At 38.4% G+C, this 144,179-nt stretch overlaps 3 protein-coding genes across 6 annotated transcripts in view; 1 reads left to right on the top strand and 2 right to left on the bottom strand.

Annotated features, from left to right (window-relative positions):
• Positions 1 to 46,932, bottom strand: part of ENPP3 (ectonucleotide pyrophosphatase/phosphodiesterase 3) — a gene marked incomplete at its 5' end in the record, with an annotated part of 64,332 nt that extends 17,400 nt beyond the window's left edge. Inside the window, 20 exons of one of the 2 annotated variants that reach the window (XM_079939945.1) lie at positions 602 to 756; positions 2,358 to 2,409; positions 4,144 to 4,322; positions 5,643 to 5,730; positions 7,694 to 7,760; positions 13,384 to 13,511; positions 16,252 to 16,283; positions 16,667 to 16,795; positions 18,160 to 18,268; positions 22,537 to 22,609; positions 23,115 to 23,180; positions 24,762 to 24,871; positions 25,437 to 25,556; positions 27,866 to 27,945; positions 32,776 to 32,873; positions 33,914 to 33,974; positions 37,157 to 37,282; positions 39,079 to 39,201; positions 43,181 to 43,256; positions 46,840 to 46,932. In XM_079939945.1, coding sequence (XP_079796071.1) covers positions 602 to 756; positions 2,358 to 2,409; positions 4,144 to 4,322; positions 5,643 to 5,730; positions 7,694 to 7,760; positions 13,384 to 13,511; positions 16,252 to 16,283; positions 16,667 to 16,795; positions 18,160 to 18,268; positions 22,537 to 22,609; positions 23,115 to 23,180; positions 24,762 to 24,871; positions 25,437 to 25,556; positions 27,866 to 27,945; positions 32,776 to 32,873; positions 33,914 to 33,974; positions 37,157 to 37,282; positions 39,079 to 39,201; positions 43,181 to 43,256; positions 46,840 to 46,917 — 1,950 coding nt within the window. Of the gene's footprint in view, positions 1 to 601; positions 757 to 2,357; positions 2,410 to 4,143; positions 4,323 to 5,642; positions 5,731 to 7,693; positions 7,761 to 13,377; positions 13,512 to 16,251; positions 16,284 to 16,666; positions 16,796 to 18,159; positions 18,269 to 22,536; positions 22,610 to 23,114; positions 23,181 to 24,761; positions 24,872 to 25,436; positions 25,557 to 27,865; positions 27,946 to 32,775; positions 32,874 to 33,913; positions 33,975 to 37,156; positions 37,283 to 39,078; positions 39,202 to 43,180; positions 43,257 to 46,839 lie in introns of both variants that reach the window. The other variant, XM_079939944.1, reaches the window with a different exon arrangement.
• A 17,275-nt stretch (positions 46,933 to 64,207) lies between these two features.
• MED23 (mediator complex subunit 23) lies at positions 64,208 to 106,766 on the top strand. Of its 2 annotated transcripts, XM_079939942.1 has the most exons (30): positions 64,208 to 64,476; positions 64,829 to 64,860; positions 65,020 to 65,107; positions 67,884 to 68,008; positions 70,119 to 70,230; positions 71,656 to 71,754; positions 72,325 to 72,426; positions 72,895 to 72,964; positions 74,239 to 74,351; positions 75,674 to 75,769; positions 76,316 to 76,333; positions 81,371 to 81,571; positions 84,362 to 84,505; positions 86,143 to 86,288; positions 87,240 to 87,485; positions 89,082 to 89,224; positions 90,368 to 90,542; positions 91,220 to 91,383; positions 93,885 to 94,009; positions 95,054 to 95,259; positions 95,348 to 95,528; positions 96,484 to 96,654; positions 97,094 to 97,310; positions 99,183 to 99,419; positions 100,399 to 100,564; positions 101,124 to 101,196; positions 102,015 to 102,229; positions 102,891 to 103,011; positions 103,758 to 103,889; positions 105,537 to 106,766. In XM_079939942.1, exons 1-30 carry the CDS (start codon positions 64,429 to 64,431, stop codon positions 105,702 to 105,704), a joined length of 4,134 nt encoding a protein of 1,377 aa, XP_079796068.1. In that variant the 5' UTR covers positions 64,208 to 64,428; the 3' UTR covers positions 105,705 to 106,766. The 2 variants fall into 2 exon arrangements, with proteins under 2 accessions (XP_079796068.1, XP_079796069.1); XM_079939943.1 differs by lacking the exon at positions 76,316 to 76,333 and having other exon boundaries at positions 64,211 to 64,476; positions 105,537 to 106,704.
• A 430-nt stretch (positions 106,767 to 107,196) lies between these two features.
• Positions 107,197 to 118,993, bottom strand: ARG1 (arginase 1; the record flags this gene model as incomplete). 2 transcript variants are annotated; one of them, XM_079939946.1, is made up of 8 exons in its annotated part: positions 107,247 to 107,422; positions 107,666 to 107,802; positions 108,026 to 108,130; positions 108,464 to 108,558; positions 109,785 to 109,944; positions 111,799 to 111,973; positions 114,335 to 114,407; positions 118,922 to 118,993. In XM_079939946.1, the coding sequence occupies 8 exons, from the start codon at positions 118,976 to 118,978 to the stop codon at positions 107,256 to 107,258; spliced, it is 969 nt and encodes a 322-aa protein (XP_079796072.1). In that variant the 3' UTR covers positions 107,247 to 107,255. The 2 variants fall into 2 exon arrangements, with proteins under 2 accessions (XP_079796073.1, XP_079796072.1); XM_079939947.1 differs by lacking the exons at positions 108,464 to 108,558; positions 109,785 to 109,944 and having other exon boundaries at positions 107,197 to 107,422; positions 118,922 to 118,978.
• Positions 118,994 to 144,179: the final 25,186 nt, after the last annotated feature.

Raw genomic sequence — 144,179 nt, 5'->3', positions numbered from 1 at the left:
TGCCAGATAGTGAAAGAGGTAAGAGGATTTAAACAATTGGATTCTTAACCTCAATCTGCAGAGACCTGTAACATAGGACACCTATACATGTAGGTCTAGCCTGGCTTCTTAGAGTACTAGATCCTTTAGGGAAGGATTACCTCTTATTCACATTGTGTTTACTGTACCTACCATGGTACACAGCAGATAGTATAATATTTTAAAGTAATCAAATAAATAACAAAACCCTTTATAACTTAGTTACCATCACCTTTTAGGTGCACCCACCATATACTTGGGAAATACCAAATGAAATGTGTGCCTCTGTACTTCCTGTTGCTTCTCTTTGAAATCTTCTTTTCTACCTGCCATACCAATTAACCAATTGGCCTGTAAACACTCTGCTTTCTCCAGGCAAAACACAATGTATTCCTCTTTTGCACCCATGTAGCACCTACAAGTACTTGTAAGTAAAACCTGGGACGTTGTCTTATCAATACAAGCCACAGGTCCATTGAGCTCCCTTTGGGATCTCTACTGCAAATCAAAATTCAACTTTTAGTATAGTAAAGAACTACAATTTCTTTCCAGCCTGTGTGAATCAATGGACACAGGAACTTACCGGTTTAGGGACTGTATATGAACTCCAAAGGGGCATCCTGCTAGTTTTGTCAAATCCACTGACATATTCCCTGTGATAAAGAAGACAGAGTTCCTTGTTCTTCTGTATAACCCTGGGCCTTCCAAATGGCAAATTTAGTTTCTCTGTTGTTTTTACTAAAATAAAAATAATATAAAATAAAAATGTTTGTGAAAATTAGCAAATGTTTCTATGTATAGTAACTACCCATCTCCGATGGATTATTATTTTCCAGGTACTCTGATAACTATTTTACATATGTAACCTCTTTTAAGTCTTACAACAACCCTATGAGGTAGGTGTTATTATTCCATTCTATAAATTATAAAACTAAGGCTTAGATAAATTACTTAGCTAAACAGCTAACAGTTCACAAGACATATCCGAAGAGATAAAACTTTAAAATCAAAAGCACATACTTTATAACAAAGATGACTGACTTTCGTAATTGTCCTAGGAAAGAAATTGGAATTTTATTAAAAGTATGCCTACTGTATTTATTCATTTTTAATTATCTGCCATTAGTCTAAATTCCACCAATTACTGATGGTTAAAAAATGTGCAGAGTATTCATGCCATGGAATAACACTCAGTAGATTATAAGAAGATTGTCAAAACAGCCAACGTATTTACTGAACTGTTACTGTGTGCCAGGCACCATTCTAAGTACACACGTATGTTAACTCATTTAGTCTTCATAACAACTCTAAAAGTAGGTATTTCCATTTTACAATGATGAAACAGGCCTAGAGAGCTCAATACAAGAATATTTGAAAGATAACAGGTTGATTGTAGTTAATAACACAGTATTGCACATTTGAAAGTCACTAAGAGAGTAAATCTTAAAAACCCTCATCACAAGAAAAAAAAAGTTTTTATAACTATGTATGGGGACAGATGTTAACTAGACTTACTGTGGTGGTCATTTTGCAATATATACAAATATTGAATCATTATATTGTACACTTGAAACTAATAAAATGTTATACGTCAATTATACTTCAGTTAAAAAATTTTTAAAGTAAAAAATAAAAGGGATAACAGGTAATAATCATATTGCTCCAGGGCAGACACCGTTCTACATTCTTTCCATGGGTTAGCTCTTTTTTTTTAATTTTTATTCTATGTCAGAGCATAGTTGATTAACAATGTTGTGTTAGTTTCAGGTGTGCAGCAAAGCGATTCAGTTATACATATATTCATGCATTTATTCTTTTTCAAATTCTTTTCCCATTTAGGTTATTACAGAATATTGAGTAGCATTCCCTGTGCTATACAGTAGGTTCTCGTTGGTTATCTATTTTAAATATAGCAGTGTGTACATGTCAAGGATTAACTCTTTCAATCTTTTCAACTACGTGAGGTGAGTACCATTATTATGGAAGAGACTGAGGCACAGAGAGGTTAAGTAATTTGGCCCAGCTTACACAGAGGGGAAGAAGTAGACATAGGACTTAAACTCAGGCAGTTTGTCTCTTCACATCTAAAAAAGTGAATAGGGAACTGTAGACAACGCACCACCATTTCAAGGAATTGCTGAGTGCTTGAGACCATCATAACTATGCCATGCTGCTACTGTTGTTATTAGACCTGGGGCATTTTTCCCTCTTATATATTGGCAAGAAAATCTTTATGTTCAAAAGAACCTGTAAGCTTATTTTGGAGAACCTCCAAAAGGCAATGTGGCATTCTGTTAGGTCTAAACATCGAAGACTTAACGTGCTTTCTATTGACCTACTTTCAGCTTGGGTGAGATTTAGCATTTGATTCACGCGGTCAAGGTCAGCACTCTGCAAGATAACGTGGGAGATGGGGAGAAAGTGAATCATAGTAACAACACATGTTTTAAAAGGTGATCAAGATTATTTCTGCAGTAGTCACATGAATGTTTTACTACAGAACAAAAAAGCCAGACTAACTTGAGTTTAAATTCCAGTTCTGCCACTACCTCAGAAATATAGAGACATTGCTACTCCCAGGAATACATTTGTTGTGTGGGAGTCTGCAAAGATGTAATTGATAATGGGGCAGATCATTCTGACCGTGCTGGAATCAATTACTAAGTTGGGATGACAACATCCCAGGGTTTCTCAAGCTTTTATATATATATATATATATATATATATATATACACACACACACACACACACACACACACACACACACACACACACACACGAAACTCCCTTGAGAGTCTTGCTAAAATGTACATTCTGATTCAGTGTGAGCCCAAGCTCAGGGGGGCCTGAGATTCTGCATCTCCAATGAGCTTGCAAGTGATGCAGATGCTGATCCTGGGACCACACTGAGCAGGAAGGGACCTTCCTTACAAAGAAGAACTTGGGGTTTGCAGTCACATAGACCGAGCTTCTGTGACACTGGACAATTTACCTAACTTTTTGGAGCCCTCTTTATCTCTAAAGTGGGGAAGAAAACACCCACTTTATAATATTTATTATTATTACTTTAAATAGTGGTTCCATTGAGGTTATCTGCAGCAGTAGGAAACCCACACATTTACTCTGATTTTCAGGATGGATTTGATTTTTACTGGGAAGTTTAGACTTTTGCCCTTTTAAATCTTTTTTGGTTGGTAATTTACTTATGCATTTATTTCTGTGATATGATGTTACTTTAAGGATCAGAGAATGGAAAGCCTTCCCTGACCCCTGGCTCTAAGAAACAATTCTTACCTGAGGCAGCTGGTGTTTATTTAGCTTTACAGCCACCCTCGGGACTTGGCATCAAATGCACCTCGACATTAGCTTTAGCTTGATGGAGTCCCGATAGTGGGCTCCAATTCCATTCCGATATCCCAGCCCCACCCATGTGCTTTAATTCTCACAGCGGGGCTTGGTCCTTGCATTCTGAGCTCCTGTTCTGATTGCTTGCCTTTGGGAGACCCCTCTTAGCACTGGAATCTCACGTGGCTGAGAGTCTCCTGGGGTCTGAAATCCTGCTGCTGAACTCAGCTGGGCATCTGATCCACTAAAAAGACCTTCCCAATGCTGACTGTCTGTCAGGCAGCCTCCAAGCGTCCTCTCATCAAAGGGTTCTTCACTACTACCCAGAAGAATACCTCCCACTTTAAATGCTAGGCTTCCTGCTGAGCAGACTCCGCAGCACCTACCCTAGTGGGTGTGTCAGATGCCAGATCTCAGTCCCTGCCCCCGCGGGCTATTTCTGCTCTGAAATAACCGAGTATGACCATCTGATTCTTAAGCTGTAAGAAAGATGGTTGATGAGGGAAATCAAAGAGAGCCCCAGGATTCCACTGTTTTGAACGATTACGGACAGTTAGCTCACCGTGGATTAACAATTGCCAAGTAGTGCTTTCCAGCTTACAAAACATATTCACATACTTAATCTTACAATGTACCTCTCATTTCCAGATAAGGTTCAGAGAAACCACATATTCTCTTAGTAAATATCTGAGCTAGAACACAAACCTGGTTGTTAGCTACTCTGGTTATAGGTGAGTTTGCCCCTTTACATTCTTATGGATACATGAAGTTATTACTTACACTTTGTAGCTCCGGGCATGAACATCCTAGAGTATCTGTGGGCACTGGAACAGTAAAGCCACAAACAGAAAACTTTGACACTTCTTCTGCATGAGATGGTTCATAAAAAGGCACCTTCAGAAGATAGTTTAAACTACCATGGGTACCATTGTTTGGTGCTGGTTGAATGTGTAGAAGATCTGTTTAAAAATTAAATTCAAAGTAGTTTTAAATTAGAAGGCAACAACATCTATGCAGAAGATGGGAGAAAACAAACACTTAGTGTTCACTTCCTTTAATAAATTCTGCTGCATACACCATTCAGTTTAGCAGCTTCCCCCTCCCCTCCCAATTTCCATACCTAGTCTTTCTAGAAAATAGGAACAGTTGCTGTAAATGAGCCATAGGAATGTTTATGAACTGTTTCTGTTCCTCCGGAGAAGAGCATCTCTGCTTAAATGATCACTTTGTGCCTTAAGTATATCATGGTTTTCTAGCATAAAAAAGCTACACTTTTAGTAAAAACAAGTTTAAAGAACTTAAATAATTTACAGTCTTACTTGTAGTATATTTATTTAATTATAGGAAAATACTCTAAGTACAGATACTTTTAAAATATTAAACTAGTGAATTTTGCTTAAAATTTAGAGAACTTTTTATAGTTTTTCCTATAAAAACAGAACATACAAATATTGCACAAACATAACCTTGTAAGTCCCTGCTGAGGACTACCAAAGAGATCTCTCCTAGAACTGCAATCTTAACTAGTTCTTTTTAAACCTTTCCTGGAAAGGGCCAGTAGCCCTGACCATAAACTCAGGCTTGGGAACAAAGAATTTAAGTTAATGCTACAACACATTATTTTTAAATGGATACTCTTTGGTCTCTAAGTTACATTCAATTACCACAGGCCAGTGGCAAGATGAAGAGTGACAACTGTGAGTGTACTTATGTTCCCAAATTCCTGTAGCTAAAGGTGAAATTGCAACTCAATTCATTGCCTTGCCTAGCTAAATGATGTGTGGTCTGAGGTAAGCACATAGGCAGGAAGGTAGGTTAGATTCCCCAAAACTCTAATTCTTTACTGTTTTTTAACATTGAGTGTAATGTGTCGATCCAAATAGGACTTTTTTACCATCCTTTTATTCCAGAAGCTTTCTCTCTGTAATTACAAGAAAATACTTCTGTTTTTTTGCTGTGTTTTCCCTGCTCTGAAAAGTTGGAAGTGTAATTTTATTTATCTAAGTTCTATTAAATTAAATTTTCATGTAGTAACTAACAGAAAAGTTGGTCTCCCAGGGTCTAATGTTTATCATTACTAAAACAAAACAAAATGAAAAGAACTCACATTGACCGCTAAATAATTCTGAATAGTAAATAATTCTACCTCATCTTTTCTACTTTCCATCTCCTTAGGACAGAGCATCTACTTCTGGGATTCAATTTATCACCAGCTTCAAAATTCATATTTTTAAAACTCAATTCATGTATGATTGTTGAAGTTATATAGGTATACTTACCACACATTAGGTTATAGATTTCAATATTGTCAAATGGCTCAACTTCAGTCTGCTGTTTAAAACTGGGTCCATGTGCCAGAAAGATAGCCTAGGCAGTAATAGTCCACCTGTTACTAGATGCCATGTAATCTCAAAAACAGATGTTGGAAGAGACACAATTTTCTTTTTCTAACAGCTCTTCTATTTGTATCTTAAGCCTCTTTAAGAATTCCTTTCCAGATTTTTTTTTAACAGTATGTTTTTTTTATTATTGAAGTACATTTGCTGTACAATATTATAGGTTACAGGTGTGCAATATAGTGATTCACAATTTTTAAATGCTCCATTTATAGTTATCGTAAAATATTGGCTGCTTTCCAGCTTTGAAAATGATTTTTGCAACGTTTCCACCTGAGATGTTGTACCAAGTCCAATCAAATATAATCCATACTGTATTTACTTCTAAATCCACCTGCTTCCATAGCACCTCCTATGTCAACAGACTAGGAGAATACAAGCAACACTGGACAACCGATGCCTGCACAATTCTACAACATCTGGACAACAGAAATTAGACATTCATCATACAACATCATATATTCTTTTTATACTCCTTTCTTATCATTGTTCACATATGTTACTACTACATGACAAAAAATGCTGACATTTCTAAGCATTAAATATTTTTGCACAACTTATACTTGCTCACTGATTTCTCAAAGACATCTCCCATTTACTTTTAGGATGAAGAGACCTAAATATTTTTATTTATGTTTAAATAATTAAAGGTAACCTTATATTATTTATAACAGATCTAATTTGTTTTAGATTCTAAATATCTAGAAGAACAGTATCAAACACGGATAGGCAATTCTCTTCAGGCTACAGGAATATAAACATACACATATATATTTTCCCAAGGTAATCAGCAAAGAATTGGAGGCATAGGTTTTTCTTGCAGTAATTAACTCAATTATCAAATAGTACCCTAATTAATAGAGAAGGCAGAAACTTCTCAAGTATTTACAAAGAGATATAATTCATCATGACAATGTTAAGAGGCAGTATATTCATATAGAGCCTAACACATTTTTCTTTCTTTGGAAAGGGGCGTGTGTGTGTGTGTGTGTGTGTGTGTGTGTGTGTGTGTGTGTGTGTGTGTGACAAATGGAACTAGATAAGACAATCAGGTTGCAAAATCATGAAGCTTTACTGAGGGGGGAATATTGGCTACACTTTACTCATGGGCTCTTTCAAATAGTTTCCTCCCTGGGCTCCAAGGACAACACACTTCCCTGGTTTTCTTCTTCCCTCACTGGCTCTACCCCCAGGTCTCTTTGCTAGTAACTCTTTGTCTCCCAATCTCTTCAAGGAAAAGTGCTTAAGGCTCAGTACTTGCTCTTCTTCTCCACCTACACTCAATCCCTGAGAATGTTATCTAGTCACATATCTTCGAAAAAAACTCAATTTTTCTATCCCTTTAGGTAGACTCTCTAATTGCCTATGTGTAACATCTCCACTTGCATGCCTAATAAATACCTTGAATTTAACATATCAAACTAACTCTCCCTCTTTCCTCTCCAATCAGCGGCAGCCATGGTCTAATATCCTAACAGCCTAACAAAAGTTCTCTCACCTCCAACATATCAGACACGTTCCCATCTTAGGCCCTTGACACTGGCTGTTTCTTCTGCCTTGGACACCTGTCCCCTGAATACTTAAAAGGTTAATTCTTGCACCTTCTTCAAGTCTCTGCTCAGCCGTCATCTCAATGAATCTTACCATCTCCATCTTAGTTAAAGTTGCACCCTGCCCCCATGTCACCCCAAAACACCCCCAATTTCCACCTACCCTGCTTTACTTTTTCTTTATTTCCCGTAGCACTTATCTCCTAACATACCAGCCATACATTGCTCTGTCAATTGGCTATATCCATCTGTTAGAATGAAAACTTCATGAGGGCAGGGGTCTTTATCTGTGTTGTTCACAAAGGTATTCAAGAGTCCTGAACATTGTCTGTCACAAAGTAGGTGCTCAATAAATATTTGTTTAAAAAAAAAGCAGTAAGTTACCTCCATGCTCTTAAACTCATTGTTATAACCATGGTTGCCTCCTCCACAGGATGAAAATGGTTTGGTCCTATAAAGAAATAATATTATTACACTCTGATGAATCTATTAATATGAGACCTTATTGCAAACTGAGCGTTCGTGGATTTTGATGTAGCCTCTCCTTTTATATAAGTAAAATTTTCTGTCAACAACAGCATAAATATATTTATTTTCGTGCTCAAATTCAGAGCCACAGAGGAACAAAGAGTGGTAGGAGAGAAGGAAGGAGAATTCCAGTATCTATAAATAGAATTCAAAGTATTTGGCTTTTAAATATTAAGAGAAGGATATACAAAGGCACTGATTTTTAAAAACTTTGTCTTCGGGCTTACCTGTACATTTACACATCCATGTCTGTGTGATTAAGAGTAGTTTGATTAATATATTATGTTAAGCGTTTCAGTGCTTTAAAAATAAATCTTTGGAACTGGGAAAAAATATCAATTCCTATTTTAGGTCAGAGATATCTAGGGAAATAATATGAAAATATGAATAGAGAATACTCAGGGCAAGTTAATTATAATACTTGGGAAGGAAAAGCCAGTATATTCTGTAAAGTCAGAGTTTAGTTTTAACTTTTGGGATTTTCTTCCATAGGTTGTTGTTCTATTACTTGAAAGACTTTTCAAATTTAATTCATTTGTATTTTGCCTACATTTTCACATTTTAGTCTTTGAATTGAGCAGTATTAGCAATTTTATATGTAGTTAGTTTTTATACTTGAAAACAAAATAGTGATAAAGGAACCTAGATTTTTTTAAAGCAATAATGTTATACAGGTTCAAATTAGGCCCCTAAAGGGAAAATGACTAATATTTCCAAATGTTGGCCTTAAAAAATATCTCTCATTTGTTTCCCCAATGCCCAGCTCCCAACCCCTGGGCAAATACACACACACACACACACACACACACACACACACACAGGCACAGTTTTTGTTTTTTACATTGTAACCCTAATTGAGAGCAGGACTTTAGTGTCTTAAAAAATCAACTTTTAAAAAATTCATAACTGATTCTCACTCAGGTTAAATAAAAAAATAAAAATAAATCACAAAATAAAAAATAAATCACAAAACTCACAAGGCCACACTCAACTCTACCCAATAGAGGGAAGAAAGGAGAAACTAAGTACCACCCAGAATGGGGAAAGCAAGAGTAGTCCTTTTAATAGGGGGTTTAAGTTCAGTTACTCTGAGGTGCCAGTTCATGTCATCTTAGTTAATGCCAATAAAATTGATGGTATGAGGTAAAACTTGTTCTAAAAAATATTTTATACTTATTCCATATATATTTGGTTCCCCAAGATTACTGGAGCTATTTGATTGAGTATAATTAAGTTTTAAATTCTGTGTGGGAAGCTAGAGTATTCATTAATGAGAGAAAGGAAAGGTCTTTTGAACTAAGCCATAGGTAAAATTCTCTAAAATTGATCCTTTATCTTTCTGTTTTCAGATAAATCTAGTTTTTGTTGGTTTGTTTTTATATTTCCAATCCCTAACCCATCTTCATTAGAAAACTTTAGTATTACAAAACCATATTTGGAAGCAAAAGATAAAAATATTGTTAGAAAAACCTCTCTTTTTTATTGCTTTCCAAGTGAAAACTTTAGAAGTCTGCTTTTCTAATTGCTCACATTCAAGCTTTCCAACCATTAATTTGCCTCTGGAAATTACATATGGAAAAATGGAAGCTGGCAATTGGAAAAGATGAGTTGATTTTATCTTTCATAATTTAGCTCAACTTCCAAGTACTATCTAAAATCTTTTGGAACAAATCTCTTTTATCTTCTCCATGTCTAATTAATAAAGTCAAAATTAAGGCCCCGTTCCTCTGCCACAGCTGGGACATGACACACACGGGCAATGAGCAAGTCTTCTCTCCTGATACCCAGTTAGGTGCCAAGTCCTATCTTTCTCTGTCGTACCTGTCACATTTCCCTCGCTTTCCTCTACTGCCACCATTCTAAGCTAGATCTGACCTGAATTGGTTATTCTGACTCTGAACTCCAAAATCTTCCCACATAACTCATACACATACACACACCCCTAATTGTATTTAACCCTATATGTCCCTGCTGGAAATGGAAACATATATTTTAATGAGTACAAATGGAAGACAGAATATAATGAACTGGTACTATTCTGGAAAATCTGGGTCATAAGTTCACCATACTTTCCCAAAAGTGTGCTGACTAGTTTTGCCATCCACTACAGCTCCACAGCCTCCCTTGGGGCTGTCATCACGCTGAAGACTGGGTCACAACACATCTTTCTAACTGGCCTCCCTGCCACTTGCTTGACCATCCTCCTCCATATGGCAGCTGGAGTGAGCTCTCAGAAATGCAAATCCCAATATATTCACCTCCAGCCACCTTGTATCTCCCAGTGGTCTCCTACTCTTTTCACAAAGTCACACTCTTTAGTCCTGACAGATAAGGTCCTTCATGCAGGAGGACCTGAATGAAGGCAGCTTCATTCACTAGGTGCTCTAGCAAAACGGAACCACTTGCAATTCATGGAATCTAGTCCCTCTGCCTGGAAACCTGACCCTCTGTTTCTACCTTTCCTTGCCCCAGAGCTGCTACTGACTTAAAAAAAAAAAAAAAGGGACTTCCCTGGTAGCGCAGTGGTTAAGAATCCGCCTGCCAATGCAGGAGTCACGGGTTCGAACTCTGGTCCGGGAAGATCCCACATGCCACGGAGCAACTAAACCTGTGTGCCACAACTACTGAGCCTGCACTCTAGAGTCCGCGAGCCACAGATACTGAGCCTGTGTGCCACAACTACTAAGCCTGTGCTCTAGAGCCCGCGAGCCACAACTGCTGAGCCTGTGTGCTGTAACAACTACTGAAGCCCGTGTGCCTACAGCCCGTGCTCTGCAACAAGAGAAGCCACTGCAATGAGAAGCCTGCGCACCGCAGTGAAGAGCAGCCCCCACTCGCCACAACTAGAGAAAGTCCACACGCAGCAACGAAGACCCAATGCAACCAAAAATAAATATAAAAAAATAATTTAAAAAAAAAAAGGTGCTCCACTGCTCTGAGCAGAGAATTCAGAGAAAGAAGCAAATCTGAGAAGACACAGCCTGGCAGTGCTCAAGGTGTGGCAAGCAGAGGGGTGCCTTCCAGTAAGGAAAAGGGGTCCTTCTCCTCTGCAGACACAGCCTGTCCAGGCTTGGTGAGCTGAACAAGGGTTAGATTCCCGCTTCCACTCGTCTCCTTGGTTGAGTGCCTCTGTACAATGCACAGACTAGACAACTGCACAGGGAGACCCACTTATGTGACAGCATTTAGCCTAACCCATCCTGAGCCTTCAAAACCCAGAGCAGGAATCACACCTATGAGGAAGCGTTCTCTGACATTCTCTGGCATCCGCACCTGGGGTGTGAAATCACTCTTTGTTTCCTTGTGCCTTGTACTTGATCCCAGTGCAACAGTTGTTACACCTGATTATAACTGTTGTCATCCTCCCTCCCTGGGTGAAGATCCTTCGGGTGGGGACTGTGCCTATCTCCATTTCTTAGAAATGTGCCTGGACAAATCGATGATTTGTCAGTTTCCAGTCATAACATAAAAAGCTATTATTCATATTATCTAAAAGGGAACTTTAACATTACTTCAACTAGTTTCAAATAATTGGGTTTCCCCAAATTAGTAAAATCTAACACATTTTATAGAGGGCAAAATAAGGAGGAAAAGGAGGAAAATAGATTACACTAAATTTGCTATAATTTGAAAAGGTAATCTAGTTATCAAATATTGAACATTATAACTAAAGATGACATATTTTAACTTAGAAAATAGGTAGCCTGAGACTCATGTGTTAAGGGTTGGAGGTAGGATACACCCAGGACTTAATCAGATGAGACTTCCTGTTGCTCTGATTGGGGCTGTAGTCAGCATTTCTTCTGATGTAAGTTAGTTTACATTGTATATGAATAGCAAGAGAATAGTAAAACCAGGTTCGTCTTGTGTTACAGATGAGACAAATGAAGACCTGAGATGTTTATCTGTGCAAGTTCTCACAACAAACTAGGTGCGGAGCCGGGACTTGAACTCTGGGGCTGCTGCTCTATGTACATCTGACTGCTAGCTAGTACATGTACAAAGCTCACAATTTGAGACTGAGTATTAATGTGTGAAACCCAGAGGTATCCTGGTGGCTGGACTCTCCTTCTATAACCCATAGTCCCTGTTGTTGAACTGATGGGCACCTTCTCATGTTGCACCATTGGTCTCCTAACTCCTTTGATCTCATACCCTCAACAGTAAATATCTGGAGAACTCACTCACATTTATATATTACATACACACACTACTAAAAATATTATATATTTAATGTTAGTAAAGCTTAATTTATCTCACGTAATTTAATCTTCTTTTAGAGAATGCTGTCCTGACCCACAGGACAGCCTTCTAAGCCAAAGGGCTATGAAACTCCAATTCCAAGAAGAAAGGCTAGTGTCATCTAGTGGCCACGTGTTAAACTGCACACTCCCTGGCCTAGCGGTGCCCTGCTTGGCTTTCCTGTTATCTCAGTGAATAGACCCTAGCAAATCTCCATTTCCTCATCCTGCACACATTTACTATGTTAGAGCCCAACTTCCTCTCTTCCTTTGTCTCCTCTTCCTTTACTAAACATATCTTTTATTTATATCCACTTATGCATATGGAAAAAATACTGGAATAAAATACAAAACTAGGGAATGTGAGTTAAACTACCAGATAGTGTGTATTTATTTGTTTACTGGCTTATTATCAGGTTTCTCCATTTGACAAGGAGGGCAGGAATAATTCCTGTATCCCAAATGCCTAGAACAGGGTTTGGTACACACATAGCAAGCATCAAGAACATTTTGTTGAGTCAATTAATTAATTGGTTATTTGGGGATAGAATGATTCAGAATGCTTTATATTTTCTCAAAATGGCCTTATATTTTGCAAATGCTCAATGATCAATATGAATCACAATTATAGCTAGAAAAAAAGAAATGTTACAACTAATTGGTTAGCTTGGCCTTACAGCCATAAGCATGCTCCTTCAGAAAAACCACAAAGATGACAACGAACTTAAAGAGCTATCTAATTCATTACTCATTACCAGCCTCTGAGACAACTGATGCCATCTTTATATCCTGTCTGCCACCTAAAGGAGACCACAGTGGTCTCAGTGGTTAAGAATGTGCTGGTTCTGATAATCTCTCGACAGTCAGCCTTCTTCCTCATTCTCATCTACATTGTAAAGATTAGTAGGCTAAGACGGGCAACCTCGTAACAGTCATTTCAAATACAGAAGTGCTAGATAGCATATAAAAGGTCAAGAAATTGTCATACTCAGGAAAATTCATGTGATCATAATAGCAGGGTAAGGTCAGGGAAATTTATAATGAAAGATGGCTGTTAAAAGTATTACGAGAGGGCTTCCCTGGTGGCACAGTGGTTGAGAGTCCGTCTGCCGATGCAGGGGATGCGGGTTCGTGCCCCGGTCCGGGAAGATCCCACATGCTGCGGAGCGGCTGGGCCCGTGAGCCATGGCTGCTGAGCCTGCGCGTCCGGAGCCTGTGCTCCGCAATGGGAGAGGCCACAGCAGTGAGTGGCACACGTACCGCAAAAAAAAAAATATTATGAGATAAGTTAATAGACACACAGACCTCACAGCCTGCCACTGTCGATCCATCAGAAGATGAGCTTTGTCAATTCTGACATTTTTGGCATAGTGTAGGCGTTTTGGCAAATCAGGAGTCAAATAGGGTGTGAAATGCTGATCAGGTTTTCGGCACTGCAAAAGAGGTAAATTATTTCTTCATGACACCTATAAGATATGCAAACTAATTCAACAATTTCACCTCCTAAGATGATTTGTTAAACACTTTTTAAAAGTAAGAGGATTTAAGCCTGGCTAATAAAATAGGAACATTAAACTGATTATGTGTAGTCACATTCTCTAGTTATATTGTTTTTAATTGTGGCAACAATATTTAAGTTCTAATTTAACATATGATGTAAATTATATTGTTTGCTGTCTGAAGTTTTATTCTTGTATATATACATTAAACCACCATAAATCTCCCCTCCTTTTTCGACAGAGAATAAATATAAGTTTGTATTTAGAGTGGCAATTACAAATTTGGAGTCTAAATTATACATGAAAAGTCTTATATAGACATTAATAAATATGAGTAAAAAATTTTTAAATTAGTTAAATTGCACCAAAAATCCCTTCACAATTGACTCAATTTACCCTTTAAATAACCTACATTTGCTTAATTTTCAAATCAAGTCAATAGTTTTTGAAATCTAGTCCAGTTCTCCCACTTGTGAAAAATTCATGGGTCTCTTCACAAACTGGAATGAAATTTTATTTCTTAATAATAACTGCTGTTAACTAGATGGCGTATTTAAAAACTTGGTAAAGGTGCAAATCATACTGGTATCTATACATGTAAAAAAAGTGAGCAAATGAGAAATAGAACTACAAAGAACCTTTTTCTCCCTCGACTTTTTTGAGAAACAACAGAAAAAAAAAAATACAGGTGAGGATAAGGGGAAATGAATTGTTTTCTACTTGCTCAGTTTCTTATTTATTTTAAGCCTCAACAATCTCATAAATATTTCAAGTCTGTGTCACTATTATCTCATGTTCAATTTGCATAAGAAAAAGAAGAGACACTACAAAATTGATTTTAAAAATTTAAAAGAAATACAGAGAGTAGGAGAGTGAAGAGAGTTATAGAATGAAAAAGGGCAGAGAAACTTATTTATTGCACAGATATTTCTGCCAGATATTTTTTTTTCTTGCCTACTTTTCCAGTCTTCTTATTTTTCTACGTTTTCATTTATCATTACTTCTTTCTTAAGCCGCTATTTTTGTAACTTCCAGGCAAGCACACTGTGGCAGCTGCTGAGGATGCACCTTCCTCAAAGGTCCAAGGGACTAGAATGTGCCCTTAAGGACCGCCGATCATTTGACGAGGCACACTTTGCTGACTGGATGTACAGCCCGAGTAAATCCAGAGAAAACTTGTGGTACACTGCCAACCTCTGAAGAAGTATGGGGTTATTCTTTGCATCTGAGAATTTGAGATGAAGACGCTAGAGTTGAGATATAATTTTGGTCCTTTTATCTAAGAACAAAGTTGATGCTGCTGTCTGTCATGCAGCCAGAATGTGTGGAACTTGCCACTTCGTGTTTGGTTATGTTTGTCCAATATAAGCTCAATATAGGCCCACAAATCAGCATTCCTGGAAATATTGTACTACCACTTGGAACTTTTCCCTGGGAATAATGGGCTACTTCATAAAATGATAGTCCATTTCCTCAGGGCTCTGCAGCCCCAGGCCTGGTCCTATCTGTGATGCCATGTAATGGATTTCCAAAGCCTGCGGTATCCAATCCCTTTGCGCCACTAGGATTATTAGACATTTGCCATCATTTCACCAATAGGACTACAGCTATATGGATCATGAGGTGATGGAAAAAAGGGAAAATGATATGTGGATTTAGAGAGTCCATTTGCTGGAAATTCTCCACTACCCTTCCAGTCAGCATGGGCACATTCCAGGTACACCCTTCACCACCTTCACCAGTAGCGAGTGAGATGATCCATCATGCTTACTCAAGATCAGAATATTAGGTGTAAGAGACAAAAGGAGTGACTAACACTAAAGAATTCTGCTCAAGCGTTCATTCTTACTTCAAACTTGCAGTGGGTCCCAGGTTATAGTAACCACTCTTTCCCCAGCGTTTCCTTATTCACATTTTCAGCGTTCAATGATTCACATTTTATTCTCACAGTTTTTACTATGTTTGCATATCGCCTATACGTAAATAAATCTAGCCCTATCCCAAGCCATGGTAAACTCATGAATCCATATAATAGATGTATATTTGCAAATATACTTTAAACATAGAACCATTAAAACCACCATAGAAGAATATTTTATTAATATTAAATATTTCATTTAATATAATGGTGGTTTTATATATAATATAAAACAAATAAATATTTCATTTAATATTAAAAATATTAAATATTTTAATATTTCGACCGCTTTAAGCTATCTGGAATTTGTCCTGCTTATTTACTTACAACCTGGGATACAAGAACCAATCAAAAGCAGTTGCAATTATACTTAAGGGAGTTGATTTTTCTGACCTGTACAAAAAGATCTATAATATCTGTGCTTCACTGTTTTCCAATATTAGATCATACAAAAAATATGAAAAATGATGCCGCCTGAAGCTCACTAGCCCAGCTCCTTTGAATGAAACATCAGCCCATTCAATTCAGGAGTGAGTGCCTCCGATACCCAAACAAATTTCCAATGGCGGTGTCAACTCCAAAATAAAAACAGCTAAGGTAAAACCAACTGACAGGAATTTAAAATAAAGTTGATGGAGGTTTAAGAAATAAATTACAAATGGCTTGGACTCGAAAATATAGAATACAGCTTTCTTGAAACTTAGATTAAAGACATCCATTAATTTAAACATATGCATTAGAAGACTGTATACTTACACTGAGGTTCCTAACAATTTCTTCAGAATTAACTGTTTCAAAAGAAAAAGAAGTAAATCACATTACAACTGATACCTGACAACTGCAAAAAAATATAAACAATTCAGGTGAATTTGACACAGACATTTATTAATGACTGTGATCTGGTAAAATTAAGTAAAAAAGTACTTTAAGCAAAGAATTATTTTAGCATTTAAGAATGGAGTATATTTTAACTTAACAATATTAGATATTACCATAGACTTTAATGACAGACTGTAATTAAACATGGGATTTTCTCATTTGCTTCTGTGTGGTCTTCCCAAGAGGTGAGAAGAGGGGGCCTGGGAATCCCTGCATCCTCAGAATCAGGAGGCTATGGTTATTCGCTTTCAGTATTACCTTTATTTTTTTATGTGGTCATCTTCATACTTACAAGTAAAAAAATCATGAGGTATATTCAGAGTCCTGATGCGGGGGGCAGGTCCTCCATACATGTAGAAGTTTGTTTGGGAAAAATAATTAGTCATATATTCTACTTTGTCACAATAAGTCTGATCCATTCCTGAATTAAAAAAAAAATTATTCACTGAATGTATAAGATGGTAACGATCGGTTGTCTTTGATCAGATCAAATAGGAGATATTTTATGTTACAGATCTCAAACCAAGTTTGACAGAGAACCTTTACAATTTACTCAATTATTTTATTCTAATTAGCAGGCCTTGAAAATCCTGGCAGTGGAAGACAAGGATCATGTTTATAAGAGAAGAACAGATAGGAATTATAAACAGATCATCTGTTCAATGTAGATCTGTTAAAGTAATTTCGAAGAAGAAAGTTCTCTGTAGGAAGCTAATTAAACCTTTATAACATCTGATTTTACATAAAGCAACATGATATATTTTTAAATCAAAAAATAACATGCATTTTTATAAAACAATACATTAAGCAAGAGAACAAAGTCTAGATAATTTTTACTTTTCATAAGTGTATTATTTAAATTTATATAAGAAGCATATGCTTTAAAAAAGAATTGGTAGTTAAACCTTTTTTATTTGAAGATTCTTCAGACTCCATCCATATTTTTATTATTTTTACCATTCATTTTATTATTTTTATATTTTATAATTTTTTAACAAAATATGCATTAAAATATTTTCTTCAATTTTAAAACAATGGGTCAAAGTATTAGGGAACCATTTTAGAAACTTAAAATAAATTACTGTCTCACGTTATCTTGTTGTAAGATATAAACAATATTCTGCAGACGTGTCCCTTTTCCTCTTCTCACCCCATCTAGATTACCCTGTCTAGAAAAGGTCCACTTCTGCTTTACATACTTCCTACCACACCACATCAAGGAAAATACTTGGCATTGAGTTAGCACTTAAAAAATATTTGTTGAATGAATGAGTACTTTAAAAGTGAGGTTGCAGAGGGCATGACGTCTGTCTCACTTCTTTTAATATTCAGGTTGACGGAAATGGAGAACTACCCTCAAGCAGAGAAATGTGGAGTGACAGGACTTTATAGAAGTCTATTCACATGACCAAAAAAATACACAGAACATGGTAAAACTAGCCAATTCAGCAAACTGCAGCCAATCTATATGAATGAATCATTCACTGAAAAGAAGACACTTTTTATGATGACAGCCCAGCCACATCCTTGTTAAGTACTACTAACTCCAAATATATAGAAAATTAAGTGTATGGATAGATTTTTCAGAGTGAATGTTAGAATAATTAAACTAAAAGTATAAATTTTAGTCCTCTATTCATCACAGCCTACTACAAAGCTCATTCTTTGCTCATTTAAGAGCTTCTAGGTCTAGAAATAGACTTTTGAAAATCTCTATTTTTTTGTATGCCCCCCAAAGTGATAAGATTTAAGCAATGATAAAATATGATTTTAAAGAAAGCATACCATGGTCAGCCAAGAGGATTATATTGACACAATTGACTAAGTTTCTCTGCTTTAGGCCTTCCATCAACAATCCAAAAGTGTAATCTACTAACTGTAAGGCTTGAATTACCTAAGGAAAAAAAAATTGGAGTTAAGATTATCTTCATGGATTAAGGCTTAATTAACCAAACCATTACCTAATCAAGTAAAAATTAAATAATTTCCTTCTCTGAAATTGCTGGGTTTTGAAATAGGATATCAGAGCCCAGCACCCATACTACATTTACCAAATACCACTTCCCTATATTTCTATAGACAAAAAAAAAATTAAACCATATTCCTTACAAAGGGAAATAGACTACTGGCCAATAAATACCTGAGAAAAAGTGTTCAACTTCAACATTATTCAAACATTATTTAACTGCAAAGGTTTTCATGATAATTTCCAGTGCTGGGGAGAAGAGTCCACAGACACTTCTATAGGAGCCTAAATGGTTACACGTGTTCCAGAGAACAGTGTGACAATGTGTAGCCAGAGAGTTTAAAGGGGGCATACCCTATAACCTAATAATTCTGTTTCTGGGCATTTGTCCAGAAACATACAAGGATATTCATCACATTATTTATTTACAATTTAAATAGAAGAAAAAAATTATACCATATCCTTTAGTAGGTATACTCAATAACAATTAAAAAATATTTAAGCAACCTAAATATCCATCAACAGAGGAATGTATAAAGAAGATGTGGTACATATCTACAATGGAATATTACTCAGCCATAAAAAGGAACGAAATTGGGTCATTTGTAGAGATGTGGATGGATCTAGAGACTGTCATACAGAGTGAAGTAAGTCAGAAAGAGAAAAACAAATATTGTATATTAACGCATATATGTGGAATCTAGAAAAATGGTACAGATGACCTTATTTGCAAAGCAGAAATAGAGACACAGACGTAGAGAACTAATGTATGGATACGAAGGGGGAAAGGGGTTGGGGATGGGAGGAATTGGGAGATTGGGATTGACATATATACGCTATTGATACTATGTATAAAATAGATAACTAATGAGAACATACTGTATAGCACAGGGAACTCTACTTAATGCACTGTGGTGACCTAAATGGGAAGGAAATCCAAAAAAGAGGGAATATATGTATATGTATAACTGATTCATTTTGCTGTACAGTAGAAACTAATACAACATTGTAAAGCAACTATACTCCAATAAAAAATAATTTTAAAAATATTTTTAAAGAACAATGGCATAGGAAGATGATCACCGTACAATGCTAAAGTTAAAAAATTAAAGCCAAACTGTATACACACCCATACATATTGCATAATCCAATTTTGTTTTTAAATATATTCAGCATTTCATAGTAAAGTCACATATATGGAAAACCAAAAGAAAATATATCAAGGTACAGTTAATAGTGATTGTCTCTGAATAATGAGTTGGAGTTCATTTTTATTTTATTGTTTATATTCTTCTGTATTTTTAGACTTTTCTACACTTTATTGATATAGTATATTTAACTGACTTAAGGTTTAAGCGAATAACTTTTAACTAACATAACCTCATCTTTTTTCAGTTAATAAGAAAATATAATAGCACTTTCCCCACAGGATTGGGAAAAATGTTTAATCTTCTTAGTGCTATTATAACAATGATTGCCTTTTGTTTTCTTTTTTGAGAAAGGATTTTACAAGCCAATTACTGTTAAGAGTGTTAGTGCATTATCTCATGAAACCTCTCAGCAAATATTCATGGAAGGTGCTATTGGAATTTCCAGCTATAGAGACCAGGAAACTTGAGGTTTAAAACAGTTAAGTGACATGCTGTTGATCCCACAGTTACTAAGGGACAGGGCAGGACTTTAACTCAAATCATCTCTATATACTGCTAAATCTGTCATCAACTCCATGACACTTTCCTGACCCTCATTCTCAGGGTCACCACGCACTCTGGTTTGCCAGTGAGAGTCATGGTTTCCACCTGTCATCACAGCATAATTATGTTCCCTTTCACACAGTCCACCTACTCACTCCTCCCGGCTGCACTCAGAGCACTTCCTCCTCTGTCCTCCCCTGGCACCCTGGCATCCCGCTACCTTTGGACTCTCCACAGTTTAGAAATCATCTGTGCCTGTGTCTGTCTCCCCAGGAGCATGGGAGCTCCTGCAGGGAAGGGACTGTGCAACCAAACTCATCACCTGCTTCCTAAGCACAGAGCTGTTCACAAAGTACACACTCCATAGATGGCACGTTGCACTGAACGTGAAGTGAGTAGATGCCAGCCTCCTAACAATAGCAATAGCAAAGCCATAAAGCCTTCCAGTTTCTGCATCTGTTTGGCCTCTTCTTAAGTTTTAAATGAGGCTTTGTCTTAATCCTTCTAGTTTCACTCTTCACTCTTTCTTTCCTTAGGACATCTCCGCTTCCATGCACCATCTGTATGCTGCCAAACGACCTGATCGCCAACTCCTTTGAGCTTTAAATCCATATTCAGTTGCCTTCTGGACATCTCCATTTGGATGTCACAGGCACCCCAGTCACAACATGATCTTCACCTCCAAGAAGATGCCCTTCAGTGGTCTTATTGGAGGAAACTGCCTGCTTATGCTAGAAACCTGAAAATCACCATTGATTCCCCCACCCCATCACCTATCTCACACCAAGTCATATCAAGTCCATCTCTAAAATGAATCTTAAATATACCTTCTTCCATCTATGATGGTTGCCACTACAACAGTCCAAGTCACTATCATCTCTTTCCTGAAATGTCATAAAAGCTAACTCATGTCTCCCCACTTTCCCTTGCTCTCTCTAGCCCATTCCTCTTACACGATAAAAGTGATATTTAAATTCACATAGATCTGATCATGTCCTTCCCTGATTAAAATGCCTCAGTGCTTCCCATTGCACGTCTTATGGCCTAGAAGAACTCGCATGGTTTGGCGCTTGCCTCCTTCTGTAAGCTTCCTCTTAGCCCTCTCCCCTGGTCCACAGTGCACCTGACACTAGTGAGAGATAATCCTCGTATAGCAATTCAGACAGTACCTGGCACAGAGCAGCACACAATAAGAGTTAGCTGCTATTCTTATTTTTACCATTATCATATTGTCTAGCTATCTGTCCATTTGTCTGTCCATTTGTTCCTCTAATGTGCTCAGCTCTTCCCTTAATCAGGCCATTTGTGAAATTTTTATCTTTTTTGTTATTCAGAGAACTTTCTAACCATCCCCAACCCAGACTAGGTTAGCCCCTAAAGACCTCTCAGGGCAACCTGATCGTTCCCTTTGCAGCACTTTTCCAAATTACACTTAAAATTTATTTGGGTACTAAACTAGAGCATTGGATAGAAGAAAAAGATATGGCACCTAAAGTCAGCTGTAGGGGTCAGACAAATGCAGAATAGAGTAACTCCTCTCAGATCATATAAAGCAGGGATAACAATTAAAATGGAAAAGAAGAAATGGTGAATATGCTTTAGATAGTTACTAAGCCATTCACCCTTAGAATAACCTGATTAAGTGTTAGATTCTGTGAGACACTCAAGGGTGGTGTAGGAATATGAAAGAGGACTAATGGGTTCAGAGTGGTCAGACTTGAGCAGGGCTTATATTAGAAATCATTTTGATTTAATGAAAAGGAAGAAGAAGGGCATTTCTGACAAACACCTAAGTCATGCTGCCAGAACGAATATGCTTGCATTGCAACTGGGGAAAACTGTTAAATGAGTTTCCATGGGGTAAGGAAACGCCATACTCGTGGGGACCTTTGCAACTTTATATCATGTCCAAGACAATGCAGCCTTGAGTGGGTTTTAGAAGAGAATCTGCTTTTTAAAAAAAATCATATTTAAGAACTATATTTCTGTAGTAAATACAAAATGGTTTAGATAATGAAGTAACAAGTATTGAAGAGTCTACCTCAATTATAATGGGGGCCTAGAAGGCGAATAACTCTGCCTGATGCAATAATATATTGTCCAATTATAAGGAACTTCTGATTGGAACTGTGCTTGAATAGACAGCCATATATTCCACGATGGACTTTCAGGTGACATGGCTCGAAATGGGCTACATTAACATGTTAAGTTGACACACGGGATCTAGCCTCGATGTTCTCGTGATGTGAGATAACAATGCTGCATCTAAGTATTCAATAAGTGTTATCAAATTAATCAAGATGCGCTTAATAAGCCAGATATTCTTTTTACACTTTTAACTATTTTGTGGTTATGAAAGCAGATAATCATTTAGACTTTTAACTCTTTTTATGTCTTCATGTATATCAAATACACTTGTATTCAGTGGAAATTAAAGAATAACGTTGCACGCTGTGGGTGAAGGCTAGATGATTTTAGCTTTGTTTAAAAAGAAAAACTTACTGCGGCACTGACTGGTCCCTGAGCATGTCCTGCAGAATCAGGTTGTTCCACGTATATGGTATAAAAATCAGGTCTAGGGGTAAAATTGAAACAGAGAAAGACGTTACCCATTTGGAATAAAGGTACAAGTTGGGTGTGGGAGATTTGTAGGTCTGGAACTTTGTGGCAGTTTCCTCCTCTTTTTCTCTGGTCTTTCCTTCTCTACAACCAGGCCCAGTGGTTCAGTGGTTCTGCTTGGTTTTGGCAGGGATAGTGGTCTAGCAGGAACTAAATGAGACCTTCCAGGATGTAAGCACTTGTCTGACTCAGTGCTGAAAATCTGTCTTGTTCTTGCTAAGACCTCTCTTGATGAGCCACAGCCCCCTGTATTTCCTACTTTATGACTTTCTGCTGACTCTTTTCTCTGCCACGCTAGTTGTTTCTTTAAATGTCTGGTTTTAAGAATAATTCTTGAAAAATGCCTGTAAAAAGGAAACGCCAAGTTTTTTTCCAAAATGGTAATTTAAACTAAGAAATACTTTCATTTTATGCCCACAAACATCCCGCTGTGCCAGCACTTCCCTGACACTAGGTATTACCGTTCAGCTTTGGGCAGGTCCAGCCACTTTAACAATGTAAAGACCCTTTCTTCATATGTGACACTTCTGAAATGAAAAGTAAAAATAATTTTTAAAAATTAATCATATCAAAATAACTTCATTATATGCCTGCTCAGGAAGGCAGGTTGATATTTTCAGATATTTTGTGTCCATATATTATAAAAGGGATTCAGTACTGCTCAAAGGGATTCCCGTTTTCAATACCTATATGGAGATACACTCGACTCACTATAAATTCAATGTATATTGTTTTCTTTCCTTCTCATCCATCCTTCCTTCACTGTTCCCCCGATTAAAATAGAAGGTCATTAATTACTGTTCAATTTGTTGATTTTTATTTACTTCATTCATTTATGCATTTATGTGCACTATCTTTTGTCAGACATGATTTGTTCATTTTAAACAGAATTTATCAGTGAGCAAACCAAAGACGACGTCCTTCCTAGAGGTTACATTCTAGTCAAGGAAGACAAACAATAAATAGGCCTAACACATAAATAAATTACAGAGTGTATTGAAAGGTGAAAAATGCTATGGGAAAACAAAAGCAAGACTAGAGCCAGAATAAGGGGCACTGAGAAACTGGAGTGGGAGAATTTGAATTTGAAAGCTTAGTGTGATGAGGCTAAGACAATACTGAGAAGGTAATTTTTGAGCTACAGCCAGAAGGAGGTGAGGGAGCGGGCTGTACAGATACATGGAGTGAGATTGTCTCAGGCAGAGGAACAGCCTGTGCAAAGGCCCTACAGCAGAAGCAAGCCTGGTATGCTGGGGTCACCGAAAAGGTCAGTATGGCTCGAGCAGAGTGACAGAACCCAGGAAAGTAGCTGGAGAGGAGTCTGAGAGGCAGGGGCACAGCAGGGCTCATACCACAAGGGCCTTGTAGGCTTTACTCTTTGCTAAACTGCAAGCCGTTGAAGTTTTTGGTGCACAAGAGTGTCATAATTGGACTTGTTCTTTTAAGTAATTATTCTGGCTAATAAACTGAGAATAGATTATAGGGAACAGAAATAGAAACAGGGAGACGTGTAAAAAGGCAGCTGCAGTAGTGCAGGCAAAAGAGGATGACGGCTCGACCAGAGTGTTAATGCTGGGGGTAATAAAAAGCTCTCAGACTGCATATAATATTTTGAATTAGAGGCACAAGGGTTTGCTGACAGACGGGATGAGGGATGTAAGAGAGAGGAATCAACGTTGACTTCAAGATTGTTTGGCCCAAACAACTGGAAAAATAAAATTACCATCAAGATTAAGACCAAAAAAAAAAAAAATTCTAGGGCTTCCCTGGTAGCACAGTGGTTAAGAATCCGCCTGCCAATGCAGGGGACACGGGTTTGAGCCCTGGTCCAGGACGATCCCGCATGCTGCAGAGCAACTAAGCCCATGCACCACAACAACTGAAGCCCGCGCATCACAACTACCAAAGCCCGCACACCTAGAGTCTGTGTGCCCCAACAAGAGAAGCACTGCAGTGAGAAGCCCATGCACCGCAACGAAGAGTAGCCTCCCCTCACCGCAACTAGAGAAAGCCCGCGCACAGCAACAAAGACCCAACGCAGCCAACAACAAAAAAAAATTCTAATCATCCCTGCCTAGACAAGATCACATCTGCAGGTGCTTTAGTACCTGTTGTAAGTCCTATATATGGAAGGAAAGGTGCCATTTATAGCCACATCTGATCCTGGCCAAAAGTAGGTACCAGCTTTTAAACCCTGATACATGGCTGTCAGCCAGATCTATAAGAAGAGAAAATTTCAAATGAGTGGAGGTCAAGAGAATAATCAGTTTGAGTAGAAATGGTGCCATTTATGAGAAACTGAACAGTATTAACAGTTGCAAAATTTATTCAACTATTAAAATGTATTTAAATTATTTAAAATTTGTCTTTGTTGCAGTTCAGAAAAGTAATTATCCAGGCATCTACTTCAAAAATCAAAAAACATAGGACAGTAAGAAAGATCATTTTTCAAATTGGTAAAATTGTACAGTTCTTCTTTCCCTTTTAAAGATTTAGAAAACAGAATGAGTAAAAACGTTAACAGATAATCTTTCTGAGTAATTTCCAGGTTGATACGTTTATAATACAACATCCAAGTTTCAACTGAAGACAATTTAGGTGAACAACTATACACGTTAAAAAGATTCAAATTATAATTATAAATAGTGGTGAAACACTGTCCCACCCCTAGCCCTTAGAAATTAAAAAGATAATGTAAAACTCAAAGTGGAGAGAGAAGAGAGATCCACTGTCACGTTGGGAAATGAAGGTTACTTTGGAGCCACAAGGAGAATGCTACATACTGGTTGTCCATGCCACCAAACTGGATTATTTTTCTCCTCTGAAGAGAGTGAAAAGTTCTTGTTGAGGTGTACATCATACATTTTATTGTCAATGATGCCATGTGATTCTGGATATAACCCCTAAAATGATAATTTTTAAAAAAGATTTAAGATAAAATAATAAATTAATAAAACATACATTTAAATTGAAATAGCATAAGACCCATAACTCATATTTGAAAAGATGCCATATACCCTTCAATAGAAAACCCCTGGATCTGAACCCTAATACCAAATATACATACTAGTATTATATATATACTAGTTCCACCGTGGTCTATAGCTGCAAATGAATGACATTAGGCAGATGATTTGGGCTGATGGTTTTAATATAACTCATGTTATTAATAACTGTTTGTTAATTATAGATTCTATATTATAATAATGACTAGCTATTGGTTTTATTGGCAGTAATAGCAAGAAATTTACTACATGGATGCTTTTAAGTATCAGATAGCCTGGCAAATGGGTTAAAATGTGTTACCAGCAATTTAAAAGGAAGCCTGCCAAGTCTCTGTACTTCCTCCCTTCCATCCATCCATCAATCCAGTCATTCCTTCAATTCACATATTTTTATTGAATGCCCATGATACCCTATGCAGTTGTAACTACATTTAGAGAGATTTTTAGGGTCATTATTTCAGAACATTACTATATATATGAATATGAATACATATGCATATGTAGGAAATTAATAGCACTTATGTATAATCCCTTATTTATATATACATGTATAAGTATTATATATTATGTATGTAGACTTATGTATGTGTACATATAGTCAATTCTTGCTATTTGCAATAGTTATGCTCTATAAAGTTGCTGCAAACACTGAATTAGTGAATAGCGAACCACTGCTCCTAGAGAAAATAAAGGGTTAGGTTCCTGTGAGCCTCTGGTTACAATATTTTTGTCTACTGATCCATATGTAATCTTGTTTTATGTGTGTTTCTGTTTGAAGATCCCTTATTTAATATATATTTTTAGTTCAGTATAACTCATGACTGAACAAAGCTTATCTAACACACATATCTTCTCCATAAGGTACATCACAGACTTCTTGCTCTTAGGAACACTAGAAATTACTTGAGCACCACACTTGAGGGCCATTGTAAACAGCAAAATCTCCAAGAAAAAAACACAAACATGTGAAAAACATGGCACTAAATAGACAGTGGACTTTGAAAACATTTGTTTATAGAATGAGAGCTAAAAACAAGAAGGCAGAGTATTGCCTTGTTAGACCTCAGCTGGAAACATGTGAGCTGGGTAACTCAAATGTTTAGGTGAATCTGCAAAATGGAATCTGCATTTATACATGCACACACACACACGCAAACACACATATATACATATATACATACATATAATTACTTAAGGACTAAAATTTAAATAAGTTGTAATTACTGTTCCATACTAATAAAAGACTAAATGCAATGTAGTAAAGACATAATATCCTTTGGCAATAAAGCCTGAGGCAGAGAACGCCTTAAGATGTATTCTAAATCTATAAATATTAAATAAGTTAATCTTCCTCTGGTTCATTTTGATCATTTCATGTACGTCTTCTCATACATTGAGGAGAATTCATTTGCTTTACTTGCTTTATCTAAAGAGGTATAGCCAGTTTGGGACTTCCCTGGTGGCGCAGTGGTTAAGAATCCACCTGCCAATGCTGGAGACACGGGTTCGAGCCCTGGTCCCGGAAGGTCCCATATGCAGCAGAGCAACTAAGCCCGTGCTCCACAACTACTGAGCCTGTGCGCCACAACTACTGAAGCCTGTGCGCCTAGAGCCTGTGCTCCGCAACAATGAGAAGCCCGCACACGGCAACAAAGCGTGGCCCCTGCTCACTGCAACTAGAGAAAGCCCGTGCGTAACAACAAAGACCCAATGCAGACAAAAATAAATAAATAAATGTTTAAAAATAAATAAATTTATAAAGAGATATAGCCGGTTTGAATTCAATTATGAAACAAGAGACTTTATCAAATTAAATATAATAAAAAAAGACTAGGAAAGAAAGAAATTTCCCACATCAGAGTGGCTGTCCTCATACATAGCCTACCATTCTCAGCAGACCTTCAGATAAATGGAGGTTAATCAACAGATCAGAATAGAGGGTATTTCTCACATCCAAGAGGCTATCCTGGCCTGTCACAGAGGTAAATGAACCTACTGCTGGGACACTCATTCGTAGTTAACATCTCACAGCCCTGGATTGACCCCATACTGAGACACTCCTTCCCAGTCTGAATTAGCTGTGACTGCCACCACACATGCTCGTGAAATGTGTGACCTGCGGCTTGGCCAGTTCCGCCTACGCATGTCTGGTGTGGTCAGTTGCCCTTCGGGGGCCTGTCAGTCTTGCCACTGGGCTAAGCACTTACCGTGACAATGGTGTAATGATTTGGGAAGGTTTTGGTCGGATAGACAGGTCTCAGGTATTTTGAATGAATTCCGCATGTTTCTGCAGCAAAGGATAGTGAGAAATTAAGACGTTGTTTCTTCCTCAGAAGTTGTTTGAATATAAAAATCTGAACGTGCAAGTTTCACAGAGAAATAGAAAACTAATTAAGGGGTGAATTAGATGGAAAGAGGTCGAAATTCTGATGCTTAAAATTCCTCCATTCCAAGGAATGACAGTTTTCAGGAGAGGAGTGAGTTAAATCAGGGTCAGGAAAATTTTTCTATAAAGAACCAGATAATAAATATGTTAGGCTTTGCAAACCCATATGGTCTCTGTTGCAACAGCTCAACTCTGCTATTAAGGCCTCTAAGCATCTATAGACAACATGTAAACAAATGAGCATAGCTGTGTTCTAATAAAACTTTATTTGAAGACATTGAAATTTGAATTTCACATATTTTTTTTGCATGGCACAAAATATTTTTTTTTTCCCAACCATTTAAGAATGAGAACAATTCTTAGCATTAACAGGCCTTACAAAAACAGGCAGAGTGGGCCGGATTTGGCCTGTGGGCCACAGCTTGCTGACCCCTGAGCTAAATGTACCCTGCTTTACACAGTGCCAGCTTTGTTTGCTTTTGCTGCTCCCCTCTTTCTGACCCAGGTCATTATAACAAGAATTTCTATATAACATCCGCTTCTCAGCCAGTTCTTATACATAAATTATCCAATATAACAAAAGTGAACACGACTATCTAGATAACTGAAAAGGAATTTAACTTGTGTAAATGCATAAGCCCATGCCACAAAGCAATGTTACAAGATGAACTAACTTTCCCACTTATTATTTTCACTCAGTACAGTTTCCATCTGATCAGTGGAGTTTCCTGCGATCTGTTTTCCCCAAAGCACGGCATCAAATTTGCTTTCAGTTATTCTATTGTTTTCATCTGTGCAATAACTCTGCTCAAGGAGGTCAGAACCACTAAGGCACACTGATATTTCCTCTGCAGCAGTGAAGTATGAGAAGTTTTCCATACCAAAATCCTACCAACTCTAATTCTAAAAGAGAGCTTCACCATTAGAGATTCTATTTAGGTTAAAACAAAAAGTGCAAAGGATTGTTGTCCAGAAAGCAACAAACATTGCAACTGGAAATAATGAAGGTTTTCTCAGATAGGCTTGGAACTGGTCTCCTTCCCAGCCTCGAGAACAGTGTTTCCAATATGATCCAGGAATTTCCTCCTTCAGAAGCTTCTTGGATCCAATACCAAATCTACTAAATAGGACTCTGGTGGGGATGGGGGAGGTTGAAAGGTGGAAGAAAAGGAGCTCAAAAAATCTGCATTTCTAGCAAGCACCCCAAGTGGTTCTGATGTACTCAAGTTTGAGGCCTGCTCTAGGACATAACATATAATCAACTTTTTTCTTTCTCAGTCAATACCCCCAATAAATAAATCATGTCCTCAATCAGTGAAAGACGCATTTAATATTGTTAAGAAGTCATGTGATAGAAAATAAAATGAGATCTCATCCACTGATAAAAGAATTTAAGTGGGGAAAACAACCATACAATAGAGAGAGATATAAGGTCAGTTTCTGTTTTTATTTCCCTGAAATATAGGTAAATGGTTCAAATTCTTAAATGCCTAAAGGCACAGAGTATAAAATAAAAAACAAAGCTAAGCTACCAGTGATGTAAAAACATGACACCTTCGTACTTTTAAACAGGACACATCAGTTGACTATCTACAGATTCAAGCTACCATTTTCGATCACCTGCCTTTGAACCAGAGCTATCATAGAATAACTCATCAAAAGCAAGATCTTCTACCATTGTTTCTTCCAGGTCTTAAGAATCTAAATTATGACTGAACAGAATAATTCTGGAAGAACACACAATAAACCAATAAGAATAGTTGCTTCTACAGAGAAAAATGAGGAAGATCAGGAAAGAGAGTCTGTTGGTTGGTTGGTTGGTTTTTTTGTTTGTTTTTTTACTGTATACCCTATAATGTCACTTGTAAAAGTTTATCATTTGCATGTTTTACTCCTTAAAAAACATATTTTTAAAAAGAAAGTACCAACCGAAAAATATTCTGAAAATATAAATGGAATAAATATATATCCATAGTAACTATAAACTATAAGAAGAAGTGGAAGACTGAATGGATGAGTAGGTGAAATAGCTGAAGAATGTACAGATGCAGCAAAAGCAGTACTAGGAAAGAAGTTCATAGCAATAAACACCTACATTAAAAAAGAAGAAATTTCAAATAAACAACCTAAATTTACACCTTAAGGAACTAGAAAAAGAACAAACAAAATCCAAAGTTAGTAAAAAAGAAGAAAACAGCAAAGATTATAGCAGAAATAAGTGAAATAGAGAATAGAAACACAGTTCCAAAAATCAACAAAATTAAAGTTGGTTTTTTGAAAAGATAAACAAAATTGACAAACCTTTAGCTAGATTAAGGGAAAAAAAGACTCAAATCAATAAAATCAGAAACCGAAACCAATACCACAGAAATAGAAAGGATTATAAGAGACTGCTATGAACAATTACACCCCACGAACTGCATAACTTAGAAGAAATGGATAAATTCCTAGAAACATACAACCTTCCAAATCTGAATTATGAAGAAACAGAAAATCTGAACAGACCAAAAACAAGTAATCAAAAACCTCCAAACAAAGAAAAAGCCCAAGACAAGATGGCTTCACAGGTTAATTTTCCCTAACATTTAAAGAAGAATTAATGTCAATTCTTCTCAAACTCTGCCAAAAATTTGAAGAGGCGAGAACACACCCAAACTCATTTCATGAGATCAGCATTACCCTGACACCAAAGCCAGAGAAGGATACTATAATAAAAGAAAATTCCAGGCCAATACCTTCATGAATTTAGATGTAAAAATTCTCAACAAAATACTAGCAAGACAAATTCCACAGCACATTAAAAGGATCATACACCACTTTCAAGTGAGATTTATCCATGGGATGCAAGGATAGTTACTACTAGTCTTGTACTATCTCCAGTTTCACATCTAACTTTCCAAGAAATCTGACTTCTAGTTCAAGCTAAATCATTTCTATCTCACCTGACAGTTTGTTGATCCCGGCCCTTCTTTGTCTGCTCGCACTCACGTTAGGACAAGACAACAACCTCATGTTCTCACTAGAGTCCATGACCCCTTGGTAGTCACTGATATAACTCACTGCACTGTGGTATTAGTCCATGCTCAGTTTCCAGGCAGCTTGATAAGACACTAGAGATGAGGTTCTAGACTTCCTTAAAGTGATGCCTGCTGTCACATACCTCACCTCAACCCTACCATTCTTGGGAGGTCCTAATCCTAAATCTTTTAACACATCTACTCTAAATTGGACCTCCTAGAAATGAAGAGCCCATTTTGCCTTGGTAGACCTAATTAGTTATGGCTTCACACATTAAAGGATCGAGATGTTGTACAAATGACTTAAAAAATATTTTAAACCTTAGAAAGGAAGGCTCTTAATGGCCCAGTATTTCACTGGTGTCCTTTCCAACTCTCAAGGGGATGAGCAAATAAAATAATTCCACTTCTAAAGGGGTCCAGTTCAGCCTGGCTAGATAAATTCCCTTTTGGACACAGGATTTGATATCCAGACTACCAAGGGAAATGCAGATAAGGAAATAGAAACTGAGAGTTGTTAATGGCTTTTCAGGCTAAAGTAACTCAGCAGTAAGTGACAAATCCTGAATTTGGAGCCAGTTCTGTCAGAGGCCCAACATCTAAATCTCTTTGCTAAAGATCTACCTCAGAGAGTGTAGGAGAACCTGAAGAGACAAAGTCCCTTATGCTGTAGGGGGGAAGTAATTGATCTTTCTACAGTCAAGGAATTTTAGTGCTGGGATTAGTAGTAGAAATCATTAGGTCTAATCCTCTCATTTTACAAATGAGGAAACTGAGGCCCAGAAAAGGTGATCACCTTACTCAAAGTCAAAAGCTAGTTTTTAACAATTTGGAGAAAAATAAAAAGAGGAAACCAGTAAAATTGTCAGAAATTTTCAGGACCATGGAGGTAAAAGAGGGCCTGGTAGAAGGGGGAAGTAAGAGAGGAACTGAAGGGCAGTGAAGACGATGCGCCCTAGAGCCAACCCTCTGATACTGCTTAACTTTGTGTCCTCGGGTTCTCCATTCTTCTTTATTATTGACTTTATAAAACTGTGTGAAGTCCAAGTACCCTAACTCAGAAGTACATCATGATAAAGATGCCAATAAAAATAATAATTACAGTAATAACTGAAAATCATCCAATGTACACTATGTCCATGGTCTCACAGTATTTCTATGAGGTGGTAAGTGACCATTTTACAGATGAAGAGACTAGGGCACCAACCGTGCAAGTAAACTTGCCGAAGGTCTCAGAGCTAGTAAGTGGTGGAGCCAGGTTCCAGGCACTTTGATTCCAGAACTGGACAGAGATACTGGACTTTTCACTTACTGGAGCCTTGGTATCTGCTGATTCTGTCCAGTCTGCTCAGGCTCCTTCAGGTTCCCATCCTTACTGGTCATATCTACCTTGCTGAGACCCAGAACCCAGGGCTGACAAATGCCAATTTTGAGAGAGTATCTATGAACAGATTTTCACAGAGCAGAAGTTATATTCAAATATAAAACGAATCAAAATAAACAAACAAAAAGATAAACACGCTGCAGAAGAAGGAAGGAGGAGCCAAGAAGGATGAAAATAGCTGTTGCGTAGTAAACGCATCAAACTCTTGAGAGGACCCAGAACTAAGACAAACCGCTAGCATTAAAGGTCAGAAAGAAAAGTGTTAGTTAATCTAGACATTAACTAACTAGGTGTCTATCATCTGCATGTCCCTGATTAGAGGAGACTTACTCAGTTTATTGATATTTGGTATTAGAGAACCCCATGTCTGTAAATATTCAGCTCTAAATCCATCCATGGAAAACAAAATAACTGGTGGCAGGTCAAATCTGAAAATGGAAAATAAGAATTTGTCCATTATTTTGATTTTTTAAAAAAGACACTTTTCTGTACTACTTATAATTCTCTAAATTAGAAAACACTAAGAAAATACAGCCAGAAATAGTTCTAAGTCAAGTTTTCCTTTCTCTTTTTAAAAATTATTTCCCTTTACAATCAGTATGTCCAGTATGTTATTAATCCATAGTAAAAATGTACAGTATTTTTTAAAAGGTGTTACATAACTTATCTGGGTCTTTCAACTTGGAGATCTACCACCCTTTGAGTTCTAGAGTTTAAATAATGTTAGCTAACTTTATTTCTGTTTGCTCCTTGGCACTGGCTATCGGTGACACCCAGGTATACCATATATGAAATTTCTCTAGCCCTGAGTGTTTACAATGACCAGGCAGTGCACTGTGGAGAAAAAGGGATTGGCCTCAGAAAGACAAGTTTGATTCTCTGCTTCATTCTTTATGAGCTGTTTAACTGAGCAGTTATTCAACCTCTCAAAACTCAGTCCCAACCCACACACCCAGCACTTTGGAATCATTACAACATGGCACATTAGTATCATTGCCTCACCTCAAATAAATGTAGTATTTTACAGGGGCAGGTATACATGGAGCTAATTATTTGTAGTTTTACGGTAGAAGTCAGCAGCATGCAAGCAGAGCACTAATAAAACATCACCAGAAATGAGATTTTATATTAGAGACATTTCAAAATCCCAGCTTTGGGATGTCCTGGCTGGAGTCATTTAGATCTAAATTCTAATCCTGATCGTAGGACCTTGGGATGTTAGTACAAATATTTCAACCATTTTTTAAGTCGTTGTAAAATATGAATATAATAACTTAAGGTAAAAATGCTTTTTAAACAATAAAGCAAACCAAAGTATGTTATGAGTTGGAAGCCACAAGGAATCTAATCTTTTGTTAACTGTTTTGTTCTAAGATGTAAAGAGTGGGAGAAATTCCACCCTGCCTCTCAGCTACATTCCTGCGTGCCATCTGTTAAAGGAGAATAAACATGTCCGTTTCCTTCTCACCCTTCTGGGCACTGGGGCTGCTGGGCTGTGCCACACTCTTCTTCAACCCATGAGGTATCTCCTGAAAAGCATAAGATCAAAATCTTTAGATAAGAAAAGAGAAACCAATGTTCAACGGACATGCTCTTTCCAAACGACTTAATTCATGTTACTGCAATGACAAAATTCTTCTAGAACATGTTAAATGCTACTTCACATGTTGGCAAGGTCAGTGCCTCTAGCGATTTGCACAGATTAGTAATCTACACTAACTGAATACCAGGAAACCCATCTTTACCAAGAAAATAAAGGGAATTCCTTTAACTGGAAAGGGACAATTTCTTTTTTCTTTTTTAAATAATGTTTTTTCCCTCAAGGACAGTGTTTTCCCAACTGCTAGGAAAAATGAGTTTAATAAATATAGGTATACAATCTAAAGAAAAATGAAAGCATAAAAAAAAAGAGAAATAGCCAATGAGAATAATTTTTTTTTTTTTTTTTTTTTTTTTTTTGCGGTATGCGGGCCTCTCACTGTTGTGGCTTCTCCCGTTGCAGAGCACAGGCTCCGGACACGCAGGCTCAGTGGCCATGGCTCACGGGCCCAGCTGCTCCGCGGCATGTGGGATCTTCCCGGACCGGGGCACGAACCCGTGTCCCCTGCATCGGCAGGCGGACTCTCAACCACTGCGCCACCAGGGAAGCCCCAATGAGAATAATTGATATTAACATCAAATGGGGAAAATCAAACAAACAAATTTTTAAGATTGTAAATAAAAAATTACACTCCATGTAACTAAAAAATTACACTCCATCACTCCATGGATGTTTCTGTTTATAAAACATTCCCACTAGTTAATGAAGTAGAAATGATAGAATATGAATGTCATCATTTGCAACCCCTAATGGATCTAGGCAATGATCATCAATGGCTAACATGACCAAAAAAGAGACAAGCAGACAAGATGTTCCTCTTGATGGAAGTAACACCACTACCTGTGAAGGGTACATGGTAAACAGGTGGATAGATAGATAGATAGATAGATAGATAGATAGATAGATAGATAGAAAGAAAGAAAGATAAACACCTGAATCTGAACAGTCCTCTAGTTCTAACTACCAATTTGCAGGAAAAATAGGGGATGACAAACTGTTTAAGTCACAGAGGATGCAATCTGCAAAACCCAGACTGGAAAATTCTACAGGACTAGTGACTCCATTTATCCAACATGTAAATTGCATGGGGTGGAAAAAGGAAGGGAGAACCCACTTTTAAAGGACTTGAAATATATCAGCCAGTTGCAATGTATGGAATCTGTTTGGATCCTACTTCAAACAAATATTTTTTTAATATTATAAAACAAAAAAATCTGAACACAGATTGGACATTTGTTAACAATAAATAATTATTGAAGACATTTTTAGATATATTGATGGTATTCTAATTTTGTTAAATCTTCAACTTTTTTAGATACAGACTGAAAATATTTATAGATGAATGACATTAACCTTGGGATTTGCTTTGTAGTAATCTAAAATGTTCAAAGAGAGGTTGGAGGTATTTTATTAAGAAAAAAACCCCAAAGCTTGAAAATAAGCAAAAGGAGGACTGATCATTAAACTTCATTTTAATGTCATGCTGGGAATTATTCAAAAAGCCCACCTATGGATTATCTAGTTACCTAGGAGTATATATCTTTATCTAGCTTATTCTTTACCACTTATTCATTTTACAACTTAGTAAGGGTAGGAGTTAATTGGTAGAAAACTAATAGCAGTGTAACTGATTCTTATCTGATAGCAGATAAATTGTCCTGTAGCAAAGCAAATCATTTGTGTCCCACCACAAGTTACATCTTTAGTGATTTTATTCCAACATTCTCTCAGTTCTAATCTCTTCGATCCTCTGAGCCAGCTTAACATTCATACTGTATTGGTATGAGACAAGACTGGTCATGAGTTGATCACTACTGAAGCAAGGTGATTGACATATGGTTAAACACACTATTCTTTCCATATGTTAGAAATTCATCATATTTCTTTTGAAAATTCTGAACTTAAAATATAAAAGTTAGGGCTTCCCTGGTGGCGCAGTGGTTGAGAGTCCGCCTGCCGATGCAGGGGACATGGGTTCGTGCCCCGGTCTGGGAAGACCCCACATGCCGCAGAGCGGCTGGGCCCGTGAGCCATGGCCGCTGAGCCTGCGCGTCCGGAGCCTGTGCTCCGCAACGGGAGAGGCCACGACAGTGAGAGGCCCGCATACCGCAAAAAAAAAAAAAAAAAAGAGTTATAAAATTAGGGCAGAAGGCAGGAGACCACAAAGCTCAGAGGCACTGTGCTCAATGAACTTATTAGAGAAATAAGCAAACTGCAAACTACACTTGCCTTTGTGAATTTAGGGGGATTTTTAATGACACGATATTCACTATTAAATATCAATTATTATTTAAAAACAGACTTACCATTTCAGGCTTTTACTTTCCTTTCTGGTTGCCCCTTTTAGTGGATTTTCAGTTATATTTTGCATAAAAACTGATTCATCTATTAGTGTAAAGCCTATTTTTTACTGAGGGACTATACTTAATAATGTTTCTACTATAACATTTTCCTCTTATTTAAAAAAAATCAAAATTCACCTTAATCTCTTTTTTTGTCTAAAAATATTACACATGTAAGTTAGTTAGCTCTACTGGGTGTGGTGTTAGGAAAAAGGGGTTGATAGCTTGAAGCAATCTTGTTGCTATGTGTATATGACGTTTTTCCTAAGTCTCATCAGATGTGCAGAGGGATTGGTGATTTTTTTAAAAATCTACATCACTTATAAAGTGGCAAAGCAGGTGAAATCAGGCATTGAATAACCTGGATTCTAACCTTGGCTCTCTGCATTACCTCCCTGCCAGTCCGAAATCAGTCATTTAACTAACTGCTATTCAGGCCAGAGAATCTCTTCTGTGATGTTTTAACTTTAGGATCTGCCGTCCAGTGTCTCAAACCACAAGAATGTCTAGCATAGTCATTGGACTGAAAAAGACCTTGCTTTACAGAACATGTGGAATGTTAACTTTTCTCTTCTCTTCTATAATATCTTTGCTCTGAGCTCCCTTCCTCTATCGTGCACAAAACCCATTTCTTCCCACAGTAAACACATTGGGTCTTTTCTTCCACGTAGCGTGGCTAAAAATTCTTGGACTTGATTTAATGTCTGCAGCCTAGGCCAGCTCTAGGGTCACTGAACTCACGCAGGCAAATGGGTCAACACCTGCTTACCTTGGCAAACACTCTTATAGTCAGCACAGCAGTCTTTCTTCTGTAAACAGTCATCTGAACAAGAGCAAAGGCTGGATTCCAGTCTGGTCTCCCCACAACGAAATTTATTGCACGTCCATATTCGAGCTGGAAAATTACACAATTCGGTTTTGAGCATACAACTTAATTTAAGCATCCAATAACAAAAATACAAATTCCATGCATTTCTTCTTGTATTATCCTATGGTCAAATTCTTGGTTTATCCTCATTCATAAATGAAAATTCATAATACGAATAAGGGGCAATCCACCACTTTTCTTCGTTTGGCATGGGTGGCAGAGAGAAATGTAGCTTTATAAGCTGCAGCTCTGGTCTACCTATCAGGTAGACCTCTGAGTCTGGAGAAACTCTGAACACCTGTCCTATTCCCACCCAAGGGTAGGAACTTCCAATGGTAAAGAACTACTAACCTTGAGTGACTGTTGCCACCTAAGAGCAGCCTGCCCAGCCTTATCTAAGGACAGACAACAAGGAAGTGGCAGTGACAACAGAAGTAACAGGAACATGGTCAGGTCTGTAAGAATGTAGGCAGGCAGGGTACCTCCAAGCTGAGAGTGAAAGAAAGGTAGATCAGCTCCCCACCATGCCTCTGATATTTGCCCAGGCTAGGCACTTAATGTGAGATCAGTTTCAATAAATCCCAGTGCTAACAACAGCAAGAGGCTGGACTGAGGCTGCTTCCTAGGGCCACCTGCAGGAAACAGTGACTAGAATCAACATCAGCCCCTGTGCTCAGACAAATGCATTGGCTAGGTGACAGCTGTGTGTTTCAGTCATGCACAGAATTCTTCATTCTCAATTATATACTATGTACTTAGAAAGAAAAGAGTTCTGGAGATGAATTAAAAGGAGTACAGATCTTATCCATACTAGGCTATACCCTCCTTCTTGCCCTTTTCAGAGAGCATAATTTAAGGAGCTGTACTGTCCTAATCTTCTCTCCTCGAACCACTAGACACCTCCCCCCACCACCTCCTTGATTTCTTAGAAAATTAAATATTGCAAACTGTCTCTTCTGCCTCAAGAACAGTGTTTCTCAAGTTGTGTTCTGTGGACCGCTGGCATCAGAATCGCTAAGAATCACCAGCTTTCCAGTGGAGTCTTATGCATCCTGAAATTTGAGAACCACTAAAAATGAGACTAAATAAGATGAAAAGCCATGAGAAAACTCCCTTGAAACTTGTGTAATTTGACAACATTTCATCTACTGGAGACTGTTATTCCTCAACCTCAACTAAATAAAGTGTGGGTTCTATCTTTAGTACTGAAAGGGGGGTCAGGATTATACTAGATCCTGAATACAAGGTGTAATGGGCTGAATTGTGTCCCTCCCCTAAAATGTTGAAGTCTTAACTTCAACATGACTGTGAATGGGCCCTTATTTAGAAAAGGATTTTGCAGATAACCAAGTTAAAATCAGGTCATTAGAGTGGACCCCAATCCAGTATGACTGGTATTCTTCTTACAACAAGAGGAAATTCAGACGTGGACACACCCAGAGGGAAGACTGTGAGGACGTGGGGAGAAGGCCATCTGCAGACGAAGGCAGAGCTTTGAGTTACGTCTGCCACAAGTGGAGGAACACGCAAGATGGCTGGAGACCCGCCAAAAGCTAGGAGAGAAGCATGGAACAGATTCTCCCTCACAGCCTCAGAAGGAACCAACCCTGCCAAACCTAGATCTTGGACTTCTAGTTTCCAGAACTGTGAGAAAATGAATTTCTGTTGTTTAAGCCACCCAGTTCGTGGGACTTTGTTATGGCAGCCTGAGCAAACTAATACACAAAGTGAGCATTTGCATTTGCATGCAAATGCTCAGGCAAATGTGCTATCATTAGATAGCACAACCAACATGCTAATAAACTTGCTCTCAGGATTCGTACTTGGTCCCACACAGGTGTCTTCAAAGTCCCAGCAGCAGTCGCCTCGGCCTTTACATTGCACGTCACACCGGCAGCCCTCCAGTCCTCTATGTGAAGCATCAAAGCATTTTTTCCTGCAGCTGCCTGTAGAGTGAAAGAATAAGGAAATCTGTGCTTAGAAGTTATCCGAAGTCTCATAGCTTGAGGGTGCAAGCCCAAGAAGTACCCAGCACAGACTAGGACAGACAATTAGATAATTTTTATTGCACTGTATGACTCATCAGTGCAAAGTGATAAATAATGAGTAATACATAATGAGTGATTTTTCCCCAGGACTCCAGAGAGGTCCCAGACTCAGATACACCAGGGGCCATAAGGAGAGGGTAGGAGGGACAAGCAGAGGCTAAATGTAGTGGAATTGGTTGAAAGTCTGCATATGAAGCAGCAGCTACCCACCCCACCTCCCACTACAGAATAGAAGGCTCAAAATTTGGAAGAAATTGGGAGGAGTTGCTTTCATCACAGAGACAGCAGACATGGAGGATGGCCATAATGAGAAAAAAAGATGAACAAGTCTTACTCTTAAATGTGAACAGATGATTACCAGACCTTTGAGGATAGCATCCACATGAAAAACCAAAACAAACAAGAAAAAAAGAAAAACTTTTGAAGAGGAAATATTGCAAGGAGCAGAAGAGTTAAACACACACACGATAACGCACACACAAACACACAACTGATATTGAGATGCTCAGAAAAGAAATTGCATCCATTAAATAAGAAAGTAAACTATAATTTTAAAAAGGGAAATCACGTTCAGGGTGCTCTTAGAAATAAAAACGTGAGAGCAGTAATGGAAAACTCAGTAGAGGGGTGTGGTAGGCAGAATTATGGTTTTCAAGAAGATTCCATCCCCTAATCCTCGAGACTGTGAATATACTGCCTTACATGGCAGAGGAACTTTGCAGATATAATTAAGGCTACTACTTAGTTGACCTTGAAACAGGGAGGTACTACTGAAAAGTGAAAACAAAGAAAATGGAAATGATATTATTAAAGAAATCATAATAAAATTTCCCAGAGTTGAAGAGTAAACATTATTATGTCAAAGGTGCTCACCAAATTTCACAGCAAAACTCACACCAAGGGATCAATAGGGAAAAAGAGATCTGGAAAGCTCCCAGAGATAGATCAGGAGAAATGTGTACAGGATCACAAGTCAGAATGATATCAAATTTCCTAAAAGCAACTCTGGGAGAGGGCATAGGTCAAATGGCATGTTGGATACACACCAAAGAGCACTATGTATTAAGTAGATAGGTATATAACAATAAGTGCATGCATTGTAATTAGATAGTTACAAAGTCCTGTGAGAAAGTAAGGGGAAAAGTTTATATGCCATTTACATAAAACGTCTTTACATTTTTACATTCACTCCTTTGAAACATTTTCCGCACTTGAACTTCAGGACAAAACAATCACCTGGCTTTCTTCCCACATTCCTGACCCTCCTTCCTAGTCTTCTGTGTTCTCCTCCCTTCATCTTCCAGTCCTTTAAGGTTGGCATACCCTGGTCACATTGCTTTAAAGCCCATGTATGATGCTGGTAACCACCATGTTGCATGTCCAGCCAGAACTTCCCCCAAAAGCCAGTCTTTTATATACAACTACTTTTTGACTTTTCTACTTGGACATCTAGTAGGTATTTCAAATTTAACATATCCAAAACTGAGTTCCTGATTATTCTTCCCAAACCAGCTCCTTCTATAGCCTTCCCCATCTGAATTATGGAAATGCCATATTTTCTGATGTTCATGCTGAAAATCTTGAGGTCATTCTTGACTTCTCTGTTTCTCACTCCATAACCAATCTGTTGATAAAATCTATCTATTACAAAAAAAGATCTCCAGAATCCAAGTACTTTTCATCAGTTACAATGCTACCACCCTGGTCCAAGACATACGGCTTGTCTATATTATTGCAATAATTTTCTAATTGGTCTCTCTATTTCTCCTGGTTTCGCTCTGCCATTTATTCATAACACAGCAGCCTGCGCGATCATGTTGAAAAGCAAACCACAGCATGTCATGTCATTCCTCTGCTCAAAACCTCCAATCACTCCCCATCACACTCAGAATGAAAGCCAAAAGCCGTATTTTGACCTACCAACCCCTCTGTGATCAACTCCTCTTTGGCTGATCTCATTTTATGACTACCCTCCCTCTGGGCCTCTTAGCTCTAGCTCACTGATCTCCTGTTATTCTTTAAATAGAACATATGCCAGATAAGCTCCTGCCTTAGGCCTTTGCACTTGCTATTTTCTCTTGCCTGGAATGTTCTTTTCCAAAATATCCTTGTTTCTTCCTCACTTCCTTTAGCTCTTTACTCAAAAGTCATTACGCACACCCCACCCACCCTGACTCAATATTTCATGTTCCCCTTTTCAGTTTTACTTATTCCTTAGCACTTTCCCTTCATATTATATATATATATATATATATATATATATATTGCTCAATTTTAATTATCTGTCTTCCATGCTAGAATGTAAACCCTTTGAAGGATTTTTGTCTGTTTCCTTTATCACTATATCCCCAGTAATTAGAATAGTGCCTAGCACAGTGTTAGTGCTCAATTGTTGAAGAACAGGTAAAAAGGATGTGCACATAAAATGAGAAATTTGTCACTCAAACTAGAAAAACTTGTTTAAAAACTCACACTAGAAAAAATATATATTGCCTATGAAAAGTAGGCTAATTGGAGCAGAGAATGGTGAAGATGATCAAGGGTTGGGGTTTAGGAAACAGTTGTGGTGGAAGAATGAGGGGGTGACTATGTTAGGATGCTGGCAAAAAGAAGCTGGCGTTAAACACCAATCCCCTGGGTGGGAGGGAGAGGAGAGTGATGCCACACAAGCCCTGATAGACTGAGATGAAAGGAAGAGAATAAGGAACAATGACTAGGGAGCCAGTCAGTAGCTGTACTAACGTAAGGAAAGGAGGGAAAGAACTGGAATAATTGGAGATTTTGCTCAGAGATTACCATATGCCTTTTGCAATTAGTTTATGTGATTTGTGGGATGAAATAACCAAGAAATGATGCCCACCTGTGCACACTAACGTCAGAATAGTACCACCAAAATGACCTGCCAACATTTGCTAGATCTAGGACTGGTACTGCAGCTCAGAAACACAACAGCCAAGTGACCAAGAAAAGAGTAATTTTACAGCCAATGCCCATCTTTTCAGTTCCACTGTGTTCCCATGTTACAGCAGGGGTACTGAGTGTTTGTAAATTACTAAGTGAAAACATAATTGGAAAATTGCCAGTTAACCTCACCAAGAGTCTCCCACTGAAGAAGACTTTCCCCATTGGAGTCAAATTAGAAGTTAATCATATAAAAAAGGAGATAAAAAAGGAGAATAAATTATCTAACACTTGACCTCATACTTTCCCTTAGTAAAAGTGTCAAAACAATACATAGTAAGATTATAGAAAGTGCTTTTTATTGAATCGCTTGCAAATGGTTTATTTACTGTTCATACTAATGCAATATGGCAAAAGGGATGGGAGGTGTTTTGATACTTTAAGCCACAGACCTCCTATTTTTTCTTTGCTTCTTATGAGAAAAAAAATGTGAAGCTTTCATTGTGCACTACATTTCAGGAAAGTGGCACTGCCTAACCAAGAAATGGTGCTATTTCTGGGATGGGGTAACACTAACGTGATATCAAGGTACAAAAGTGGTGGTAGGAAGTCATGGGAGTGAAGCAACTAAGACTTTCGAAGTCAAGTTTATCATAGGATATTAATGATTAGAGTAGGAGCTGGGAGAGAAGGAATCTTTGATTCAGTTACCAAAGTCCTCTATGAAAGTGAGGAAAAGGGGCAAATACTGGAATGATATGAATCTCAAAGAAGCAGGGAGATGAGGTCAAAGAAGAAAGTCCAGAAGCGGCAGTGGAGAGTGCTAACCACAGATGTGGGCTCCTGACAAGTGGGGCATGGGAGAAAGGGGAGCCTAGCCTAGCCTAGAAAGGAGGCGAGTCCAGGTTATATAACAGGGAAGGGGAGGAGAAAGAAGAAAGAAGGAAAGTTTCTGAGAAAATGTTGAGGGGAGTACCTTGCTCTTCATGTTGCCTGAGTCCAGCCACCAGGCCTAACGCAAGTGACACAGCCACCAACAAAGTGAGAAGAACCTATTAACAAAAAAATGTGACATTTACCATTTTGTTAAAATATACAAAGACCCAGACAACTGCCCTCCCTTGGTGATTGTTAAGGGAGCACAGCCTGCTAGCTTTTCGCATTACCAGATCCAACAATGATAAGGGGACAGAATTTTATTTAATGCCTGATTATTTTCAGGCATTAAGTAAGAAAGGTTTGGGAAGAATGTTAAAATACCATTTATTACAGATCTTCAAATTCAAATACGTTAGTCCTAGTTAGTTTAACCCAAAATTGAGTTAAAGTACAAATGAAACCAAGGGGCCATTTACCTTTGCCCATTTTCCTTTCTTAACTAGATACATGTTTGGAGATCATTTATTTAAAAGCATTCCAAAACTGTGAAATCGTTAACTACCTCATTCCCAGGAAGCAGGGTTTTTCTCTCCCACTCTGACCATCAGAGAATAATGAGAATATTTAACATATAAAAATATAATGTCCAGGGCTTCCCTGGTGGCACAGTGGTTGAGAGTCTGCCTGCCGATGCAGGGGACACGGTTTCGTGCCCCGGTCTGGGAAGATCCCACATGCCGCGGAGCAGCTGGGCCCGTGAGCCATGGCCCCTGCGCGTCCGGAGCCTGTGCTCCGCAACGGGAGAGGCCACAACACTGAGAGGTCCGCGTACCGCAAAAATAAATAAATAAATATATATATATATATATATATATATAATGTCCAAATAATTAACTAGCAAATTATCTGCTTTGATCTGCAGTGCAAACAAATGTTTTAGGGGTAACCAGGAAGTCATGGGACCAAAGATTGTGTATGTCATTCATTATCACTACTACTGACAAAGCTCTTCAGTGTAATGGACTTTATACTATTACTGAAGTTAAACTGTGATATAAATTAAAGAGAATTCTTCCCACTGACCTCTTTCCCTATCCATTAAGTCCAATGATAAGCATACTGGATGACAGAGCTTAAATAATATGTATCACCATAAAGAATACAAATGCAACAGGTACACAGATTACTCCAAGTATTTTACAATACAAATAAACTTTGTTATGTTTCTTTTTTAAAAATCGCTTTTATAAAAGAAAAAAAAACATCAAAATTTGCTTAGATAATAAAAACCCTACATAAACTATAGATTTTGTCTGTTTTCCTTCTGAAAAATCATCTGGAAATTAACATATCTAATTTTTACAATAGAAGTGAATTCAGTGATTGGGAAAATATGGTTAAAATACTGTGAAAACAATTTTTACATGAAGACTCAAAATTAGCCCAAGGGTCAGTGACCTTCCAGCAGGTATTCATTCAGTGGAGAGGATGGAGAGGGCAAAGTAAACATAAACAGTTATTAAATAACATCATTAGCACTTTTTCCCTTATTATGATGCTCAAGAGCCACAGCTGACTAAGGCTACTAACGCTACAAAGCAACAAAGCACTGGGAAACTCTCCTATGGTAAACCTCATGTGTCATAGATTTACATTTCGGCTATATCTCAGTTTACATCTTATTTTTGGTCCTTTGGCCATTCAAACTTGCTGGAACAATAGACAACACCTAGCTGTCCTTAGGATGCTTTAAAACTTTTTAATGTTAAATCTTCATGTCTATTTCTTAGTGATTTTGTACTTGTTCCATATATTTATGACTTGCTCTCGCATTATTCTGTAATCTCCTCAAGGATAAAAAGGTTCATTTTCAATGTTGTATAATCATTGACTCTAAGTATGTAATTCTGAATAAGCTTCTTGATATTAAGGTGCAAATATATCTTAAACTATCTTATGCTATCTACAAAATGGAGAGGGGAGTGCTTTGGGCTCCAGAAATCACTGAGAAACCAACATTTGGCTTTAGCTTGGCTGAAAAAAGAATGCTAGAAACACAATAGGTACATTAAAAAATTTTAAATAAAACTTGTACTAAAATTTAGAAACAATAGGGTAACTTTGAAGCTATGATTTTAAACTATTGAGCTTCTGTTTACGTGTACTAACAACCCACTAAAAGGATACAACGAAGGGAAATAAACGATGAACAGACTTTGCTCCCGAGGAGTTGATAATTCCCTGAATTAATAAGGTAGGATAAATATAGTAAATGGCATAAGAGCTAAAAGAGAATGCCAAAGTTCCCAGAACAATAAATAAACAGAATATCTTGAGAGTTTCCTTTGTTATAGTCACTGAGCTCAATGCATATACACACTGTTTCATTTACTCCTCCAAACAATGCTTGCGTGACAGAGAGAATGGCAATGACATTAAGAAAAGTAGGGAATTGGGCTTCCCTGGTGGCGCAGTGTTTGAGAGTCCGCCTGCCCAGACAGGGGACACGGGTTCTTGCCCCGGTCCGGGAAGATCCCACATGCCGCGGAGCAGCTGGGCCCGTGAGCCATGGCCGCTGAGCCTGCGCGTCCGGAGCCCGTGCTCCTCAACGGGAGAGGCCACAACAGTGAGAGGCCCGCATACCGCAAAAAAAAAAAGAAAGAAAGAAAAAAGAAGAAGAGTAGGGAATTTAAGAGAAAACTGCAGCAGTATAGGTGTGAGAAAACTATGCAAATGGTTTTAGCTACAAGGAAGGTGCTGGATTGATGAGCCAGCAAGCAGGCACTTGGAATGGTGTGGTAGACACTCAGCAACAGGTCAGAACTAGTGGCCGACTTGGAATTCTTGGTGGAGAATATGCTCTTAAAACCATTAAAGAAGGTGAGATTTCCTAAAGAAAGGATCTTTAGATAGGGTTTGGTGAAATGCATAATGAGAAGAAAGATAAATCAGCCAATAAAGCAGGTAAGGAGAAAAGTGATAAAAATGGGAATGTCAATGCCATCATGAAAGCAAGGGGAGAGAAGAATTCAAAATGAGAAACTGCTCCACAATATCTGTGTATTATTGTTAGGAGACTCAGCAGGAGAAGGATAGGGGAGAAGGGCTGACTTTTGAGGAGGTGACTTGAGTACAGTAAAAGCAAAGCTAGAGAACAAAAAATGGTTGGGTGGTGAGAAAATTGAGACAATGGCTAGAGCTGAAAGTTTGATGGTAAAAGGAAAAGAGAATGTAATAAAGTCAAGGAAAGTTTTTTGTTTTTGTTTTGTTATTGTTGTTGTTGTTTTAGGACAGGGAAGATCTTACCATGTAAGGGAACAAGAAAGAGAAAATAGGAAAAAGAGACCACCTCTAGGAGTGAAGTAAAATAGGATAAAATCAAGAGTCCAACAAAGAATAGAAGACACAGTGATTTTAATTCCTCACTCTCTTGTCTTAAAATATTCATGCAAAATAAATTAAAAATGGTGACTTGGGAGATAAATATAATTATAATCATGGTAAAATCAGTGCTGCTAAATGTTCTGCCACAGATCCCAACCTTTTAGATTGATCAAATATTAATTTGTTGTTACTCAAATTTCTTATTTGCAAAATGTGATTCACTTTGCTTTAGAGTTGTCATAAGGGATAAAACTGAACACAATTACTTAAAACTTTACATTCAAATAGCAACACAAACAAATACAATCGGGGAGTCATACCCCTACCATTAGTCACAAAGCTACAGAAACGAAAATGTTAAAATGTACTTACAATACAAATTATTTTGTACTTCTTAACAGTGTTTCTCATAACAGGTTCTTCCGTTGATAAACCCAGAGTAGAATCCATTGTTCTGTTAGCTGTATAAACCTGTTCTACCAGAAAATGGTAGAACTCCTTCGTTTTTCTAGTCTGGCAAAGAGAAACTGTATGAATTACGGGGCTGTAACTGACTTTTAAATGTTTGGGAAGAGCACAGCTCTTTAGTGATTGGGCAATCAAGAGAGAGGAAAAAATAACAGTGTCGAGAGATAAAAGTTCATTTCTAGTACGTTGTAGACAACTGTTCTTTCTCTCCTTATAGTTTCTGCTAAATACTAATCAAAATATATGTAACAAGAATAATATAATAATCAAATTTTAATACAATGATCATTGATTTTCTTTAAAAATAACCCCAAACAAAACACCTTGTTACCAAAATTCTAGAAAGTTTCTACATTTATATAAACTTCCTGTCACTGTTGAAAACTAACATATTAACCATGTGCTTTATCCATATAAAAACTCCAACTCTGCCAAATCTGTATAAAGTATTAATCATGTGATAATTATGACTTGCATTTTAGAGTATTCACACTTTGACATGTTTTCACGTGCGTTATCTCAAGTCAAACATAACAGAATCCCTTACAAACACTGTATCCCTATTTTGTAAGATGAGTAACGTAAGGCTCTGATTATTTAAATTATGTGACTTACTTGTCCCAAGTCACATTTACTAGATGCCAGAAGTGGAACTGGAACCCAAGTCTTCTATAGCCCCAAATCCAAGGTAATTTTCACTAACTAATTAAATGGGATCCTTTCTTATTTACATAGACGAGATTGGTCTCATGATACATATATTTCATGCTGAGAGGGGGTTACTGATTTCTGATGAAAGAAGCTAAATTAGTAGCAGTGTGGCCTAAGAGAGTTCTAATAAATGGTGGGTTTTACACATTTCTATTTTAAACGGCCCTAAGGCAATAATTCTCAAAGTGTGATTCCATGGAACTGATAAATGAAATATTTTCTACCATGTCAGTAAACAAAGGGTGTCACAGTCATCAACGATTGTAACCCTCCAACATGAGCCAGTGAGCCCTGAGGAAACCCAGGGCTGAAAAGAATACCTGCCATCTAGCAGCCATCAGACGGCAGCCACTCCCTACCGTGAGCGCTGAGGAAACTCAGGATATGAAAACACAGGATACTGGCCCCCAGATAGCTGAGGTGCATATTAAAGGAATGATTTCAGTGAGCCCAGACACTTGCATCTTCACATACATAGAAGAGTACTAAATTCCTTAACTTGAGATATCTGGTTCTCTTTAACAGTAATTTTTTGACGTACAGACTACCTGCCCTTTGTTACAAAACTTCTATATAAACTGGCTCCTCGCCTTGCCTCTTCGGAGCAGTTTCTCAGAAGCATCTGCAATGCCGTCTCCCAGACCGCAGTCCTCATTTTGCCCCAAATAAAACTTAACTGGCAACTCTCACGTTGTGCATTTTTTTTAAGTCAACAGAACATTAGTCCTATGATAACCTCCTTTATTTAATCAAATAAAGCTTGAAAACTCTCTTTTAGTGTAAAGATTATAAAAATCCTGTAGACTGCAGTACATTCTTTGGAAACCACTATTCAAATTATTACAACCCTAAAGACCGTGGAAAGAAATAAGAAATGCATCTACCCTAATATACAATGACATAAATATTAAGAATATTTCTGAAAATTGTAGCTACGTCCCTTTTTCTGTCATTGAAGTGCACTCCCTTCATGAAAAAATCTGCAGCATAAAAGCCATGTTTCCTTTCGTGGCTTTGAGGATTTGTGCTATTCTTTCCCGTCACTTTCTCCATCCACTAGGCCCCCCCACTTCACCAACTCCACCTACAGACCTGCTAGTGGAAGCATCTGCATTTGTTGCAGTAACAGAAGGAATTAAGGTTCAGAGAAAATCTAATTCACGGTCTTGCAGACTTCTTTCCATGGACCACAATGAACTACCAGGTCTTCAAAAATTCAGAAATGAACAAAAACATATTTGAATACGTTTGGCAAGTGGTTCTTTGTACCAGGTAAACTTAGAAGCACCCAAAGTAGTTTTTTAATTTTAAGTTTTTAAATTCTGAAGCCCAGGCTCCACATTGATTGAATTAGAATCTTCTGGACTTTTGGCAAAGGCGGCAGTATTTTTAAGTATCCTTCCACGTGATTTTTTTAATGTAGTCAAGATCAATCTGAGGCAGGAGACAGATGGGCTCCCGGCTAGGCATTTACAACTGGCCTCCTGTTTACATTTCATGGGGCAGGAAAAAGTGGGCTTCAGGACAGACACTTACAAGTAGCTTCCTGTTTGCATTGCCTGAGACAGGAGGTAAGTAGGCTCCAGGTTAGGCATTTACAATCAGCCTCCTGTTTACTCTGAAATGGAAGTAACAACAGAGAGAGGATAAATAGCCAGGCTTTGTCTCCTGTGGACACCTTAAGAAACCCTGTTTGAGTAAAGGCTCAAGAGGTAACGTATTTCCCCTCCTTGGGGCAAGGGAGACACTACACATGCAAAGAAAGGCTCTTTGGGGTTCAAAAGTCAGGGGATGCCGGGCCATAATGTCCTGTTTTTTTCTTCGCAGATACCTTTGCATTGAAATCCATCTTGGCTGAGGGGTACGCGTGCACCTAGGGGAGGGTCCTGAGACAAATTAGCCAAGGGGACAAAAGAAGACGATTGGCCAGAGGGAAGACAAAGACTGGAAGAACTGACCTGTAAAAATGACTTAACCGCCTTTTACGGGGCTCCTCCATATTGGGGGGGACGCCCGTACCCTTTCTCTCCTGGTGTGTATCTCTGCCTTGCTTCCGTCTTAACTAAACAAACTGTCTCTCTGTGTGCTCTCCCACTTGTTGTTGTGCTGTGTCTCTAATAATCAACTTTGTACCTGTTTTTAAAGTTTTTGCCTCCTTGAGAAATGCATTTTTCAATGGGGGAAAGAGCCAGGGAAAATTTGCTTCTAGCCTCTACCCCTTGCTGGTCTAGTGGCTAGGATTCCTGGTTTTCATCCAGGTTTTCAACTCCTGGGCAGGGAACTAAGATCTCTCTTCAAGCCACCATTCACTGCTGCCTCTCTGAAATCAAGTCTAAACACGTGCTTTGAGTCCTGTATGCGCTTTTGGATTCTCTTCTGCAAACTTTCACTCTGAATTCTAATCAAAATTGATGACTGTACAGATAAAGCCAGAGGACCCGAGGGACTTGATCATCTGCCCAGATCACCTTGGTGAGCGATCTCTCAGAAACGAGATTCTGCCCTGTCTTCAGGCTCCCACTGCAGAGTATTTTGTTGTTATTGTTGTGTTATGACATACTGATTTTATAAAAGATAGATTAAGTCTACATTGCAATTTGCCTCAAAATTAGGAGATTCCTAGGACCTACAGCTTCTGTGTACTCATCTGACTTAAGCCTTCAGTTTTTCTTGGTTTCTGGGTTCTAATTGCCTATGTGCACTTAGGACAATCTATCTAGTCTCCTTGAGTCTGGTTCACAGTGCTCCTGGCTTTATCTACCTCTCTGTGGTGGTTTGTTTTGTATGTCAACTTGGCTACACTATCATAACCAGTTGTTTAATCTCCCACACTGTCAGAACACCCCTCCTCTCTTCTTCCACCTTTGTTCCCCAACCCCCTTCAACCTTGAGAACACAAGAAAACGTTAGGTAAGGAAGTCAGGAGGCCTCTGATAGAGTCTTATGTCTGTTACAAGTTAATTGACTCTTGACATTAGAATCTTCATTTTCAAAGTGATCTCAGATTATCTCCATGCTAATAAATGTTGGATATTATAATGGAGAAATATCTTAATCCTTCAGCTCCTGAGGGTAGTAAACCTCAGACAATCTACCTGGGACATGTACAGGTATGTACAGTAGAGATGTTGGCATTGCCCAGCTTCTGGTCATATTTTCTGCTATAACAATTCCCCTGAGTCCTAAGCTCCAACCTCTTTTGAGTTTCTCAAGTCTTAGAAATTTCTTAACAGTTCTCCTAAACATTGGACACCAGCCAAATCCACAGCTTCCCGGCAATTTAGACTTTGGACTAGACTGCCTGTGTCATCTGAACCTACGTTTTCTAAGTTACTTGAAACTTGGAAGCCTCACAATTCTTCTTCCCTTCAGTTTTAGAACAATCTCCACCTTCTGGGTTCTGAAAGCTTCACTCTGCATATTCTAATGCTTAGAACACTTGGGCTCTGAAAAGCAGCTATCATTACATCCCCCACCAATCATAAATATTTTTTACATTCTACAAGGTCCCCCTGTCCACAGATTTCTGGGAATTTTCTAGAATCACAGAAAGCCCACTTGTTAATGTCTCAGGAAAACCCCAAGGGCCTGCCAACATCAACTTCCTTAAGTCTTATAGAACTGCCCTTGCTGGTTCTCCCACTCGAGCTTGGGTGGTAGTTGGACAAGCCAGACAGGAAAAGTTCAGAGAAACTAGATACGCTGAGGGTGGTGGAGGTGAGGTACATATTAGGCTCAGGTCCAGCAGAAAAAGTCCATCAGGACAGGGAGACCTCAAGTAACATAAGAGCAGGGATGCGTGGGCGGGTGGCCAACTTCAAGGAGGGCTTATTACGAAAAAAGGCTAACCAGATAGGCAGGTGGTATAGAAAGGACAGATGCTAGCCCTTGGCAAGTGGAGATCCAATATTGGAGCTGAACCTAGACCAAGCTGTCCAGGTGGGACTGGTGTTAGCAATGCAAAACCAGGGCCAAGAGGCAGCAGTATACAGGAAAGGACAAGGCAAAATCTCACCATGGACGATAGGACCCTGGCTCTTGGAACTGAAATACTAATAAAGTGACTGGGTTACTAGACATCCAAACAATGACTGATAAAGTAGAATCAATGCTTGTGGACTGATATCAGTATTTTGCATACCTACGTGTATGAAAAAACACTTCTCAAGATGAAATACATAAAATCTCATTACCAGTCAGCACAGATGCATATTGAAGACAGGTAACAGTAATTTTGAACCTCAACTAAACAAAAGGTTATCCCCCAACCCTAGGGGGAAAAAAAGCTCTACTACTTTATTTTTAATTTTATCAATAAAAATTTGTGAAATTTGTTTCCTTTTACTATATAAGTACACACATTTTTAATTTCATACACACACCTACATAGTATCTTTGGTTATGCCTCTTGGCCCACAAAGCTTAAAATATTCACTAACTAACCCTCTGCAGTTTTGGAGGCTGGCACTAATGTACTTAACCAGAGAAACCCACCCCAGCTCATCACCTGACCCCTTGATTACTACCTCTGATGATTCAAAAAGTCAGAAACCTGATTTGATGCCTCCAATTGTGGCAACTGTCTTCTACTGAACAGTCAACTTTTCTAAGGTTGTGTCTGGGGTCTGGAGAACTACTTCTCTTTCTTTGCCTCAAGTGCAGATCTGCCCTACTAGTGTTAGAATTCTAGTGGCCCACTCTTGTTCATTTCAAAACCCAGAAATAATTTTATTTCCAAAAAGTGTCCAAGCTTTCCTAGGCTCTTGCTGTTTTTAGTGTTTTCAAGGGAGTGTCATTCATGACACAATTTCTAGGGACATCTCCAGAAGAGACATCCCAAAACTGGAGTCCCGCCATGCTGCCTGAGTTCACCAGTGTTTGGGAGAGCAGCCCCACAAGTGTCAGTTCATGAAGATAAGGGCTGTGAGTTCACTCCACTTCTTTAAAGCCTGACAGGCACTGGGCTATTTCCCCAAAACTTGGAATCTCTCTGGCATTCCAGCTCCATTGAGGCAGGGGCTACATTAGGTTAGGCTTGCCATTTTGTTCCATTTTATCTAGCACAATGGCTGGCACCTAGAAAACATTCAATGAACATTTGCTAAAATTATTTAATGGTTTCAGACATGACCTTGGAGGTTTAAGTCATAAATGTCTAGTGAAACAAATTGTTATAAATTATGACAACCTTACAGGTATGTGATCCAAATCTTTCTCTACATCCAGCATTTCAGAAATAGCTATTACCTCAAAGGAAGCCTCACCCATGAAATAACGCCACGCTGGGTGCTTTTATTCAATGCAGAGTAACAATAATAACTGAGAACCACCAAGCCCCAGATTTTATGCCAGGTGTTAGGAGATGCAAGAATGTTCCGTTTCTGTATCTCTTCTAAAGAACTTCAGTCTGGTAGAAGAAATAGACATGTTAAACCATAATATAATGTGAGATGTGCTATACTAGTAGTATTAATGAAATGCCAGGGGAATAGAAGAGGAAATAATAAACTTTTTTCAGGGGATTCAGAAAGGTACCTATATTAGTTTGCTAGGGCTGCCATAACAAGGTACCCCAGACTAGGTGATGTAAATAGCAGAAATGTATTCTTTCATAATTTTGGAGGCTAGAAGTTTAAGATCAAGTTGTCAGCAGAGTTGCATTTTTCTAAAGCCTCTATCCTTGACTTGCAGATGGCTGTCTTCACACAGTGGTCTCCCTGTGTGTGCACTTCCCTGATGTCTTTGTGTCATAATCTTCTCTTCTCATAAGGACGCCAACCATCATGTATTAGGACCCACCCTAATGACTTTATTTTAACTTAATTACCTCTTTAAAGACCCTATTCCAAAAACAGTCACATCCTAAGGTACGGAGGATTAGGACTTCAACATATGAATTTGGGGGAAACGAGTCAGCCCATAACAGTACCTTAAGAGGTAACATTTCTAGTAAGCACTATGTGACTTAAAAAGTAACTCAAGCACTGTTGTTGAGTAGTGAAAACATGAGTCCCATCACCCGTGCCAATTGTACTTACAGCAGAAAACTTTGCCAAGATTTCATGTGCTTACATGGATAGGCTTAAAGGGAAGGTCTGTGGACCACTTGAAATTATGCACAAACTTTATGTGCATATATGTGTAGGTATATGCATAGGTATATGTATGTATTTGTTTTCTATATAGCTTACCTCTGAGTCTCAAAGGCAAGAGCTAAACCTTCTAAACATAACACTTTTAAGGATACAATAGCATACCTACAGAAAACAAAATATGTTTAACCTGAATATAATCATGAGAAATGAGACAAACCCAAACCGAGGGACATTCTGCAAAACAACTGCCCTGGAATCTTCAAAAATGTCAATTTTATGAAAAGTGGGGAAAAGAATGGGTTAATGAACTCTTTCAGTTAAAGGAGATCACAAAAACCTAACAACAAAATGCAATGCAAGACCCTTGTTTGATTCCTGGATGGGAGAAAAAAAAATATGTGAAGGACATTATTGGGACAGTTGAGGAACTGCGAGTACGGATGTATTTTAGATAACAGTATTATATTGATGTTAAATTTCCTGAGTGTGTTATGTGTACTGTGGTTATGAAAGTCAGGTCCCACATGCAGGACTTTCAGAAAACACACAATGAAGTATTTAGGAGTGAATTATGACATCTGTAAATAATTCTCACATAGTTCATATAAAGATAATAGATTGATAGGGAGAAGACGAGGGACAGAGAGGAGAGAGAGAGACAGAGAGAAATAGCAAATGTGGTAAAATATTTAAAATAACATGTGATGATTGCAAAATTCCTGCCATTTTTCTCTAGGTTTAAATTTTCTCAAAATAAAAAGTTGGGGGGAAAAGAAATAGTCTTTCTGAGGAAATGAATGGAGGATATGATCTCTTCCATCTTCAAACAGGAGAGTAAATTGAGAAAGAGGAAGACATGAAACTGAGCAAACAGAAGATGCATGTAAGAGAGAACAAAAGAGAATCTCCAGGACACTAGACAGGATAGTAGCCAGGAGGCAAGCTTAGAGAGTCGCCAATCCAGACTGGCAGAGGAGAACAGACATTCCAGGAGGGATGTCTGCGAGAGGAAGATAAAATTGGTATATACTTTATGTATCTGAACTTCCTGAGAAGAGACAAATATCTCAGATGGAGGTTTCTGGATGAATTACTCATAGGCACATCCCAAACTAAGCAAAGAAAAAACATGGCACAATGATTAACCCCTAAAACAAAACAAAAAGTTGTACAGAAAAGGAAAATATAATCACAATGCACTGTATTGCATTGTGTAAATAATAAAGTGTAAATAATAGCTACAGAGTCAGAACAATATAAACAGTCTGTAATCTAACCAATAAATTCTGATACATGAGAAAAAGCGTTGAACAACGCTTTTTAAGTCTTTCATTTATAGATAGTTATTGTCTTACTCTGATGCTTTTACAAAAATGCTTACAGATGACTTGCTTTTATGCTCCAAAACTAAATTAGACTAGGTAGCAAAAGGACTTCCACTTTGTCTGAAGGTTATTTCAGAGAGGCTACTGAAGAAACAGGAATAGGGTCTCCTTTAAGTATTTATGTCCCACACCCAGTTGAGTCTCTTCTAAACTCTCACCACATTCAGCACAATTCTGAAAGCCAACAAACTTCTTATGAAGTAATGTTGCTTTCTGCACCTCGCACCACCTTGGTTTGATGTAATAACATTAATCTTGTAACCTTGCTTCCAGCATCACAGGAAGAAAACAACGACGACTGCGTTTTGTTGACAGATTATCTTCTTGCTCCCTGGAATGACTTACAAGAAGCCCCGTTGATAAGGCTGATCTAATTAGATTTACAGATGGTTCCTACTTAAGGGACGAGTAGGGATGTTACAGAGCTGGAGATGTAATCACATCCGTAGAGGATATAACTGAAAGCTTTTATTTATCAGAAAAAAAGTCAGCACAACAAGCCGAGTGAATTGCCTTAACGCTAGCTTGTCAACTAGCTGAAGACCAGGTGACAAATATTTATAATGATGGTCGCTATTCTTTTGGAGTGGCACAAAACTTTGGAATGCTATGAAAACAATGAGGTTTTTAACCTCTTCAGGACAACCTGTAAAAACTAAAAGAAAAGACAGGTTGCAGGGCTTCCCTGGTGGCGCAGTGGTTGAGAGTCCGCCTGCCGATGCAGGGAACACGGGTTCGTGCCCTGGTCCGGGAAGATCCCACATGCCGCGGAGCGGCTGGGCCCGGGAGCCATGGCCGCTGAGCCTGCGCGTCCGGAGCCTGTGCTCTGCAACGGGAGAGGCCACAACGGTGAGAGGCCCGCGTACCGCAAAAAAAAAAAAAAAAAAAAAGACAGGTTGCAGAGTTATTAACTGTTATACAAGTGCCAAAACAGTTAGCAATTACCAAGACAACAGGGCATTCCAAATCTGACACTAGGGAAGCTCAAAGAAACAGCTTGCTGTTGCTGCAGCCCAACAAGCAGCTTTAAATATTCATCCTGTTCAGCCTCGAGAATGCTCACCGTTAACCCTGCTAACCCAGTAAAAGGTTTCTTTCTACAGGCTCAAGAAATTGCCACTACAGAAGGGAAACGGACACGGCAAGAAAAGAGGGGAATTTTGACCCCACCACGCATATATGGTTTAGACCTGATGAAACAAAACAAAACAAAACTTATAGTGTCTAGTGAAGCCGAACTGCCGTTACTCCAGCATGTACATTCTTTTTTTTTTTAATAAATGTATTTATTTTTGGCTGCGTTGGGTCTTTCTTGCTGCACAAGGGCTTTCTCTAGTTGCAGCGAGCAGGGGCTACCCTCTTGGTTGCAGTGCACAGGCTTCTCATTGTGGTGGCTTCTCTTTGTTGCAGTAGTTGTGGCTCACCGGCTCTAGAGCGCAGGCTCAGTAGTTGTGGCGCATGGACTTAGTTACTCTGCAGCATGTGGGAGCCTCCCGGACCAGGGCTCGAACCCGTGTCCCCTGCATTGGCAGGCGGATCCTTAACCACAGCACCACCAGGGAAGCCTCCCCAGCATGTACATTCTTTAATCCATTGGGTATCTGAGAAAATGGTTTTCTGGGAAAACAATATTTTGGAAACTTTCACCCACAATGATTCAAAGGAAATATATTACATTATTACCAGGGTCTTATTAAGACACTTTAAAAAAAATTAGTAACTACCTTTACAGCAAACTCCCAAGAAATGAAAAGGATCATAAATTAAAACCTAGAGATTTTGTTTATTGGAAAGGACATCAAATAAAAGATTCTTTGCAGCCACAATGGGAAGAACCTTATCAGGTATTAGTAACCAATCCAGGCACAGCCAAACTGAAAGACATTAATTCATAATTCACATCTCGCATTTTAAAAAGCCTCCTCCACCTGAATGGACTTTGACCCCTGTTTCTACACCTGGCTTCAACTAAGACAAGCATCACCAAGCTAGGGGGAGAAGAAGATGACAACAGTAGGAGACAACTGACTGGTCTATTCCCATCCTCCAAAGATTCTAAGCTGCTTCATCTCCATCCTCAGCATCTAGGGTTTCCAGCTTTCCATTAGAATTGCTATATCCTATTCCTTAGGAAGGTAGGTGCATCCCCTGATCCTCAAATCTGGCCCAGTATTTCTTCTAAACCAAATGTCTATTTTCTAAGAGACAGAAAGAAAACCAAATTTTCTTTCTGTCTCTTAGCTCACTCCATTATTTACAAGCCCAAAGTGATCATCGCATGAGCTGATGACTCAAACAACCCATCCTGGCTTTCAGGGCTCTCCAATTCTGAGAGGTACTACCTTGGACTCACTCTCCAGGATGATTCAACTATTTGTCCTAAGACCAGCTCTAACAGCGATCCAAATATACTAGCCGTTTTTACAAAGATATCCTGGTTGATCTCACTTTGCCCAACTCCTGCTGGTCACCTTTACCTCTATTTCTGCCTTAGCTTGTTTCCTGAACTTCTGACATACTTCCTGTTCTCAGCACCAAGGCTCCACTATGCAAAATTGCACTGATATGTCACACTGACCTGACCACTAGTATACTTCCTTAGGTACAGTTTTATGTTCACCCTTTTGCTCAATCTGCCGCTCCACTTAATTTTTCTTTCTGCTAAAGCTTTGGTCATGTTTGAGGAAAGCTAGGACAGCTCATACTGTATTTATTTCTAAAACTACCCGTCTATTAAATCCATGAGTTCATATCAAAATATCCAATTTCAATCAAGCACTATAGGGTTCATCCTAGTTTTCTCTTTCCACATATGTATTCCCCTTCTCCCACAGTGTGAAACCAGACTTTCACTGAACTTACTATTTCTGCTTATTTGATAAACTCCCCTGTATGCAACCAGCCTCTCAACCTCACCACCACCCCTCCCATGCTTGGATGCCCACGTCACGCCACTTAGGTGCCTACAAGCTCCACCGAGCCACCACCCACACACACACCCATCCTAGAGGACAGAGCAAATAATCAAACCGAAAAGGATCTTCTCAAGCCTCAAAATCTAGTGGAAATTGCCCAGCTGGATTTCAGAGTTGCTTGGAACTTGTGACCCCTTTATTCTTTTCAATTTTTCCCTTTTGGAATGGGAATGTATATCCTAGGCTTGTCCTATCTGTCCTATCATTGTGCTTTGGAAGCAGATCTGGTTTCACAGCCTCATAGCTGAAGGGGAATTTTACCTCAGAATGCCTCACACCTGAAGCACCTATACCTGATTTAGAGGATATTTAGACGAGAGTTTGGACTTGGAACTGATGCTGGAATGGTTAAGATTTGAGAGCTGTTGTAACGGGCTGAATGTATTTTGCATGCTAGAAGGACGTGCATTTGGGGGCCCAGAGGAAGGAGTTTTGAGGCTGAACTGTATGCCTCCAAATTCACATGTTGAAGATGTAATTTATTTGGACAGAGGGTCCAAATAAAGAGGTAATTAAGTTAAAATGAGGTCATAATGGTGGGCCCTAATCCAATATGACTGGTGTCATTATAAGAAGAGGAAATTCGCCACAGACATGCACAGAGGGAACACCATGTGAAGACACAGGGAGAAGACAGCCGTCTGCAAGCCAAGGAGAAAGGCCTCCGAAGAAACCAACCAACTGATAAATTTATGAATCATAAATATTTCTTATATATTTATCAAAATAAATAATGATAATAATGGATTTTGACTTATTGAGTAAAATAGAAAACCTTGATCTCAAATTTCTAGCACCTTGATCTCAGAATTGTGAGAAAGTACATTTCTATTGTGAAATGTACCTCCAGAATTGTGAGAAAGTACATTTCTATTGTTTAAGCCAGCCAGTTTCTATTGTTACGGCAGCCCTAGCAAATTAATACACTCAGCCTAACTCTTGAAGCTACTCTGCAGCAGGAAATTGGAATGCTTTCATTTCAGGTTGTTAGAAGCTCTTACGTGGTAACAAGGGCATATTGTGTTGTATATACTTATTACAAATGTTAGGGAACTAGATATCTGCCAGGTCAAAGCCACGACAGGAGAATTATTAGCTCGTCACCTAGCAAGTGAACGACACGAGTTCAGCTGTACGAGGTATTCCACAGCCTTCAAAACAAAAAAAAGTTAAAGGGCTTTTGGAGGCCTATGACTTCCAGCAGTTTTCTTCACTAGTTAAAGTTGATTATTCAAAAAAAGGCATGTTTTGTTAGGAGCTGGCGATGATAGTAGCATATGAAAAAAAAAATAAAATCTCAATAAAATATTAGCAGATAGAATCCAGAAATATATAGAAAGGAATATATAGAAAATATATATCATGACCGAATAGCATGTATCCCATGGAAGCAAAATTGGTTTAGCATTTTGATGGGGTTCAGGGTAGGCTGCCCCAAGATGTGCCACTCTGGCATGCTGAAAAGGCTCAGGAAGAACCTTTGAACCTTCCCCTATTTATTGTCTAAAAGAATTTATGATAGAAGACCTGTCTGAGGAAGGAGTCAACACCATGGATACTATAGTAAAGTATGAACTAGGTGTGGTAGACAGGGAGGAACCTACCAAGGCTAGTTAGATCAAAGTCCTATCTGTGTTCCGCTGTCCCTAGATGGCCTAGCAAACATATGCTTACCAAATATTAATTCTTTTCATCTTCCTGTGAATGCCTTATGTCCCTCTGAAGTCCCAGACCCCTACCTCCTTCTCTCCAGTCCAGAATAATAAATATACCTCATCTTGCCTTACTGCCTTTGGAATTCTTTATGCTTATGAGGGTTCCCTGTATATATGTAATAAATTTGATTTTCTCCTGTTAATCTGCCTTATGTCATTTTAATTGCCATTCAAAAGAACTAAGAGGAAAAAGAGGGGGAAATTCCCTTCTCCCACAATTCAAAACCCCATCAATTAAACCCATCACATTAACAGAGTAAAACTGAAAAAACTCAATAGAGGCAGAGAAACATTTGACAAGGTCCAATATCTATTCATGATAAAAACTTCCAGTAAACTAGGAATAGAAAAGAACTTCCTCAATCTGACAAACGGTATCAATGAAATGATAATGAAAATCAGTGAAAAACCTACAGCTAGCATCAGACTTTATGAAAGGCTGTTTTCCCCCTAAGATCAAGAACTTGGCAAAGGTGTGTGTTCTCACCACTTCTATTCAACATTGTACTGCTGAAGGTCCTAGCCAATACAGTAAAGCATGAAACAGAAATAAAGGAAGAAGTAAGTTGAAAAGGAAGAAGTAAAACTGTCCTATTTACAGACAACGAATTGTGGACAGAGACGATTCTAAGGGTTCTATAAAAAACTACTAGAACTAAAAAGTGAATTGAGCAAGGTCGCAGGATTAATGACCAATATCCAAAGAGCAATTGTATTTCTATATGTTAGCAATAAACAACTGGAAAACAGAATTTTTAAAATGCTACTTGAAATACCATCCGCCCAAAATGCATATAAAATACATAAGATTAAATTTAACAGAAGATATGTAATATCTGCACACTGAAAACTATAAAAGATTGCTGAAAGAAATAAAAGAAGACTAAATAAATGGAGAGATCAACCCTGTTTGTGGACTAAAAGATTTAATATTGCTTAGGTATCAATTATCTCCAAATTACACTATAGATTCAATTTAATCCCAATAAAAATCTCAGTATTTTTTTATCAAAATGGACAAGCTGATTTTAAAATTTATATGGAAATGCAAAGGATTTAGAATAACCAAAATAAGCTTAAAAAATAAATTTGGAGAACTTAAGCTACCTTACTTCAAGACTTACTAATTAGCTACAGCAATTGAGACAATATGATATTGGCATAAGGATAGACAAATAGATCAAAAGAACAGAATAGAGAGTCTAAAAAGAGACCCAGACTAATACAAGACAATGCAATGAAGAAAGAAGGGTAATTTCAACAAACGGTGATGGAACAAATGGACGAAACTAGAGGTATGATTCATCCTTTGGCAAAATTCCTTTCTATGAACACGTGAAACTACAAAACAAATTATCTGCTTCAAAATACACTGGTGAGACCAGCATTCCTGTTCCAAAAGAAGAAGTCAAAAAGAAGGGGTCACATGGGTCCCAGGCGAGTCTGAGACCTGGCAGGGAAAATTCCATTAGACTTTAAGGCTCAAGAATAATTCTCTTCAGCTTGAGGCTCTGTTCTCTAGGCCCATCAGGGTGGCAGCTGAGCAACTCAGCCCTAGGCAGCAGCCATGATCCCTCTGGAAACAAGGAGGAGAGAGCCCTGCCCCACCCTAACACATACACACACATGCACCCCACCTACAAAAACTAATTAAAGATGAATCATAGATGTAAATACTTGAGCTATATATCTACACTATCTATATTAACTATAAAGCTTAGTTCTTAGAAGAAAACATTGGAGGATAGCTCCATGACCTTAGGGTAGATAAAGATTTCATAGGCTACTTAAAACAATAACCATAAAATTTAAACATAATAAATTGGACTTCATCAAAATTAAAATTTTCTGCTAATCAAAGACATCATTTTAAAAATGAAAAAGCAAGCCAAAACAGAGAGAAAACGTTCACCATGCATGGATTTGATAAAAGACTTGTATACAGAATATATAAGTACTCCTACAAATAAATGTATATATAAGAAATCACCTGATTAATAGCAAGCAAAAGACTTAAACAGACCCTTCATGAGAGATATCTGAAAAGCTTATAAGATACACATTTTTTTAAAAATCAACATCATTAGTCACTAGGAAAATCCACACCCATTGGAATGGCTAAAAGTAAAAAGATTGACAACACTAAATGCTGACAAGGATGTAGAGCAATTAGAAACCACACAAATTTGTAGTATCAGAGTGTAAAAAGAGTAAAAACCATTTTGGAGAACTGTTTGCCAACTTCTTATAAAGTTAAGCATATACTTACTATATGACTCCAAAATTCTGCTCTTAGAAAAATAATATATGTCTACAAAGAGGCTTGTTTCAGAATGTTCATAGCAACTTTATTTGTAGTAGTCAAAACTGAAAATGTAAATATCCATCAACAGGTGAATTGAAAAATAATCTGTGGTATATTCATACGATGGAATGATATACATGGATAGATCTCAAAATACAAAGTTGTGTGAAAGAAGTTAGACACAAATAGTAAATACTGTGTGAATCCAATTATATAAACTTTGAGAACATGCAAACTAATTAATGATTACTTAAATTAAACCAGTGTTTGCCTCTGGGAGGGGGATTGGCTGCAAAAGGACTCTAAGAACTTTCTGGGAAGATAGAAATATTCTATATCTTGCCTGAGGTAGTAGTTAAACAAGTGTCAACATTTGTCAAAATTCATGGAGCTCTATATTTAAAATATGCATTTCACTGTATACAAATTATACGTCAATTTAAAAACATGACTTGGGGGGAAACACTTGAAGAAGGTCTAGAAATGGATGGTCAACTTTTATTCAGTGAATAGAGCATCAGCAAGCATAATATAAAAATTACTTTGTATTTGGTTATGACAAATAATTCTTACCTGACCATTTTACCTACTTAATTGTACAAGCCCTGGCCAATATCAAGAGTAGCCGGCATTTGCTGAGAATATACCGATTTCTCTGAAGAACCTAGGGGCAGGACAGGAATAAAGACACAGACTAGAGAATGGAGTTGAGGATACGGGGAGGAGGAAGGGTAAGCTGGGACGAAGTGAGAGAGTGGCCTGGATATATATACACTACCGAATGTAAAACAGATAGCTAGTGGGAAGCAGCCGCATGGCACAGGGAGATCAGCTCGGTGCTTTGAGACCACCTAGAGGGGTGGGGTAGGGAGGGTGGAGGGTGGGAGGGAGATACAAGAGGGAGGAGATATGGGGATATATGTATATGTATAGCAGATTCACTTTGTTATAAAGCAGAAACTAACACACCATTGTAAAACAATTATACTCCAATAAAGATGTTTAAAAAAAGAGAGAATATACCAATTTCGAAACAGAGCCGAAACGTGGAAATCTGCTAGTAAATGAAAGCTGTCTTAGAAGTGAATCTGGTTGAAGACAATCCACAATAAAATAATCTGTTTAGCATACAAAAAAGAACAATAGGTTGCTAGGGTACTTGGATTTTAATAATTCTGGCTCTGTCACCCTTCTATAATAGCTCAGATATTCTGCAAAATACACTCTGTAATACAGTTCAGTGAATACCTATCACCGTGTCTAGCACTGAGGGAACGGTAGATAAATATTCCATAAATGAAGTCCTCTACTACTTACACACAAAAGTGTTATATGAAGACAAAGAAGAGACACCTAAATCAGCTTGAAGAATGAGAGCAAGTTTCCACAAAAATGTCAACTTACGCTTCAAAGAATACAGCGGTGGGGGGCACACCACTCAGTGTATCTGCTCCGACCATGCCACTGAATCAACCTTCCTCTTTGCCACCCTTCTCCATCCCTACCCACCACCAAAGAGGCTATATGTATTTAGTAATTGATAAATATTATTATTTTTGATGATCATAACTGAAAACAGTATATATTATTATTCGATTATTTTAATTAAAAATCAGTAGTGATGCGTTCATTCACCTTTTCAACCTTCATTGAAAGCCTGCTGTGCTTCTGGCACTCTGCAAGGCACTGAGGTTACCATAGTCGAGAAGGCATTGTCCCTGTCGTCTAGAAAAGTGAGCTTTCAACTCCTGGCTTCAGGCTGCTGACGGAGTCCTAGAAGGTCAGCAGCTCGTAGACATCAGGTTGCCCCAGGTCGCAAGAGGAGCATTTCCAGCAGGCTCTAGCCCCTGGGTCTCAAGCTTGTTTTCTTCCCGCCGTGCAAAAGCATCAGCACCAAGCAGGAAGCAATTCCCGCTTCAGCCGCGAAGTGGCGGTCTGTAGACCGGGCCTCGGGGTGACTTAGGCTCGAGGTTCCACTTAGGGGCGCTCTCGTCTGGCTCGCGCGCCGCACTTCTCCACAGGCGGAACCATCTGACTGTGTCCCTGGTTTCTACGGGTTTCGTAATCAGCGGACACCCAGCGATCCGGCTTCCGTGCAGCTTCCGGTTGTTTGCTGGGCCGTGCAGCTTCCGGTTGTTTGCTGGGCCCCGCAAGAAACAGGGGACGGACTCAGCTGGGCGCTTGGGGAAGAAACTGACCCCGGCGAGCTGAGGTTTTCTACAGGCATCTGCGGCCCTCTGCCCCTCCATTGCCGGATCTCGGGTCTGACCCGGGCAGCGCGCCTGGTGTCCAAGGAAGGCGGGGGAGATGGTCCAGATGGAGACGCAACTGCAGAGCATTTTTGAGGAGGTGGTGGTGAGTGGAACGGCCAGGGATCCAGGACGATGGCTGGGAGAGGGGGTGGCTCGCGGGCAACGACTCATGAAACCTGGCCTGGGCAACCTCTCCTCCATCTCTTCTTTGTTGTGAAACCGTGTATGTGTGCAACGGTTGAGCAGTTCTCAAACTGCTGTCCAATTCCAAGTCTCCTTTGAAATCCACAACACCCTTTGTTACAGGCCAAGCAGGCAGGTATTGTTTGTTTCTGCGCGTTGCTGATTAAGGTGACTTGCCCTTGTTGCATTGTATTATTTTGCTCGGGCACGCCCCTCCCCCTCTCTTTTTAAAAAAACAAAATTCACGTCGTTTACTTTTTTTTTTTTAACAGAAAACGGAAATTATAGAAGAGGCTTTCCCTGGGTGAGTATATGCATGGCAGATTTTTGTGTTTTTTACCTGAGTGTATCTTTGTAAGATTTTATTTAGGTCTGTTTTAGAGGTTTTTAAGATCCACTATTCTGATTATGTTGAATTACCTTTTTAAAACTAGTGGCAAATAATGCTATCTTTGTTTTTTAGCATGTTTATGGACACCCCTGAAGATGAAAAAACAAAACTAATTAGCTGTCTGGGGGCCTTCAGACAGTTTTGGGGTGGTCTTTCTCAGGTGAGCTCTGCATTTTTAATACACTCAGCTGATGAATTTTGACCCTTTCTTTTTTCACATTTTCTTTGATGTTGCTGTTAAGGTCTTTCTGGAAAAGGAGAAATAAAATTGTCATCATCTTTTATTTGTCAATTCTGATTTCCATTTGTTTCAATTTGTATTCTTCCAGTAGAGAATCTGTATTGAAAAATCAGGTTGACGACAGCACAGTGAGTTGTTTTTATAAATCTCTCCCAAGTTAGATTATATAAAACCATTTTGATCCTATGCTGATTTATTTGGTGTACTTCTAAACAGCTGTGTTAGGGAGTGTAATGGATAAAATTTTCCATTCTTAGGAACTGGAAACTGGCCCAGCATTGATACAAAGATGCCACAATAAGGGTACAAAGATATAATAAAATTGAGGAAAGGAGCAGTAAAACTTAGTAACAGAGAACATTCACCAGAAAATGCAGCCTTGAAAAAGACAAAGTGTGTGATCCTTAAAGAGCTCATAGTCCAGTAGTACCTTATCTTCTCGTGGTGCATTTTGGTAGGAAAATGAGAACTGTTTGCACTTGAGCTGCTGGTGGTCACGACTTGCTACTCAGACATGAATCACAGAGTTTCAATGCATTCGTTTTTTTAAATTTCTTTTACTTTTAATTATTGTTTTTCTTTTTCTTTATTTATTTTTTGGCTGCGTTGGGTCTTCATTGCTGCGCGCGGACTTCCTGTAGTTGCGGCGAGCGGGGGCTACTCTTAGTCGCGGCGTGCGGGCTTCTCATTGTGGCGGCTTCTCTTGTTGCAGAGCACGGGCTCTAGGCACGCAGCCTTCAGGAGTTGTGGCACACGCGCTCAGTAGTTCTGGCCCGTGAGCTCTAGAGTGCAGGCCCAGTAGTTGTGGCGCACGCACTTACTTGCTCCACGGCTTGTGGGAACTTCCTGGACCAGGGCTCGAACCCGTGTCCCCTGCTTTGGCAGGCGGATTCTTAGCCACTGCGCCACCAGGGAAGCACCCTAATTATCTTTTAATAGATAATATATTCATACGGTACAAAATGCAAAGGGTTGGACCCAATGATGAATCTGCCTTCCATCTTTCTTAGCCTAATTGCTTGTTTCTTTTTCTGTCAGCAAACAGCATTCCCAGTTCATGTTTCCTTCTAGAAGCGCTCTTTTTTTTTTAATACATTTATTTTATTTATTTATTTTGGTCTGCATTGGGTCTTCATTGCTGCGTGCAGGGTTTTTCTAGTTGCAGTGAGCAGGGGCTACTTTTCGTTGCGGTGCACGGGCTTCTCATTGCAGTTGCTCCTCTTGTTGCAGAGCACGAGCTCTAGGTGCACAGGCTTCAGTATTTGTGGTATGCGGGCTCTAGAGCACAGTCTTAGTAGTTGTGGTGCAGGGGCTTAATTGCTCTGCAGCATGTGGGATCTTCCCCGACCAGGGCTTGAACCCATGTCTTCTGCATTGGCAGGTGGATTCTTAACCACTGCACCACCAGGGAAGCCCCTAGAAGTGTTTTATGCATAGAATCATTTTTATAGAATGTTCATATGCCATGTACACTGTTCATTAACACCTTGCTTTTTTCCTCTTAATATTAAATTCTCAAAGTAATTCTACATCAATCCATTAAGAGTTTCTTCTGCCTTCCTTTCTTGCTTTCTTATAGCAACATAATGTTCTATTATATGGCTGCACCTTCCTTTATTTAACCAGTCTCCTACCAACTGACAGGTTGCTTCTTACCTTTTTTCACTTTAAATAATACTATAATGAACAGTTTTATGCATGGGACACAGAATAAATTTATAGTATTGCTGGGTCAGAGGGTATGTCTATGTGTAGTTTTTATAGAAATTGCCTAATAGCTTTCCATAAGGGTTTTACCAATTTATACTCCCGATAGCAATGTATAAGAGTATCTGTTCCCTAGAGCCTCATAATAGAATGTTAATCTACTTTTTGATCTTTGAACTTTTTGATCTTTGCCAATCTAAAAACAGGAGAAATTTTATTTCAGTGTGGTTTTATTTTTGCATTTCTCTGAGTGATGTTGAACATCTTTATGACATACTTTAATATTTTAATAATTCGTTAAACATTTTATGAGTTAAGACACAGCCCTTGTCTTCGAAAATTTTATATTCTAATGGAGGAGCTGGGAAGAAAATAAGTATTTCTAAATCAGCATTATATGTTCAACAGTAGAAGTGTGTATCGGGGACAGTGGTAGCACAGAGGAGCAGGACATCTTGAGGATATCCTAGAAGATAATCTGTGATTTGGGTACTACATTTTGGTATCAGATTTAAAGTTTTGCAAGTCTAGAAATTGGATATGTCATTAGATTCATAACTCATTGGGCTCTTAGGGATTAGACTCACGAAATTCTCATGAGGCTGATGTACTAATTCATAGTGGATTTTTCCCCCAGTGACAGGAATATTTATATCTGCCAGTAAGGGCACTGCTTACAATGCCGTACACAATCTTTGCTAGAGTTTTCTATTGATCATGAATATGTTAATAAAATCGTACTCTTTTTGGAGGTGCCATGTAGTAAAAATGGTGGAAGTTTATATAATTGTATGATTTTAAGCTTACTATAACTCAAGTACTAAATGTGAATTTTTTCAGTTTTTTTTTTTAGAATTTGTTTTCATCTATGAATTTATAATGGAGTATATCATTCATAGTCTTGATATACTCCCAGGTACTGTTAGCTATTTGTTAGTTACAAAATGTAAGTTTAGACCTAAAGCACAATCATTTTCTGATTTTCCAGGAATCTCACGAGCAATGCATCCAGTGGATTGTTAAATTCATTCATGGCCAGCATAGTCCTAAAAGAATTTCTTTTCTTTATGACTGCTTAGCAATGGCGGTCGAGACTGGTCTCCTTCCACCCAGGTATGTTTAATGGTGAATATGAGCAATCTAAAGAATTTTCTTTCTTTCTTTCTTTCTTTCTTTTATAAATGTATTTATTTTATTTTATTTATTTTAATTTTGGCTGCATTGGGTCTTTGTTACTGTGCATGGGCTTCCTCTAGTTGCGGTGAGTGGGGGCTACTCTTCGTTGCTGTGCGTGGGCTTCTCATTGCGGTGGCTTCTCTTGCTGCGGAGCACAGGCTCTAGGGCGCCCAGGCTTCAGTAGTTGTGGCACATGGGCTCAGTAGTTGTGGCTCGCGGGCTCCATAGTTGTGGCTCATGGGCTCTGGAGCGCAGGCTCAGTAGTTGTGGCGCACGGACTTAGTTGCTCCGCAGCATGTGGGATCTTCCCGGACCAGGGCTCGAACCCGTGTCCCCTGTATTGGCAGGAGGATTCTTAACCACTGCGCCACCAGGGAAGCCCAGAATTTTCTTTTTTATTAATGTTTAGAAATTGGTTGAGGGAATGAAGAAGGAAGTTGGGCTCAACAAGTAATCCGTTGTAATATCTCATTTTTAATTTCTAGGATGCAGTATTCTTAGAATTGTATACTTACGGTGCTCAAAACCAGGCAGACTTTGCCTTTCAGTCCAGAGACTAAAATCACTCACATTCATGAGCTTGTTCCAGTTAACTTTTGTTGTTTTTGTTATATTCACTAGTTTGTTTATTATATTTTTTAGATTCTACATATAAGTGATATCATACAGTATTTGTCTTTCTCTGTCTGACTTATTTCACTTAGCACAATACCCTTCAAGTCCATCCATGTTGTTGCAAATGACACAGTTTCATTCTTTTTTTATTGATGAGTAGTATTCCACTGTGTGTGTGTGTGTGTGTGTGTGTGTGTGTGTGTGTGTATGTATGGCATGTCTTTTTTATCCATTCATCTGTTGAGGGACACTTAGGTTGCTTCCATATCTTGGCAATTGTAAATAATCCTGCTGTGAACATTGGGGTGCATGTATCTTTTCAGTTTAGTGTTTTTGGTTTTTTTGGCTATATACCCAGGAATGGAATTGCTCAGTCGGTTCCAGTTTACTTTTGCAGTGTGATGAATTACTTCAATACTTTGTGGCTTAAAACAATAATAATCCTTTTATTATTAACATTCACGATTATAGTGCTTGACTGGGCAGGTAGTATGTAGTTTTTTCTCAGGTCTCGTGATTGCAATCAGATAGTGGCTATGACTGGAGTCATGACAAAGGTTTCCCCATTCATATCTGGTGGATGATACCTGGCTGTCATCTGAGACATCAGCTGGCACTGTTGGCCAGAACCTACATGTGCCTTCTCCATGTAACCTGGACTTTCTCACAGCGTAGTGGAGTCCAAGAGCAAGCATTCATAAGAGGGCTAGGCAGAAGCTTTATCACCTTGCCTTGAAAGTCATACAGCATCCCATTTGCCAGTATTAGGCCTGCCCAGGTTGAGGGGTAGAGAATGACACTGATACTTTTCATGGGAGGAGTATCAATGTCACATTTTAGAAGAGCATGTGGGATCGAAAGTCTTCTTGCAGCCATCTTGGAAAAATACAGTTTGCCACAAACTGGTAAATATTTAACCAATAGCTTTTGGTACATATCCTTCTAGTAAAAATATAATGTAATTAATATAATTTAGTTCTACTTTGTGTTTAGTCTTTCATATAAGTAAAAAATGTAAAATACTATACGTAATTTTTTGAAAGTGTGCTTGAGTAACATGTACCTTTATGAAAAATACTTACTGGGACTTCCCTGGTGGCACAGTGGTTAAGAATCCGCCTGCCAATACAGGGGACATGGGTTCAATCCCTGGTCTGGGAAGATCCCACATGCCACGGAGATCTAAGCCCGTGCACGACAACTACTGAGCCCATGTGCCTTAGAGCCCGTACTCTGCAAGAAGAGAAGCCACCGCAATGAGAAGCCTGCTCATCACAACTAGAGAAAACCCACGCACAGCAATGAAGACCCAACGCGACCAAAAAAAAACCTTACTGTGGCAAATATAATATCCAAAGTACGCAGACCTTGGCTATTAGAGAACTTGCAAAAATTCTGTCTTGTAATTGGAATGGGTATTGCTTTTTTCTAGGATGGTTTGTGAATCCCTGATAAACTCTGACACACTTGAATGGGAAAGAACACAGCTTTGGGCCTTAACATTTAAACTGGTTCGGAAAATAATTGGAGGAGTGGATTACAAGGTATTTTTTTCCTAATTATTCAATATAAAAAGTAATCATTGTTAGGTGTGATTACTTTTTCAGTGTACATATCATAATTTCACATGGGAGAAATGAAGTGGAACCATTTACAAAATCTCCTTTTTTGTTGTATCTCCTGAAGGGATTTAAAATTGCTCAGTGTTTCTCGTAGCTTCTTTGCTCCCCTCCCAACATTCTTAAAAATGCAGGTGGCTGGTAAATTTCTGTGACAAGTAGGGAAGTCACCAAGCAGACTCTGGGTCCCTTCATGCCACAGATCTTAGGATGTTGGGGCCCCTTTCCAATGAAAGCACAGAGCAGGTGTGTATGGAACTGAGAAGAGATGCAGGCATCAGCTGATGAAGGGAGCAAGTCCTGCTTCACCTTGACCTCCCTTGGACACATTTCCTTCCTTAACTGGTGTCTTCAGCACTCTGCTCTTGACCAAAAACAACAGCATACAGTCTCTAATTGTGTCTCATAATACATCTCAGGAGCTCCATATCTGCAGAAGCTTCTCCTTCATTCAAGCCATTTTTGTTATTGTCCTTTTTGAAAGACTTGCCAATACCTGACCCTGTGCTTTATGTCTGTATTTTTGCTAATCTAAAATGACTTAACTGATAAGTATTGGCTTGAATTAATTCTAAGAAGCTTTTTCTGATTATTTTCTCTGTACTTGTACTTCACTTTTCTTAGCATTAATATGTGATTTTTACCTCCGTACTTATTTGTATGGTGCTTTATAATTGTTTCTAATTTCTTTCATATATATGTTTTGTCTGTCTTTTTTACAAGATTGATCACATTGTTTATACTGTGGAATGAAATTTCTTCTCTATGTATCAGATTCTGCTCTGAAATAATGCAACTGGTGATAGATATGGATGACCAGTTAACAGAATGGCCTTATTCGATAAGTTTGAGGGATTAAAGTATGTGATGGATGATGAGAAGGGGGAATAAAGTTAGAACATGCAATGGGAAGGAGTAGAAAAGGTCATCTGCCAGAAAGTTTGTATTATTGTCCATGTTTTCAGCGTATTTTCAAGTTATATTCAAATATATTTCTGTCCGTTAAGCTCAAATTAAACTTTTTGGCCCCTCATAGTAATAGAAACTCTTCTAATGTTGTGATGGTCAAAAAGCTTAGCAGAGTGTGGAAAGTTTAATTTTTATTTATAAGTGACTTTCTTCGTTCATTCACATTGCAAGCCATCCTTTAGAATTCTGCTTTGGAACATGACACTTGTCTTGGGTTAATGTTAGGAGGTGGAATGTTAGCTCTGGTTCAGAAAAAATCAAAAGTGTGACCTTGAGGGTAACATTTTTTTTTCCAAGTGTATAACCTTGAAAACTTTAGATGTGTTAACTAGCACCGGGGACGTTTTTATATTTTAACCTATGACTTTTTTGTTCTATCAGGGTGTTCGAGATCTCTTAAAAGTGATTTTGGAGAAAACCTTAACAATTCCCAATACAGTGAGCTCAGCTGTAGTGCAGCAGCTTCTAGCAGCAAGAGAGGTAACCATGTCTGCAATTCATTGATCATATCCTTAAAAAAGTCTAGTTTTACATAGTTCTGTGCTTTTAAAACTTATGGTAGCTTGTAAAACGTTCCATTTCTTTACTTCTACAAAAATCGTGTTTTAAAGGTTCTATTTCACTTCCATTGTTATTTCAGAGGGAAACTTTATATTTTAATTAATTCATGGTTTTTAACTATGAAAGCAACAATATTGATATTAAAGTATTTTCAACCATTTTAAAACATCAGCCTGGACAACTTAAAAGACCTTTGTGCTTTGTAACTAATGTTGCAAGAATTGTTAGTCTGTTGCCTTCCTATTAGAGTCTACCAGTAATTGATGCATTTTCAATGTTTCTTACTATCAGCAGTCATTTTAGTATTTATTAATCTTCATTTTTAGATATTCACATATAAACAAATTTTTTATGCTACAGTTTAAGCCCAGTGAATCCATGAAGTAATATCTCTACTTTTTAATACCATAGTTCTTGTTGTTGTTGCATTTAAGGGGCTTATCTGTGGGACTAGTCAGAATAATAACATCACCCTCTTATTTTTCTTAGGTTATAGCATATATCTTGGAAAGAAATGCTTGTTTATTACCAGCATATTTTGCAGTCACAGAGATCAGGAAATTATATCCTGAGGGAAAACTTCCACACTGGGTAAATTTGATATTTTCTAAAATTTTTAATAGAAAGTTTTATTAAAAATCGTTATATTAATCTGATTTTTTGTGTGCTTATTCTTTTAATGATCACTTTATTCTTAGATAATAATGTGATTTTTTTGTGTGCTTATTCTTTTAACACTTTATCCTTAGATAATACGTAATACGTATTTCTTCCATTTCTCTGCCATCCTGCTGAGACAATTTATATATTATGTGATGAAATATACATAGCTTCATCAAATAGCTAAGAACATGGTGGTATGACCTGGCTTAATTCAGGAAGAAATGAACTGGTCAGTAATTGTTTGGAAGGAAGCAAAAGAGAACTAACCTTTGAGTAATTTTATGTGCCAGGAATTGTACTAAATCTTTACATATTATCTCATTTTATGTAAATGATTCTTGTATTCAGAGCAATCTTGATTTTATTTTTATACTTTTTTGTTTTGTTTTGTGTCAGTTACTTGGAAACCTGGTATCAGACTTTGTGGACACCTTCAGGCCCACAGCAAGGATCAACTCCATTTGCGGTAGGATTATAATTCAAAATATACTAAATAGTACCTGGTCTTTAGTGATCTGACTATTGAACAAAGTTGATGGATGGTATCTTATACATGTCTTGGTGACTTGTTATTTTAGTATAACTTTAGGAGCTTAATAATGTCCTTTTACTTGCTTCAGGTACTTTGTGTGTTAAGTACAGGGAAGGAAAAGCAACTGTCTGGACTGGTCTAAGCTTCAGATAGAACCATTCTAGAAGATGTGTTTCCTGGTGATTAGAGGGAACTTTTAATAGAGCTAGTAAAGCACCATGGAATCTCTAGGCAATTGGAAGTCGCAGTAGATCTGCCCCTCGATTATCTGACTCTCTCAGCCCATTCCAATTTACACCTTTGCTCTGTATTTCATTTATTTTGTTTTCCATTTTTTCATGTTTGTTAGATTCTCAGAATTTTCTTTTAAAAATAAGCACGTGATTTGCAGTTTTTGCAGTGCTCATATATATTCCTGAATAATTTCTAGAAATCATGGTGGCCTCAAAACAGCCTGGAATATAGACGTTATTTAGTCAATGATGAAGTTTTTAGCACTTTCTGTGAATCAGGTGCTATTCTGGACACTGAAAAACTAAACAGACACTAGACAGATAATTCTTAGGCTTTTAGTTTTTGTAACTGAGTAGATATTGACATCATTTAATGAATTATGGAAGGATTGAGAAGGATGATGACGAATTTAGTTTAAGTTATGTTGAACTTGAGGTGCGTGTGGGACATCGCAGTGACAGTATTTATCAGGCATTTGGATACATGAACTGATTGATGGTCATATACTACATCTAAGGCTTCTAGGAGCATCATGTTTAAAGTTACTCAGGTTGACCCTAGATTAAGCGTCTGTAAACTTTTTCTATAAATGGTCATATAACAAATATTTTAGGCTTTGTGGGCTATACAGTCTGCTGCAACTACTCAACTCTGCCATTACAGTGCAAAAGCAACAGTGTTCCAGTACAGCTTTACAAAAACAGGCGGATTTTGTCCATGGATTGTAGCTTGCCGACCTCTGTCCCTGGACAAATGCAACATTTGTGAGTTTAGAAGGCCTGTACAAATTGGTCTTTAACCATCTGGGCTAAAAATAATCAAAGAAAATTCCCAAACTTATATCTAATTAAAACATATTTTTAACCAGTGCCTGGTTCAGCATAGATGTTCATTAAATAGTTGTAGAGTGAATGAAGGGCCAGGCATTGCTATGTTCACATTTATTTAGAAACATTTTTTTGTAATGCATACAGGCCGTTGCAGCCTTCTGCCAGTTGTAAATAACTCAGGCGCCATTTGTAATTCATGGAAATTGGACCCTGCAACTCTCCGTTTTCCTTTGAAAGGCCTCTTGCCATATGATAAGGTATGTTACTAAATACGATGGAACTTTCTAAGTTCCTTCTAAGAGTCTTCATCCTGGAGTATTTGATGTGTAATGCTAAACTGTCTCTTCATAGACTGAAGAAGTAAATATTTAATGAAAGATAGTTTATGGTTTATCATATGATTTCAATATCCAAGTACAGCCTGTGGTTTATGATATTGCAGGTGTCTATGTTCCAATGGTCCACTTCTGGCAAAGCACTTGGTGTTAGAAAATTGAAGTTTTTAATTGATTCCTTGTTTTCACTTTTCCTTTACAAAGCAGGGACCACAAATGAATTTGCAGCGTCCCTAAAATTTGAAGAGTGAGCCTCCTGTTTGTTAGATTTTTTTCAGAAGGGGAGGACAAAAGTAGAGTAGAAATTTCTCAAAGGAAAAAAATCCACAAATATCCATAAAATGAAATGTGTGATTTGGCATAAAGCTATAATGAAATAGGACATTTATTTTATTATCTTGGGGTTTGGAGTAGTGACAGAGCAGGGTATGGGGAGGGCAAGATAGTTTTCATGTACATGTTTTCATGTCAAAAATGACATAGACAGTGATTAGGAAACTTCCAAAAGTGAGGATTGTAAAACAGTGCAACTAAAGTGACAATGCTGGGTTCTTGGCATATTAGTCAGCAAAACCTTAGAAGATGAAAAAGTGGAAAACTAAATGGAATTTGCAATCATGATAGCAGTAATAATGAAAACAGAGGAACTTATTGTGAACTTACTATGTGCCAGGCACTGTTTTAAGAGCTTACTTTGCAACAACTTTTATTCTTAACTATCATCTTAATATTTCCATTATCCAGATGATGAAACTGAGACAGTGAGTGGGGTAGTAGCTTGACTAAAAGGCCCCACATTTAGGAAATAGTATAGTCAGGACTTGAACTCTTAACCCGTGTGCTATCAAGTCCTCTCCAAATTTGGAAATGATGTCTATGTTTACACTTGTAGGAGAATGAATAGAAACTGCCTCCATTCCTCTTTGATTAGATTTCTGGGGGAAAAAAATCCTTTCCCTACAGTGATGCTTAAGACTTCCACGTGACTGTAGCTGAAGCCATTTCTAACTTTTCCTCTATGACCTTGGGCAAGTCCCTTCACCTCAATTACATCATTTATCAAATGAGGGGTGGGAACAGATTAATTGTAAGCACTAAAATCCTATGATTTTTTTCCACTAGATACTGCCTACTCTGTGAAGGTAACAAGTGCCTTTAGAGGATTTTTTGATCCCAATTTCAAATTATTTGAATTAACATTAACTTTGATCTTGAAGCAATAATTTTCTTTATTTTCTTTAAAGGATCTGTTTGAACCACAGACTGCTTTGTTGAGATATGTTTTGGAGCAGCCTTATTCCAGGGATATGGTCTGCAATATGCTAGGTTTAAATAAGCAGGTACTGTACTGTGCTAGAAACCTAGTAAATTCTGCATAGAATCTGCACTATTCTTTTCTCTTTTCTTTGCTATAGCTAACTGAGCAAAACAGTTAAGAACTATTCGGTGATTTTTTTTTTAATATATGGTTTATTAAACAATGTATTGTTCTTATCATTTATATATTGCTTTAAGAATATTTAAATTAAGAAGGAGATATTTTAAAAATTGGTTTATTTTGCATTGCTTTTTTTTCTATAAGGCCAGTTTCAAGTATACCTTTTGCCAGAGAAACCTACACATGACTTAACCATAATTTTTGACTTTTTTTGTTGTTTGGGTGTCTATTTTTATAACCCTTGGTATTTTCAGCATGGCCTCAATTGCTGATTTTTTTTTTTTCTTTTTGGTGTGTGTTTGTTTTTGGTGGTTTAACATGTGGGAGGGTTTGTGCTGACTCTGGGTTCCTTGAGGCTGGCCTCATAGTCACTGTTTTGTCTTTTCTTTTTTTCTTCCTTTATTTTTGTTCTGTCCTGTCTTGTCCTGCCCATCCTCCAATGCTCTAGACCTTGAACATTGCTCAGGTATGTTCACAACCTTACTGTTGTATTGTGACTAACGATACGCTGGCCGCTTTGTAGCCACTGATTCCATTTAGAGAATACATGTATGGTCGGGGCTTGAAATTGGCAGGACCATGCTGAGACCAAGGCCACTAAAATGAATTTCTTCTTGGGATATGAGAGTTGTTTTTGGTGGATTGTTTTTGTTTTTGGTTTTTGGTGTTTGTTTTTTTTTAATATTCTTTTTTTTAATCAAATCAAGAGACAACACCTGGCACATGATAAAGCCTGTCACTTTTTTGATGGGTTGTTTTTCCTTCCCACTCCATTTTACTGTTTTTCATACTTTAGGGCTAAAGCTAGCCTGGTGGAATTTTCAGAGATGGAAAGATTTGTGGTGGCCTTTATCTTTCCAGACTATTAAAACATAAACAAACAACAACATCAATAAAAATACTTATGTTGCTTTGCCTAAAAACAAAAACAAATTAAAAACAAAACAGAAAAGAGAACAAAAGCACTTTAACAGAGATATGTTACTTTTAAAAGTTGGAGTGGTACGCTTTACATGGGGAAGTTTTTTTGGAAACATGGAGATTGACTAAGAAATGTCACACTCTTAGGTGACCCCACACCTGCTTGACAAACACCCTTCTTTGTCAGTCTTTGCCAGAAGTGTCCTCCTCCTGCAGTGAGCGCCTCGCAGCTGAAGTCCACCTGTGGCAGGAGGAACACGAAATGGCCAAACTTTATAAACCAAACTCTTATACAGTCCCAAGTCTGTTCCAGGACTTTTCACCTTTGAGATTTTAAGCAAAATAGTGGTTCTCATTTTTGTTAAAAATTTTTGAGCCCAACATATTAAAATAGACCAGCTTTTTGATTTTAAAAAGACATTCTTGTCTAGGTTATATAAAATAGCGTTGCTGTTTGCAATACTATAGTGAAGGTTGTGCCAGTGCTTCCATTTATAAAGCCCTATTTTTAAGGACATATAGCTTGGCCATAAAACTTGCTCAGTGTTGAAACTTTGCATGCCAAACCTCACCCTAGTAGCAGTATCTCTTTTATTATTTTAAGTTTTTTCTTCTGAAAAATTTACCAAGTCTCCTTGTTTGGACAAGCCTTTGTTCATGTGAAACTGAAACTGCTTCACCCCACAGTATCTGACAGTTAACCTCACATAACCTGTCAATGTAACATCTTAAACACCAAGTCTTTAACTCTGATCAGCTTTCACTTGAGTTAGAGGTAAGTATTCAGTGAACCTTGAAAGAATGCTTCATGCTATGTCTTAAAACTAATTTTTGCAGTGCACTTTAAGGCATACTTGACTCAGTTTCTTTTTGCAGTTTGATGAATAAATGTACCCATGGTCATTTGAGCTGCAAGTACCTTCCCCCAGATATCCTTAGCCATCCTTAGCTTTTTGCTTTTGGGGGCAGCTCGTCTCAAACTAGAAATTGACAAAATTTAGAGAAGGGTGTTTCTGATCTGATCCTTTCAGTAACAAGTTTCAACCTAAAAAAAGTTTATGACTAAGACATAAATCCGTAAAAAATAAAGTTTATAATGGAAATGCTGACAGAACATTATTAATATTGATCTCACTGTAGTGTAAACATTGTCAAAAGTTCACAATTCATCATTAATTGTTTTGGGAGAAAACTGTAGTGAGCGCACTTGTAAGATATATGCTGCATTGACTTGATATATTATTTTTACCACCTGGAGAGTAGGGTAGAAAATGAGAGCACACTGTATAAGAAGCATATGATTAAAAATAAACAAGTTATCTCATCACATCTTTTATCATTACAGAACTATATCCTGCACTATACTTTCTTGTCCTCTCTCTAGCAATGCAATAATTTACTTAAAGCTTTGAAACCTTTTAAGAGCTGTCCATATTGCATTTTCCAGTAGGAATTGGGCTATGGTATTTTATCCTAAAATGGGTTGCATTCAGAAGGTCATAAATAGCCCAGTTCTGTGACCAGCAAGGTAGTGTTCACAGTGTAAGAATCCTGTTTTGTGTATTTGCACAAGAGTTTGTATTCTTTGTACTGAATAAGAGCATTACAAAACAGATTCACTCCTCAAGCTCTTTTGTGGTGGTATATGAACTCTGGCTACCCTGAGACAGTGAAGTACTAGACTGATCACTCAGTTTATCCTTAAAAGGCACCATTGAACGTGGTACTAACTGGCATGGGACTCCAGTTCTGATTGGTAGAGAATATGATAAATGACATACAATGGGATTTTTCTTCCCAACCTGTCCTAAATAGATACTGCTTTAAAATTGATTTCTGGCACTGAAATAATGATTTTAAGTTAACTTACGCCCACCTAAGTACAATATGTTAAAATTGCACCACATAAGCAGTACCAAAACTTATATGAAAATGTCAGGGGCCACTTAATATAGGATATGCTTACTAAGACGGAAAGCATTATCATTTGCCATTTTAAATAGTGGTGGGAAAAAATCAGGGGCATGGGTGGGGCTTAATGTTAATGTTTCTGTTAATTCCTTGTGCCTGATTTTCAGCATTTACGAAAACTGAAAATTTAATACAAATTTCCGATACAGTTTGAGCTGTTATGCAGAAATTGCATTGTTAAAATACTGAATTTAGATTGTTACTGTTAACACAGGCTTTAATAAACATACATATACATATGATGTAAACTAATTCAATTTGTATGCCTATATCTTAAGACTTAAATTTATGAAAGCTTTCAGCAAGTTGTGAATAGACATAGCATCCATTGGCTACCAGAATTATCACACCCTGTGACTGATAATTAGCCTTTATTCACAGATCATTAAACTGATTTACGAATTTTCATTTCTTCCACTTTATAAAATTTATGTGGTGGAGAATCTTAATTTTAATGTAATTATCTTTTAGCAGTTGAAAACTAAAGCAAAACTTATTCTAAAGTAGTTAGTAGCACAGATCATTTTATATTCCAGATTTTTCCTTTTTTTTTTTTTTTTTTGGTATTATTAAAATTGGCAAGTAAAAAAGAACATGTGTAAGCTATCCCTAAACTTGGTGTGAGAACTATCCTTGGTTTTAACCAAAAACATCCGGGAAATATAGAGTTCATTCTGATAGATGTTCTGCTACCCTCAGACCAACCAGTGCATTTGGTGCCGTAGAGATTCCTGACTGATTTAATGTTAACAGAAAATCTGGGGGTAGTCTTGAGTCATGGTATGTACTGAAAGCTTATCAGCTTTGACTGTAAATTTCCTAGTTGTTCTTACTTTGCCAAAATCTTAATATTTTTGGTTTTCCTCTAAATCATTAACTATATGACCATCAATCACTGCAGTCCTAAAAATATGTAGGTAAAAATCCAGTTCTCTGAAACAAATAGCTAATACTAATAAGGGAAACTCAAAAACGACCCAGGTGCTAAACACCAATTTTGTTTAGTTTATTCTTTTTTCCTGAAGCAGACTGATGGAAGACCATCATGGATGGAGGAATAGATGACAAATTGGTTAGTTTCCAACTAGCAGCACATTCCCATCACTGAAGAAAAATTCCTACTGGAAATTCTGGCTTTACTTCTTTTCACAAATTTTTCTGACTCTTGTATACTTTGAATGATCTCGCTCTAAATTTGTGTTGTCTGACACATTTCTTAGGTTGTTGGTGGTTGGCAGAACTAGTGAATTTCAAGCCCTGTACACAGTAGTTGTGCATGCTGATTTAAGAAATAGTTTGTAGTGTTGTCTGTTGCACTTTGCTCTGCTTCATAATGATAATTACATTTGGAGGAAAAGTACTGTAGTCCCAACTGGTGGTGTTAATATTGCTCTTCGTAAACCTGTAATGTGATTGAACTGTGATCATGGCATTGTGTTTTTGGAAAAAATATGAAACAACCATTGATGCTTACTGTTTTGGATAGATGTTTGTTTTATTTGCATGCTTTAAGAAAGTGCAGCTATATTGGAGCTTTACAAGTTTGGAGCTGGCAGAAAGCATGCAAAAGAGGGGATGCTCTTCATTATGTTTTGTTTTTTTCCAAATTTGTCCCCATTTTGCATTTTTCCCCTAAATTTAAGGAAATCATATCCCTTTTTCATGGCAAAAGACTAATAATCACATCTAAAGTTTATAGGGAAAGCATCTATGTTAGTATTGTATTCATTAGAAATGCTTCCAACTGCCTGGCAATTGAGTCATATAACATTTTATTAAAAGTATAAAAATGGCTTAAAATATGGCTTAACATATTTCTTTTGGTAAAAGTACATTTTTTAAAAAAGCATAAATCTTTTTGCCTCTAGAAAGGGAAGTTGCATTTTCATTTTTAGTGTTTAAACTCAATTCTTTTTCTTGTTTTAGATTTTTAAAATAGTCTAATTTAAAATTAAAGCTGCATTATGTTTGGCTTCTAAGAGGGAAGAGCAGAGATTTAACTTTGAGATCAAGTTTTTTTTTTTTGTAGAGGAAGTTTTCCTTTCAGTATCAGATCAATACCACACGTTGAAAAATAGACATTGAGTAATCTGGAAGCTATTTAGATATACCTCTGTATATAAAGTTAGTGTAAACATGTGGTGATTACTTTTAAATAAATAGATCACACACTGCTTTGTTTGCTCTCCTGTCATAGTATTTAATTCCTGGAAATCCAGGGTTTTCATATTTTGAGCTAGATTGCAAACTTAATACTGTTATCCCCATTTCGTTTGTCTTTTAAATGATCTTTGTTCAAAAAATAAATAACAAAATTTTCTACTGTGTAGTGCCCTTTGTCATATTGGAACAATGATGTCTATAGTGAAAGTCAAAAGTTAATGGGAAGGCTGTTTTGTGTGAGACCTGAAAAATAATTTTTTATGATACTCGTCCTCTATGATAATGTAACATGATGCAGCTTTAACAGACTAAATCTAACCTTAACTTTCTAAGTTCAACTTCATTCCATGCTTCTCAGCCTCTCGTTACGATTAATGCCCATTAACTGGTAACTTCTGAAACTAACCGGGAGGCTTTTGGAATACTGTATTTAATCTCTGCCCTACAGCACAAGCAGCGCTGCCCTGTGCTGGAGGACCAGTTGGTGGATCTGGTGGTTTATGCCATGGAGCGATCGGAGACTGAGGAGAAGTTTGATGACGGGGGAACAAGCCAACTCCTCTGGCAGCATCTCTCGAGTCAGCTCATTTTCTTTGTGCTTTTCCAGTTTGCAAGTTTTCCACATATGGTCCTTTCTCTTCATCAGAAGGTAAGTACCACACCCTTTGTCAGAGCCACTTTACCTGTTGATTAGTATGTTTTAGACTGGTGTGGATGTTACCTAGTGAACAGAAGTTCCGAGCTCTGATTTCTGTTTTGTTCAGTGCCTTTATGATTTCTTAACTTCTCATTTTCTGGTCACCATAAAAACTGCATTCACTTATTCATTCCACATATTCACAGTGCAAGGACCAGGAGATACAAAATGAAAAGGCACTAGTATAGTACCCTCAAAGAGCTCTTTACCGGTGGGAAGATATAGGTATAAACAATTTGATTATAATATTATAGTTCACATAATGGAAGCATGTTTCCTTGTGATAGGAATGAGAGAATAGTCCCTATTAAAGACATCAGGAATGGCTTTCTCAAAGGGATCTTGAAACTATTATTTGAAAGGCAAGTAGAAATTTGCCAAGAGGAAAAGATAGGAAAGTGTTTCCATAACAATAAGATGGTCATTTGGAAAGGGACAAAAGTGTGTGATAGCTGGAAAGAAAAATGTAAAAGGGAAAGTGTTGGTGAGATGAAGAAAGCAGGAAGGTAAGGCCAGACATGGAGAACTTTATATGACCCTGTGTTTGTTCTGAGTTAAACTTACTTTGGGAAGCAAATGAGGAAGGGAATGACATCATCATATACAAGTTGGAAAAATTACTGCTAATGACCACATGTAGGAAGACAGTGATGTAGAGATGGATGGAGCCAAAATCAGAAGCAAAGAAATTAGTAAGGGAGCTGTCGCAGTGGTCCGGGTGAGAGATGCTGAAGACCTAAACCAGGACAGAGAGGAGGAGCCAGAAACCCGGTATGCTGGGAGGTGAATACGACTTGGTGACGATAGGTGACAGGGAGTAACAGGAATCTAGGATCACTCACTGGTTTCTGCTTAGACAGGTGAATGAAAGAGTAGAACAATGAATCCGAAACGGAATACGAGTGGAAGAGTAAGTTGTAGAAAGGGTTGGTTTTAGGCCTAAGGCTTTGGACACATTGAATGGGAATAAAATAGTGTTGTTGTATCTATAACATCTTAATAATCTAGATTATTTGGGGGAAATATTTTCATAAGAGTTGTTAAAATCCTTTCAACCGCCACTTCCCCACCACCCCAATCACCACCACTGGTTTCTGTTATAATCTACAGGAAACCAGTTGTGTTGGATAACCAGTCCTTGAGGAGTAAAAACAATAAATTTCATCCTTTTGGTATAATAAAGTACTCGTGTTTTGATGAAATATTTTTCGTAATATTCCAAAATTAAACTTGATTCTCATGCATACATTATCGACTTAATCATGTTTTAAAACATTTAATTTTTGATACGCATAGTTGTTTTGGAGGTCAGGGAGAAAACATAATATTAAAATAATTTAAAAGGCTTTGCTGGGTGTGCCTTGAGTGGAGAAAAAGTAATTAGTAAATGTAAAAGTTAGATGTTATAAATCACAGCAAGATCCTTTCTGACCCACCTACTAGAGAAATGGAAATAAAAACAAAAATAGACAAATGGGACCTAATGAAACTTCAAAGCTTTTGCACAGCAAAGGGAACCATAAACAAGACCAAAAGACAACCCTCAGAATGGGAGAAAATATTTGCAAATGAAGCAACTGACAAAGGATTAATCTCCAAAATGTATAAGCAGCTCATGCAGCTCAATAACAAAAAAACAACCCAATCCAAAAATGGGCAGAAGACCTAAATAGACATTTCTCCAAAGAAGATACACAGACTGCCAACAAACACATGAAAGAATGCTCAACATCATTAATCATTAGAGAAATGCAAATCAAAACTACAATGAGATATCATCTCACACCAGTCAGAATGGCCATCATCAAAAAATCTAGAAACAATAAATGCTGGAGAGGGTGTGGAAAAAGGGAACCCTCTTGCACTGTTGGTGGGAATGTAAATTGGTACAGCCACTATGGAGAACAGTATGGAGCTTCCTTAAAAAACTACAAATAGAACTACCATATGACCCAGCAATCCCACTACTGGGCATGTACCCTAAGAAAACCATAATTCAAAAAGAGTCATGTACCAAAATGTTCATTGCAGCTTTATTTACAATAGCCCAGAGATGGAAACAACCTAAGTGTCCATCATCGGATGAATGGATAAAGATGTGGCGCATATATACAATGGAATATTACTCAGCCATAAAAAGAATGAAATTGAGCTATTTGTAATGAGGTGGATAGACCCAGAGTCTGTCATACAGAGTGAAGTAAGTCAGAAAGAGAAAGACAAATACCGTATGCTAACACATATATATGGAATTTAAGAAAAAAAAATGTCGTGAAGAGCCTAGGGGTAAGACAGGAATAAAGACACAGACCTACTAGAGAATGGACTTGAGGATATAGGTAAGGGGAAGGGTAAGCTGTGACAAAGCGAGAGAGAGGCATGAACATATATACACTACCAAACGTAAGGTAGATAGCTAGTGGGAAGCAGCCGCATAGCTCAGGGAAATCAGCTCGGTGCTTTGTGACCGCCTGGAGGGGTGGGCTAGGGAGGGTGGGAGGGAGGGAGGCGCAAGAGGGAAGAGATATGGGAACATATGTATATGTATAACTGATTCACTTGGTTATAAAGCAGAAACTAACACACCATTGTAAAGCAATTATACTCCAATAAAGATGTTTAAAAAAAAAAGATGCTAACTTTCTGAGAACAAGGTTTCTCTCTCTTTCTTTTTTCTTTAAACTTTACTGTATCTGTTTCTTTAACTGGCTGTGTAGATTTGTATTTAAACATTTTTTACAGTTAGCAGGGCGAGGACTGATTAAAGGCAGAGATCATCTGATGTGGGTTCTCTTGCAATTCATTTCTGGAAGTATTCAGAAAAATGCACTAGCTGATTTTCTCCCTGTCATGAAGCTCTTTGACCTTCTGTACCCAGAAAAAGAAGTAAGTTTTACTAAATAGTTAACAATGTGATTAGAATTATGTCTAATTTATGTTTAAGGATTTTAGTGTGATTTTGTGAAAAGAGCACTGGACTTGAAAGCTGGAAACACGGTTCTTTTCCCAGTTTTTGTGATTGCTGTGATCATGGGATAGACATTCGGTTTTTCTTGACATTAGTTTACTCCTGTATAAAGTGACGAAATTGAACAAGATTATTTTTGAAGTTTATCTTAAATCACAGTTGAACATCTAGTATGACAAGCTCTTTCTCTACCTTCTAAACAGGGTTACAATTTTTAAAAGCATGAAACTGTTTTAATCTATACACAGTTGAATGACCACATAATATCAGTATCTGTTAATATGGTTTTTTGGTTGTTTGCCAATTGAGTGTGTCACACTAGTGTTTTATTATGTAAGGTATTTGAGTAAAATATGGTATATATTGATGATTGTCATTTTTTAGAAACATTTTATTATGGAAATTTTTAAATGCACAAAAAATGTAGAGTAAATAGAAAAAGACACTCCTGTCCCACCACCAAGAATTTTTTTTTTTTTGGCTGCATTGGGTCTTCATTGCTGTGTGTGGACTTCTCATTGCAGTGGCTTCTCTTTGCTGCAGAGCACAGGCTCTAGGTGCACAGGCTTCAATAGTTGCAGCACGCGAGCTTATTTGCTCTGCAGCATGTGGGATCTTCCCAGACCAGGGATCGAACCCATGTCCTCTGCAATGGCAGGTGGATTCTTAACCACTGTGCCACCAGGGAAGTCCAAGAAATATTCTTATTTCATCTTCTTTCCTCATCTTTTTGATTAATGCCGATGATTTTAAAGCAAATTCCAGACATCCGTGTCATTTCACCCATCAATAAACAATATGTTTTATGTTACTCATTTAGATTGCATGTCTCTTATATGTTCTTGGAAAGCATATATGTGACTTTTAGAAACTCTGTATTCATATTTATCACACTCAGTAAGATAATGATGTGATTAATTTTTTTCATAATGATGTGTTTAATTTTTAAAGAATAAAACTTTTTTTAATAAATTTATTTGATTATTTATTTTTGGCTTCATTGGGTCTTCATTGCTGCACGCGGGCTTTCTCTAGTTGTGGCGAGCGGGGGCTCCACTTCGTTGCAGTGCGCAGGCTTCTCGTTGCGGTGGCTTCTCTTGCTGTGGAGCACGGGCTCTAGGCATGCGGGCTTCAGTAGTTGTGTCTCGCGGTCTCTAGAGTGCAGGCTCAGTAGTTGTGGCACACGGGCTTAGTTGCTCCGTGGCATGTGGGTTCTTGCTGGACCAGGGCTCGAACCCGGGTCTCCTGCACTGGCAGGCAGATTCTTAACCACTGCGCCACCAGGGGCGTCCAAGAATAAAAATTTAATGATTATGAATGCTTTGTGGCAGTAGGAAAAGCTTGACTAAGCACCTGTGGATTTCAGTTATTTTCTTGGCAAGTAAAAACAATCTTGTAGTAGTTTCAATATTTGATAGCTGTTAGATCTTCTGATTTGTGTTATTGAACAAAGGACAGTTGGAGCTAAATTATGAGATACAGCAGAAATGGATTACTAAAATATATATAATTAGTTAATTCTACTCTTTCTTATATTTAATTTGTTCTTTTCTAGTTTATCCCAGTTCCTGACATTAACAAACCCCAGTCAACTCATGCCTTTGCAATGACCTGCATTTGGATTCACCTCAATAGAAAAGCCCAAAATGACAACTCCAAGCTACAGATTCCAATACCTCATTCCCTAAAGCTTCACCATGAGTAAGTTGTTTGTAGCTTGACAGTTCATTTTTTTTAATTTAATAAATAGTGGGTTGTAGACTAATATTGGTCTCAGTATTTATGTGAAGTATGGAAATCTTCCCACATCCACTAGAGGTAAGGGTAAATATTTAATGTGTACGTTATAGCTAAGGGAACCTGATCAGTTGCAGCAGAAAGCAACTAGAAGATTAACCAAGCCTGTTTATATGTATGTGGAGATATTTTTTTTTTTTTTTAATTTTCAGGTCTACGCTTTTACATGTTTTACCTTAGTTAAAATACTTAATTTCCAAAACTATGTGAAAATGTTTCAAAATTGTTTAAGTACTTGGAACTTGAGCATGACCTGACTGGGATATCTTTCACTCCCTGGGCTGCCAGGATTGCTTGAGCTGATCTGGCTGGCATGCTCCCTTACATCATTTCCAAAGCTGCGATTACTCAAAGAAGATGCCCTCTTTTAGATAGGACTGGGCTTCCATCAAGGGTGTTAGGAATAGCTGAACTTCTGAAAAGGACTGTCAGGTCTCTTCATAGGAGACTGTAGGGTAGTCAGACTTCACATTTCATTTGGCTTTCATTTTATGAGGTAACCCTTAACCATTTTTTCTTAGTGACATCCGTAATGAAGGTATATTATTGTACTTAAGCAAATAGATAAGTAGAAGACTAGTTCATGAATCTGTGAGTTATTTCTTCATTATCTGAATCTTTGTACAGTATATATAGTACATACTTAACAACCATTCAGTGTTCACTTATCATTACATTCTTTCTGAAATGCTTCTTAGTCTTTTATATGTGTTAACACTATGTTTTGGGCAGAAACTATAATACCTATAGGAATAAATAGATAGTTGCATGAAATTAAACTTTTTTAGAAATGCAAATTACCTTTCTAGAAATTATTTGCATTTTTTTTCTGTTGAATGGAACTTGAAATTTTAGGTTCCTACAGCAGAGTCTTAGAAATAAAAGTTTACAGATGAATGACTATAAGATCGCCCTGCTGTGTAATGCATACTCTACAAATTCAGAATGTTTTACATTACCCATGGGAGCTCTGGTAGAAACTATTTATGGAAATGGAATTATGAGGATACCTCTTCCTGGAACGAGCTGTTTGGCTTCAGGATCTATTACTCCCTTACCAATGAACCTCCTGGATTCACTGACAGTTCATGCCAAAATGAGGTATGTTCTTTCTTATTTATTTCGTCCTATGCCAGGGAATTGATATCAGCGCAGCAAAGACTTGATTTCATGATTATGTGTGTATATTTTATGGCCAGGTATATTTTAAAAAACCTTTAGGTTTATTTTATTACAAAAATGGTATTGTTTATTATAGGAATTCTAGAATATACAAATAAACCCAAAGAAAATGAAAATAATTGCTATAATCCCTCCGTAAGAAATAAGCATTGTAAAATTATATTTATATATATGTTTTGAGTCTTTTTTCTATGTATAAATATATGAATTTATAGTGGGTATTTTTGTTTTTTCAAAATGTGTTCTTAACTACAGTACTATTTTATAACCACCTTTTTCTCATATAATCTATTACACACCTGTTTTTTGGTTTTTTTTTTTAATTAAACATGTTTTTAGTCTAGTGCTCTTCAGGAACATCTGTTTTAATTGCTACAAAGAAGTCTTTTGTGTGTCTATGTATGATTCTTCAGTCAGTTCCACGTAGTTGGATACTGAGATTGCAGTGTCTCAGGGTTATAAAGATGGCTATGAAGATTATCTTTCTGGCTGTCTTTGCACCTATCCATAATTCCATTTTTATCAAATAATTTGCTGGAAGTAGAATTGCTGAGTCCAGGGATGCAAAAACTGTAATATCTTTCCTATGTTGACTGTACATAAGAGTGCTTTTAGAATTGACATTTATGGTTTCTAAAAGACAGAAAGGGCTGTGTTGGGTGTGATTCTAGAACCTCAAGTGCCCACAGGAGCCAAGCTGATAATGTAAGTGAGCGATGCCTGCCTGGGGCTGCGTGAAGGCGAGTCAGGTAATAGTGTGCACGGAAGCCTGCGTGTATAGAGGGGTTGAGGCTGACTGGAGCGGGAGGGGCTCAACTTAATGGTGCTGCCACTTGTGCTAATTTCTGCAATGTAAGAATGAACATTAGTGTATCTAGTTCTTGTTTTTTTTGGAAAGGGCTTTTATTTCTAGACTCTCAACCATTAAGTGTTGGCTCAAACTTCAAACACTGCCTAGGTCAAAGAGAATGTATGTGTGGACCTCCAGGTGGGGGGTCATTGATTCTAGAAAAAACATGCTCTTTTTCAAATGGTTAACATTGTGCTAGAATTATACAAGCGCTTTACTGGCATATGTGACAAAATTGAGGAAAGTCCCTTTAGTACCTAATATTTGGGTCTTACCAGTGATTTGTTAAGTAATTCTGTAACAAAAGTTAATTTCTTAAATGGTTTTAGTTACATATTTGAAAAAGAAACAGCCTAAAACCATTCGAGCATGTACCCAGATTTTGAGTTGGGTACATGAGTTGTACCCAAATTTTGCTTTTCCGTGAGCAGAGAGATCCTGAGGCACATTGAAAGCAGCGTGGAAACCAGAATTAGTCTCAGGTTGTACAGTGCGTCACTACCATGTGTCCTGTACAACCTAAATGATTAAAACAGAGCTGATTCATTTCATATATTTAAGTTCAGATTTATACCAAGTTCTCAATAAGTAGAATAATTCCTGTGTTTATGTCAAAAGTAATGAATTTTTATTTTCTTTTATTTTAATATGTTGTTTCTCCTCAGCCTCATCCACAGCATTGCTACCAGAGTGATAAAACTTGCTCATGCAAAGTCCAGTGTGGCCTTGGCTCCAGCCCTAGTGGAAACATACAGCCGTTTATTGGTCTATATGGAAATAGAGTCTTTGGGCATCAAAGGATTTATCAGTAAGACAGGACTTTCTGGTGTTTTTAACCATTAACGCTTCCATTCATTCAACGTATACTTTTCTAGTTGCTAGGGATATAGCAGTGTACAGAAATCACTGCCATCGTAGAGATTACCTGCTAAATGAGGAAGACAGACAAAAAATGTAAATAATCGAAATATGGAATATGTCAGGTGATAAACCTCACAGAGAAAAATAAAACAAAAAAGAGGGATAGACCCTCACAGAGGGTCAAGGGAGTGGGATGCATGTTTTAAAGTAAAGTTATGGTTAAGAAAGGGGGGCGTGTAATTGTGCTAGGTGCTTGGGATGCAGTGAGCAGGACAGACATGATGCCTGTACTCATATAAAAACCAGCGGTCCCATTTGCCTCTCTTTCTGGTTTGCCCGGGGCAGCAATGAGTACCAAGTCTGACTGGCAATAGGCAGGGGGTGTTCCTGCATTGCAGAAGACATTGTACGACGTCTGTTGGTTGTTATGCAGTTCTAAATAATATATATTTTCTACTATGGAAGTGTTTTTCTGATTTGAGGTAATTTTAACTTTTTATTAATACAGTATCATTTTAACCATGGTTACTCTTTTTTCCAGATAATTGAAAGTCAAATTAAACTTTATTAGCAGGGAGGAGGGGGTGTGATGCAATTTGTGTATTAGAAAGTGATCCTCATGCTTCAAAAGGTTGGGAACAGTAACGTTATGAAAGTAATTTAAAAGATAACTAAATAAAAATAAAGAAGTGAGGAAGGTTAGAGTAATTTTTTTCCATATCCTCGCTCTTATTTTACCTTTCCAGATGAACTTGAGTACCATTTGTCAAATGCCAGAAAAAAAAAAGCAAAGTTGGTATTGTTGGGTTGGCCAGAAAGTTCGTTTTGTAACAGAAAAACTCGAACGAACTTTTTGGCCAACCCAAAAATTAGGATCTGGATTTTCTTCCTTAAAATTAAAGTACAAATTATGGAGAAAATTTGGAAAATATATGAGTATATATGTGTGCATGTGTATCTGTATGTTTGTATGTGTGTGTGTTCATGATCAGAGTCTTTGCATGGATTTTATTCAGTGTGACTTTTCTTCAGGTATCTTTTAATACATAGCTGTTACTGACTGGTGCCTTCAACTGTCTTGTTCCTCAAGGTCAGCTTTTGCCAACTGTTTTCAAGTCTCATGCCTGGGGGATCTTGCACACGCTTCTTGAGATGTTCAGCTACCGGATGCACCACATTCAGCCTCATTACAGAGTTCAGCTCCTGAGTCATCTTCATACTTTGGCTGCAGTTGCACAAACCAACCAGAACCAGCTCCACCTCTGGTGAGCTCATTGGAGACTGTCTTTCCTTGGATTTATTAGAAACTTTGTTGGAGATGGGGAACTTAATCCATTACCTTACAGTATTTTTATTCACTGTCATAAAACTCCAGGGCTTCTGGAGTGTTTTCTTTCCAGTATAGAAGAAGTAGAGTCCAGCGTTTTTAAATAGAAACCTAGTAAGATAGTTGAATTTTTGCCTAGGGATCTTTGGACTGAGAACAAGTACTTCCAAGACCTTTGACATTGTATTCTAAGCCCTTTAGAATACTGGATTCAAATATACTTCAGATTATGGTTAAAGTATCACGTCATTTTGATTTTCTCTAAGTGAAAATACATTTCAAATTTTAAAGGATGTACTTTTTGAAATGCTGTGCATCCGGGTGAAATTTTTTAGTCCTGCAGGCTACAAGCTATCTTTTTCAAATGTGTAAAAATGTCAGTTGGTTTTTGCTGTAAAATTTGGCACCTCGGGCTTTTAAAACAAATTAAGCAAAGCTCATTCCCACACAAAAGACGAGTTCATTTGTCTGTTTGTTTTTAACCAAAGAAGGGAAATTTATAGTTTGCATGTTTTCCCGTTGTGATTAACCTAGAATTAGATTTAATTCTGTAGTTCTGAGATGTTATCTGCAGCTTAATCTTTTAATGATTGTTTTTGTTCTCCCACTTTTCAGTGTTGAGAGCACTGCACTCAGGCTTATAACAGCATTAGGTAGCTCGGAGGTACAGCCACAGTTTACACGCTTCCTTAGCGATCCCAAAACGGTGCTTTCAGCGGAATCTGAAGAACTGAACCGCGCCTTGATATTGACCTTAGCTAGAGCAACTCACGTAACAGGTACAGTGAATATGCAGCCACTACCAACAGACACAGATGAGTCAGAGTGTGCTGTGTCCCTCTTGACTACTAAGGGGCAGGGGGGAGGGTAACCTACTGAGAAGATTCTTCTCACTTGTTTCCAAAAAACCAGTTGTTTTGATGTCTTCACCATTTCAGTAATTAATGTAAATTCTTCTCTGTGTACTACCATTTTAACTAGGTTGAACATCAGTTTTTGGTCATCTAACATCATTTTAAAGTCATGGTTCCTGAGCTTTTTGGTCTCAGGACCACTTTATACTCTTAAAAAATAATAATAATAATTGAAATTCCCAAAGATTTTCTGTTACATGGATTACATATACGATATTTACTTTGTCAGATATTAAAGTAGGAGTTTTTTAAATATTTGATTTATTTTAAAATAACAGTAATAAACCTATTGCATGTTAACATACATGATGTAATTTTTATGAAAAATAAACCCTGTTGTCTCCAAAACAAAACTTTAGTGAGAAGTACCATTGTTTTACATGTTTTGCATCTTTCTTTCTTTTTTTTATAGAGCTGCTTTTATTTATTTGTTTGTTTGTTTATTTTTGGCTGCATTGGGTCTTTGTTGCTGTGTGCGGGCTTTCTCTAGTTGTGGTGAGCAGGGACTACTCTTCGTTGCAGTGCGCGGCCCTCATTGTGGTGGCTTCCCGTTGCGGAGCAGACTCCAGGCGCACTGGGCTTCAGTAGTTGTGGCATGTGGGCTCATTAGTTGCGGCTCGTGGGTTCTAGAGCACAGGCTCAGTAGTTGTGGCACACGGGCTTAGTTGCTGTGTGGCATGTGGGATCCTTCCAGACCAGGGCTCAAACCCATGTCCCCTGCATTGGCAGGCAGATGCTTAACCAGTGTGCCACAAGGGAAGCCCTTTGCATCTTTCTTTAATGTCTGATGTAAAGGAACATTGCTGGATTCTCTTATTTGCTTCTACATCTCATCTATTGCAAGTGTTATTTTAGTAGAAGTAAGTAAAAAGGAAATGGCCTCACACAGGTAGGAGATGGAAAGGGGAAGAGTATTTTAATAGCATTTTCAGCTAATTATGAATATTGTTTGATGTCACACAAAATTGAAAAATTGATAGTTTCTTAAATGGAGTACAAAGTCCTATCAGTGAACTCTTCGTACTCTGTTACCTTATAACCCACTGGTCTATTTTGTACATTTAATGGATTTTGTGTTCATGCATATTTTGTAAATTCATGAATTGTTTTTTTAGAAAACATTGGTTTGCTGAGTTCTGTAGATAGAGCTTGTAAATGTTGACACATTTCATTATGTAGTATAAGAAAATTACATTTTTTAATCTCACTACAGATTTCATTAGAAAAATTCTTTAAGTTTTGGAAAACTATTAGGCTTGTGGTAGTGTATATAAGTTTTCCAAAATTCTAATTTTCACTTGAAAGGTCAAATTTTATCATTGGTAAAAGATGCAGTCATTTGTTCTTCTTGAAGTGACAGACTCCCTTTGTTAATTTTCAAGAAAATGTCTGCCTAACGCCCAAATCCAGAAAACTATATGTTCTTTCAAGTAAAATTGGAATTCCATTGAAAAAAAAGAACTAATTTGACCCAGTACTCAATCGCACAAGTATTTTTCCTCAAGATACCCATCATACTTTGGTGTGTAGGTGGAACACCTTATGCGTACTTCCATTTTATCACACAGAATATTACAAATAGATGTACTTAAGGGCTGAGATACAATCTTTTTTACTACGTTATCAAGGATATTCTTAAGTGAAATGGCACTTTTTTTTTTCCTGCTAAGAGTGTTTTGTGGTGAAGATTACAGTGGCTGTTAGTATTGTTTGGTGCCACTGTTTGATTTGTTCTGAGGGCCAGCAGTGTTACCCACCATTGCTTTTGTGCCATCAGTGCACATTTCAACACAGTAAAATGGCCAATGATATCTTAGTATTATTATTATTTCAATAGCATTGACCTCATCGAATCCTTGAAAGGATACTGGGGACCCACAGAGTCTACAGACCACACTTTGAGAATGGCTATTTTAAAGAAATAGTTATTGAATTTAGCAACCTCAAATACCTTTCTGTAAACTGTCTTATTTTACCTAAATAAACCTCTTTGGTTTAGAGAGTTATAGTCTATAGCTGTTTCAACCACCAGAAGAGATATGTGGTACTTTATTAATTCTATTTCCTTGGCTCAGTAAAGTGCTAATACCTCATTGTCAGAGTGAACTAAATGAGCCGTCGTGATGGGCCTGTACCAATCTTTTATCATTGGTGCTCTGTAATTAAAAAAAAAAAAGATACCAAATGTCTTTTGTCTTCTTTTCACTAGTTATGTTCACATTTACCGACGTGATTACTAGTTAAGTAGTGAATGCACTGCAGTGAAATTCTCTGAGTGTACATACTTGTGACTTCTCTGTGAAATCCTTTATGAATTGTGGCCATGATCTTTTATATCTGGGTTACATTTGTTTGCTTGTGTTTAGATTTTTTTACAGGCTCTGATTCAATTCAGGGAACTTGGTGTAAAGACATCCTTCAGACCATCATGAGTTTTACTCCTCATAATTGGGCTTCACACACCCTTAGTTGTTTTCCAGGCCCACTGCAGGTAATTTCATCTTGAATTATATATTGAGTCTACAGTATATGAAATCATTCTTCCCATTTACTGTGTTATTCTAGAGAGTTTTGATGATACCCAGAGAAAATTAGCTTTTATTTCTTTTTTTTGTAAATCCTTGCTATTACTTCCAAAATCTCTTGAGTTTTTTCCTTGTCTTATTATAGGACTGGATATGTTTCTAAAAATTTAATTGTTATGGCTTCATCTTACTAGTGAACAGTTTTAGAATCTTGTGAGATTTAACACATTAACTGAAAAATTCTCATAGAACAGCAATGGGGAGAAATACAGTGTAATGGAGCTTCACAGAATACACATCATGTACATTTGACTGATTTTTTAAAATCACACAAAGAGAAAACTATAAACTTGGCTTTTATAATATGGAGAAAGGAAAACCTCATCTGTCTTCCACTTCGCAGAGAAAATTTTAGGCATAATGAACATCTGTTTTCTGTAACTTTTAATAGGGCTGGAACGGTAGGTCTTTTCAAACTTATCAGAATCACCTGGAGGGCTTGTTTAGCTAAAGATTGCTGGACCCCAGCTGCGGAGCTCCTGATTCAGTAGGTCTGGGATAAGGCCTGAGAATTTGCGTTTCTTACAGGTCCCAGGTAACACTGATACGGATGGTCTGGGGACCATACTCTGAGAATCACTCGGCTAGTGTAATGGATTTTCCTTATAGATATACTAAGATATGTAACCAAAGAGTACTTAAATTTCTTTTTCTTTTCCTTTTTTTTTTTCCAAAGATGAGCAGAAGTATCAACAGATGATTGAAGAAAGTTTGAAATTCAGGCTTGCTTGGAATTTCTGTTTAGAAAATCTAGGAAAGAAATCTTACAGATAATCCAATCAAGCCTTTGTATTTTCCCAGTATAGAAATTCAGGCCTTGATTACTGAGCTGCTTGAGGTGACCTGGAATTTATTAGTGTTAGAGTCAAGCCTGGAGCTGGTTTCTTGACTCTGTAGCCATAGCCCTTTTTACTACAACCATTGAAATAAACTTCTGTTCTTCCTTGTAGGCATTCTTTAAACAAAATAATGTACCTCAGGAAAGCCGTTTTAATCTGAAAAAAAACGTGGAGGAGGAGTATAGGAAGTGGAAGTCAATGACGAATGAAAATGACATCATTACCCACTTTTCTGCACAACGCTCTCCTCCTCTCTTCCTTTGTCTTCTCTGGAAAATGCTCCTGGAAACAGATCATATTAATCAGATTGGCTATAGGTAAGCCAGAAACCTGGATCTGCATTCCATTTGGCAATCCATTATACCCTACAGCAATGCAATTTATGTTTTACTCTCTGCTTTCCAGAGTGTTAGAGAGAATTGGAGCTAGGGCCTTGGTAGTCCATGTGAGAACATTTGCAGATTTCCTGGTATATGAGTTCTCTACATCAGCTGGGGGTCAGCAACTCAACAAATGCATTGAAATTCTTAATGACATGGTATGGAAGTACAACATCGTTACATTGGACAGATTAATTCTCTGCCTGGTAAGAATACATTTACTTAAGAACAGATTTCTAAGCAGTCCCATTCTCTTTTGGATCGATGTGTATGGCTAATGGATCTTGTGCTGATCTGTTCTGTGTTGTTTCTAAGGATTTAATAAATTTATACTGTAAAACAAATATTGCTATCAATTCCCTAAGGAACTAGAGATTCCCCAATTTCTTCATTCATTCAGTAAGCATGTACTGAATATCTACTGTGTCATATGCACAGAAGGTATAGAAGTAAATAAGACAGATGTGGTCCTGGCCTTGTAATGCCCTGAGTTGATTCTCAAAGGCTCCTACTAGAGGCAGGAAGTAGTAAAAGGTCACTGAATCTTTTTTCAGTACTTACAACCATTTCTGTACACTTTGGTAGCCATAGTCATAACTGAGTGTTTCTTATAGCCACCCAGTGTTCCCCAAGCAGTTTTTTCTCCTGATTTTGATGTCTATTTCAGGCCAAATTTTAAGAAAAATCACTGAACCAGGCTGGACAATGCTACATTTTTTTTTAATACTATAGTGGTGATATTTAGGGAGCTTAAGTGGTTAACATTTACCTCTTAGCTGTAGAGCATAGATATAAAGATGGTTATAGTCTAGTAAGGGACATAAGGTAAGTTTATAAATCAGTAAAATAAAAGGATAAGTTAGAGGTGTAGGGAAAATATTGCCAGACAACAATGAGAGATTACATCTACCTAGGTGGTGGATCTTAAAAGGTAGGTTAAATTTCAAAAAATAAAGATGGACATTCTAGGTGAGAGCCAAAAATAGGCAAGAAAGGGTCAGATATGTTGGAGGAATGCTGAACAGTTGTTTTGGGGTAGACTAGACATATAATGAAATTCTAATAATCGTGAGTTTTACTGTTTTCAAATTTAGACTCTTTAGAGCCATGCTTTCGCACAGGTTGGGCATTTTCATTTAATTTTTCTGTTCTTCTCCAAAGGCCATGCGTAGTCATGAAGGGAATGAAGCCCAGGTTTGTTACTTCATAATTCAGTTGCTGTTGCTCAAACCAAATGATTTTAGAAATCGAGTAAGTGACTTTGTGAAGGAAAATTCCCCAGAACACTGGCTACAGAATGACTGGCACACCAAGCACATGAATTATCACAAGGTACTAATTAAAATTAGTGCTTCAGTTAATCCCTTTTAAGGCCAAACTTTAGGTATTTGGCTAATTGACTTGGCTGTTTTCTCTGCAGCTCTGCTCTTTTCTCTCTGGTCTGTATAGAAGTGAATTAGCTCCCTAAACTTTCTCAAGGTTCTAGAGTATCTCTAATGTTAAGAATAAATTGAAACTACAGTTTTAGTAGACATGGGTACTTACAATACAAAATGAAAAGCGTTATTACCAATCCTTTCATATGTAAATCTCTTTTGGTATATCTTTGGGATAATAGAGATTTTTGGTGAGTAAAGGACTCTAGATTTCATTGCATTGCAGGAACAAACACAGTTTCATACTCTTCGAAAAATGACAGGTTTATTTAGCTCCTTTTTTAAGAAAATTACAAAAGATCCCATAAACATTTACCATTTCCTCACTTCCACAGAAATACCCGGAGAAGCTCTATTTTGAGGGCCTGGCAGAGCAGGTCGATCCTCCTGTGCCGATCCAGTCTCCGTATCTACCCATCTATTTTGGAAATGTGTGTCTCCGTTTCCTTCCAGTATTTGATATAGTAATCCACAGATTTTTAGAGTTGCTCCCAGTATCCAAGTCATTGGAGACTCTACTAGATCACCTGGGAGGCTTATATAAATTTCATGGTGAGCTTTTTCAAATTTTAATTCCATCTAATAGCTCTATAGACAAAACTAAACTGGGCATGACCATTTGGGTAATAGTAGTTCTAAAGGTTTTATTTTAATAATTTTTAATAAAAATGTTTTTGAGGGGCAGTGCTATGTGATGATGCCATGAAGTATAAAATAGAAAACATAAAAATATCAATAGTTAAATCATAGCCAAAAAAAAAGTAATATACTAGAGATCCCTTATTTTATATATTGTGTGATTAATTACCAAATCAGTATAGGAGGGAAGTATGAGTTCAGAACAGACTAATGTTACTATGAGCTAAACAGATCTTGGCAGGCTTCTTGGATGGATAGTGTTTGAACTATGATGTATGTGATTTGTATAAAGAGAAAGGAGAAGAGAGCATGATAAGCAGAAAGAATCCTTTGGAAAAATCATGGAGGTGTTAAAAAACAAGGCATTTTGAAAACAGTGGGCTAAATTGTACCTGGTGGTAGATCACCGTAAATGCCAGGCTGAGAAGTTAGGATTTTATAACCTGCAGATATTCAAGAGGTAACTAGAAGTTACTGAGTAAAGTCATGGTATGGAAAGCATTCTTTTAGAAAGGTAGGTCCAGTTCTAGCCGCAGCATGTCTTGGAAGGAGGAAGCCATTTCCAAGACTTATGTCAAGACGTTCAGGTGTATGATTAGCATCTAAACAAGTATGGTGGCATTGAAAATGAGAAAGAAGGGACAGATAGTCAAGGAAGTAGGAATTGGGCTTGATTGACCAGTTATGGGGAAAATATCAAAAGAAAGGAATCGAGGACAACTCTAAAGCTTTGAGCCTGGTAACTGGAGCATGGTGAGGTCAGTGACAGAGCGCAGAAGTCCTGGAGCAGCCACTGTGGGGACAGGGCGTATTTATCTGGGGGCAGTTTTTCTTAGTCCTTGATCTGTCTCCCTTCAAAGCAGAAGTCTGAATTGCGTTTTAGCACTGCAGAGTAGGTATGAAGTTCAAGGGAGCATTCCTTTAAAAATGCTTTTCTTGGGGCTTCCCTGGTGGTGCAGTGGTTGAGAGTCCGCTTGCCGATGCAGGGGACACGGGTTCGTGCCCCGGTCCGGGAAGTTCCCACATGCCGCGGAGCGGCTGGGCCCGTGAGCCATGGCCGCTGAGCCTGCGCGTCCGGAGCCTGTGCTCCACAACGGGAGAGGCCACAACAGTGAGAGGCCCGCGTACCACAAAAAAAAAAAAAAAAATGCTTTTCTTCTGTATTGGGTAATGTATGCACATGATGCAGTGAAAAGTAGTTAGTCCCATCCCTATCCTCCAGCTAGGCAGTTTCTTTCCCTGTTGGCAATCACTATTACCAATTTCCTGTGTATCCTACCTTAAATACTCTGGAGTTGGTAGTTTATTTTTCTTCACAAATATTATGTAATATACACATTGTTCTGCACCTTATTTTTTTTAACCTTTATAATGTATTAGGGTTGATTATTTTGTATCAGTACGTACAAAGCTGCTTCATACACGCCATAATTGACCTAACCAGTCCCCTGTTTTTCACCATTTACACTGTTCTAATCTTTTGCTAGTATAAACAGGGCTGCAGCAACATTGCTTACACATAAGTCATTTTTGCAGGATAAATTTCCAGGACTGGAATTGCTATGTCAGAATGTGATGAATATCCTTCAGTATAAGCTGTGTATATTGTTAGAAGCCTTCTGCGTTGTCCTAGAATAAAAATATTCATTGTATGCAATTGCCCAACATGTGAAATCGTTTTATAACCTTCTGAGCTGTTTTTTGGTAATCTTGAAAATGAGGATTAGTTTTTCACAGTTGTCAGTAACCAGGTAACATTGTAATGATCTGTTTTCTATTTGGCAGATCGTCCAGTGACCTATTTGTATAACACTCTGCACTATTATGAAATGCACCTGAGAAATCGCGAAAGTCTCAAACGAAAACTTGTCCATGCAATCATTGGGTCGCTCAAGGATAATCGACCACAGGGCTGGTGTCTAAGTGACACTTACCTGAAATGCGCTATGAATGCACGAGAAGACAATCCCTGGGTCCCAGATGACTCCTACTATTGCAAATTGATTGGCAGACTAGTAGATAATATCCTTTTTACTGTGATTTTTCCAGACACTTCAGAAATAACTATATGTTGATTTGTGTGAACATGTATTGTCTTTAAATATTCCAAGATTTTGATATATTCTAGGATTTCAATTTTTTAAGATCATTTTATTTGAAATGTTTTGAAGGTTTTGAAATCTTAAATTAGCAGCATTATGCCAGATAGGCAGAAATTTACTCCATTAAAATTTATATTTCAAAAAAGACTTTAGAGAAAAAATCTGTTTTAAAGAAAAAAAATCCTATTCCTAAATAAATGTACCATGTGTTATAGAACATACATCTTGTTTGCCACTGGAGAACATAGAATTTTGTTGCTTTAAATAAATCCCTGAATGTTTTTTAAAACATTAATAGATAACAATAAAACCTTATTTTTTTCTTTTTTTAGTGAAAGAGATTCTATATTGGTATTTTTATTTCTTCACTTTTATGTTGTTTTAAATTATTAGCACACTGTGCTTAATATGTCTATACACCATGCCACTATTTACTAGATAGAGCAATTTTACATAAATGGGCATGATTTCTTTTCGTATGCAAGGAATTATTTCCTGAAGTAAAAGAATTACTCATGAGAAAGTAATGTTCTTATTAACTTTCCTATAACTATTAAAAGAAAATAGGTTGATAAAGCCTACAGATACCTTGGTTGCATCTATAGCTATCATGTCACAATTACAAGAGCCCACTTATATAAGACCAATTGTTTATACCTGTGGTTGACCACATGGTTGCTATCAGTACACTTCGGTCATGTCAAATTTATTTGTATTTGGTTTGTATTGTTTGCCTCTTAAGCTCTCCAATAAATCACTTCTTGAGGCCTCATAATCAGGTGAATTGGTAATCGAATGAGATGTTTACATGTGAAACATTTGAAAACTGTGAAGCATTATACAAATGTGAGCCTTTAATCTCAAAATAATCAAATAGTTATTGCTTTAATCATCTGCACCAATGGCTGGCAAATCTCCTGGTCCATTCCCAAACTGTGACTGGAGATTCAATGAGTTTCCCAACCCCGCTGCCCACGCACTGCATGTTACTTGTGTGGAGCTCATGGCCTTGGCTGTTTCAGGCCAAGATGTTGGAAATGCTCTTCTAAATGTTGTCCTGAAAAGGTGTGTATCCTGTTTCCTGCAGTAAGATTCATTGTTTATTTGTAGAGAATGATATTTTATTTGGAGCTGTGTGACAAACCTGTTGTCCCAAGGCCAATGCACGTTGAATAGTGGCTGTCTTTTGGGTCCAGATCTTGGCTTTGTAATACAGATGAAATGGAATGAGCCCTGAACAGGGTCAGAAGACCTGGGTTTGTTCCCACTTCTACTCTTTATTAGCTGTTTGACATTTAATTTAGGAATAATGTTAACTTCTCACTAAAGATAGTCTTTCAAGATTCCCTTCTTAAAGACCAACGTAAAGTAGGGGATAATGATTGGAGAAGAAGTATACATAAGTGAAATAGTCTTTTAGCTCAGCAACCATTGTTAAAGGAGACGACCAAAAAAAGAAGAAAAGCCTTATTTAGCTTTTGTTTATATTTTGACTCGCTAAAAATCCATTGTAGTTTTATTGAAATAGGTCAGTTGTCACCCCCCAAATGATATATGTTCTCAAAATAAGATCCATTGTCACTTTTATAATTTCACTCTTTTATTCTTTCTTCCCCACTAATAGTCAGCCTTTAGTGCCAAGAGAGAACATTACAGCATGGATGAATGCAATTGGATTGATCATCACTGCCCTGCCAGTGAGTTAATCATTGTGATTTGTATAAGCTTGTCATGCAGTTAATGAAATGTTTCATATTTTTTAAGCTTTCACGTTGTTATTGCTTCAGAAATCTACAGTGACTATTTTGTTTGCATTTTGCATCAGATCTAAATAAATCTACCTGACTTATGGGTCCCTGCATCTCTGGTCCCACCTTACCTATCCAGCCTTAGTTTTCCCATTAAAATCTGATCTACTTTCAACCCCCATAACATGTTATGTATCTAGAGCCTTTGCTCCTGCAATAATGCTTGTTGAGACATGTTTCAGGTACTTCTGCCATGTAAGAGAATATATCAGAACCTTATTCCTTCCGTCACCTTCTCTAAAGCTTACTCATTCTCTGCTGGCTTAGGGCTTGCTTCTTCAGTGAAGTCTTCCATGACTTCTCCGCCCATGTGAAGTCTCCCTCTGTGACCTCCACACGTGTCTAGTCAGCACCACACAGTTGTCTGACATCTTTGAATGTCAGTAATATTGTCTGAACCTGAGCTTTCCACACTTGTTTTTTTCTTTTCCACACTTGTTTTTTATGCACCTTTATGAATCACTTTTTCCTTACACTCTTCCAAAATATATATACACACACACATAGTTATGAATTACAAATGTGTACCAGTGTTATCCGTATAATAAACATAGGCAAAGTCAATTTACCATGTAGTAAATATCAGATACTAAATGAACTGGACATGAGAAAGTGCTATTATTTTAAGCTTTGGAGTAGAATACTGGATATGGGGTGGAATACTGGGTAAATGCTATTTTTCACGAGGCTTTCTCCTGGTTTTAAAGGAGCCGTATTGGATCGTCCTTCATGATCGAATTGTGAGTGTTATCAGCAGTCCCAGCCTGACGTCTGAGACGGAGTGGGTCGGCTATCCTTTCCGCCTCTTTGATTTCACTGCTTGTCATCAGTCCTACTCTGAGATGAGCTGCAGCTACACGTTAGCTCTGGCACATGCGGTGTGGCACCATTCTAGCATCGGGCAACTTTCTCTCATTCCCAAGTAGGTATTATGATTTCTTAAAGACATTTGATTTATCATTTTGTTTTTGTTTTTTAATCTCATTTATGCATGAGGTATATATCTCATTCAATAGAACAACCTAGAAGTAGAAGTCTTAAGTAGATTCTAGGTATCAGGAAGCCTCCTTTATTTCGGAATTGTTTGAATGAAATTAATTTGTATGTACAAGTAACAATCTGGTATCTTGTTTTCCATTACGATTTTGGGAGGCTTAGTCAAATGCATTCTTTTTCCAGAATATATCCCCAAAGTTGGCTTTGGAACTGCATAACTAATATTAGGCTATCTTCTGATTTTTTTTTTTTGACTGTATAATTGGTATTAATTAGATTCATGTTTCTTGAGAATGGCCTTTATATTAGGTTGGTTATTCTCTTTTTATTTCAAATAATTCTCATTCTGTCATTCAGTAATTTTACTATTAGGAATGACTTCTAAATCTGAAGTAATTTATTTCAATAATCAAATGAAAATAAGGGCCAGTGAGAGATGTGAGATTAATTTAAAATGTTACCAAAATTAAAGGAAACGTTTTTAAGAAGATTACAAATTTTGCAAATACTCGGGTAGGCTGTATTAACAAAGTTCAAACAATTCAACTGATTTCAAGTAACAATAAATTTTTATTTTTAAATTTTAGGTTTCTTACTGAAGTACTTCTTCCTATAGTGAAGACTGAGTTCCAGTTGCTTTACGTGTACCATCTCGTGGGACCATTTTTACAAAGATTTCAGCAAGAGAGAACTCGATGTATGATAGAGGTAGAATAAAATCTGGGTTTTCCGTGATAAGATTAAGTTCTAAAAGATATATTAAGATTTCTTTCCCAGTGTTTTTCAAACTGCGTATCATTACCATTAGTAGGAAAATCATTTTAGTGGGGTCTAAGAGCAATTCTTGAGGCCTTAGTGTCCCCATAACTTAGTATGCCTATAACGAGTTTGATGTGTGATGTGTTGAACTGGAGATGCAGGGGAAAATATCTGTCATCAAGGTTGAGAAGAAAGTTAAGGACGGAGAAGTGCATTTGAGAACATTCTCTGTAGTACAGAGGAATTCATTAAAATGATGGGAATGGTTGAAGTCAATCACCTATAACAAGAGTATAGATAAAAGAAAATGAGCCAGGAGTAGACCCTTAAAGTATGAGCCACCAAATGGAACTAAGAAGGTCCAGTATAAAGGCTCCCTGAGATTGCAGATATCCCAGCAATTGAGAGGTCGTTTCTAGAAAAGGGATTGTCTAGCTCTTAAGTTTAAGCGAATACTATTAGCAAGAGAAGTTGCATGTAAGCTCTATGAGGAGGCAGTTTGTAGCGCTCTGGATTCCATTATAGATGCAGGCAGTTTCATATCACCCATGTGCAGAGGTCTGTCTGATAGTGACAATTCCTCAACAAACATGTTATCCTCTGTGCTAGTCTTGTAATGGAGTCTAGCTGCATCAAGCTGAATTATTGAACCATTTTCTTACCATTTAAATAATTTTATATTATTTGTTAAATAGATTGGTGTGGCATTTTATGACATGTTGCTGAACGTAGACCAGTGTAGCACCCACTTAAACTACATGGATCCCATCTGTGACTTCCTGTATCATATGAAGTACATGTTTACTGGTGACAGTGTAAAAGAGCAAGTAAGTTCACTTTAATTATTTTTTAATGACATTTAGTTTAGAAAACTTAAATATATGGCGGATAGACTTTTTTGTTTGGGTGAGTGGGGTTTTTGGTTAATTTTTTTCTTTTAAGGGGACAAGGTTAATAGACCTTTTTAGGCTACCTGGCATATTACTCTGGACATAGTGTTAAAGTAAATACCTATTATAATTTCTCACACTTTTCCCCTTGATATTTGCAGCAAAACATCTGAAAAAGACCTGGGGGTTTATTAACAGTAAACTCATTAGGAAGAAACAGTACGGTATGGCTACTGAAAAGATCAGAGAGGCCTTGTGTTATAAGCGAAGCAGGGCCTAGTTTTCCCCACAGTGATTAGGGTGCACTGTGAGGATGTGAGACAAATCGCAGCATGACAAGAAGACTAAAACCGGGAGGGTCAGGAGAATAACTAATGAAGGGTATTTGAAGGAACTGGGGGTGCTTAACTTGAATTTTTAAAGTCCTGGGGAATTCATTGTATTCTTACTATTTGGGCGTTGCCATTTGGAATAGGTATTAAATTTGTTCTGTGTCACTTTAAAAGGTATTCAAACTGGTGAAGTTAAAGGGAGGCACGTTGTAACTCAACATATAATGAGCCATTCCCTGGGAGAGCTGTCTCAAAGTGGAAGGGTCCTCCTGAAATCATAACTGAGTTTCCTGTCGGTGGGAACCAGGATCTCAGCTGTTTGAGAAGGGTGGATAGAGGGCAGATAGGTGGAATTAAGTGACCTCCCCTCCATACTTCAATGTTATTTCTCTCTAAAATGGGAAAGGAACATAAATTGATAGACGTAAACATATGACTCCCAGTGTGAGGGCTTCGTTCCTTGGAGCTGGCGACATGGGGTGGGGAGGGTGTCGCCTCCTTCATGCCTCAGCAGGATGGTCACGTGGGAACCAAGTCAGAAATGTTCTCGTTAGCATATTCCCTATATTTGGGCCTAAGGAACTTTGACACAAGGGGAATACAAAAAGGAAGCATTATCAATGGGCTGATCTTTCCTAATAAGATCCAAAAACATCTGAGTAAAGCTAAGAAAGCTCTGGAACTGCTTGATGTATTTATTTCTTTAAAGTTTTTTAAGTAAGAGTAGATCTTATATTATTTAGTTTGAATTTCAAGTGTAAATCAAAACCAGAAAGTTAGCTTTATAGATAAATGTTATGCACGTAAGTTATTCAGAGAACTTCGACATATAATCGTGCTTTATGCTTCCCTTATGTGATACCTTACGTGAAGACGGTATCTTAAAAGGATGATCCCCTTGGTGGGTATGTAGAATTCCCAGTGTAAACTCTACTAGCTATCGTCAGTGGGACGACTGGCTAGCTAGGTAAATGAGTATGTTTTTGTAAGTGTATGCATACATAGATAGACGCACATGCACATATATACATATATATATAATGTGTGTGTGAGGGACAACACATGTTTTTTCTCATGTAAGAGAGAAAGTTTTATCTGCTTTTGTTAAAACACAAAACATTCAGAGAAACATCTCATCCACCTGTTCCACTCCCTAGTTTATTGTCTCAGGATATGTGTAAATTGCTTCTTTAAAGGTTGGAAATTGAAGTTCTCTGGTTAAAATACTTTTTAATGTGTTTTCATTTTTTAGGTAGAGAAGATTATCTGTAATTTAAAACCAGCTTTAAAACTTCGTCTTCGATTCATCACTCACATTAGCAAGATGGAACCGGCTGCAGTGCCTCCACAAGCCATCAATAGTGGGTCTCCAGCACCTCAGTCTAATCAGGTGCCAGTGTCTCTACCAGTGACTCAGTGAAGTCAGGGTGTGCTGTGGTGAAAACGGACTTCAGTCTATTAAATCTGAACATGATCGTGCTACATAGTGGTGGAGTAGAGGCAGTGATGTTCAGATTGTTTTATTCTGATTCAAATGGTGAATCTGTTGACTTCCAACTCCCATCTCCCTATGTTTTTGTCTCTAAGAGATAAAGTAAGCTACATGTTGTTCATATCCACAACAATGTACTAGAGCTACCTAGGAATGGGGACATATCTGATTAAATGACTTTTACTAGGCACTCTCAATCTTTCCTATCTTGACCATTGTTTTTATTTTTTAGTATTAATGACTTATTCAGTCTTCAAATACACTGTTTTAAAGGCACCACACACGTAAAATAGTTATTACAAATCCTTTTATACATAAATCTCTTTTGGTGTATCTGGGATAAGAGATTTTTGTCAAGTAAAGGACTCTAGGTTTCATTGCATTACTGGAGCAAATAGGTTCATATTCTTTTTAAAATGGCTTAAATTTTTTATCATAGATTTCCAAGTAAATGGGCTAATATTTCTAGTGTAGATTGGCAAGTTTTTGCCTTTGCCATGGACTTGAACTTACTATATGAAATGAGTTGGAAGTCATGTAAGAAAATAACATAGCTAGGGCTTCCCTAGTGGCGCAGTGGTTGAGAAACTGCCTGCTAATGCAGGGGACATGGGTTCGAGCCCTGGTCTGGGAGGATCCCACATGCCGCAGAACAACTAGGCCCGTGAGCCACGACTACTGAGCCTGTGCGTCTGGAGCCCGTGCTCCACAACAAGAGAGGCCACGATAGTGAGAGGCCCGCGCACCGCGATGAAGAGTGGCCCCTGCTTGCCACAACTAGAGAAAGCCCTCGCACAGAAACGAAGACCCAACACAGCAAAAATAAATAAATAAATTACTAAACTCCTACCCCCAACATCTTCTTTAAAAAAAAAAAAAAGAAAAGAACATAGCTAGAAATGCATAAGCTTAATAAAATCATCCTTAAGTGGTGATTCTTTAATCTCTGTTTTTAAAAATAAATCAGTTGCTTTTCCAGGTTGACACTCTCACCTGTGTGTGTGTGTTTTGCATGTATTTAGAAACCTGTGTAGCAGTGACAGAATCTTACAAAGAGATAAAGAGAAAAGAAGTTTCTAGGGATTACAGCTTTGAACAACATGGAAATATGGTCCCTTTTCAGGTTGGGTAGCTTTATCTCCTGAAATCAAGAGTTCCACTCTATGTACAGGGGCTGATATAGGTGTTTATTTTTAATGCCAGCATATTTTTATTTGGAAATGAATGTGTATTTCTCTAACGATAAGGCTTTTGCCAAAATGGGAATATAAGCTTTTTAATTTCACAAAAGTTAGCATTTCCATATCTTGAATTTCATACCAAGAGGGAATTGATACAGTTTATACTAATTGTACTAACTTCTTTTACCAAAGCAAAACATTTTTCTGAAAGACCAAACCTTTGGGAGGATAACTAGAAGTTTAGTCGATTTGCTAATTATGTCATCAACTGTGAGATTTTTATATGGCGTTTCCATGTTTACTTAGGCGGGTTAAGGTAATCAGTAGGCTTATGGTTACCCTCCCGAGCAGCTCCAAAGCAAGCCAAGGTTATTGCTACTGCTGTGTTCACTGTCCGAGTTACTTCTTCTGGTGTCTTCCCCAGAGATGGATTCACTTCCATTATATCTAATCCTGACAGTAGCCCTACAACAACAAATGGAAATAATGTAATTTATTAAACAGTTGACATTTTTAATTGAGTACAGACTGACTTGAAATATTATCTGGGAATAGAAAGAGGTGTAATAACTGAAAACATTTCAGTCATTGCATCATGCAATGGACATTTAGGAAGTGTCTTGGGGCTCCATCTTCAGATTTGGGAGGTATCAATATATATTGGCCGGGTGTACACTTCCTTCTTTATTCACTCAGATTTTTACATACCTGTTTTGTAAATTTCTTCTGTGATGTAGAGACCTTCTCTGTAAGACAGACCTCCCTGGACTGGTGTGCCAGTAGCTGGTGTGAAAGACGGGTCCAGTCCATCAACATCAAAGCTCAAATGAATTGGCCTTTTCTTTCTTTTAAGAGGTGGGAAAGGAATTCAGTTTAAAATTGGTGGTTTAATATTTCGTGGAAAAATACAGTTCTTACTTTATAAAAAGTAACAACCCAGTGAAGTTCCATGATTGTACTTCCTTGCTTTATTAATAACTTACATTGACCAGTGTCAGTAGCAAGTCCTTTTCATAATATTTATGTTACACACATACAAACACACATACACACACACAAGTATCATACCTTCCTAGTAGATAGCTGAATGCTTCTTCCATCACCTTGCCAATTCCCAGTTTATCCACTTCAGTCATTGAAAAGTATTTAATTCCCAGAATTTTCAAAATGTAGCTATGAAAGAGAATATATTAATCTACAATTTATAAGGAGACTGACCCTATGCCCTCTTATTTCCTTTTAAAGAAAAGATCAGTGTGGTGAGATTAAAAAAAATAAGTTTGGTGAACTGTATGTATATATCAATATATTTCTAAATAGCAAGTCAACGTAAAAATCACCTGAACACATACACGTATATGTATGTACTTGTATACATATAAATATGTGTAGATATAGATATATAGACTTGGTGCTGAAAATAATTTTTTCTCATCGGCTCGACCAGCACACCTAGCAAGAGAAAGGACAAAAAGGAAGATAAGTCACATCAAGGAATAAACTTACTGTTCCCCAGGGTCCACGTCTCTCAGGCCAATATACACAATATCTTTGGCAGATAGGCAGGGAGTCACCCAGGAGAATCCTGGGACATCGGGAATCTAGAATTGCAATGGTTCCATTGGGTTATATATGCTTCTCTTGAGCAAATCTTACATTGAAAGTTAAGGACACTTGTTAGATTGCGTGTATCTGGTTTAGAACATAAATCTCAGGGAAATCATTAAAATATAATACAAAATGAAGAAGTCCCGGCCCGCCTGTGCTACCCTTGTTTGCTTTGGCCTTACCCAGCTTCACCCTGTGGCCCACACCTAACCTGAATCACTTGTCAGCATTTACCTGCCCTGCGCCCCATTTCCACTCTGCCCTGCTCTCCTGGAACTCCTCTGTAAAGAAATCAGTGTGCTTCCATTACTTTCATAGCTTCCTTCTTTTCTTCTCTTTCTCAGTAAAGACTTAATCCAGAGGGTGGTTGAGAGTGGCTAAGGGAAATTTTCGATCAGACCTTTGGTTTGGCCGTATCTTCAGATGGCCTGGAGCCAAGCTTGGCTCTTCCCGTGAGCTGGCTATGCATTTTGCAAGCCTGTCACTTTGGTCATCTGTTCGGAAAACACTGCTGCCGACATTTAACATGAAGGAGGTTTTGATCCCCGAGTATCATCACAACGGCCAATTTGCTACGGTTGAATCAATAAAAATTGTTTTATTGATATGCTACAGCATATCAATAAAATTATGAACTACAATGTTAAATCTCATTCTGGAATTTCATCTTAACGTCTTTTAGAAAAGAAGTTTCCAAGGAGGAGGTAGTTCTTCCTCTTGTGGTTTAGATATATGTTTCTCACAGTAAAGATGTTAAATAATAAACCACCATAATCCTCATTTTAAAACTCCATGTTTGAAAAGGCCCTATGATGTGGAGGGGACGCTTGGTAAGAATGAGAGGCTTTGGGGTTTGTAGTAGAAGGAGGAGGTGCCAGGAGACCAGTTCTGGTCCTTGCTGCACATTTGGTATGTCTGTTAACCTCTGAACCTCTGTTAACTTGTTTATAGAGGATTCCTCTCTGCCCCACCTACTACAAAGGGTAGTTTAAGAATCAGAAGGGAAGCTACATATGAAGTCAGTTTGCAAACTGTCAAGTAAGGTAGAGGTACAGAGCCTCACCACCTCTATCCGCCCACCCATTGCTTATTGGCTGCCCAGAAAAAAAGTTTGAGAAGTTAATCAAGAAGATGGCCCAGGGGTTCTTACTTCCCTTCCGCCTCCTGAGCTTCTGCTAAAGATAATTCTTTTGTAACAAAATACGAACCAGCTGTTTACCTTTCCCTTTAGTTCCTTCAGGAGGAAAGATACAGGTTGTCCATGTAAGTTCCCAGTTGTGGTTGTCAGTGGAGTGTTGATGTCGGTGTGAGCATCCACCCAAATGACACAGAGATCTGGGTGGACCCTGGCATGGCCAGAGATGCTGCCAACTGCCAAACTTGAGAGGAAAAGAAGTTTGTATGGACATCAGGTTTGCAGTATCATTACGTACATCATATCAGAAATGCAACATCCTCACCTGACTTTCCTTTAAGTCAAAGTGGCTAATATTTCTGAGAGGTTTTAAACTGGAGATGCCAATTAAACAATGATAACAATAGAGAAAGTATAGCTTATACTTAATATTTACTAACAAGTTATATTTATTCCCTTCAATGGCATTACTAATAAATTTGTAATTTTTTTCAAAACCATCTTCTAATAAAATTGCAAATTATAGTTTAACTAAAAATTAACTGTGTGAAAAGACAGTAGCCACACAAGAAATTTTTTAGCATGAGACACCACTCAACTCTCAGGGTTAAATCAGGCTCGTTTTCTGTACTCTTATCTCTCTTGGTAAATACTAATTCTCCCAAGTGAATTATGACAGAGTCCTTCCATTTTTCTTAAAATCCAATTCTTTTACAATTGGGGAGCATCACTCGGAAGTCCTTACAGCCACTTCAGCCAGTGTATCCTGGGAGCTCACTCACTCAGATCCTCTGCTGGAACTTTCTAGTCTCCTGCTATGTATTTAAGGACCCGCTCTTAGCCAGATCCAGAACCCTCAAAGTTCATCTCAAACATTCCAAGCTCCAGAAAACTTGCCGGAATGAAAACGCTAAGTAATATCTTACACAAAAGTTAAAAGATCAGGATTTGCCATGCGGTGCTTGCATTCTCCCACTTGTGAATGTTCAGGAATCCTCCAGAGAATCGTGAACTTTCAGATTCTCAAAGTGGAAGCAGTCGTTTCTTGATGTTCAGGTATTGATTCAGCTTGATGTTTGTCTTTCCCTACAGGTTTCTTTTCCTTTGGCCATTTGCCACTCTTAAAATTTCCACTTACAAATTTTTCCACTTAGAAAAGAAAGTGAGCTCCAGTTTCTCAATGGTAGTTTCGTCACAGAAGCCCTGGTAACTCTTTGGCTTTAGGGGAGAAAACGGAGGGGGATGAGGTAACTGACTCTTGCATCAAGAGCTATTGTAATGTTTGTACTCTTTAGCTAATTATACTTCTTCTGATAACATATTGTGGGACCTTGAGAGTAAACATGGAAAGACTTGCACGCAAAAATTATCTTTGCCACATTATTTATAGTGGTGAAAATTTGAAAATAATCTGAATATCTGAAAATATGGATATATATAGTGATATCATACCTTGATGAAAAATTAAGCAACAATAAACAATTATGCTTGTATATATCATGAAGTACCCTAAGGAAATTTGTAGTGTAGATTAAGAACAAAACAGGATAATACACAATTGTTAAAATCAGACACAAGGAAAAAATTATGGCAGGAAGGAAGTATGCCAGATTTTCAAAATTCCAGTAGAAACGGTTGTTAGAGAATTACAACTGCCATTGTTTTTTCCCTTTTATATATGTGTGTGTATTTCAAAATTTTTACAATTATTAACTTTTATAATGGGAAAACGCATGCTTTAGTTGTTGACCTAAATGAGTTGTTTCTATTACCAGTAATCAAGCACAGTAAACTGACTATGAATTTCCTCGGTGCTCATTTATTTAGAAATGTAAGCCTGAATATTTTGCCTAAATCCATTCACATGTCATGTATTTTCTGCTGTTACACAGATAATGCAAGCCTTCAAACAGAGCTAAATTTATGTTTCCAAAATAAAGTAGTAACCAATAAAATTAAAAGAAAAAAGACAGAAAATTTGGTATAAAATATTGATCAATGCTCTCCCTTCCTTATTTTCTCTCTTCTCATGGTTTTGGTGATACTTCCTTTACAGTATTTGTGCCAGACTTCCATAGAGATAATCATTAAAAAAGACCTGTGGTCTCCGCCCAGTACAAGACTGGTCCTTCCGTTCCTCTTGATTTCTGCCACCACATCAGCCAGCTGTTCACTTGCTTTTCCCACAGACCTTGGATTCTTCACGACTTGAAAGGGACTGTCATTAGGGACATCAGCAAAGGTCAGGGCCCCATAATCTTTCACATCACACTCTATAATTAAAATTAAAAGTTTCAGGTTACTAAGTAAAAATAGAGATTACAAAACAGCCTGTAGGATGATTCCAATTTTACCAAATAGGTGTATTTGCAAAAAAAAAAAAAAAAAAGTCTGGAATGGCTGTAAAAACTTGTGAAGGTAAAAAACCTTGTCCACTGTTGCCTGACAGCATCATCCCACCCTTGCTGTACACCTGTGCCTGCTGTATACTGGATTCTCTGCAAATATCGATACTGCTTGAATCAAGCCAGTTAGGCTAGACACGAAAGTGTAACAGTGATAAGCTGGTTTGCTCTTAATGGGTGGCATCACTGTCTTGGTCTCTGTCTCTGTTTATGTGCCATCTACTTTACTACAATAAGCGTGTTTTGTATATGTAATGAAGAAATTGTTTTTAAAAGAATATGTATACATATATATTTATGCCCAGAAGAAAATACACCAATATTTTCTAAATTTTCTCACACTATATTAACAGCCCATGGTTTCAGTCCAATGTGTCACCAGCTGAAGCAGCTCAGCTCCCTGCTCCGTCCATCGTACCTGCCTCATAGTGGGACGGTCTGAATTAAATAAGAACGTATGATTAGCAACGAGCCTTAAAGCTTTTGTGAGGTCAGGAAATAAAAGCTCTATTATTATACTTCTTTAAAAAAGAAATTGCAGCTAGCCCAAAGTTTCTAAGGACCTAGGTCACTCCCTAAAAGGCCCTGTTTAGGCTTCAATGTACAGAACTTCATGTGATATAAGTACAGTGTTCTGAACTAACCAGTCATTGTACGCTGTAGTCATTAAATGTCCATGTGTATCCATGATTCACTAACACCTTCAAGAGATTCAACCTGATATAAAATATGACCAAATTATGCTTGTTAACAGAGGGACTAGTCTAGTCCATTTCCCCAAGCCTTCTGTTCTCTCTTGGGGTCTTTTTTTTTTTTTGCTTTATGAGGTATAATTGTTATTCACTAAAATTCACTCACTTTAAACGTACAGGTCAACCAGTCTTAGAAATATCTACAGTCTTGCAACCATCACCATAATCAAGATTTAGAATATTTTCATCACCCCCTAAATTCCCTCGTGCCCCTTTATGGTCAATCCCTGCCCCACCCTCAGGCAACTACTGATCTTTGTCCTGCTATGCTTTGGTCTTTTCTAAAATTTCACACAGTTGGTAGTCTTTTGTGTCTGGCTTCTTTCACTCAGCATGACGTCTTTGCCATTCATCCATGTTCTTGCCTATGTCAGCAGTCTGTTCCTTTTTACTGTTGAGTACTATCCCGTAGTATGGATGTACCACTTTTTGTTTATCCATTCACCGGTTAATAGGCATTTCGTTTCCATTTCTTGGCTTTTATAAATAATACTGCTACAAACATTCGGGTAGTAGTGTTTATAGTATATGTTTTGACTTCTCTTGGGTAACTATCTAGGAGAAGATTTGCTGGGTCGAGAGGTAAATGTATGTTTATTTAAGAAACTGCTGAAGTGCTTTCCAAAGTGGCTGTACCATTATGCATTCCCACCAGAAATACACGAGGGTTCGAGCTGCTCCATATCCTCCCCAACACTTCATCAGAGTTCTAAATATAAAGATGACCTTGACTTTAGCCCATACTTTTAAAATTATATCACTTTGCATTTGCATGCTCGTATACATGTATGTATATGTGTACACATATACACACCATGCAAACACTAGGTACTATTATTGTTATTATATTACTGTTTTATTTTCTTTCCTTTCACAAATAGGGGTCCTCTTGCTAGTAGTGTACTTCCTGCTGCCCCTGGCTTTTCATTTTCAATTCCTCTGACTCGCCTACCACCCACCCCCAAGTCTTGCACACACACATTCTCTTATGCAAGAGTCTGGCTGGAAAGACAAAAGATCTGAGTGAGGATATTCATCCAACAGTATTGACTGAGCATGCTCCCCATCGCTGCTTTTTTTATAGGCTGTACTTCTAAGGTTATAGCCAATGCTGCAATTCTGTGGTATAAATGTCACTCCAGACACACTCTCTTTTAGCAGGAGCCTGGTTCTTCCTTCAGAGTGAGAAGAAAATCAGGCTGATCTTTCAAGTTAAAAATTACCTTGCTCAAACTAGTGGTTACCAGTGGGGAGGGGCAATATAGGGGTAAGGGATTAAGAGGTACGAACTATTATGTACAAAATAAGCTACAAGGATATATTGTACAACACAGGAAATATAAGCCAACATTTTATAATAACTGTAAATGGAGTATAACCTTTAAAAATGTGAAGCATTATAGTGTACATATATGTAACATATAATATTGTACATTAACTATACTTCAATAAAAAGTAATTAATTTTTTCAAATTACCTAGTTCTTTAAGTTTCTCAAGCAGACCAGCCTTCCTCAATACTGTAGGGCCTTCTTCCACCCCTCCTCGTGGCTGAACAATTAAAAAATAGAGTAATTCAGACATTATCATGACCATCTGATGCCCACAATAGGAACCCTTTTCATTAATCAATTGAAGAGTATCAATTTTTGAATACCTACAGAGTCAGGAATTTACATGATCTCATTTAATCATCACAGCAAGGTAGATTGAATTACCCCTATGTCAAATATGAAGATCCAGAATCAGAAAGGTTATATAACTTTCCTAACAAGTGGGAGAGCCTTAGTTCACATCCGCATTCTTTAGATTCCAAAACTTGCATCTCCTCTTCTCCATCGCACCGCGTTACCAGCACAGTGAACACATATTTTGTGCAAAAGCACTCTGAGAGATGGAGATACAGTGATTAAAAGGAGAGGGCTTCTGTCTTTGAGTAACTAACAAGCTAATAGGGGATTTGGATATTTAATCCCAGTTACAGTGCTTAGAGACTTGCTTCAACGCAGATACAAGATTCATAACCACAAAAACAGGATGATCCTAACTCTGCCAGGAGCAGAGTGTATCAGAGAAGTCTGCGTGGAGTAGGCTGATATTTCTGCTGAGTTCTGCAATGGTGAGTAGGTGTTCAGGAAAATAGATAGGGTGATAGAGAAACTTTGCAAACCAGGGAAACAGCTTGAGTAAAAACATAAGGAAGAAAAATAAAAAAGAGCGTGGCATGAGAAAGACCTACTTGCAGGTCCTCACGGCGGTAAGTTAGGGCTTTTGGGGAGAAAGCAGGCAGCAGGGAAAATCATCACCCAGGAGCCGAAACCACAAAACTAACCCGGTATTTCAGGTATTTTGACCTGGTTAAGCACAGCTGGCACAATTCTACCTTTGCTTATTTTACATCAGGGAAGCTAACAGGCTTCCTCCTGGCTGTAAATCTTCTCCAGCCTCCTGGCAGATTAGCCATCTAAAGAACCGGTTCTTGCATGTGTCTCTCTGATTCTAATTTCCAACAAGCCTTTTCAATACAGGAGGTTACTTTGTGTTCCCAGGGGAGAAGGTGTGCCAAAAGACAGGTGGATCTATCCCCAGGATTGTGCTGCGGCACCAAACTAAGTAGATATTTCTTCCCAACTCAAATTACCGGATGACTTGCCCTGGCTGCTGGGCAAATCCTCCATGTCAAATTCCTGTCCCTGGCAGCCAGGGACGCCCCACGCTCGGATGGACACATTTGCTCCTTCACTCCACTCCTTTTTTGTATGACTCCCACCCCCTCTCAAGTAGATACAATTTCTCCTTCTTTAAACTCCAACGGCGTGCTGCTTGGCTCAGATTTTGCCCTGGTTTTGTGTTTGTTTTGTCTTTTCTCCATTATTAGATTTCAGTCCAATCTTTTCTACATTTCCAGCACTGTATTTTGTAGTACGGAGCTGACACTTAGTAGATGCTCAAAAATTGTCAATTTGATAAAACTCCCTGCCCTTTTTCCCTCTCCCTTTCCAACTTTAGAACAAATCTCATACACCCCTTACAAGTGAACTTATTTACAAAACAGAAATAGACTCACAGACATACAAAACAAACTTATGATTACCAAAGGGGAGACGGAGGAGGGGATAAATTAGGAGTTCGGGATTAAAATATACACACTACTATATATAAAATAGATAACCAACAAGCACCTACTGTATAGCACAGAAAACTATACTCAACATCTTGTAATAACCTATAATGGAAAAGAATTTAAAATTTACGTTCATATATAAAACTGAATCACTTTGCTGTACACTCAAAACTAACACAACATTATAAATCAACTATATTTCAATAAAAATTTTAAAAATAACACCATTCTGGGGCTTCCCTGGTGGCGCAGTGGTTGAGAGTCCGCCTGCCAATGCAGGGGACACGGGTTCATGCCCCGGTCCAGGAAGATCCCACATGCTGCGGAGCGGCTGGGCCCGTGCGCCATGGCCGCTGAGCCTGCGCATCCGAAGCCTGTGCTCCGCAACGGGAGAGGCCACAACAGTGAGAGGCGTGCCTACCGCCAAAAAAATAAAAATAAAAATAACACCATTCTGAACTTTAAGATTTATTAAAAAAAAAAAAACCACAACAAATCTTATACACCCCTTAGTTGATACAAAAGTCCTCCCTCAGTATCTGTAGAGGATTGGTTCCAGGACACCCACCCTACCCCACCACCTCCCCATCCCCCCACCCCTACTCCCCCTACCCCCTGCCCCCTGCACGGATGCTCAAGTCCCTTACATAAAATGACATAAAGATATTCCAGATACAGAATCCGCAGATATGGAGGCCCAGCTGTATATTTATTACAATATCACAGTCGATCAATTTCACAGAGTGACACTTTTTAGCTTTTTTTTTTTGTCTGATTCAAACTGCTTCTAATGATTGGTCTTTTCTCATTGTTCTTTGTTAGCTCTACTGACTTTGAAGCTGGGCTCCATTCCCTAACTGACTGCAACTCTAAGATCCGCTATAGATCTAAAGATGCACCAGTGCAGGTCGGGAGCACAGGCTCTGGTATCAGACAGTCCTGTCTGGAATTACACAGTCGAAGCTGTGTGACCTTGAGCAAGTTCTCAAATCTCTCTGAGCCTTAGTTAACTCAACAGTAAAATCAATACAATACCTACTTCATTCTTTGCCACCACCTCCTCCCCTTAACCACTGCCCTGCAAGGGAATGGAGTCCTTTTTCAGATTCAACCTTCTAGCCCTTTAATCCTCTCTTTTGCCTATTTATCCAATTTTACCTCCTTTAAGTGAGGACAGAAATTTATATGTTGGCCATTTTTTTCCCTTCTATGCTATGGCTTAGTGTAGAAAAATATCTCCTCTGAGTCCTTACTATCACGAGACAATAAGCTTCATTCTCACGGGGCCATGGTTTTTTTTTTTGTCGTCGTTGTTTTTTTTGCGGTACGCGGGCCTCTCACTGTTGTGGCCTCTCCCGTTGCGGAGCACAGGCTCCGGACGCGTAGGCTCAGCAGCCATGGCTCACGGGCCCAGCCGCTCCACGACATGTGGGATCTTCCCAGACCGGGGCACGAACCCGTGTCCCCTGCATCGGCGGGTGGACTCTCAACCACTGCGCCACCAGGGAAGCCCCGGGCCATGTTTTAATAAGGAAGAGCTGTAGAAGTCAGGAAGGAAGAATTATGGAGAATGGAAAATGCATCTGGCTATATTTCAAAATATTATCCCCTGGAGTGGCTGTTATTATCAGCATTTGGCCTTCTGCTGAGGTCCAGGGGTCAGAGCATATTCAAGCCGTTTCCTCCCTTCCTTCCTTCCTTCCTTCCTCCTCTCTTCTTTCCTTCCTTCTTTTTTTATCAGTTATTTCAGGGCTATCTTTGTTAGAACCTGTCCCAAGAATAGGTGAGCACATTGTGGATTTTGCAATTACCCCCAGCATTAAAAGAAACACTTCTTTGTCAGCAAAATGTCCCTGTGTTTCAGGAGAGACCTTTGGAAGATTTCCAGGGAAAGTGAAGCAGTATTGACTGACAGTCCAAATGCAGTTTGCATCTCTAACCTCCGACCTGTTTTGTAATAAAGAAGCCAGAGTGCAAAGCAAGAGTTCAAAACTAAGAGAAGAAATACATTGCTCAGACGGGCAAAGAGAAAGTTCTAAGACACCTGAGAAATCCCATTTAAAACAACCACAACCACAAAAAATCAGCCTGGGAAGGTGTCAATTCACACTCTATCCTGTTTGTTTTTGTTTTTGTACTTCCCCATCCCCCCTCTGTTAGCACAGACGCTTACAGGAGTCGAAGATATCTGTAATCTCATTAGATTTACCAGAATGAGTGTGCCTGGGCAGAAAAAAAAAAAAAGACTCTAATTTACGTGTGGCTGGCATGTTTTGGAATCTGGGAGTTTGATAAATTCATTAGTCCTTTCAATGTGGTCAACTTGCAGGTGGGTTTCCTTTTTTGTTTTTCTTTCTTCCTCCCTCAAAGAGAGGTGCACAAGGGACTCTACCGAGTCCATGAAATCAGTACTTTTATAGAATCATGAAAGCCCTAAAATAATATAAATCACTCACAAAGTTGATAAATCAATAATGTTTAGGTTATCCACAGTTTTAAATTCTAAAGGTTGCTGCCCGTCTATGAAATTTTTCTAGGTGTCAATTACATAACTAAACAAATGTGTTTTCTTAAAATTCTATCTCCTTCTACATACACAGTAACACCAAAAGCATCGAGAGCGCGGAGATCTAAATGAGCAGCTACAATGCAGAAAGTCTATTTCCATTCAAATAAAAATATTTTCTCTTAAAAAATTATGAGGAAAAATTCAGCAGATTTAAATAAAATTAGCTGTGGCTGAGATTAGGAGCCATAAGAATAAATGGATTTGTGACCATAATTATACAATGATGCAAAATGGTGAGAGGACTTTAAAACATAGATTTCAGGTCAGGTTGTATCAGGGAATTTAACTAACTAGACATTAACACCTTAGTAATTTTGAAGCTCGAAACTTTCTCATAAATTCCGGTTCTTCAAAGCCAGGGTTTTTACTCACCTGGCCCTTTGAGAAAGGAGCTCCGATGATCCCTATGGATTTTGGCTTGGAACTCATGCTCCGGCACTGCTCACCGCTGCACCCAGGGTTTCGAGGCAGTCGTCACTCTGTGCAACTCTCAGTGACGGAGGGCACATATTTTTTTTCTATTTATAATTGAGTTAAATCTGTTTACTTTATTCTAATGAGGGAGAGTGGCTCCACCTACTGAAACAAAGCAACAGTCAAGTGGAAGTCCAGCAAGTTCATACTTGGAATAGCTATGAGTCCTCTGGGTCTAGGTCTCTAATTAAGTGAGATCATTCATGTAGACAGTTCACACCCATTTGACAAAGCCAGCTGGTGACATTAATCTTTCCTAATCACCACTTTGATTTCCTAATTATCTTTTCTAGTTATAATTAATTAATCAAAACCACAGAAGAAGTGCTATGGTTCTTGCGGTGCAAACTCAGGGCATGGTACTTACCTCCTCCAGGTCTTTGCATCCTCCTGTGTCGAAAGGGCTGGGACTAGCAAGATGGTCTCCCACATCCTTTCCAGCGCTACAACGCTGAATTCAGTTTTCACTCTGGGATTAATAGTTAATCCACGAGGCACACCTCATACACCACCAGAGCACAGTCTCAGGGAAGGCATATGACTTCCTTTTCTGATTATTAATTAAAGAAAAAATTAATTGCCTGATTAATAACCCAGAAGCGTTACCATACTAATTTTGAAATATGATATGCGGGAAAGTAACAGTTATTGGACTCATAATATCAAAATGAAATAGAGATGCAAAAACAGCCACGACTGAGTTTTTATCATGTGCCAGATGCTGTTCTGTTTTATATTATCTCATTTAATCCTTATGTGAATTTTATGACCAGTCTCATTATTTGTGTTATTTTACTGATGAAGCAACTAAAGTTCAGAGGGGTTGCCAAATGTCACAAAGAGGAAGAGCCATGACACAGTCGTGGGCATTCTAGATCCACCTAACCACTGGACTTTACGTTCTAAACGCAGATGAAGTGTCAGCTATGTGTGCCTGGCAGACCAGTGTGTAAGATCTTATAGAAAAACCCAAACGAACTTTTTGGCCAACCCAATATATCCTAGATATTTACTTGGGGTATTTTGTATAGCTAAGTATTAACCTCTTATGGTTTCACATTGCAAATCACTTTTTTCTAATCTGTCAGTAACCTGATAACTTTATATGTCATCACTCAAGATTCTTATTTTTTGAAATGGACAGTTGAATAATTTTTTCCTTATGCTTTGCACTTTGGAAGTTTCATTAAGTCCTTTCTACTCCAAGATCACAAATATATATTTCTGTATTTTCTCCTATTTGCTTTAGAGTTTATGTTTCACATTTAGTTCTTTAATCCATCTATACCCATCTTTGTACATTGTGTAAGTTTTCCAACTCTATTTTCCCTTGTAGAGTCCATCCATTTCCTCAACAACACCCACTGAGCCGTCCTTCCATTTTGCCTCATGGATTCGAGTGTTATTTCCCTCGTGTACCAAGTTCCCCTAGACACATGGGCTCTTCTGATCCATTGGCTTATTTACCTGTGGCTGTACCAGGTCCACACTCTTTGATTATCCTGGCTTTACGGTATACCTTACCATTCTTCGGTTAATAGTAACATTTTGCTCTTCTTTTTCAAAACTGGTTTAGCTATTTATGAGCCTCTGTTCATCTACATATTCAGAATAAGTTGATGGGTTCCTTTAAAAAAATCCTGCTAGGATTTTTACTAAATTTGTAGATGAGTCCATAGAGATTTGGTATCTTTCAGGTTTCATTGTGGGTGTATTATTTTTACTCTAACATCTGAAAGTTCCTTCTATATCAAGCTGAGTTTGCCTTCCTATTACTTGACCCGGTAATTACAACCCTTCAATCCAAGTAAAACACACTATCCCTCGGCTTCATGTACTTCTTGCATTCTCTATTGTTTAGCCTGTATATCCCCAAATACCTCACCAGTTTCTTATATTACATGATGGCTACTCTCCTTCAGGTCATCAACTTGGTCATTCCCTTTAAAACATCTTCTGGCTTCCCTATGGCCTCCTTAACTATGTGATTCTATCCAGAACCAAGTGCACACATCCAGGTGTAGGTGGAGGCATCTAGCCCATCAAAGACAAATTTGGTAATGCTTGACTTTCCAATTCACTGATAAAAATACTGAACAGGGCAGCACCTATGCAAGAGCTCCTTGGCATTCCGATGGAAACCTCAGCCCAGATTGTCATAGTTCCATTCATTAGTCATGGATCCATAGGTACAGCTGTTCCCTCAATTCCCAGCTCAACCACTCTATCTTGGCTGTAAGGATATCATAAGGAAAACTTCCAGGTATGTCAATAAATTCTTGCTACACTTTGCCTGCTACATTTTGTCACTTACCAGTCTGACTTCCCTGTCAAAGGTGATGAATTGACCCTGAGAGACACTCTCTTCTTGGTAAACCCATGCTGACTTCTAGTGATCACTGTTTCCTTTTTGTTGTGAACATAAACCATCTTTTTGATCTCCAAAGCTGTCATCTCAGGACTTCAAAAGGAAGAAGACAGAGGGCATCTTACCTATATCATCCTATCAGAGCTCCAGTTTTTCCAGCTCAATCCTTTCCTTTATTTTAGAGTGTACATATTAAGTTTTTAAAGCCCTTCTCCTAGTAGTACAAACCTCTTATCTAATATCTCTCCTTCTCTCCCTCCGTCTTTCACTCTCTCTCTCTGTCTCTGTCTCTGTCTCTCTCTCTCTCTGAAATCCTATCTAGCACTTTCCTGAAGATGGGACCACATCTTATTTGACTTTGATCCAAAGCCACTAGAATGAGGTTTGACACATAGGCCCTTGTATTAGTTGCCTAGAGCTACCATAACAAAATATCACAAACTGGATGACTTAAAAGAGCAGAAATCTGTTATGTCATAATTCTGGAGGCTGGAAGTTTGAAATCAAGGTGTCACAGAGCCATGCTCCTCCTGAAACCGACAGGAGAATCATTTCTCGCCTCTTCCTAGCTTCTGGTGGTTTCCCAGCGACCTTTGGCATTCCTTGGCTTGTAGATACATCACTCTAATCCTCCATCTTCACATGGTCTTCTCCCTGTGTCTCTGTGTTTTCCCATGGCCATCTTCTTATAAGGTCACAGGTCATATTGGATTAGGGCCCACCCTACTTCAGTATGACCTCATTTGACTAGTTATACATGTATGCAATGACCCTATTTCCAAATACGGCCACATTCTGAGGAACTGGAGATAAGGACTTCACCATATCTTTAGGGGAACACAGTGCAACCCTTAAGAGCCCTCAGCTAATGGTTTTGCAATAAAAAGAAAGGATGAATAAATAAGTTACATGATGAGAGAAACCAAAAAATCATAGAGCTCTTACTCTCTACCTCTTTCTCTTTCTAAGGCTTCAAACTGTGGCCCATCTCTGCATTGTCCTTTCATCAGCCAACTAACAAACACGACTGTCTTCCAATGAGGCCCAGGAGTCTTAGCACTTTTATAAAGAACTAGAAAGTACAAAAAATCCAAAGGACTAAATCTCTAATGAAGTGATTTCAGGGAACCATTTTGTTTGATGCATTGCCCAAACTTTTTTTTTCTTCTAAATATTTTTGTATTGTATACATTCTTTGTATTTTGTTGTAACATATTATTTGAGAACAGATTCCATTAAAGATTTTCTTTTTCTTTAAGCCATCTCTTACTCAGGAAGTGACCTGAAAGGCTGGCATTGGAGCCTGTTTCATCTCGGTCTGGGTCAGGGTGGGTGTGAGGGGTGTGGGTACGACAGCAGGGGGGTGGGTACGACAGCAGGGGGGTGGGTCTACGATGTATGTGCTACAAATGGGACGTTCGCGCTCGGCACCAGTGTTTCCAGGTTGGTGGTTCTTAAGTTTTCTTGAATTACTGAGTGTTCTTTTTTTTTTTAATTTTTATTAGAGTATAGTTGATTTATAATGTTGTGTTAGTTTCTGCTGTACAGCAAACTGATTCAGCTATACATATACATATATCCACTCTTTTTTGCCCGAACTCTTTAAACCCAATACAATAAGAAGGGGCCCGCTCCTGGAACACTTTGATTTTATAGAAGTGTTCAAACTAATGATCGCTGGTACATTACCTAGTCATGTCTCTAGAAAGGAACTCTTCTAACCCTTTGAGGCATGCTAGAAGCTTAAGCAGAGTGGGCGGCCATGAAAGAAGCTTCACTCTGAGCGTCTGGCTCATGTCACTTCATGACTACGTATTTATAGCCTCCTCCTCTTTCTTTGCCTTCCTCTTACCCAGTCAGACTTGAGGCAGTCCTCCTGAGGGTGTGGGGGCTATAGGAAACAAAATGTCGGGATGTCACTGATCTCTCTATGAGCATAGGAGCTCGGGGCAGCACTGCACCAGGAGACAGTGAGTAACCCCAAAGTGGAAGACCCACCCACCTGGTGCCCCGAAGTCTCCAGAGCTATCCCTCAGTTCCCAAGGGGACCCTGAACTGCAGCCTTGGGATGGGGAAGGTATTTAAGTTTCATTTCGGAAGCTGCAGTGGCAGACTCCCAGACAGAATCTAAGAGAGAAGGAAGAAGGTATAAATCACAGAAAATGATCATCTCTGGTTTCATGAGCACATGTGAGTCACCTGAGAGTACCCTAGAAATAGCGTAGGGACTTAAGGTCCTGCACTAACAGGCAAAGATTGGAGCCAGAGAACTACTGTGTATGCCTGTTATTGGGATCTAGATTTACTCCAAGGTAATGTGGCTGGGAATGTAGGAAGTCAGGCATATGGAAAAACCGGGTGCCCCGAGGTAGAGCAGCTTGTTCAACTCACACAACGAATTGAGTCTAGAGCTGAGAACGGGATCCACATTTCTTGGATTCCTCTAATGCCACTCCCACTTCTCATGCCACCTCTCTTCACCTGCAAGACTTCTTCATTCTTATAAACGAGACAGTCAAACTTTAGCTTTTAAAAAATTAAAAGGATTTTCGGAATCTTTCAGAAATGAAACCTGGTGAGTAGTGAACCATATACTCTGAAAAAGTTGACAAAGAATCTGTAGAAAATTCATCAGGTTCTCTACCTAGACCCAGAGAGTCAAATCATTATATGTTATGTTTCAGTGGTTACTTTCGATTTGTCCTACTAAATGGTGGATGCCCTCAAAGTCTGACTTCTCTGGAAAATTAAACTGAAATTAAAAACAAAATTGCCTCTTTTGCTGAGGAGTTTTAGTGTGTCTGTGTATTAAAAAGCACTGGATATCAATTTCTTGTAACTATTCATGGAAACCAGAAGTGTGTTAATTTAAGAGATGGCAGGATTTTGTTTTAAGGTTATCTTGGTTCATGCTCTGGGAATTACATTATCTAAGCTCCCAATGAGGCATTTCTGGAGGAAAGTGGGGTTTTGTCTAGTCGTTTTCAAGATTTTTCTCTTTGCCTTTGGCTTTCTGTAGTTTTGGTGTGCTGGGTCTAGCTGTGCATTTCTATATATCTTTCTTGGATTTTTTTGGCTTCTTGAATCTGTGGATAAATATTGTTTATCAGGTTGTTTTTAATTCCCAGCCATTTTTATATGTGCAAGTGTCTCATATTCTCCGCCTCACCTTCTTTCTCCACTTCTTCTGGGATTAAAGTGAAAAGTATGTTAGGCCTTCTAAGTCTGTTCTCTTATCTCTTGCTCTTTTTGTCTTTTTATCTTTCCATGTTGCATTCTAGGGAACATCTTCTGATCTATTCCCTGGTTCAATAATTTGTCCATCAGCTAAATCTCTTTAATGAATTCTCAATTATTATCCATTTTTTTGATATGGGTTTCTTCTCCCTGTAGCTATTTCCAAGTTTGTCTTTCATTTCTTTAAACATAGTAAATAGAGTCAGCTTGTAGTCTGTAGCTGGTAATTAGTGTTTGAAATCTTTTTAGGCCTACTTCTATTCTTATTGTTTCTTTCTTATGGTGATTTGTTTTTTAATGCTAGGTCACCTTTGTGCTGGTCATTGTTAATGAAAATATTTTCAGGAATAATGTGAGGAGATGATAAAAGTATCTTCCTCCAATAAAATCTGTGTAGTTTCCAGGTACCTGGGGCACAACAAGTCTAAAACTACCTTAAATCCAATTCAGGGCCCAGGGTCTCAGTGCCACCCAGGTGAATTGCAACTTGGATGCAAATCTTTGTAAAAACTGGTTAACTTCTTGTCCACCTTACTCTGAGGATAGTCCCTCTAAAGGGTCACAGCTTTTTTTTTTTAAGGTCTCTTCTTTAATTCTGAACTTTTATACGCCCTGAGCTTTGATTTATGTCCATTTCACTCCACAAGGCTGTCAAAATAAAAGTTAAAATTTACCTGAATTTTCAAATGCCCCAGAGCAAAAGCAGCTTCTGTTCTAGCTTACTTCCTGAGGCTCCCATTTTCCCTTTTAATTTTAACCTCACAATTCTTTACTGTCATGTTAGGTCATCACTGCTTTTAAGCGAGTTTTGCCCATTATTTTTAGTTGTTGTCATCAAGAGAGATGATCTCAATAACCTAGCCTGCTATTCTTGGAAACTGGAAGTTTACAGGTGAATTTTTGAGAGCATTCTGGCAAAATACAGTAGAAAGTTGAACTTATGGTCTTTCCAGTGACATTTCCCGAAAGGGGGAATCGACAAGATATCCACTCTTTGGGTAAACCGTTTGAAGATGTGTCCTCAGGACACATCAGCAAGGAGGCTTGGCTCTCTGGCTTTCCAGAGTTAAGGACGAATGAGAGTCACCTCTGAGATCATGAAACATCTTTACGTGGCAGAGTCCGGCACTTTGAAGGCAGCCACTCAGTTTTTTAGCTTATAGGCTATCAATTCTCTGGTGAAGGACAGAGCTCCTCTGACCTGTATACGTGCACACTTACATTCTGTGGGTGGTTCAAAAACACATTGCTACTCAAAGAGAGGGAGGCTGATGAAAGCAGAGGGCTCTACCTACCTAGATTCCTTGGTAAGTAATCAATCAATCAATAAGTATTTACTAAAAACCATTTTATTTACTGCTTGCTTCTGTACTTTTCGTTATGTGGGACCAGAGGTATAATATATAGACAGAGCCCTTAACTCAGGATGAAGCTAGGATCACAGATTGCATGAACTTGTTATGTCCCCTTAGACTCCTTTAATCACCTTTAATCTCCTTTAATCACAGTTCCTCAGTTTTTCTTTGTCTTTCATAAACTTCAGACTTTTAAAGAGTCGCTCAACTTAGGTTTGTCTGAGGTTTCCTCTGATTAAATTCAAGTTTTACATTTTTGCAAGAATACCACAAAAGTAATATTGTATACTCTCAGTGTATCACGTTAGAGGGCATGTGATGTTGATTTCTCCCATTACTGTGGAGGTTGACTTTGATCTCTCAGTTAAAGTAGGATTTGCCAGGTTTCTCCACTGTAGAGTTACTATTTTTCTCTTTGTGATTAATATATATCTTGTGAGGTTAATCAGTTTTATGTAATTATCCTGTTTCTCATTATACTTCAACCCACTAAGTTTAGCCTTCATTGATGATTCTTGACTAAAAGAGTTATTACTGTGACATTTGCCAAATGGTGATCATTTATTTCCATCACTTTTTACATTTGTTAGTTGGAATTCTACTCTAACAAAGAGCTTTTATTCCTTCCCCATTTATTTATTTATTCAGTTATTCATATCACCATGTGTTCGTGGTTTCTACTCTATGGGTATTGATCCATCATATTCTATTACAAATGTTGGTGTCCCCCACATCCAGTTGATAGGCTGAACCCTGCACCCTCAATGGTATTTGAAAATAGGAGCCTTTGGGAGGTAACTAGGGTTAGATGAGGTCATGAGGGTGGGGCCCTCATGATGGGATTATTGCCCTTATAAGAAGGTACACCAAAAATTTGCTCTCTCTCTCCATGATTGCACAAATAAGAGGTCCTGCGAGCACACAGAGAGATGACGGCTGCCTACACGCCAAAAGAAAGAAACCTACCTTACTGGCATCTTGATTTTGAACTCTAGAACTGTGAGAAATTTCTATTGTTTAAGCCACAGTCTACAGTATTTTGTTATAGCTGCCTGACGTAAAACATTACCGTTTATTATTTTGTTCTCAGATTACCCCAGATTTGGCCAATGTTTCAAGCTGACTTGTGTATCTTGTTTTAATCACACCATCTTTATTGAGCACTTCCTTACTTTCTGGAACCACGAGATATTCCAGGCTCGTCTTGTACTTTCATCTTGTTCTTTCCCTATGACAGCCCTGGGACTAGCCATTTGTCCAAGGAGCCCCAGTTCCTTTTATTTGAGAATGGTATGTGGAAACTCAGATCCGGGTGCCAGGAATGCCCATCGCTCCTGGGAAATCATTGCCTCTGTGCTCTTTCAGCAGGCAGAGCTAGGAAATACACACACACACACACACACACACACACACACCCCTATTCCTATAAGCATCCATCCATCTGAAAATAGTCCCTCACAGAACCAGAACCAAACAATCCAGAGATTATTTGGGGGAGGGGGACATCCAGAAGGAGAGAAGGGCAAGGAAATTCCCAGAAAAGAGGGTACTTAAATGTTTATGTGCTGTTTCTCAGCAGTCTCCCAGGAAGCCTCTGGGGCAGAAAGCTCTGAAGGGCAGCAGCAGCTTGGCACCTATATAATCACAGGGTTTATCTTATCTATGACCAGCAGATGTTGGGCGCTATTTGGTGAAGTATGCAAAGCAGACAGGCAGCTCTAAATGGCTAAAATTTTGTTTATTTGGGCAATGCTTAAAACAACTAGATGTGTAAAAAAATTTTTTTAATTAATTTATTTATTAATTTATTATTTTTTTTGGCTGCGTTGGGCCTTCGTTGCTGTGTGCAGGCTTTCTCTAGTTGTGGAGAGCGGGAGTTACTCTTTGTTGCTGTGTGTGGGCTTCTCATTGCGGTGGCTTCTCTTGTCATCGAGCACAGGTTCTAGGTGCATAGGCTTCAGTAGTTGTGGCATACAGGCTCAGTACTTGTGGCTCAGGCTCTAGAGCACAGACTCAGTAGTTGTGGCGCATGGTCTTAGTTGCTCTGTGGCATGTGGGATCTTCCCAGACCAGGGTTCGAACCCGTGTCCCCTGCATTGGCAGGCGGATTCTTAACCACTGTGCCACCAGGGAAGTCACTAGATGTGTAAAAACTTGAATTTGGTGCTAGCAGGCTTTTGAGCTAATTGGTCCCAGTCCACTGTTGGTGTTTTTTTCCAGTTTGATTGAGATGTAATTGACATACAGCACTATATAAGGTTAAGGTGTACAGCATGATGATTTGACTTACAAATATCATGAAATGATTCTCACAATAAGTTTAGTGAACATCCATCATCTCATATAGATATAAAATTAAAGAAATAGAAAAAAATATTTTTCTTGTGATGAGAGCTATTAAGATCTACTCTCTTAACAATTTTCATATATAACATACAGCACTATTAATTATACTTATCATGTTGTGTATTGCATCCCTAGTACTTATTTATCTTATAACTGGAAGTCTACCTTTTGACCACCTTCATGCCATTCCCCCTTCCCTTACCCCCTACCTCTGGTAACCACAAATCTGATCTCTTTTTCTATGAGTTTGTTTTTGAAGTATAATTGACCTACAACACTATGTTAGTTCCTGTTACACAACATAGTGATTTGGTATTTATATGTTTCAAAATGATCACCATGATAAGTCTAGTTACAATATGTCACCATACTACATAGTTATTGACTATGTTCCCCACACTGTACATAGCAGTATATATATATTATTATATATATTATATATATGATTATTATATATGTGATTATTTAAAGTTGCTGATCTCTTAAGTAGATACATTTTTAAAACCCTGCATTTTTACTAACCCCCCCACCAATGTTTACTGTTTTTGAAATTATATTTTACATCTTTTTGTTTTGTGTATCTCTTAACTACATATTGTGGATATAGATGATTTGACTACTTTTGTATTTTAACTTTCCTGCTAGCTTTATACATGGCTGATTTACTATCTTTATTGTATATTTGCCTTTACCAATGAGATTGTCCTTTCATAATTGTCATGTTTCTAGTTGTGGCCTTTCTGCTTTTGCTTAGATAAGTTGCCTTAACATTTCTTGTAAAGCTGGTTTGGTGGTGCTGAACTCTTTTAGCTTTTGTTTGTCTCTAAATCTTTTGATCTCTCCATCAAATCTGAATGAAAAGCCTTGCTGGGTAGAATATTCTTAGTTGTAGATTTTTCCATTTCATCACTTTAAATATACGCTGCCACTCCCCTCTGGCCTGCAGACTTCCTGCTGAATAGTCAGCTGATAGTGCAAAGGGAGTTCCCTTGTGTGTATAACTTGTTGCTTTTCCCTTGCTGCTTTTAATATTCTCTTTATCTTTAATTTTTGCCATTTTAACTACCATGTGTCTTGCTGTGGTCCTCTTTGAGTTGATCCTATTTGGGACTCTGTGTGCTTACTGGACCTGGATGTCTGTTTCCTTTCCCAGGTTAGAGAAGTTTTCAGCTATTATGTCTTCACATAAGTTCTCTGCCCCTTTCTCTCCCTCGTCTAATTCTGGGACTCCTATAATGCAAATGCTGTGCTTGATGTTGTCTCTTAAACTGTCCTCACTTCTTTTTTTTTTTTCTTTTTCCTGTTCAGCTTCAGTGTTTTCTACTACTCTGTCTTCCAGTTTGCTGATCCATTTCTCTGTATCATCTAATTTACTATTGATTCCTTATAATGTATTTTTCATCTCTGTTTGGTTCTTCTTTATATTTCCTAACCCTTTGTTAAAAACTGTTAACTTCTCCCTCTGTTCATCCAATCTTCTCCTGAGTTCTTGGAACACCTTTATAATCATTATCTTGAATTCTGTAGAGGAGATTGCCTATCTCCGCTTCACTTAGTTCTTCTGAGATTTTATCCTGTTCCTTCATTTTGGACATATTCCTCTGTTGCCTTACTTTGCCTAATTTGCTGATTTTATTTCTATGTATCTTGTTGGTAGGTTATGTTTCCTGGCCTTGGAGAAGTGGCCTTTGGTAGGAGATGTCCTATGCAACCGAGGAGCTCTGCTGCCAGTGTCTATGCCCCCAGATTGCCTCCTGCCTCTTCGGGAGGTACTCCAAGATTTGCAGGTAGGTCTGACCCAGGCTCCTTTCAAATTACTGCTTTTGCTCTGGATTCCAGAGCATGTGAGATTGTGTGTAGGCCCTTTAAGAGTGGAGTCTCTATTTCCCACAGCCCTCTGGCTCTCCTGAAAGTAAGCCATGCTGACCTTCAAAGCCAAACATTCTGGAAGCTCACATTCCCGGTGCAGGATCCCCAGGCTTGGGAGCCTAATGTAGGACTCAGACTACTCACTTCTTGAGGAGAACCTCTGCCATTGTAATTATCCTCCCATTTGTAAATTGCCTACCTGGAGGTATAGATCTTGACTATACCATATCTCTGCCCCTCCTACCCATCTCATGGTTACTTCTTTATGTCTTTAATTGTAGAAGATCTTTTCTGCTAGTCTTCCAGTTCTTCTCATCAAGAGTTGCTCTATAAATAGTTGTAATTTTGGTGTGCCCATGGAGGAGATGAGCTCAGGGTCTTCCTACGCTGCCAACTTGGCCACTCCCCTTTTAGTTGATTTTACAGTATTTGGCTGGAACATCCTTCAATCAATGACACTTTATACCTACATCTATTAATAGATGAGTGTTCTCAAGTGAAGCAATTCATCCATTCTGATATTTTTTAATGTAGGTTTTATTCAGGGTTTGAACCACAATCTAAGAAAGTAATATCCTTGGGCACTGTTTTGATTCACTGCAGACTGATCTCCCAGGGTTGCTTTTTAGTATCATGAAATTGATCTTTTTGGAAGGACACAATAAGAAGAAGCCTTATATCTTATAAGTCTTAGATATAAGCAGCCTTATATCTATATTTGCAGTGGAGTTATTATTGAAGTTATTGTGTGCTATATCTTTAAGTGTTCCCTACACGAAGTCCCCTGAGTAATTTCTTTCAGAACTGAATGCTCTAAAGTGTTGCTTGGCCTGAGAAAGTTAAGTTTTCTTCTTTTGGACTTTTCTTTGGGGCTATGTTTTCCAGGAAGCTCAAAGCTGATTTTGTGTGTGTATGTGTGTGTGTGTGTGTGTGTGTGTGTGTGTTCACTTTCATTTTATCTGATCCTGATTTTTAGTATATTTTTGATTATTAGATTATGTGTGTTGCCTAAAAGCACCCTCCAATTCTTCATAGTCTCAAAGCATGGGAGAAATAAATAAGCAACTAAATAGTAAATTTAAAATGTTTTGATACACAGTTTTTTCTCTTGAAATGCCATAGGCTGATTTATTTGTATCTGTTCAAAAAAGTGGTCCTAAATTGTTTGTGAGAGTCAGTGGCAAATAGAGACGGGAGAACAGCCAGAAAGCCCTAAGAGTATAAAAATACAACTTTAGTTAGGGATAAGTGGTTTCTCAGTTGGGTGGATCTAGTCACTGCTCTTTTCTCAGATTTAGGAATATCCATTGTTTTCCATTCCCACTGAGGTCTACCTTCTGGTACGGTACTTCCAAAGTTTCAAAATTTTTAACAACAAGGCTGTTGAAAGCAGGGATATAAGTGCTATTTACAGTGTAATGTCCATGGACTTTGTTGCCAAACTCTATTACAAGTGAACTTCCAGGAAGATTTGTGCTATTGGGAAGAGCTTCTACTGTTTTCAAGGATTTCAGACAATTGTATGCAAGTTTAAGATTTGATGCTTTCTTTTCTACATTGACAAAAAGAAGTTACACCCTCATTAAGACACATGTAGTTTTAGTATTAGTTGAATTCATATTTCTGTTTTAAGCATATTTACACTAATCCTCCAAGAGAAGGCTTAGAGAAAATTATGATTAAAATATTTATAGGACAATGCTCATAAACATACCAGCTGATTGATTTAAAAAAAAAAAAGAATCCAAGATTGCAACGGTAAAAGAAAGTAGACAGAAGGTGACCTCTTTGTGCATTACAACCTAAGAAACTGTCTCCTACTCATTCATTCATTCAGCAAATATTTATTGACAACATACTTTGTACCAGGCACCTTCTACTCTATTTCTAGCATGAAAACAATGAATATATATAAACCAATATTTTATAATGCCAAACTCACAAGGAAAGTGTTAGTAACGTGTGGTTTTCTATAAAACAGACATAGTTTCAGAAAAGTTTTATATCCAAACATGAATATCTCTAAGGAGACTGATTGGAGACATTTATCATTTCAATTAGACAACTCAATTATTCACTGAATAATCTGTCAGGTTCCTCATAATTTTTATTTTTCTTCCTGATGATAGACCAAAATAATATTTTTATTATTAAAAATGGATATGTGCCCATTGTAAAATATTGAAAAAATAAGAAAATGTAGGTTTACCCACAACCCTACCTCTCATATATAAATACTGCTAATATTCTGCTATGTTACTTTCTAATATCTTATGTATTTACATGTGTTGTTCATTGCAAACAACTTTGTTCATTGGGAACAATTTTATATCTCGTTTTATTCTCTTAGAATTATTTTCTGAACAGTTCCTATGTTATGAATAATTTTTTGAAGAATGCTTTAAAGAGATATCAATATTCTATCAAATGATCTTGCCATAATTAACTTGAATGATGAATATTTAGATTGTTTTTCACTCTTCACTACTATTGAAATTACTGTTAAAATTCCAAAGTTATCCATTCTACGGGCTCTCATACAACAGCCAAGATAAACCCAATACTGAATAAGAGTATTTTACCAGCTTAAAACAGAGGCAGCTGTCATAGGAACTAGAAAGGGCGACGATGAGCGTTGCGCAGTTAGTTCCTCAAATTTTTTTTTTTTTTTTGGCCACAGTGCACCGCTTGCAGGATCTCAGTGCCCCGACCAGGGATTGAACCCATGTTCCCTACAGTGGAAGCACTGAGTCTTAACCACCGGACCGCCAAGGAATTCCCCTCAAACATTTTAAGTGTTCAGTTACACGAGGAGTTTGGAATTCTGTCGTAATAGTCTTCCTCATGGTAATTGATGAAGCATGATATGAATATTAGGACTCTATGTGTCATAATAGGAGAGTGCAATATTGTGAAAAGTTCATAGATTTGGAATCAGAAATGTCTGGCTTTGAATCCGGAGTATTTGACCTTGAACAACATCTACAAAATGGGGATAATAATAACTTTGAATGATTCTGGTGAAGAATATACTAACTAATGTATGTAATGTGTCTAATACAGTGTCCATCTATAATAAATGCTCAATTTATTGTAGATTAATTATAATGAATAATAATGGCTATTATTTTAAAATTATATGTACATGTATATGTTTATTTTCTTATTTAATAAAAATCATTCTATTGGGCAAGGCAATGTCTTTTACCGACTTTAGTGACCCTACGCAGATATTCCAGAGGACAGTGACTTGCAAAAATTTCTTCTCGTGTGAATCAAAAGCCTACAAGCTCTCCAAAACAATTTCTCCATTAGTTGTGAAATAGATGTCTTAACAGAAACTGTTAGCAGAGCAACTGATCAGTAACAAAAATTGATCTATTTGTCACTAAGGACAGCAATTGGAAGTTAAAAGCCTCCACCCCAGGAATGGATTTTCTATCCTCTAGTATCATACAAACCACTCAGAGATTGTGTTTTGTCTTTTCCATTAAAACAACTCTAAAAGATAAATTAATATTTAGTAATTAACTAGAAAGCAGGACCTGGGGCTTCTGCTCTTAAACAATAAATTAGTTGGAAGGAGGAGGAGCATTGGAACATCACCTCCAAAGTGACCTTATGACTGCAAAAGGGCTGCCTGGTCGTAATGGACGGCTTTAAAACTCCAAGCCTACTGTCACCGTGCATGCTGGGAGCCATAGATACATAGGTGTGGACATCGGATTTTCTTCCTTTGGGGACGGTGAGCGTTTATCAGGGACCAGAAACCACATTTCCAACGTTTAAACCAGTTGAGTCTCAACTCTGCCTGTGTATGAAAATTTCCTGAAAAGGTTTTAAAAACACCAGTGATGGCCCCCCACAAATAAATCTGAACCTATGGGGAGCATTTTGGTTTAGGCCAATGGATATCAAACTTTAGCATACATCGGAATCACCTGGAGGGCTTGTTAAAACACAAATTGCTACCCCACATCTAACACAGTGCTTTTGCCTAGTGTAAGTGCCCTAAAAATATTTGCTGAATAAACAGTGTTAGATTTCCATTTGAAAAGAGCAAACTTCTAGGACAAGGTAGATTGACTGGTGTCCATGGATGGAATTTTCTGCAGTGTTTCATGGGCATGTGCCTCTGTACACTCAGAGGCCAGTTCCTCACTTTCATCAGATTCTTAAGAGGGGGTGGGGTTCCGTGATCTAGAAATGTTACAAGGCACTGTTATAGGAATTAAATGTTATATCTTCATGAGTAGAGTGAAGAAAACAAGTAGTCTTTTGTTTTTAAAAAAAACTAACTTCAGTATTGACTAGCACAAAAAGCATTTCATCTTGTTAAAAGTAATCAATTAGCCACTAAAGACACTAGCCTCTCAATCTAAGAGCCAATCTGTACTCTGCCTCTCTCACATGGTTGACGTGGAGAGGAAACAAAAGATGTGAACATGCTTTGAAAACTGTCTGTTTCATCAGTGCTTTGTATTCTCTTGGAATACACTGCATGCCTAGTTTTACTCCTGATGCCCAGTTTTACCCTGTGCACCCAGTAAATGCTTGTTAAGTGGGAGACTGTAAATGGGCCTTCCCAGTGTTTCTCAGATTGTGGTCTGTGTACCACCTGCCAATGAGTCACCCAGTGGATGAGTTAAAAAAGCAGATTCCTAGGACCCCCTCCCTGGTCTAGCAAATTAGAATCTGTGTGGAGGGGGGAAGTGAGTGAATAGGACCTGGATTCTGACTTTTCTCAAACTTCTCAAATGATTTTGAAGCAGATGAAAATTTGAGAACCACTGAACTAAGCTGACATTGGCATTCCCAGTCCTCATTGAAATCTCCATAGTAGGCAAAGGTAACTTACCTCCTTGGGTGGAGGAGAAGCAAGTTCCAAACAGGAAAATGGGGCTTCGCTGGTGGCGCAGTGGTTGAGAGTCCGCCTGCCGATGCAGGGGACACGGGTTCGTGCCCCGGTCCGGGAAGATCCCACATGCCGCGGAGCGGCTGAGCCCGTGAGCCATGGCCGCTGAGCCTGCGCGTCCGGAGCCTGTGCTCCGCAACAGTGAGAGGCCCGCCTACCGCAAAAAAAAAAAAAAAAAAAAAAAAAAAAGGAAAACGTCCCCTGCACATTTTACTGACTTGAATCCCGTCATAGGGTCCTTAGAGCTCCATCTGAGTGGACGCACTACCCAAACAAGGCAGTACGTTTCCTGCAAAGCAATTTCCCAAGAGGGGCTTCAGCTTTCTTTTCAAGATTTAGGCTTGTGTGGATGTCTAGATCCGGCTGAATAAAAAATTACCTGCCATGATGCTACCAGTCACGCTGAATGTGGGCTGTGCAAAATGTCCATGTGGAAATAGAAAACTAGGCTGGGTCTTCCCTGGTGGCGCAGTGGTTGAGAGTCCGCCTTCTGATGCAGGGAACACGGGTTCGTGCCGCGGTCCGGGAAGATCCCACGTGCTGCGGAGCGGCTGGGCCCGTGAGCCATGGCCGCTGCGCCTGCGCGTCCGGAGCCTTTGCTCCGCAACGGGAGAGGCCACAACAGGGAAAGGCCCGCGTACCGCAAAAAAACAAAAACAAAAGAAAACTAGGCTGGCCCTTTCTGGGTAACGAAGGCCATGAATAATGCACAGAGAATGCAGTTTCTTTTCATGTACTTCTTACTGTGCTAATATTTGTGACCACTTTAGAAAGTAGCAAATGCAGGAGAAATAGGAGGGGGCATACCTTAAAACATATATCAAGCAATAAGTTCAACAACTTAGACATTGCTTTCTCATATAGTGGTATATGGTTACGGGAGAGAAGGATGAATAAGGTGATATCTCTGAAGATCGGGTAATAAGATTAGCTCACGTAGGGAGAGCTTGCTTGGTGTCAAAGCTGTGTTAAGTGTTTTACATTTTTATCTTATGAAACCTCATTAATTTGCCAATTAGTACAATGTTTTTTAATAAAATTAAATGTGGAACAAAGTTAAGAAAACATGGACAATCAGCCCAGATACTTCGAGCCAACAGGTGAAGCCAGGAATCCTGGTTTGATCTCAAGGTTATTAGCTTCAGCTTCTGTGAGGTCATTTGTCAGACAAGTTTGTTGGGCAGGGTTACGGTTTGATGAGCCACCAGGTGAAATGGCTTAGGGAAGCACAAGGTAGTCCTCTTGGGAAAGAAAAACAAACAGGTTTGGGACATCTAGTGCTATTTGTTATTTTCACCTGTGACGCTGAGGATGGAGCTGCCAGCATTCCCATCAGAATGGAGGGGTCTAGTCAGTCAGTTAATATTTGAAAACTCTCCCCTGTTTGCATAGTACATAATAGAAGGCATCTTGTAGAAGGCGGGTTCCTCCGTCTCAGAGGAGTTTACAATCTATTATGAGGAAAGGAGGATAAACTCCCATATGTTTTTACTTATAAACTTGTATGTTAACCCTAAAAAGCAGCCTGAGCCTTATAGATTCGTGGGAAGGAATCAAGAGATGAAAAACAAAAGTAATGGAGCTCATGGAACCAGTTGGAGTGCCCTATCTTCGGAGGAGTCCCAGTGTCCGGGTTCGGTTAGGCATAAAGAGAGGAGTCATAGAAAGCGCCCAGCACCAGCCTTGTCCAGGTCGTGTTATGCTTTCCCGGCTCTGTCTCTGGGGGTTCTGCCATGTCTTCTCTCTGCACTGTCAGCCTCACAGGACCCCTGTTCCTCCTCCCTCTTCCTGAACCTATACAGCCTGACCCAGCCCCTGCAACATCAGTGACAGAGGCACCAGTGAGGTGTGAGGTTTCTGACCTCCCAAAACCCAATATTCTACTTCATTCCCAGCTCTGACTCTCCCTGGAGGTCTGAGTGTGCCCACGGCACGGCTGTGCGCCGTGTTCTCTCGGGAGTCCTCCAGTCCCTCTCTTCAGTAGCCTACGGTAACTTTTTAATTTATTTTATTTATTATTATTTTTTTTTTTGCGGCACGCGGGCCTCTCACTGTTGTGGCCTCTCCCGCTGCGGAGCACAGGCTCCGGACGCGCAGGCTCAGCGGCCATGGCTCATGGGCCCAGCCACTCCGCCGCATGTGGGATCTTCCCGGACCGGGGCACGAACCCGTGTCCCCTGCATCGGCAGGTGGACTCTCAACAACTGCGCCACCAGGGAAGCCCCCTACAGTAACTTTTTTAAAAACTATATTTATTTATTTGGCTGCACTGGGTCTTAGTTGCGGTATGCAGGATCTTAGTTCCCTGACTAGGGATCAAACCCGGGCCCCCTGCATTGGGAGCGCAGAGTCTTAGCCACTGGACCACCAGGGACGTCTCTAGCCTATAGTAACTTAATGAAGCGTGTGCTTAAGTCCAGCGGTGACCAAGAAGTGCTCCAGCCTATTGATAATAAGGTGATAACAACAGGAGAACATTATTACCTAGATCCCATATTCCAGGCAGTGAGCTTGATAATACTCGACTAGGATCATGGCATCAGGGGCATGCAAGGGTCTGTTATGCAGCCAGTTCTCTGTGGATACTTGCTGCTGAGGTTAACCGTTCCTTTAGTCCCTTATTGGCTGCTTCTGCTGTGCCCCTCTGCTCTTGGGCAGCCAGGTCACAAAGCTCTCTCCCATGCTCCTGCATCACCCCAAGGCACCTCCAGGTCCACTGACCCACTCAGCCACACATCTCTAGAAGTGGGAGAAAACCCGAACCTCCCCTTACGATATCCCCCGTTCTTCTCACCGTGTTTTGGCATAAACATTCATGTGTGAGTTCTCCTGATTTTGCTCTTGATATTCAAAGATGAGATTTTCGGACTAAAACAAAAACCAATAATCAGATTTCGTGGTACCCTCAAATACCTGGCTCTTGAAACGGAAAATCACGTTTTGAAGATTAACATCTCCCTTACTGAGGGAGTTCACGAGAATCTCCGTAGAGACCCAAAAGTCAACAATTTGACTCTTCTTTCTTTACCATTCATATCTTGAGAGCAGTCATCCTCAAAGCCATCTTGGATGCCAGAACAAAAGAAGGAGCCTCGATGCTGAGAAATGCTGGCATTGGGTAGAGGGCTAAACTTCAGTTTACCGTCTGCAATTATCATCCCGGTACACAAGGAGGAAGCAAAACACAGAATTCAAAATTTGGTTGCTTTTATCTTTTTTTAAGCAGAAAAATGAACATAATAGAAATATTGAGGACAGGCTGAGAGAGAGTGCGTCAAGGATAATCTATTACAGATGAACTAAGGACAGATGGTACACTCCTTTTCCTCACTCTCTTTATTTAGTCTTGTTTAATCATTATTTTTTCATAAAGAGCATTTAGGTCAGAGTTCCTAGTTGTAAGCAAGGAAAACATACTCTGGCCAATTAAGCTGAAAAAGGATTTTATTAAAAGGATCCCAGGCAGCTCAGAGAAGTGTTGGGTTGACTGGAAAACCAGGCTCAAGGCTGTTTCTGGGAACAAGCCCCCAGACATCACCACAGAGGGGGCCTGACAAGGGGGCCCTCACAGTGACTGCTGCCACCAGATGCTACTGTTTGTCCTGATGCCATTAAGTGGACTTTATCAAATCTGCAAATGCCATAGTCACCCAGGACGCTTCTGTACCAGGAACTGTTGGAACCACGCAGAAGCCTCACCGTCCTGCTGCCACCAAGGCCATCAGAAGGGGTGTCATGCATAACTGCCTTCCCCAAACACTCACTGCCCGCTCAGCCTGACTGGAGGAGCCCAGGAAATATAAGAATGCCATTTTGAAAGGCGGAGGACGGTTTGCGGGGAGGTGTGGGAATCAGCTTTTGTGGGCTCTATCTACCATTGTGAGGCTACATTGTCCCCTAAATGTAGTGAGACTATTCAAAAGATGCTGGATTAGGAAACTCAATATATGAAGTTAGAAGAAGGTAGCGATAACACCGCTGTGGAGAGATCACCGGCATATATGGTTATGTACAAAAGCAAGGGAGTATAAAAATAAATGATATGCTGCCCTTTGTGTAGGAAAGGAAGGAAATAAGACGCAATATCCTCTTGCAAAAATAAACATTAGGAGGCTAAAGAAGACACCATGAAAAATGATTACCTATGGTGGGGAGAAATGAGGTGGAAGAGGCAGGATGGAAGGAAGATTTCTTATCGGGATCTGATTTCTGAGTCATTACCTGCTAAGGAATATCATTTTATTTAAATCTCAGTGACTGAAATTGAAAGCCAAACAAAATAAATGACCCTGGCTGTATATTAAATTATTAGGGTTACTCCACAGAGGAAAGATGTATTTCAAGTAACTTTAAAAGAGAGTACCTTGACTGTACATTCTTTTTTTTTTCCTTTTTCTTTTTCTAATATTTATTTATTTAGGCTGTGCCGGGTCTTAGTTGCAGCATGCGGACTTCTTAGTTGCTGCATGCGGACTGGACTCAGTTGTGGCTCACAGACTCTTAGTTGCAGCATGCGAACTCTTTAGCTGTGGCACACATGCAGGGTCTATTTCCCTGACCAGGGATCGAACCTCAGCCCCCTGCACTGGGAGCACAGAGTCTTACCCACTGGACCACCAAGGAAGTCCCAACTGTACATTCTTACTGGGATGCACTCTAAGGGGAAGAAAATCTATGGAAAAATAATGTTTTAACTTTTTTCAGTGGTAATACTGGTATTGTTTTTTGTTTTAATTTTTGTGTTCTTTGTTTTCTTTTATTAGGGTATAGTTGTTTTACAATGTTGTGTTATGGTATTGTTTTTAAAAGTAGTTTCTTTACATTATAGGATGAAATATAAGTGGAGGGAGATAAAACTATAAAATTAAAGAAATTAAGTAAAAATACTGTAATGACAAGATTAGAAATACCCATAGGAACTCATTTTTTAAAAATATGTAGTTTTTACCTTTGCTCACTGAAATATCTAAGATATGATGTCGCTGCATTTGCCTTTAGCTCTCTTAGAACAGGAATTTTTGTCTCTCATACCAAGGATTCAGATTTGGTGCCCCAAAGCGAGCAAGAACACTTTCAAAGGCTGATGGAGTCATGTGCAAAGGACCCAGGAGCACAGCTTAAAGGGTCTTCCACTGCTTATATTTGTGATGGTTTGAAACCTCCCCCCTCCATAACTGTAGTTTATTGAAATTCATTGAATTTATAAAAATCCACGAATCCATAGTGATACTAACAGAAGGAAAAGTCAGAAAAAAATAAACAAATGACACTCTCTTTTCACCATTTGAGGCAGTTATTAAATTAACTCTTCTTGGGGGGGGGCAATAATTTTCCCTCTACCCCTCTAGGTTCTTAGCTGAGACTCCTCTGTAATAAAAGACAGATTAAAAGGAGAAAAACAAACAGAAGTTTTATAGCATGTATACCTCCCGTATAAGTGGGAGCTACCCAGGGTGAAGGGGTTTCAACCTAAAATGGAACCAGAATATATGAAATGGAGAATCTCACGCATGCCCCCTCAGAAGAATGGAGCTTAGGAAATGAGAGACTGATTTCCTGTGAATGCCTGGTTTATAGAAGTCCAAGACTTACCTCCTGACCAACGAACATCCCCACCCTCAAGCCAATGAAATTACTGCTTTAACTCCGGCTAGACTTCCCCTTCTTTGAGCTCCTTGCCCAGAAGTACAACCCACCCCAAATCTTCAACGGACCTGCCTGTGTTTCCCAGATTGCAATTCCTTGGCTATTCCCAAATAAACCCAATTTCTGGTAATTTGAGCTCACCTCAATTTACCTCCTTATTTAGGCTGACATTCAATGGTGACAGAATGTGGGATCTGAAGAAAATGACCCCCTGAAGGGACAATGACCCTTGGAATCCAGCAAAGTATTTGCACTGAATGCCTTGAGCTCAGTGCTTCCCTGGGTCACCTTCTGCTTCTGATTTGACGAGTCTCCTCCTGGATTTTGAGCTCCCTCCTTTTGGTCTAATTCTCTGACTTTATTCAGGATTTGGATAAGGACAGATTGTCCTTCTGCTGAGTACTCTTTCGGTTTCTGAATTAGAGCGTGCTTGGTTTAGACTTAAACTGTGAATTTCCCTGAGAGCAAAACTAAAATCAGTAGGCACCAATCAAGAACATAAATAGTGTTAAAGGACTTGTCACCTTTTTTTTTTTTTTTACGGTACGCGGGCCTCTCACTGCTGTGGCCTCTCCCGTTGTGGAGCACAGACTCCGGACGCACAGGCTCAGCGGCCATGGCTCACGGGCCCAGCCGCTCTGCAGTGTGTAGGATCTTCTCAGACCGGGACACGAACCCGTGCTTCTTGCATCGGCAAGCAGGCTCTCCACCCCTGCGCCACCCGGGAAGTCCAACAGTGTTGAAGAACTTGTCACCTTTATTTGAGAGAAAATTGTCTCCAAAGCACAAGATTCCCATGTAAGGATAATGTGGTCACGGATGAGTAAGTTTGACAACAGGTCTCTAGCCACCTGCAAGAAAATTCCCTCCAAGGAGGAACAGCTGGTCGTGGGTCAAATAGAGCTAAGGCCATCTACCAGGAAAAAGAAGTATCCTGTGAAAGGCATACTATCAAAAAATACCCAGGGGCTTCCCTGGTGGCGCAATGGTTGAGAATCCGCCTGCCGATGCGGGGGACACGGGTTCATGCCGCGGAGTGGCTGGGCACGTGAGCCATGGCCGCCGAGCCTGCGCGTCCGGATCCTGTGCTCCGCAACGGGAGAGGCCACAACAGTGAGAGGCCCGCGTACCGCAAAAAAAAAAAAACAAACCCAAGTCCCAACCCTAAGCATACCCGTTAAGCTATCTAGAACTTTTTTCTTTGCCCTCAGGAAAACTCCAAAAATTAGATCTCAGTCGTCTAAATATTCTAAGGATGCCCCCCCTTTAGGAACCTCAGCCGGTTTTATGTAAAAAAAAATTATGGGACTTCCCTGGTGGTCCAGTGCCTAAGGCTCTGTGCTCCCAATGCAGGGGGCCTGGGTTCAATCCCTGGTCAGGGAACTAGATCCCATATGCTGCAACTAAGAGTTCACATGCAACAACTAAAGTTCCCACATGCCACAACTGAAGATTCCACAAGCAGCAACGAAGATCCTGCGTGCTGCAACTAAGACCCTGCGCAGCCAAATAAATAAACATATAAATAAATATTTTTTAAAAATTATGGTGTCTCTTTATGTGCATGGACCAATCTTATTAAAGACAACCTTGAACTACAATGGCTTTATGAGGAATGTTCCAATTAGACAAAATCGTTTATTTAAGAAGTTCATTTGAAAGCAAGGGTTCCCAAATCAAACAAACAGAATGGGATCCCTATTTTAATTGGCATGCAGAAGCTTCCAAAAAGCTTCAAAATTCCAAAGTAACTTTATTCAAAGATTCCTTGAAAAAGGCTAATGAAAAATTAAAGATACAAGAGGTACCTAAAACAAAAGACTCTAAGGCACACATAACATCTACTGCTTCCTTCTACCCTTTACTTGAGTACTCATTCTACTAATTTTCTGTCTGAATTGTCTCTCCACTCTGAAGAGACTACACAACCATTAAAAAAAGTACACCAATTTAGTGGCCTTACAGACACCCCCATATCTACCCTCGAAGTCCCCCCTTATGGGCCCATATCAGTGTTGACGGGACTCCAAGGGGTTCTCCTGTAACTGCTACCAGTGATTCCCTTAAACAGCCAAAGGGAAACTAAAATTAAAATTATTGGAAAATCTTGACAACTTCTGGTAAATAGTGGAGCTACACTCTACTTTAAACCCAACTTACTCCAGAGCCTACAGATTAAATCCTAGGAAAACTGACAGAAGGATGAGAATTCTTTTGATAGTCAGCTCTCCCAAATCTCTGTCTGTACTGCCAGTCTAGAAAGGAAAATATAATTTCACATTGTCCCTTCTTTTCCAAATCCAGACCTATCAGTTATTGCTCCTTTCTTTCCCTGGGACAGATGTTACCTTCCTGTTTGTTTCATTTTGTGTCCTGAGAACTTGACTTGGCAACCATCAGGTTGGGGACCCCAAAATGTGGTGGAATAGAAATATGAGTTGCACCACATTTGTAGCTTAGGTCCTACCAATTATTGCCAGCCCTCAGAGGAATTGTCTTTCTTTTCTTTTCTTTTTCTTTCTTTCTTTCTTTCTTCCTCTCTTAATTTTTAGGGGGCTCAGTGTTTTCTTTGTTTGTCTCGACTGAGACCTGACAAGTCATTTGAAAGGATTTTTTTCAGTAGCTCTATGGTCAAAAGTTGGCCAAACTAGCAGCTGATATTCAGAGCCTGATAGAAACTTCTTTTAAGGCATTTGTCCCTAAGCTACATGAAACTATGTACCCAAAGGGAAAGAAAAACCTTCCAAAGACAAAGCTCTAAGTCTCAAAGAGAGGAATATTTTATTTCTATCTAAGTTGAAGATTTCCCTGATCTAAAGAAGCAAATTGAAGATAATATAGTCAGATGGGTGGATCAACCTATGATGTCACTCAAGCTGCAACCCAATCCCTAGAGGAATTAGAAACAATTGTACTTGTTTACGAATCTAATCTTTACAAGAAACGGAATTCAGCTCTAGAAGCAAATCAAAGCCCACCTATCCTTTTTACCAATCCCCAAACCTCCCCTAGTCATCTCAAAAGGTTTGCAGATATTGTATTAAAAAAAAATCTGAATTTAAGAAACAAAAGTCCTTCTTGAAGGAACTTGCATTTTCCCCGTGCCTTTGAGATGTAAATGTTCTACTTGGTTTTCCCTTGGAACTCTTAATTATGTCGTATCTTTGAAGTGCAAACTTCAAGGAGGTCATTCGTATCAGAAGCGGGGGAAGAAAGGAAATTTACTTAGAATCTAGGCAAATGAAAAATCTTAAAACTCCATAAATATTAGTAAAAAATTTAGGCTGTCTGAACAGATAAACTTATGCCATCAGCCAGAAACACTATTTGGATCAAATTGTTCTTTTATAAGCTAGTGAGTTTTGCGTTATCTTACCCATCTCACAGTTAAAATTTTAAAACAAAAGTTATAAGATTTGT

This window comes from Stenella coeruleoalba (assembly GCF_951394435.1).
Source record: "Stenella coeruleoalba genome assembly, chromosome: 12".
Taxonomy (NCBI): Eukaryota; Metazoa; Chordata; class Mammalia; order Artiodactyla; family Delphinidae; genus Stenella; species Stenella coeruleoalba.
The sequence above is the reverse complement of the archived record's forward strand: the minus strand, read 5'-3'. Positions and strand labels throughout refer to the sequence as shown.

Bases quoted from the DNA above. Each gene is read 5' to 3' on its own strand.
- MED23 (XM_079939942.1), top strand. From the start codon at position 64,429: ATGGTCCAGATGGAGACGCAACTGCAGAGCATTTTTGAGGAGGTGGTG. The intron at 74,352-75,673 runs GTATGTTACTAA...TTTTCTTTAAAG, and splicing joins GCCTCTTGCCATATGATAAG to GATCTGTTTGAACCACAGAC. The intron at 86,289-87,239 runs GTAAGTTGTTTG...TTGAAATTTTAG, and splicing joins TCCCTAAAGCTTCACCATGA to GTTCCTACAGCAGAGTCTTA.